Raw genomic sequence first — 126,323 nt, 5'->3', positions numbered from 1 at the left:
TCACTAAAATCCTCGGCGCCAAAAAGGCATTATTTACGGGGATACAAGCTCTTATAGAACAAATCCGTTCTGCTTTCACTGCTTCATGTGGCAGTATTCCGATCCTTAATGGTCCATACGAGACTTGTATACTGTTTGACCTGAGTTGTATTAATAACTCACTTTGAGACTACGATCAATTAGTGAGAATATACAATATGCTGGGTGCAAATATGATGGGGATGAAACTCCCGTTTGATCAAGTTAGATTGTGTAGAAGAGCGTCAAAGACATAACACTGCAGTGTTCACTTGGTGGACCCCTGCCATCTACCTTGTTCCTACCGATTGGGCTAAAAATGCGATCACACGATACCAACATTTTGGCAGAAAACGTTATCGGCTAGATTGGATGCCCCGGATGCGTATTGACAAATCTTATCCCGTAGGCGCACTGGCGCAGACGACGCTCTCAGCTAGTTAAACGGCGATTGTTGCTGAAAGGTCTCTCTGAACGCGACCTAAAGGTAACATACACTCACTATAGCCGGCGATTGTTGCTGAAAGATTTCTCTGAACGCAACCTCAAAGTAGCATACACTCACTGAAGACAGGAACTGATTGCGGGGAAAGTAATTGCATTGTGTAACCGTTGCTATGCCGATTGTTACTGAAAGGTGTCTGTGAACGCAACCTAAAGGTAACATACACTCACTGAAGGCAGGAAATTCAGAAAACAAATACAACACAGGAGTGGAACAGATGTTTCAGTGGCATAAGTGCAGAGATGGGTGGTGTTAATCCATTGCGCCACAAAACGACGGGAACAGGGACCTTTAAATGCGCTCTTATTTGTTTAAACAATATATCCACTATTTGTCGCCAGGTGACGCTGCTCAAAGGAATCATGCGCCAGAGCGTCGTTGTTCGAGTGCTCCTAAAGGATATGGTTTGCTAATACGCGTCCCGGACGAGGATTGAGTGTCTATGGGGGAAACTGTCTGACACATGGCGATCTTCCACCTCTGCGTTGATTTAGGTAACGGTATTTATATTTAAAACCACCAGCCTGAAATCTTATTTTTATCGCTGTATCGCGGCTTTATTTTAACCTATAAGAGGGGGAACGAATCTGTCAAGCCAAGGCGCAGTATTTGTGGCACGGGTATAGCAGGATATTACAAGCTATCACGTATCACTCTGAATGCATGTACATCAGCTTATTTTTTCTAAGGTGCGAGTGACTCAATAAGCAGTGTGTTATCAGGAAGGAAATATCCTCTCTTTCTTGGCCAGCTAGGGTCGTTCAAGTGTATCGCAGGAAAATGTATTTTGCGGGGCCCATGTGGGAAACCACTTGGGAAAACCTTTTACCAAGTTTTACAATTTGGTAAATATGCACAGATGTCTGTTTTCGCAAGGCCTCCTGTAGAACACTAAAACTTAGGCCTAAGTTAAAGAGCGTGACGAAATCATTTATGTCCGAGAGAGAGGGGGGATATACTTGATCGAAGGAAGGACGAAAGAACATCAGACAGCAAAAAAAAAAAAAACACATTTCAAGAAAGATTTTGTCTGACATTGAACCTCTCAACATGAAGTCCTTGTCCACACTGAAGTCATCGTCAAAAGTGTATTGTTTTTATACAGACTAGAAAATTCGCAGCGAGGAGCTCACGTATATCTGGTTAATATTTCCGTCGTTTCTCTTACACATGTGAATGAATAATGCTTACTGGTGTAGTCTTGATGCTGTCAATTTGTTGTGTTTAGAAAAAATTTTATTAGACAGGACATTCACATCAGCGGCGACAAATGACCAAAACAGGACTTGCACATGATTAACAACAAGGGAAAGCGTACATAAAATACCCGTGCTGGGCACTCATCACCCTGCAGCAAACGAAGAAGGTAGAGCCAGCAGTCGACAGCAGAGTGACAAAGAAGGGAAGGCAAACCCACCCTTCGAACGTGGCTGGCCGAGTGCCGCACGGCATACTACTTCCGTGCGACCTGCACAAAAAAAAAATGAACTTACAAGAGACTGCAGGGAGCGCAAAATTCTGAGAGGTGGCTGCGTTACATGTGTGAGGTACCATATTCGCCCGCAGAAAACAGTGTGGACAAGGTAGAGTTTCTCCAGCATGGGTAGTTAAAGCAACTGGCTGTAGTCACCTTGCTGTGCACCTCGTTTAAGACGAAAGTCCACGCCGAAGCTGCTATCCCAGGTGCCTCATAATCAATGCCAGGTATGCGGATGGTGTCGCTGTAAATAATTGGTAGGGCACCATTAAGGCGCGCTTCTGGCCTGCCAATTAATTTTTTTTTTCCAAATTGAGAGCCGCCCCAGACACCTTGCCGTATCTGTAAAAAGATGAAGGCAGCGCAGCAGGCTCGCTTCATCACGCAGATACAGCGTAATATCATCCGCGTAAGCAGTCGCACACAGCGTCTGGCATCCTGGGAGAGGGAGGCCACGGATACGTTGTTCTGTAATTATTGCCCTCAAATAACTGATTTATTGATTTATTTATAGGAAGGGAAAGGCGCGGTAACTGTCTCACTTGTTTTCTGTGGACACCGCAACCGCGCCGTAAGGGAAGGGAGGAAGGTGGGAGTGAAAGTGGAAAGAGAGAAAGAGGAGCCGTAGTGGAGGGCTACGGAGTAATTTCGACCACCTGGGGATCTTTAACGTGCGCTGACATCGCACAGCACACGGATGCCTCTTCGTTTCGCCTCCATCGAAACGCAGCCGCCGAGGTCGGGTTCGAACCCGGGTACTCCGGCACAGTAGTCGGGCGTCTTACCACTGCACCACCCCGGCTGGGCAACCCTCAAATAAGGCTCTATGCTGAGTGCAAACAAAAGAGGCGAGAGGGGGCCTAAGGCTCTATGCTGAGTGCAAACAAAAGAGGAGAGAGGGGACAATCTTGCCGGATACCTCGGGTCACAGGGAAAGGGGCACGTTCCCACCTATCCATCGCCAGTGTGCTTTGAATGCCGTCATAGATGCTCTTATTTAAACATATTAAATTTTTCGGAAACTGAACAGCATGCAAAACGCCGAATATGTAGCCATATTCTATCCGGTCAAAAGCTTTTTCTTGATCTAAACAAGGATGCCACTAGCTAAGCGTCTCTGTGTGTAATCAATAATGTCCCGAGTGGCATACGACAAACTATGTATTTCCCTGTCAGGAACAGAGCACACCTGAAGACAACCAATAAGGGAGGCCATCACACCCATCAAGCGTCGAACCACGATGGCTGCGAGCGCCTTGCAGTCTACGTTAAGAATGGTGATTGGCCTCCACAGTCCACTCCTCTGGTCGAGATGATCCAGGATCACGTTTTGGGATCAAAATTATTCGCCCTCTTCGAAAACTGGCCGGAAAATCTAAATGCTCAAAGCACTGTCGAAGGACATTGGTCAGTGCTGGACCGACAACGTCCCAGAAACCCAAATAAAATTCCACAGGGAGCTCATCAGGCCCAGGCACTGGCCCGCGTTCATTGGCTCTAAAGCTGTCTATACCTCTTTTAAAGAGGGAAGTGCACAAAGCACATCATGTATCTCAGGGCTGACCAGCGGCAACCCAGCTAACGTTGGATGCGTCTCTACGGCTCCTACATCAATCGTAGCATCTGAACATGCCATGCCTTTGAAGTGTGTCAAGAAACGCATACAATCCCTAGTTTGATGTATGGGGCGCAGAGTGGGGCGCTCCATTCAACATTGAGCTGTGGATATAAGTTCTCCGCGCAAATCGAAGCACCTTAGTATGTGCAGATGGACTACGTCTTCCACGCTCGGCCGCCGCCGAATGGGACGAGGCTCTAATAAGGCACTGATACCGGCTATGTAACTCGGAGCACCATGAGCGTATCAGAGGAGTATGAATGATAATAATAATTGGTACACAGGAAAGGAAAGGCGCAGTATCTGTCACACTTGCTCTGTGGACACCTGAACCGGGCCGCAAGGGAAGGGAGGAAGGTGGGACTAAAAGTGGAATGAGAGAAAGAGGAGCCGTAGTGGAGGGCTACGGAGTAATTTAGACCACCTGGGGATCTTTACCGTGCACTGACATCGCACAGCACACGGACGCCTCTTCGTTTCGCCTCCATCGAAACGCAGCCGCCGAGGTCGGGTTCGAACCCGGCTGCTCCGGCACAGTAGTCGGGCGTCTTACCACTGCACCACCCCGGCGGGGCATGAGAGGGGTATGCCAACCCGCTCTCTGTGCGATGCGGATCTTCGAAGCCGTGTCTACCAGCTCCTGAGACACGCGACAACGTAGTGCACGACCCTCTACCGAACTGTGCATGCGCCAAATTGATTTGAGCGTGTCCCATTCATTTTCTACACTGTCACAAAGCGAGACCCGTAAAGCTCGCGACCAACTCTCACGAGAAAGCGAATCATGTAGTACGCGCACATCAAAAAGCCACGGACGAAATGAGCCACCGCTAGGAAAGGAAAAGCTGAGCATGACTGCCCGGTGGTCAGAAAAATGAATGGGGGTCTGAGGCTAGGTCACAACATCCATTGCCGACACATACATTGAAAAGAGCTGTGGCACATATGCGCGATCTAGCCTGCTCGCAGATGAACCACGACCCCATGTCCAGCAGAAACGCGACCCATGCATGACTCCGTGGGCATCAACAAGCGCAAAATGGTTCCAGGCGTTGCATTTCACGTGCATTCCAAGTCGGTGCCCTTGACCAGGGCCTTGAAAATCTATGTATGAGTATACAACACAATTAAAATCGCCCACTGTTACATGGCGGCCGTCTAAAAAATAAACATCCAACCCTTTAAAGAAGTTATTACTAAGGCTGGAGTCCGCCGGAGCATAAATGCACAAGATGTGCAACCTCAAAGCCGCAAATAAGCAATCGAACGCTAGCACATGCCCAAACCCGTCATATGTGAAGTGATGATCGCGCAAAAACGATATGTTAAGCGCCACAATTCCTACGCCACTCGAGCGCGAAGTGGCGAACGAAAAGACGCCGCGAACTTTAGACGTGCACTGAGGTTCCGGTGACGATGTGGCAGGAGCTGCCTCGATAGCTGAAGGCTCACGCGATGATTCGGGGACCACCACGGTGTCAGCAGCGTTCGCGCAAGCAATCTCAGGCTGGTTTGGACCAGTTTTATGCTTGTCCAACGGCACGTCAACGCTGCTGGTCGTTCCTTCCGCCAGTGTACCAGCAGTCGAATTCGGCAACGTTTTTGATGTCATGCTCTCCAGAGAGTCTATTTGTACTTCCTCCTTGCTTTATCCGACTCAGCTGGCTTGGCAGATGGGGCCGGCACTGTAGGCTTCATGGGCGTAAACGGAGGAACCGCACTTGCCGCTGCGTCCGAGTAGGAGCGGCGCACCGGGCACGTCACCGTCTGGTGGACTTTGCCTTGGTGACCGTGGATACCACAGCGTACACAAAAAGGCGCTGAGCACTGCGCCCGAAAGTGTTCCGAGGAGCCACATCGCCGGAAAACACGCTACATACCTTTGTAGTCAAAGGTTATGCGATGCCCAGCGACGCGTAGGTAGTTGGGTACTGATGACGACGCAGACTCCATCGAACATACTGCGTCCCAGTAGGAGCACCCTTACGGTAGCCCATCTGACCCGCAGTGACGGACAGGACTTTTCCATGCTGACTCAGGACCTATATGAGCGTTTGGGTTGAGACTTAAGACGGTAGGAAACGGCAGGCCACGGTGGTAACTTGAGGCCCAACAGGGACGATTGGTATACGCTCGCTGCCGATGACGAGGCAGCCGGCGTCAACGATTAGAGACATGGATGCCATGCTCTTCATTGTAACTTGAAAAGACTGGGCGCCCATATGCTGGACGCAGTGAACTTCGGGTAGACCCACTATGGAGGCTGCCGCGTCGACGACGGTCTCGGGACTGGTCCCCGCAGGGACGACTATGTCGAGGACCTGAGTCTTCGAAGGGTACCAAGGCGTTGAGGGTGCCCTGCTGACAAAACCACGGGACGCCCTTAATGTGAAGCACGCAGGGACACCCGCCACTAATCGTCTCCACCACAGTCGTTGCCTAGCCACTATTGCCAACCCAACCAGTACAAGGATGTCAAAGGAAATGTCTAATTCGCCTAATGAGAAGCCAGTAATCATGTCTCCGCAACAGTCGTTGCCTAGCCACTATTGCTAAGCTAACCAGTACAAGATGTCAAATTCGCCTAATGAGAGGCCAAGGAACTGATATACCTCGAGAAATGTACACCTCAAGTATCCACATTGCCAATGTTGCAGCCATTGAGTACTGTGTGGTCTACTAAACCATTAATGCAAACACTTATTCTGTAACAAAGCATGGATGTTATATAAATAAATAACAGTAGTCAGGCGTCTTACCAACATGCATGTTGCTGCCATCGCTTTCTGTAGCTCTTTGCTATGCACAGAACTGAATAAACGACTTCGGGAATATTTTTTTGACAACTTAGACTTCATACTTAATAGGTGGTTACGTATTTTTTTGGAGGGAGGAGCGTGAGATCCGGTTAACACAATAAATAGTTGCCTGAAGAACATGCGTCGCAGAAGCTCGTCTATGACAAGAGAATGTATCTTGCAGCCTTCGACGTTATAGTCGTCGCTCCGTTGTGGAGCATATTTTGGCGCGAAAGTAATGGCTGCACAGAAATATTTAATTGGAGACATGATACTCTCAATATACCAAGAATTTTCTCCACTGAGTAATTCGATTACAACTCTAATTACTGGCCATGACAGATTTCCTTTGTACTTTAAAAATGTTCGTCTATCCTGCTTTTTACTTTATTCCTGTGGTAAGATGAGTCAAGACGTCCGTCACTACTGCCAAGACTGTTTGTTCCCTTACTGCTCCTTTTGTTTTCGCCTAAAGCTAATCAAATATTACATCTCATTACCCGACTCTTCTTAACAATCCTGGAGTTTATGCAGTTTTAATTCAAATGGTCAGATATATAAGGAGCATTATATCTGACTATTGTCGCTGACATTCCTCTCTGATTTGAACAATTTTCCCTTAATATTTCGCATTCTTTAAATTATATGTAGCCAGTTTTATTCCTCTACATACCTCATTTGTAAGGTTGTTGTTGTTGTTGTCCTAATAACTTATGGCACATACCCACAGAGGGGGATCGGCCAAGAATTGGATAGCACAGAAAATTTTTGAAGTATACTTGTATAAAAAAAATTGATTTGAGGGGTTCCTTATGTTGTTGAGTTCTTTCGTTTCTTTATTTCTGTCCTAATCTATTCTTTTTTCGGAATATGTGCTGTAATTATGTACGTAATTATTTACAGTTAATTTTCTTTTCTTTACTCTCTCATACTGTTCCGTGAGTCCATTCTATTTCTTTCTAGGTATCCTTCATTTCTTTTTTTTTTTTTGTTCTGGCTGCTTTATTACCTGGGCATTTCTGACCCATTTCCTGTTGTGGCGTGCACGCTGCTGCTTCCAACACTCCGTCATTGGATTTACAAGCACCAGCGGATGTCCTTTAGATCCTGTACTTGATCCTGACTGTGATGGGAATGCAGGACTTTTCGGGGCGTCCTGCACACCTTTTCCACGCTGTGTACAGAGGATGGATCATGCCCCTTATTTGAGCTTGTCTAATTTGGGAACGCCAACCTGCTCCATGGAGCCGCCTATGACTGTAGTGCGGAGGTCCCTCATGCCTACCGGATCGTGTTTCTACGTGTCCATTTTGATTCCGTCATGGCGTCCCCTTCGATGCCACTTACTCTTCATCTTCGTTTCTACAAGCACCAGCCAGCCTGTGCTTGAACATGAAGGTGGTGGGGTTGGGGGCGAGGATCTCGTCGGAGAGTCCTGAAGATCCCTTACCACACTCTGCGTAGGGGAGGGCTGGGGGCGAGGATCTCGTCGGAGGTCCTGAAGATCCCTTACCACACTCTGCGTAGGGGAGGGCTCCGAGCAGAGTGTTTTAAGCATGCCTCTCAGCTTGTCTGGAGGCGCCCGTGACTTCAATCTTGCCTACAGAGGCAGGTCCGCATGGGCACCATGCGTACTTTTATGAAATGTCTTTTTTTTGCTCCTCTGTGATATGACACCTTTTGCCTTTTCTGCTGCTGTCAGAGTTTCTTACCGCACCTAAAGGGAAAGCTGTGCTGCCGTCTATGGGAGTTTACATGGAGTTTCCAGACAGCCAGTTCAGCCACCATGGGCGCACAAAGCATCATGGGCCGGAGAGCTACCGAATGCAGAACTACAACTTTTGGCCAAAGCTAATGCAAAGATAAACATTGTTCTACAGTAAAAAATGTCCTAAGATTGAATATTGTGACTATAAATTGCAAAAAAGAGAGAGAAACAGCATGTCAGTGTGAGATTTATCCAATATAAGCGATGGCTCTTTCTCCTATTGGCTTAGTTTTGAGCAGCACAAATACCAATAATTCGCACTTAATAGGCAAAATGTGAAAGAGAAAAACGTTATAAAAATATTTATGGTTGTGCAATCACTGTGTACCTGGCCCTGACGGAGTAACGTCAAAAATGTTAAAAATCCTCTTTGAAGTGTCTCCAAATTCCTTGTTAGAATTGGTAAATTATTCAATTATTCATTCTTGGATACCTGGTGACTGGAAACTAGCCAAAGTGATTCCTTTACGGAAACACAATGGCGGTGGCTATACTTTGGAAAATATCAGACCAATATCTTTAACATCAAACTTGGTAAAATTAATTGAAAGGGTCGTACTCAAACGTGTTACCGAGTTTGTCGAACAAAAACATATTCTTAGTCCCTGTCAAATCGGATTTCGAGCAAAATTTTCAATATGGAATGCACATACCGACCTTGAGAGTCGAATTCTTCTTGCGCGGCGCAAAAAAATGCATGCTGCATTGGTGACTCTAGATATAGAGAAGGCTTATGATAGTGTAGAGCCCCGAATTTTATTGCACAGATTAGAATCGCTATGCTTTCCACAATACTTAATTGATTGGATATCTACATTCCTACAAAACAGACAATTTTACTGTTCATTGAATGGAGTTCATTCTAGCAAATATCAACAAACCAGAGGTGTCCCTCAAGGGGCAGTTCTCTCGCCCGTGCTCTTTAACATTTTAATGAGTTCAATTCCCACTCATCAGGAGATCCGCACGTATGTCTATGCGGATGACATCGCATTCTTTACGGCTGCACCTGACATTCAATCCCTCAACAGGCGCCTGCAATCGTACCTAAGCTTCCTTCAAAATTGGTTAGATGACTTAAAATTTAAATTAAATGTTAAAAAGTGCGCGTTCCTTGTTTTCCAAATTCAGGATCCGGTAACTCTTGCTCTAACATTTAAGCAGGAAATGATTCCTCAAGTTAAGTCTTTGAAATATCTAGGGGTGATTTACGATGACCATCTGGCATGGAGGGATCACATTGAACATGTTGCAGCGAAGGGGGCACGTGCTGTGGGTATGTTGCGCAGGTTAAGCAGTCCAAGGTCTGGGATGCGGCGAGACACACTATTAATGATTTATGTTATGTATGTCCGCCCAATTATAGAATTTGGATCTGTGTTATTTTCTGGTTCACCTGCTTACAAAATTCGTCCGCTTGTTCTTTTAGAGCGGGAAGCGCTTAGATTATGCCTTGGGCTCCCCAAATTCGTGGCTAATAATGTACTATACCTTGAAGCCCGAATACCACCGTTAATAACTAGATTACAATTCTTGACTGTCCAGACGTATCTGAAAATATATGAATCACAATTCCACCGCTCCATATCAATGTTTTGTTGCGAGCCAGACTCCTTTTTTGGAGTCGTATGGCCTCGGTTTCATACCCCGCAGGTAATTCTAGTGCAAAATCTGTTACAACCTTTGCACGTAGTCCTTTCTAACATCTTTCCAACAAAAGTAAGTGCATCGTCGGTTCAAATTATCTTTGATGACATTTTCCCAAATAATGCGAAACACTTAGCACCTCACATTTTAAATGGATTATTAGAAGATCATTTACAAAGTCTTCCAGTTAGCATAACAATAGCAACGGATGCTTCTCAATTTAATGAAAAAGCCGGCGTTGGAATATACTGTCCGCTTTTAGACTGGGCTTTTTCAGTCCGTCTTCCGGATTTTACTCCAATTTTCCAGGCGGAGTTGCTGGCGGTGGTGCTTGCTCTGCGCAAACTAGACACAACATACTCAACAGTGGCTGTAATTACAGACTCTTATTCTTTGTGCTTGTCGCTTTCTTCGAATATGGATTCGCAAATTTTAAACACCTTTCTTTCATTGCTCCCCTCACATTTGAGGCTCATACATATAGTGTGGGTACCAGGACACAGCAATGTGACAGCCAATGAGATTGCAGACAGACTAGCCAAAGATTCTCTGAACGGCCCTGTATTGCCCATCCTCCCGGCAACAGCGTACATAACAGCAGCAAGATTTCGGCGGCGTGCCTTATTAAGCACGCAGTCTGGATCTATTTTATCCTCGGATGACTACCTGCACCTCAAGTATTCGTGGAATAGGAAATCATGTCAATCAAGGCAGACTGAGGTCTCTCTAACAAGGCTACGCTGTCGTATTCCGCCCCTAAATTTCTATATGCACAGGTCTGGTTTGGCGCTTTCTCCTGTCTGCGCATTCTGCGGGGAACCGGAAACAATAGACCATTTCTTGATATTTTGCCGCCGTTTTACCATGATGAGAAAACGGTACTTAGAGAAGCCGTTACAACAGCTGGGTCTTAATTTGAGCAGCCAAATTTTATTATCGTTCGGTGCCACCATGCTTGGGTACAGCCACAGGTATGTTTTCAACGCCATTCAAAACTTCTTAATAGAAACAGAACGTCTACCTGACTAATATGCTTTGAAGTTTTATTCTGTACATATAAATCTTACTATTCTCTTACTGCGTGCGTTAGTATTTACTATTATATATTTTGGTTTATCATATCTACATTTCCTTTTCTATTCCCTAGCATTTATTATTATTTTTTTTTTCCGCTGTAGTTATACATCTCAAAATCTAATATCTCTGCACCCCAATTCTTGGCCGATCCCCCTATGTGGGTATGTGCCATCACATTAGAGGAGAACAACAACAACAACACTTAAGGAAGTTTTTAGTGGCATTTCAGAAAACAAAAACCATTTATTGGTGACGTCTGCTTCTGCGCCTTCGCTACTATAGCTTTCGCGGTCTATGTACGCACCTTCAGATGATGATGACGAAAAAGAAACGTCGCGGTAATGCCACTCCACGTACCCGAGAAAAACCGACTGTCCCGCAACAAGTAGCACACCGGCCCATGATTCTTAGCGCGCCCATGGTGGCTGCAGTGCAACGCCCTCAGCCTTCCCTCTAGTTAGTGTAAGGAACTCTATAACTGCTGTTGTCAAACCAGTCCTGTATAGTGGGGCAGTAGCTATATTTTACGTGTTTCCTTCCAGCGCTTCTATTCCTTTCCGGGTTAAATAACTTGGTTTAGTGATGGACGCCTTTTGCATCAAACTAGGTTCTCTAGTTGTTTTTCTTTCGTTTTGCCAAGACTTTACCTTTCTTCCTTTTCCTCTCTCTTGTGTTTGTTTTAACAGCACTTTCTCCAAATTTTTTTTTTCAGTCTTCCGCTCCTCATTTTAGCTTTTCTTTTCTCTCTTTCGCCCCGCCGTGGTGCTGCAGTGGTAACACGCCCGACTACTGTCCGGAGTTCCCGGGTTCGAACTCGACCACGGCGGCTGCGTTTCAATGGAGGCGAAACAAAGTGGCATCCGTGTTGTTGCTGTGGCTGCAGGAAGAAGGGAAAGAAAATGCACGGGCCTTCTACTGGCTCTGTAGCTGAGCCACCTCCGCTGCCTCGTGCAGACAGAAGAGAAAACAGAGAAGAAAGAAAAGGAAGAGGGAGAGAAAGATGCGTGCAGCAACCACAGCCGTCGTCTGCCACCGAAACGGTGGCGGGTGCAATGACGGCCTACAACAGATAAAAATTCTGGGGCAAGCAAGCCCCCGCCGCAAGTGGCGGTGACCCACCTGTCGCAGCCCCAGCAGGGGAGTGTCAAGGGCTTCGTCCGAGTGCTGTGCGATGTCAGCGCACGTTAAAGATCCCCAGGTGGTCGAATTACTCCGCAGCCGTCCACTACGGCACTACTTTCTCTCTTTCCACTTTCACTGCCACCTTCATTCCTTCCTTAACGGCGCGGTTCAGGTGTCCACAGAGCAAGCGTGACAGATACTGCGCCTTTCCCTTCCTGTGAACCAATTATTATTATTATTATTATTATTATTATTATTATTATTATTATTATTATTTCTCTCTTTGTGGATTTGTGGACCAATGATTACAATGCCGTAGGAGACTGGCAGTCTTTATTTTCCACCCGAATTGATTTCTATTTCATGTCTTTTTGTTGTGGACTGTCCTGCTTAATAGTTTATTGCAATCTCTGTTTTTTCTTATGTTTTGTGTTCTGCATGTTTGTTTCTCACCGTTCGTTGTCATTTCTGTATATCCGTTGTTATGCTGTCGTTATTTGCTTTTCCGGTTCTGTTTCCTGTTTTTGTTTTATTTGCATGTAGGATGCTACCTTCTGGAGGTTTCCTTATTCTTCTTCTTCCTCTTTAGGTCAGCGTGGCCATCTTGCGACTCGTACCTTGTTTTTTTTCCCTCTATTTTTTATTGTTGTTGTGATATTTTTTCGCGGTTTTAAAAAAGTTTTTTGTTTTTTAATCGAGGGCTTGCTCCTTTTTATTTATTTTTAATCGGCTTTAAACTCAGCAAAGCTATTGCTGGTCTGGGCTCCCTCTGCTTTTTATGTTTTTTTTTTTTTTAATTGTTCGAGACTACAAATAAAATGGTGAAATGGTAAATGGGCACACATCTTGTATCTTGTGCATGACCAATTCGCAGACTATGAATCTATGAGGTAAAAGTTTGTCATCCTAGAGGACAAAGGAGCATATTCTGTCAGTCAGGTCTATCGGTTAGAGTTGACAGTTGCCGCGAGGTTACCGCTTGGCTCTTCATGAGGAGTTTCTGGGCCGTGGGGTATTCATTCTAGATAGTGTTAAATATGTAGTGATTACATTGCATGAAGACATGGGATCCTTACAACAGAATGGAGCGTGTCTGACAGGAAAGGAATGATGGCTCTGTAAATCAAGGGCAGCTATTCGGCGCCCTCGGGCAGCGGCATGAACTCCATCTTTTCTGGTCAAGGAGATATGCGATGGAGCTAATGTAATTGCGACGACATAGTTTGGTAACGGATGCAATAACTGGTTGCAGAACAACTGGTTTAAGAACAAATGCGACGTTCTCAAAAATTATGTATAGCATGCTGGGGGTCGCTTAGGGTGTATTTGTTATCGCTCTGCATGGTATCCCCTTCATGGATCACTGACTTGTCGTGGCGGAGGGGCTTGCGAAACTCGATGAAGTCGTGAGCTCTGCTGTGTAGGGCCACCCAAGATAGACAGGTCACGGCAGAGAGTTCTGACAAAATGTGATTCACTGGAGAAGGTAATGGCAACCCACTCCAGTATTTCCTGCCAAGAAAACCCTATGGCCAGTCACAATACCATTAATGATATGGCGCCGGAAGATGAGCCCCCCAGGTTGGAAGGCGTCCCACATGTTACTGGGGATGAACAAAGGGCGATTCCTAGTAGCTCCAGGACGAATGAAGCAGCTGGGCTAAAGCCAAAAGGACGCTCAGTTGTGGATGTGTCGGGAAGCGACCGGAAAGTCCGATGTTGCAAGGAGATATATCACATAGCAACATGGAATGTAAGATCTATGACGCAAGGTAAACTGGATGTCGTCAAGCGAGAAATGAACAGATTGAACATTGATATCTTGGGTATCAGCGAGCTCAAGTGGACCGGAATGGGAGAATTTAACTCAGGCGACCATTATGTCTTTTATTGTGGGCACGAATCCAAGAGAAGGAGTGGGGTCGCTCTCATAGTAAACAGAAGAATGGGTAAAGCAGTGCTAGGGTACAACCCCAAAAACGACCGAATGATTTCACTTTGGATCCAAGGTCACCCTCTCAACATAACAGTTATCCAAGTCTATGCACCGACCACTACTGCTGAAGAAGCTGACGTTGAGAGATTTTATGCGGACCTACAATGCCTTTTAGACCGCACCCCATCATCAGACGTCGTTTTTCTCATAGGAGACTGGAATGCTAAGGTCGGGAGTGAAGAAATATCCGGAATTGTAGGCAAGTTCGGTCTTGGCGAGTCAAATGAAGCTGGACAGAGGCTAGTAGAGTTTTGTCAAGAAAACAACCTGACCATAGCGAATACTCATTTTCAACAGCACAAGAGGCGCCTGTACACATGGACTTCACCGGACGGTCTGTACAGGAATCAGATCGATTATATTCTTTCCCGGCAGAGATGAAGAAGCGCTATACAAGCAGTAAAAACAAGGCCTGGGGCCGATTGTGGCACCGATCATCAGCTTCTTGTTGCCAAAATTAAGCTTCGATTGAGGAAAACTCAGAAAACTAGAAGGCCTTTCAGGTATGATCTGGATCAAATTCCATTAGAATATGCTGTGGAAGTGAGCAATCGATTTCAAGAATTAGATCTAGAAGACAGAGAGCCCGAAGAGATGTGGACTGAAGTTCGTGATAAAATACAAGAAGTTGCTACTAAGGTAGTTCCAAAGCAAAAGAAATGCAAGAAAGCAAACTGGTTATCTGAAGAGGCTTTGCAAATAGCTGAGGAAAGGAGGATGGCAAAAGTTATGGGGGAAAGAGAAAGATACAAGGTTCTCAATGCGGATTTTCAGAAAATAGCAAGGAGAGATACGAATGCCTTCCTGAACATACAGTGCCAAGCAGTTGAGGACAACAGCCAATTAAGCAACACAAGAGCTCTGTATAAGACAATCAAAGATATCAAAGGAAGCTTCTGTGCTAAGCTGGGCTTGATAAAGGACAAACGAGGCAAGGACCTCACTGAAGCCTCAGAGATAAAGAAGAGGTGGCAGGAATACACAGAAGAACTGTACAAGAAGGACTCGAGTGTGCAAACCCAACATAAGACGGTTGTGATTACTGATCTCGAGCCGGGCATCCTGAAGAGTGAAGTTGAATGGGCCTTAGCCAGTCTTGCTAAGAAGAAAGCCAGCGGAAGTGATGGCATTCCAGCTGAGTTGCTTCTAAACCTCAACCATGACGCTGTTAGCATTCTGCATACATTATGTCAGAAGATTTGGACAACCCTGCAGTGGCCACAGGATTGGAGGAGGTCAGTTTACATCCCCATTCCAAAGAAAGGCAGTGCCAAAGATTGTTCCAACTACCGCACGATCGCACTTATTTCGCATGCTAGCAAGGTGATGTTGAAAATCCTCCAAGGTAGGCTGCAGCAGTATGTGGATCGGGAGCTTCCGGACGTGCAAGCTGGGTTTCGCAAGGGCAGAGGGACTGGAGACCAAATTGCCAACCTCCTCTGGATCATATAAGAAGCAAGAGAGTTCCAGAAACCCATCTACTTCTGCTTTATTGATTATGCGAAAGCGTTTGACTGCGTAGATCACAGCAGATTGTGGCAAGCTCTCCAAGAGATGGGAGTTCCAATTCACCTCATCTGTCTCCTCAGGAACCTGTATGAAGGACAAGAGGCCACAGTCAGAACTGGGCATGGTCTTACCGATTGGTTTCCGATTGAGAAAGGAGTGAGGCAAGGCTGCATACTGTCGCCCTGCCTATTTAACCTATATGCAGAGTGCATCATGAGGAAGGCCGGTCTGGACGAGTCTTCATATGGAGTGAAGATTGCTGGAAAACGTATCAACAACCTTAGATATGCGGATGATACCACTTTAATGGCAGAAAGTGAAGTGGAACTCAAGAGACTTTTGATGCGCGTACAAGAAGAGAGTGAGAAGTTTGGGCTTAAACTGAACATCAAAAAGACAAAGATCATGGCGTCTTGCCCTATCAAGTCCTGGAGCATCAATGGACAAGAAGTGGAAGCTGTGACAGATTTTCTCTTCTTGGGCTCCAAGATTACCTCGGAAGGAGACTGCAGCCATGAAATTAGGAGACGCCTGCTTCTGGGAAAGAGAGTAATGGTTAGCCTTGACCGCCTAGTAAAGAGCAGAGACATTAGTCTGCCAACCAAGATCCGTATAACTCGTGCTATGGTCTTTCCAGTTGTGATGTATGGATGCGAGAGTTGGACTGTGAAAAAGGCTGACCGCCGAAGAACTGACGTGTTTGAATTGTGGTGCTGGTGAAGACTCTTGAGAGTTCCTTGGACTGCCAGAAGATCAAATCAGTCGATATTGTCAACCATAAACCCTGACTGCTCATTGGAGGGTCAAATTCTAAAGTTAAAACTCAGCTACTTTGGTCATCTGATGAGAAGAGAGGAGTCGCTGGAGAAAGATTTGATGTTGGGAAAGGTTGACGGTCGCCGGAGAAGGGGTAGGCAGCGAACGCGATGGTTAGATGGCATCCTCGAGGCACTGCAGATGAAGTTATCTGATGTTAGGAAGATAGTGAGAGACCGGAAAGCGTGGCGTGAAATGGTCCGTAGGGTCACGAAGAGTCGGACACGACTGAACGACTGAACTGAACTGAACTGCATGGTATATGTTACCGACAGTGTAATAACTACGTTTCTTTCCGCTTCTTCAAATGGTGTATAAATAATTCAGTCTGTACGATGGCAAAGTGCTCAACTATCGTGTGGATAAAGGATGGTTGAGGCCGGCGCGAAAAGTTATTTCCCTCGCGTCAACGTACAGGGCGTTTCCATTTTTACGAAAAAGCCCATTAAGGACCTCCGGTAGCTCACTACGTCAAGCTTTGTGATAGAGCGGACAAAAGTTTGTTGTAAGTCATAACATTTTGGGAGTAGGTCCGTTAAAAGGACATTTTCGACTTAAAGCGACCTTAATATTGGACGCTGGCACGTGCTGGGATTTGTGGCAGGCGCGCAAACTCAGCCGTACGTGTATGGTCTATCGTTTGCTTTAGAAATAGTTACTAAACGTATTCTAAACGCAGCTTCCACATAAAATCCCGCCCCTCATCCTAGCCCACACATTTTCTATGCCACCCTACCTCATGTCAGGCATTTTTCAAGTCGACCAGGTAAATTATTCAATTTTAACAGCCATCAACGCATTGCCAAGTTTAAAAAGCCAGAATACAATAGAAGGGCCATGATTATCCTTAGTAGCAACACTACAAGTTCAAAGCATGGAGTTAAATTAAGTTAAGGTTTTAACTAAGAGCCTTTCATTGACATGCAACCCTACTACATTTCTTATTTTGATAAGCAGTATATCTCAAGTGGCCAACTAAATATAAATAGGAGCCTCGAAAAGTTAGCTCCAGTATTATAATGATTCACAGTTTGGCACATTGCGTGTTTTGATGCATTTATCATGGTTTTCATGCTCTTTCTTGCACTGAATACAATCAATACTCCGAGAGCAATGACTCTTCGTACCCCTTTTTGTATTTATAAAGCCAGGCTGGTTTGTTTCTACTATTTCGCAAATGTCATGTGTGCGGCGATATAAGAGATTAGCGTATGTTCTCTTCAGCGTACAACGCCTAAAAGTGTTCTTCGCTTCCTCGAAAAAGCAGAAGCCCCTCGTAATTAACGACATGGCATTGCTTACACGCACCGAAACTAGTTTGTAACGTTTTTAATCATATATCTAAAAATATGTCAACACATTTTATCAACCTCATGCAGCCTAACGCTAGCAAACAGAATGTATCCACCATGCGTAGCAACATAGTACAGCAATATATATCGAGGTGCGCAAAGGGGACGGTTGGTCTCCTTTCGTGTGCAGCACCAATAGCTAACGACACATCCAGTTTCCTCGAGGCCGCATCAAAATACTATTAGTGTTTATGTAGTACGTTGGTGATCGCAAGCTCTTGGTGGGTAGGATTCATAGCTTGTCGAAGCAATAAAACAAAGCATGCTTACATTTGGGAAGGGAGAGGGACCACTGCAGACGAATGTGGGGTGACTGCATGTGTGTACGCAAAATGTTAACAGAATTTGTCCGCAGTGGCTCTGTAGCGAGTGTTGAGTACAATAACCATAATTGTTACAAGGTATGATAATTGTGACCATAATTGCACCTTACAGAGTGTAGTTCTTAGGTAGATGTTCATTTATCACCGTTAATTAGTTTTTGTGAATAAACTGAACCTTAGCTACATAATTGTCATATATATTTAAATAGTTAATATCGAGTATAATTGCCCTAACAACAGTACGCCGTAATTATTGCCAGTGAGCTCATAGTGATTAAAATAAAACTTTAGGCTGCAGCATATCGTTGAAATGATTTCGAACTCTAGAAATAAAAATAAAACGCTAAAGTCCGTATACCTACACACACGATTGTCCAACTCGATTTAAAGAAACACACAACAGAAGGGAAACAGTAGCACTTGATGACTGCGTATTCCCAGACCGTTAAAATACTTTAGTGCTCCCGGTTCTTTATGGAAAGGAACAGCACGCTATGCATAGGAAAATTCGACGATACAAAGGGATCTGAAATTAACAAAGAAAATAGCTTACAACCGATGGTATCAGCATCACAGCGGTGGCAATAGAAAAAATTTGATTAACTACCTGTCATGTATATTGTAAGCGAAAGCCTCACTAGTGTCGTAGGCCCAATGTCACTGGCGCGCTAAATTTGAGCTTCAAGTGGAGGAGTAGAAGTGTGTACAGCCAAGTGACGTACCAAATGACTCGCGGCCGCTGTTGCTGCGCATGGAGCCGACGGTGCTCGCTCACCTCGCATCTAACTGGAGCAATACATCCTGCCGTACGCCGAAATAAAGGCGTGGGGCGTTTGATTGACTTTCGCAGACAGCAAGCTCTCAGCTGTCTATATGTGTCTAGCCAGGCTTAACAACAAAGCAAAACCAATCATACCAGCTTTTGCTTGCATAACCGTGCTTGGGTGAGCTAAGCCGCAGCCATTTTTATCTTCAGCTATTATTAACCTGGAACGACAAACCAGGAGCGGAAAAAATAAGGTAAGCTTAAAAATCAATATGCAGATGAGTAAGGCGATGTTAACAGCCTCGGAAAGGGACAGCAGTTTACAATAGGTTTCGAAGCACTTGAAATGGTCGGCGGATATGTCTTCTTAAGACAGGTGGTCATAAACGCTGCGGACCACAGATGGAAATACCTAGCAGAATAAGATTGGCTGGAAAGCATTTGGCGAGTACTCACGCATTATGACTAGCAGACTACCAATATCGCTCTAGAAGAAAGTGAATAGCCATTGCGTCTTACTGACACCTATGGAACTATACCTTGGAGGCTAAAATAAAATGAATTTACTTAGGTGGAAGACAATACAGACAGGTATGGAATAGAAAGTGGTAGCAGTAACCTTAACTGATTGGAAGAGTGCACAGTGAGTTATAGAAATAACATGATATAGTGAGAATACAGTGGGAATCAAGAAGAAATAGGCAGGGTCAGGACATGTAGTGCGAGGAGAGAATAATAAAGGGAGTCTAACGGTAACGAATTTTGTTCAAAGGAAAGTTAAGGTGGCAGAAAATAATGTGGGCGAATAAGATCAAGGAGTTTGTAGGTCTCAAGTGCATAAAGTTAGTTCAGGACCGGTTTGATTGGAGGCGTGTTGGAGAAGCGTTCGCCTTGCAGCGAGTGCAGGCGGTTGATGGGGATGACGATAATGACTGATCTCAATTGTGGATAAATCAATTTCGTGTTTTCTTTTAGTCACAGACTTTCACGCATAAATATTGCGGTCTTTTTCCCATAAACTTTCAGTTGTGAGGGGGCGTTTGAGTTGTACCGTCTTCTTTTATTGCGTCGTCTGTGGCAGTCATTAACTGCGACTCTGTACAAGATAGCTTGACTTGTGACGTTAGGTCAGGAAATCTGCGAAGCAGGCTATCTGGCTTGGGTGCCCAGTACCCTTTGCTGCCGCTGCCCGGTGTAACACAGCGCAAGAAACCCAATTTTGCCACGCTCTCGCCATTTTGGCTCGATCTCAGGCTATGGGTTTTTGAATCTTCTTATTTGAATGAATCTATAATACCTTTGGACTGCTCTTTCCCCTGTGTTGCTGTTCTTTGTACACCTTTGAATTTATTTAATTATTTAGTGGTTAGAACATCACTGAACCTGACGTACGTGTTTGAATATGGCTGTAACTGCCGGTAAACAAGGAGGCTCTGAAATAAGAACTAAAGTTGAAGCCAAAGCAGGCAGCTGAAGGGAAGGTTGAAGGTAAAACTTCGTAGAAAAAAGGAGGTGTTGTTTGGATTACCAAAGAACAAGAGTAGAATATATCCTGGCGTTATGGAAAAGACTACGACTAGAGGATCTGTTGCTATGCTCGATCTGTTGTTGGGCAAGATATCGATAAACTATATTCTCATGCATTAGGACACCAAAGTTAAAATGACCTACTAAGCCTTCGCCAGGAACTTTCATGGCGATGCCAAGACAGAGGCTGATGCGGGACAGAAGCCATTATTCTATATCGGTCGTGGACTGGCTGAGGTTGGTAATGAGAATATCTTGATTCTATCGGCCCTAGTCCTTGACAGAGACGACTTTCCTTCCTGAAGGACGGTGCACACACGAAGTAGCTCGTCAACCACTGTGGAGAGGAAGCAGCGACCACGATCCGTGAGTAGTTAACGAGGGGCACCGTGTTTTAGTACCACGTCGTGGAGGCGGAAATCAGCGACCTCTGTAGCGCAGCTAGTCGGGATCGCGCGGGTAATAGCGTAACGCGTAGCAATATCATTTTTGTTCATCCAGCATCACAGCGTGGGAGGCCACCGCTGTACTGCTCATCGTTACTACCACAACGTTGGAAATCGTTACCCTAAAATAGTTTTCTTCTTCTCTAGCGTTCCTCGGTTCCGAACAAAACGACCGTCGGCAAACGAGGCTGAATGACGCCACGTATGCACGCAACGAAGGCCTGTTCTCGAACTCGAATTTTCTTTGCTATGCTGGTCTGCCGCGATGCGCACCGAGGATGGCAACGAAGAATCAGCACTCTTCAGTGCCCAGCACTACCGTTCAAGGTAAAAAGAGGTTCCTCATTATAGATGCAGAACCATCTGCATGTCACGCTTCAGGAACAACTTTCCGAATCTCCAAACATCGTTTGGTTTGATCAGACACATTATAAAATTTTCACGCAATAGTATTAAGACTCTTTTCAAACTGTAAATTTATACATATCTAGCTATGGCCTTTACGCGGTACGTGTGGATGAAAATATATATTATAATATACGGGACCACGGCTGGATACGAAAGCCATTCTTCAATCTTGAAATAAATCTCCGTCTAGAGAGTCCATGAATAAGATACTAAAATACTACGAAGCAGCAATGCATCCTGTTGGCACCGAAGGCGTTCCTCGCTACAACAAAGAGAACGTGCAAAAAATCTAAACTCAGCTTTGCCGCCGTTATATAAGGCCGGGTACTGGAGGGCGTAGCAGTAGCCATTGTCTTCCGCCGAACCTTCGTAAGAAATGCGAGCTGGAACGGCTCTCCGTTTCGACATATCCGCCCTGAATATGCGCACGCCGGTCGCTTTGCTCTACCTGGAACACTCGCTCGTCGTGCGGCTGTTTCTGATATCAATGTCTCAAGGAAGTCCACTGGCGTCTGCGGCCAACCAATGCGAAAGAAGGGTGAGTGATTGATTATTTCACGCCGTTTAAAGCGTGAGCTACTATTCACACAGTACTAGAGAATATTTTTGATGTTGCTGTGTAGCACGAAATACGCATCCCCTCTGGCGACAGTACAAACCTACAGAATTAAGCGAATGCATATACTACATACTTCGCTGAAGTTTAGCACGGCAGCTACTCGAAGCCTCAAGAGGCAGCAAAAAACATTGGTAGTGTATTCAACTCTCTCAAAGAAACAACCTTACTGTGCTTAATCTGAATTATGAGCGCATTGCATGCATATATGCTTCTGTCTATGCCAAACGGTACGTATAGAAGCTTTTTCGAAGTGGTGCATAGAGTTGTATGCATAACGTCGCAGACCTCAATGCACTACTTTTGAGCACTGGCTGTTACGACGAAGGGTTTGTGTAGGCAGAGAGCGTACAGCGCTTTGGTTCACGCTCGAACGTTCGTAAATATTTTGTATTTCTAGATGTAATAAGGATTATAAATGTCTTTCATATTTAATTTCCACATATTTTACAAATTATTTCACACTTTTCTCCCTTTACTGTCGCCTAAATGCGGGGGATATGAAGTAGCGCCTCTTATGGCTTACGATTGTTGCTCTAAAGGAGCTATTGTTTTCAGGTTTTCTACAACCAATATTAATGCAATTTTAAAGATGAAGGCAAAAATATGGTGACAATAAAACTTCGTATTGAGAGTGGGTGTGAAAAAACTTTAACGCTTCCCTTAATAATTGGTTTACAAGAAATGAAACGCGTATTATCTCACAATCTTCCTCCGTTAACAACTGAACCCTGCCGTAAGAGAGGAAAGTGGGATTAGTCATGTAAAGCGAGAAAAAAAGGCCATAGTTGAGGCCTACGAAAAACTTTTTTTAGCACCTGGTGATCTTTAACTTTCACTGACGTCGCACAACATATGAGCGTCTTCCTGTCTAGTTAGGTTTATACGCGTAAAAATGCAATTCATGTTGGAATTAGTTTTGAGTCGCACAATCGGCCTTTTGGGGTCGCAATATTCAAAATTGGTAGGTTGAAGGGGGTGTGTATATGGCGAACCACTGGTCGTAGACGGATGCGATTGGTATCAAAGGATTTATGTCGGCAAGGTCTAAGCGAAATAAAATTGTGATAGATAACAGCTTACGCTGCCAGTAGAGAAGCGATGTCAATGAATATACTTTCGGCTAGTTTTTTTGCATATGTAAACATTATAGGAAGCGTCGCTTGATATGCTGCTAACTAGGCATATATTGCTGGTCAGGGATGTGTTTCATTCATGCTTTAGCATAATTTTGTCGTCACTAGCGAACCGATAATTTCCTCCTCACACTTTCGTGTTGAAGGCTCTTCAGTTGCATATGTGAAGGTCACTGCATGGTCGGATGAGTTGCAACGACAGCTGCAAACGCTAAAGCGAGGCGACCCGCATTTGGACTTGCTGACGCCCCCTTTGATGCCCTCATGTCTTGGAGGTATTTTAAAACAACGCGTTGCCCGCATAAACAGAAAAGATGAGACGTATATTGTGCATTGTTTCAGCTTAGCGCGCCAGCATGCTCCTGCATTGTCATTCTGGTCGAGCTCCACCGATCACTCCAGGTTGAATTAAGGAGCGGAAATACTCTATCCGGCATTGGTTCCGTAAATGATGGATTCATACGGTTTGAGTTAAACCGGACATGATCTCTCCGGCATATGGGCTCCATACCGGACTGGTCAGTTCGGTTTCCGATCTATCCCGGCCAGTATGTCCGCAATGAGATGCATACCGGAAATAGTCTGTACGACATTACCTCCATACCGGACCTGTACGAGTGGATTGAGATCCGTACCGGACATGATGTGACCAGTTGAGCCTGCATTCTGAACACGACGAGTCCGAAATAATCTCCTTATTGGGCTGGTCTCTCCGTTCGAGCGTTATATTGCTCTGATATAAACCTGCCTAAGCTTCATACAGGAGTGGTCACACCAGTAGGAGATTTGTACGGGGTGAAACGAGACCCTTAAAAACCAGTTTGGAGGATGCGGGATTTCTCGCTAGGACGATCATCAAATTTATATTATGTGCACCTACTGGCGTCGTGAGAAAGACAATTTTGCGGTTCCGTGTGCAGGGGTGCCCCACGACCATGCCAGGCTACATCAACGTGCACCTTCTGAGCCACAGCCATAATGATGCCGGATGGCATGAGCCCATCGATTCCCTCTACATCAACTGTAAGCTTATTTTTTATTCGTTGCATCAATTAGGAATTTACCTTTTGTTATATTTTAAGGTTTTCGGTGCTGGACAAGAAAAAACGTTCTACGCCATCAAATAAGCATGAGCACCAAAACTTCAGATCCGCTCGACAATACCGAACGTGAATATTGAGCGTATAGCCCATGAAACCGTACTGTTGAGGTCACACGCGGATGGTAGCATGCTTCATAAACTGATGCTATACACGTTTCAGAATGAAGATACGACGCGTTGCCAATATGTTTATGTAAGTGTTATTTATTTCTTAAAAATCGGTGAAGTGAGTATGAACGCCGCACCACAGAGCATATATAGATATAGACGTAGTACAGCACTCCCCTGATGGGGCTGGGACAGGTACATCACCACTGCTTGCGGCGGGGGCTAGCCTGCCACCGAAGTTTTATCTGTTGTAGGCCGTCATTGCACCCGCCACCGCTTCGGTGGTGGACAACGGCTGTTGTTGCGGCGCGCGTCTTTCTTTCCCTCTTCGTTTTCTCTCTTCTCTATTTTCTATCCTGTCTGCCCCGCCGGGGTGGTGCAGTGGTAAGACGCCCGACTATTGTGCCGGAGTACCCGGGTTCGAACCCGACCTCGGCGGCTGCGTTTCGATGGAGGCGAAACGAAGAGGCGTCGTGTGCTGTGCGATGTCAGCGCACGTTAAAGATCCCCAGGTGGTCGAAATTACTCCGTAGCCCTCCACTATGGTTCCTCTTTCTCTCTATCCACTTTCACTCCCATCTTCCTCCTTTCCCTTGCGGCGCGGTTGCGGTGTCCACAGAAATCAAGTGAGACAGTTACTGCGCCTTTCCCTTCCTATAAAAAAAATAAATAAATCTATCCTGTCTGCCCAAGGCAGCGGAGGCGAAACGAAGAGGCGTCGTGTGCTGTGCGATGTCAGCGCACGTTAAAGATCCCCAGGTGGTCGAAATTACTCCGTAGCCCTCCACTACGGCTCCTCTTTCTCTCTTTCCACTTTCACTCCCATCTTCCTCCCTTCCCTTACGGCGCGGTTGCGGTGTCCACAGAAAAACAAGTGAGACACTTACCGCGCCTTTCCCTTCCTATAAATAAATCAGTTAGGCAGCGGAGGTGGCTCAGCTACAGAGCCAGTAGCAGGCCCGCGCAATTTCTTTTCCTTCTTCCTACAGCCACAATAACAACATAACCGGCGTTTAAAATTGGTTGACAGCAAAGAAAATGCCCAGTATCTGTCACAGATCTAGTCAATCACGAATGGTCTCACAGTCAATGCCTAAGCAGCGCAGCGGAGAAGGCTTCCGCCTTAAAGCACTTTAGTGAGCCAAAGTGCTCCTGAATTTTTCTTTCCTCGAAGCGAGCGACAGAAATTAAAACAGCGAAGAAAACAAGACCAGACACAAAATTATGTGGGTACCGGGGCACATGGGGGTGGCAGGGAACCAATAGGCTGACAGGATAGCTCGAGCATACACTACTTTCCGAGCATCCGACGGGTCTGCGCAACTTTTGCCAGCACCCAAGGCATACTCGGTCATACTAGAAAACTATAGAGGAAAAAGAATACGATATCCCCCACCGCACAGTTCTCTCACCAGAGAGGAAGCTGTCATATGGAGACAATTACAGACGGGTTCATACCCAAACCAACACATACTAAACAAAATACACCCTGCCATATATGCTGACAGATGTCCGCGGTGCGATGAAAAACCAACAGTATATCACATCACATGGGCCTGTCAAAACATAGATGTGGTCCCCAAAATTCGAAACCCGAGTGCGGAGCAATGGGAGACTCTGCTGTCGAGCGACCGCTGCGAAGACCAGCAAGGTCTGGTACAGCGAGCCCAACGGGCGGCAGTAGCCAGCGGAGCCCTGGACTGAGGGCAACAGACCATTGTGCAAAAGTGGACGAGGTCGACGGAGAAGACTTTTGCGGATTCAACAAACAGACATCTCTGAAGACGTCGAAAAACCGCCAAGTAATATAGGGCTAGATAAAGTTTTTCCTCCTCCTTTCCACCTGAAATGGGCGACCTCTTCACGGGAAGTCGTGCACCCGCGGATTAGAAGCTAGTTGCGGCGGCAACAAGCCCTTGGCTTGTTGAGGCTTCTTTCGCCAGATGGACGGTGCGTAGCTGGATCGCAGGGTCCACGCTTCGCAACAGGGTATCAAAGGCTTCTCTACTTGCATGAATTGTCTGGGGACGTCATGACCCGTTGCGACACATCGCGCGTCCTTTGTCGGACCATTTCATTGAACGCATAAAAAAAAATTAACCGGCTTTCTATAATTTGTTTACAAAACAGTAAAGGCGCAGTATGTGTCACTCGCGGATTCCCGTTATCGTCCTTACGGTAGACAAGGAGAATTATAAAGAGCGTTTCACTAGCATGGGCGTGGCGCAGTTCGTAAAGGGCGGGGCTGGGGATCCAAGGGATGGAGGTTCAATTTCCAGTGGAGTAAAGGTTTATTCATTTTCTTTAACTCTCGCTCTGGAAAGTGGGTTGTTCTTGTAAAAGGTGGGTCTGGTGTGGCCACCTGCATGCGATGCGGACTGAGGCTACGAAGACTGGTCCGAGTATAGTGCATAAGGGTAAAAAAGGGGTGAGTTGCCCGCCCAAGGTCGAATAAGGATGAAGCAAGGGGTGTGGGGAAGTAAATATGGACATCCCGCCTGCCAAGGCAGCTGCGGCGTGTGTCGCCGCATTGCCCCCTGATTCGTCCGAGTGACCTGGGGTCCAGTGAATAGTGACAGTTCTGGCCGCGAGTTGGTGGCGTTTAAGGAGGCGCTGTATGGCCGTAGCTGTTGAATCTTGTGAACCCGGAGTAGCGATTTCCTGGTAAGCTTCCAAGGAATCAGTAAGAATACGTATTGACCCAGTTCCGGTGCAAGGCACTCCTGACAAGGGTCCCCAAATCGCGAGGAGTCCAGCATGAAGAGGGGTACCTTGAGGTATAGGTGGCAGGCATAAGCGCCTGAAAGGGAAGGGTTGTCATCGCATACCCAGGCCATAGATGCAAATTCGCTTGTAATCGATGCGTCGGTGTATATGTCAGTTGTATCAGGGATTCGCTTTTGTCGGTGATGGGCAGCGAGGAGCTCCCGGGGAATGACAAAACCGCGGTTTATAAGGTCGGCGATGGAGGCGTGTGACTACTGGCATCTATCTACCAAGGGGGAAGAGATGCATATAGGGCTGGTGTTTTGTCGTTACGCTGTTCATCCCAGGCCAGCAGGCGACGCCCCTGGACATTCTCTAGTCGTATTCGATGACGCGTCTGTGACTCGGTAAGGATGGTAGTGAGTGGTGGAAGAGCGGCCAAACGCTCAAGTTCGGCTATAGGAGTGGGCTTAGGTAGACCGTTAATAGGGCGTAGTATTGCGCGATGAAGGCGTTCGACCTTAGCGAAGTCAGTCTTCGACAGTTAGAGGACGGGTGTGCCATAGAGGATTTTTCCGACCGCCGCTGCTCGGGTCATCGCACGGCAGGTATGCTGCCGCGCACCACCGTGCCGGTTGGACAGGCGACGAATAGTGTGTAACAGTGGTGGCCAAAGGCGTTGTAGCTGATGAACCCATTTCTGGGGACTGTTTCAGCTGCGAATTTGCCCATTTGAGGAGGTGATGGTGTTGCCTCCGATGTGAAGATGGATCTGCAAAAAAAAAACGCACCTCACCCGAAGTCAAGAAGTCTTTTTGAATAAGCTCATCGCCCATGCGGCTTACACGCCACGTATTATGGCCCGCTGGCGTCAGTATACAGAGAAAATGATTACGTGACCCCACTGTACGACTCTAACTCGCGGCGGCTTATCTCATTTACTCTGGGATTGCCCTACGCTTTCTACTGGACGCTCCGAGATCAAACCCTACCGCCTGAAATACCCTTATAGAAACTGATGCTAACACACAGATGATATTTGCCAAGTATGGCTCGCTTAGTGGCCTGGTTAGAGCAATGTGATTCGAGTGACGACCTAAACAATGAAGATTCTGTCTACTGCCCTTTATCCCCATCCATGGCCATGAGCCTTCCCATTCAATAAAGGACATCCATTCAATCAATCTCTCTGGAAAATGTGACACCGCTACTGACAACCTTTTGTCTATAACGATCAGGCTTTAAAGTACGTTATTGGAGCTTTAGATATAGGCCCAGAGGCGATGTGGAAGGGTCGCCTGCGTAGGCGCCCGAATTACCGCTCCTAATGTCTTCAGTGGCGAGACGCACAGCTTCCGATAGTATGGCCAAGAACGTTGAATGCTCTCTTGCTTTTAACCATGAAATAAAAACGCCGACAACTCCGAGTACATAACTAAGTGACAAATGGTTGTATTAGCCACTATACACACCTTAATGTGCCACTTAAAAACCAACGTGAGCGCGCAGACTACGTTGAAAATCTTTGTAGCTAGCATTACAAAATTTTCGGTCGGTAGTAATGCATTTGGCCTATTTTAATTTTTTTGTCAGATCACAAAAGACTGTTATCTTTATTGACGCTAAAATGGAAGTCCAGCAATAGTTTGGATGAATGTTTGCAAAGCAAAAGGACTAAAAAACGAGGGACATAAGCGACTGACGTAGTGAAAGGCGAAAGCCTGTATGCCCTTTATTTCCGCCGCCCCAGTTCAGGTGCTTCAGATATCAGATAACAGATACCGGGGCTGGCAAACATCTTTTCGCTTCATTTGTATATAAATAAAATAACCACTACCACCACCACCGCATTCTGGTACGCAACTGGCAGAATCAGTAATAAATAATTTGTTAGTCAATAAGTAGCTAATTATGTAAATAATTATTCGTTATTTAGGCAATCATTGAATATTATAATTCACCTTTATTAAATACACAATTGAAGAATTAGTATTTGAATATTGATTCCCCTATGGCCTTATAAGGCACGCATTCGTGCATACTGTGGTGGTGCTCTGTGATTGGTCGAGACCTCTATGACGTCATCCCGCCTCGGCTAATCAGAGCCGCCGCAAAACCGAAACACATTTTGCCCAGACAGCATGAGCCGTTAAAGGCATTCGCCTTAATACGTTTCGGTAGCTTTTGACTACTTCATTTCAAGGGCAACTGCAATAAAGGTTTACCACGACAGCATGAAGAGCCGCGTGTCGCAGGAAAGCCGGTGTCTGTGTTGTTCTCCATTGTATACCACGACCTAGACATGAACAACGACAAAATTATCCAGTCCTTAAAATTTACATATTTTCCAACCACACCAAAAACACCCTTACCGCAGTACCTAAGAGCCCAAGATCCTTAACTAGACGAAGACATCACAAAGTGTGAAGTCAGAGCAGCCATGCTCCAACTCCGCACTACGTCCGCTCCAGGAGCCGATCAGATCACGGACAAAACACTCAGAAAATTCCATCCAAGCAATGAAAGAACTATTCAACAAACACTGGCAAAAGGGAACGCTTCCTCTATAGTGGACTCACGCTCAGGTTACCTTTATTCCTAAACCCGGCAAACCGCTTACTCTATCGAACCTTAGACCCATCTCGCTAACTTCATGTCTTGGGAAATTTTTTGAGCACGTTGTGGATATTTCTCTCCTCCCGATAAGGCGTGCGAACGTACCTCGCATGGGATCCGTATTCTTCAGTGCGTGGATTTCATATTTCGCCTCGGATACTCACCCATTTTTGTGAGCGAGCCCGTGAAGGTGTAAGGATTCACCTGACACCTTATTTGCCCTCATCCGACCGACCGCCGGTTGACTAGGACCTCATCTTTGACCCGCCACGAAGCAGCCGAGCTAAGCCTAACGCTCGGCGTGGCACCGCTTTGTCCGCAGCGCAGAGCTGCGTCTCACGCCATCCCTGCGGCCGCTGAGCCATCGCCGCAGCTGCTGTAGCCTCAAAGACGTCGACATGGAGAACCAAGTCGACGGTACGCCCATCACTCCAGAAGAATTTGACGACGACCCCCGCTGGACCCGAATTGTTAAGGCCCAGCGTTCGGCCTACCCTAGAGGAGACGCTACTCCTCAAAGCGACCCCCTCAAGTCCGCAATAGCGTCCCCGCCATCACTGAAGACTCCCAGATTACGTCACCATGTCCCTCTACCTCGACTTCCACAAGAAGACTACAAGATCGTGTTCCGCCCCGGCGGTGGCCTCGACCTCCGCACCACTACCAATGGGGCCCTCCTGACCTCACTTTGTGCCATCGCCAAAGTTGACTATGCCACCGCCCGTGCCAAGGATCGCGTACGTATCAACCCATACAACAACTCATTCACTGTTAGTTCACCCTCAGACCAACGCACCCGGTTATATGTCCAAACCTCTGAGCTGCGTCTCGCAACCAATTCGTACCCCCTGCGCGCTTATGTTGCCGCTCCTGACAACGCTCTCCGCGGTGTAATCTACAACGCCGTGGACCAACAAAGCCAAGAGGAGATCATAGCAGACCTTCAAGCTATGAACCCCAGCAATACCTACGCCATTGCCGATGCAAGACAGATGGGGCGTACGCGGTCCATCCTGATCACCTTCGTCGGCACAAAAGAACTACCCCGCACCGTGATATTCAACTGCGGCCTTTTTATCTGCCACCCTTTCCGCCGCAAGGCCGAAGCCTGCACCAATTGTTGGAGCTACGGCCATCGCTCCGACGTATGCACCCAGCCCAGATCCGGACGCTGCACTCGCTGCGGAGCCGTGCACGAGATTCGGGAGCCCCCCGACTGCACACCTAAATGCATCTTGTGCCAAGGCACACATGTCACGGGATCCCGCCCGTGTGGACTTCGCTACGCGCGGACCGGTCCCTCTCCAACCAACTCCAGCCTTAAGTCAACGTTATCCACCCCACCGCCATCAAAACCGTCCACCGAAGACTCCCGCCCATCTAGACCCAGCCAGCGGTCCAACTCCGGGACCCGCCAAGGACGCAGCCCCCGCCGCCGCTCCGTCTCTTTTCCGCCACTGCCGAGTCAAGACACCTCATCGACTTCTTCCCAGGTGAGCCGGCCTTTGCAGCCTCCCACCCCCGACCCCGAAAAAGAAGAGCTCAAAGCTCAAGTCGCTGCCCAAAACAGGGAGATTACCCTGCTAAAACAACAGCTGCAGGCGTTGTTGGGGCACCTCCAACTCCCCAGCCCTTCTTCACAATGCCCCCCACCACCTGTCACTCAAAAGCCCCAGCCGCCCCTACCCGCCCCCATGTCCATCTCCTCCAATGCTTCCTCCCGCGCCACCTCCCCTTCCCGCACCCCTCCACAAAAGAGGCGATCCACCAACCAGCCCACATCCATCCCGGAGGTGGAGGCCGTCATCCACCACACAGCCTCGTTTCTTGAAGCCCATGAGCAACGCCTCATGGCCGCAATTTCTACGCTGCGTACCGACACGCAGAAATGGATGGAACAAATTAACGAACGCGTAGCCAGAATTGAGGCCCGCCAGAGTGCCCACGAAGCCGAACTTGCCCAGACGACCCTAATGGTGTCATCCCTCCTCCCCTCCTCCTCATCTCCCAATCCCCCTGCACCAGCAGGGGCACCCAGGCCTCGTGATGGCCAGACACCCCTCACGCCTTAATTTCTGGCAGTGGAACTGCCGTGGTTTCCGCGGAAAGCGGAACGCGCTGCAGCTCCACCTCCAGAACATCCCTCCCTCCGAGCTCCCCGCTTTAATCGCTCTCCAAGAAACTTTCTCCCCAGTTAAGCTGCGCGACTTCACTGCTTTCCATCCTTCTTCCTCATCCCCCCCGAACATTGCCACTCTGGTTCACCGCAACTACACGGCGATAGAGCATCCTCTCGACGTTCCAGAGTGCACGCACCTTTTCCTAGAACTCCTCCCCCGGCGGCGACAGGATGCCAGTCTCTTTGTTCTTAATGTCTACAGCCCTCCTCGCACACCTTCAGCTCCTCTCCTCCTCCTTCTACGCAAAGCCCTTTCTCGCGCACATCGCAACGCGCTCCTCATTCTTGGGGATTTCAATGCACATCACGTCAGCTGGGGTTATCCCGGGAACAGTAGGAAAGGTCTCGCGCTGTGGACATTCATCCAGAACGAACAGTTATCCGTCCTTAATGATTTTTCTGACCCAACCCGCATCGGCTCCAGCGTCCAACGCAACACTAATCCGGACCTTTCCATCTGCAAAAACGTCGTGGATGCAGCGTGGACGAACACCTGGGTCTTTCTCGGCAGCGACCACTATATCCTGTCCATCTCTTTCTCTCTTCCTAGCCTATCCTCCCGCCAGCGTCTGAGCCAGGTAGTCGATTGGGATCGGTTCCGCCACTCACGGCAACATGCCCCCACCTCCATCTCAGACCTTTCTCAATGGACTGCCACCTTGCTCAAAGATGTTTCATCCGCCACCTCTACCGTCCCTACCCCTCCTCACTCCTCCACGGCTGACAGCCGCCTCCTTCACCTATGGGAGGCGCATCATTCCCTGCACCGCCGCTGGCTTTCACAAAAACACAATCGCTCACTACGCCTCCGCCTTGCCCGCCTGGGTATGGAAATTGAGGAGCACTGCTCATACCTCACCAGGCAGCAGTGGGGCCAGACATGCGACCGCATGGCCGGTAATCTCGGGCTGAGGGATACGTGGGCGCTCCTACGTGCCCTCCTTGACCCGTCGCATGTCAAGGCCACGCAACGCAGGGATGTGACGCGCCTCCTGCAATCCTCACCGCTATCCGATTCCGATTTCCTTCTTGCACTCCGAGATCGCTATCTTTGCACTTCCCCTCCGTCCCCCCTCCCTTCTTACTTCGGCACCATTAATTCTGCGCTTGACGCAGATATCACTTTGGGGGAGGTTTGTGCGGCGCTACATAAGCTCCGCACCACTTCCGCACCAGGAGCAGACCAAATTTCTAATAAGGCCCTCCGTAACCTGGACACATCATCCCTAGAGGCCATTACGGACCTCTTTAACAAACATTGGCACGAAGGCACCCTGCCTTCTGAGTGGACCCACGCTAAGGTGACCTTCATCCCCAAGCCCGGCAAACCCATAGACATTCAAAATCTCCGTCCTATTTCCCTCACCTCTTGTCTCGGTAAGCTCTTTGAGCACGTCGTTCTAGACCGCTTACAGAGCTTCCTCGAGGACAACCATCTCTTCCCCGATTCGATGTTCGGCTTTCGCCCATCCCTCTCTACACAGGATGTCATGCTCCAGCTCTCCGAAGAGGTCCTTCACCCTCTTCACGCCAAGCGCACTCGCGCGATCATGGCACTGGACTTGACAAAAGCATTTGATAATGTCTTCCATACTGCCATCCTAGACGCCCTTTCTACCCTTAACGTGGGCTCCCGAATCCATAGTTACATCAAGGCTTTTCTTGCCCATCGCACGGCTGAGATCTCATTCGGCGCCCTCTCCTCTCCTACTTTCCCTCTTGGAAATCGAGGTACCCCCCAGGGTTCTGTTCTCTCTCCCCTTCTCTTCAACATCACCCTTTTTCCGATGGCACGTGCTCTAGCTAGCATTCCTAACCTCTCCCATGCTTTCTACGCTGATGATATCACCCTCTGGGTGACTACCGGCAATCTTGGTGAGATGGAAGCCGCTCTCCAGGCAGGCGCTAAAACGGTCGCCGATTATGCTCGCACGGTCGGGCTAGCTTGTTCCCCGTCCAAGTCGGAGCTCCTGCTCCTCCTGGCTCGAGGCATAGCTCCAACCTCATCTCCTAACCTTAACGTCACTATCGACGGACATCCCATCCCTTCTGTCTCTTGCATCCGTATTCTCGGTCTCTTTCTGCAATCCAATGGCAAACACACTACTGTCCTTTCCCGCCTTACTACCACCGTCCAGCAGACGGTACGGCTGATCCGACGGGTTGCTAACCGACACTACGGCATGCGCGAGCACGACCTCCGTCGTCTTGTTCAGGCCTTTGTGCTAAGCCGCCTCGTCTACTCCCTCCCCTACCTCTTTCTGTCTCGTACCGAGGAAGACAAGGTCAACTGTCTCATCCGCCAAACTTATAAGTCGGCTCTCGGGCTTCCCACTTCCACCCCCACTTCTCGTCTACTGGCGATGGGCGTCCACAATACTCTTTCAGAACTTGTGGATGCCCATCGCGTGGCACAACTCGATCGTTTATCTCGCACCACCCCTGGTAGAGCCCTTCTTACTTCCCTTCGCTTGACCCCTGTCTCCCCTATCTCTGTCACCCATCCCTTGCCCAGCTCCCTCTTCTCCATGCTCACTGTCAAGCCCCTTCCCAAGAACATGCACCCTGAGCATCATGCCGCTCGCCGATCTGCCCGCGCCTCCACCCTCTGGTGCCAGTACGGTACACGGTCTGACGCCGTGTATGTTGATGCGGCACCCTACCTCTCGCATCCCGCCTATGCCCTGGCCACTGTCTCTAATACACGAGCCCCCCTCTCCGTCGCCACTATCCATGCTCTCACTTCCACTGCCGCAGAGGAAGCAGCCATCGCCCTCGCCATTGCCAGCACACCAGCCATTTTCATATTTAGCGACTCTAAGACCGCAGTCCGCAACTTTGCAAAGGGTAGAATCTCTTCCTCTGCGCTCAATATCCTTAAGCACTCCTCCCCCCCTTCCCGATCTATCCAACTATTTTGGGTTCCGGCTCACGCGGGGCACCCTGGAAATGAGGCGGCAAATTCTATCGCTTGCGAAATGACCGACCGAGCTGGCCCCCTCCACCCCGGGATGGACACGCGTGACTCCCTCCTCACCTTCCATGACATCACCCTCCACTACCGCAACTCCCGATTATCCCTCCCTCCCCCTCACAAGTCCCTATCTAAAATCGAACAGAATACGTGGCGCCATTTACAGGCCCACACTTTCCTCTCCCCTGCACGCCTTGCCCTTATTCACCCTGGTGCCTTCTCGCCCCAATGCACGCTTTGCAGCTCTCCCCGAGCAGACTATGCTCATATTCTTTACTCTTGTCCGGCGCACTTTCCCCCCGTCTCCTGGCAAATAAACAGCCCGCAGCTGTGGGAGGCTGCTTTGGCCAGCTCGGAGCCGCATATTCAACAGCGGCTTACGACCTGGGCAGCGGAAGTCGCCGCCAGGCGTGACCTGGAGGCCACGACCAGCAGCCGGAAGGCCACCCACGGAACGGCGGCAACATAATTTTATTTTTTTTTAATTTTTTGGCCTTCAATGAATAAAGTTTGTACCACCACCACCTGAGCACGTTGTCTTGAATCGGCTACATGCACACATGCAAACCCGCCGCCTTTTTTTCTCACACAATGCTAGGTTTATGCAGCCACCTAAGCACCCAAGATGCCATGCTACAGATAACCGAAGACATCCTCCACCCCCGACACTGCAAACGCACAAGAGCATTGCTGGCTCTAGACTTGCAAAAGGGATTTGATAAGGTCTATCACACCGCTACATTGGATGCATTATCCAATCTGATTCTGGGAAACCGAACACACGTAAACGTTTCAAAATGCATTTCTCCGGGATCGCACAGCAGAAATTCGGTTCGGTCCCTAAAAATCCCCACATTTACACTTCGTATTAGCAGCAGCCTGCAGGGATCAGTCCTTTCCCCCTTTTTTATTTAGCATCACACTCATCCCATTGGCTCAAAAACTGTGGCAGTTCCCAAACCTTTCCCATTTTTTATATGCAGAGGATATCATCTTGTGGACTACCACTGGGAATATCGGTAGCATGAAAGAATCTCTTCAGGAGGGGGCGAGATGCGCAGCCTAAATAGGCTTTGTATGTTCCTCCACTTAATCCAAGCTCTCGATACTCCACCTAAGTCCGCGGAGGCACCACCACCATCATATGCTCATCATCATAGATAGTCAGCCAAACACAGGTTCACAAACTTCGAATACTAGGTTTGTTTATGCAAGACAATAGCCTCAACACGGATACACTATCCAGACGCGTTATCGCAACACATCAGATCGCCCGCCTTATCAAACGTATAGCTAACAAGCACCGTGGAATGCGCGAGCATGGCCTAAGACGTCTACTACAGGCATTCATCATAAGCCGCATTCTCTACTCGCTGTCGTACTTATATATCTAACAAAAATGGAGACAGACAGGCTGGATGCTCTCATCAGACAGGCGTATTAGGCAGCCCTCGGCTTACCGAAATGTACTCCAACCTCTTGATGCTTAAGCATGGGTGTTCACAGCACCCTGAGCGAACTGATGGAAGCCAACCGCATCACCCAACTAGGACGGCTCTCAACTACCCCAACTGGTCGGCACATTCTTCTCTCCAACTTAGGCCGTTAGGTGCCCCTCCAGTAGAAACGTATGCTCTTCCAAGGACAGTCCGCGATCAACTCACTATTCACCCACTTCCTAAAAACATGCACCCCCTTCATAACCAGGCCAGACGGGAAGCGAGAGCACGTGCCCTACATAGAGCACTTGCCAAAGAATCCGACATGGTTTACGTGGACGCCGCAGAATATCCACACCGCTCAGCTTATGCGATATGCGCGTTATCCAGCCACTTCGAACACATCAAATGTCTCTATCATTGGCCGAAAATCTGTAGCGGAAGAATTCGCTTAGCCATCGCGATAATATCTTCCATTTCCAACCTTATCCTCAGTGATTCTAAACCAGTCATACAAATTTCGCCCGAGGCCAGATACATACTGCCTCTCACAAAATCCTAACTGCCAACTTTCAACCAACCCGACCTATAGAATTTGTCTGGGTACCAGCCCATTCGGGCAACACCGGTAACGAAGCGGCCCATTCTGTTGCTCGAACATACGTCGACACAGCAACAGATACCGAGGACCTAGGCAGCGCCAGAGATCGGCGGATCGCGTACACCGACATTACACTACACTACCGCTCTAAAAGATTTCATTACCCTCCACCCCCACCCTCCCTAACTGAACCTCAACAAATACGGTGGGAGCACCTTCAAGCCCGCACTTTCCCTCTCCAGCACTGCTGGCACTCTTCTCTCCATCTAGTTATCAATCCCAATGTTCCCCTTGCGGGCCCCGAGAGCTACATTCGAACATATGTTCATATGACCAGATTTTCATCCACCGGCCAAATGGGGTCCTTCGGAAAAATATGGTTGGGAGATCGCGGTCTCCAGCTCAGAGCCAGCCTCAGAATGGAAGCTGGTCGACTGGGCTGAAGCGGTCGCCGTCAAGCATGGCCTGCCGGTGACCACTCCTGATCAGGAGCCGGGACTGCCGTTGTAATATTTCATGGTTCCACCAAATAGTTTTTCACCACCACTACCATTGCAACCCGAGAGTCTGCGAAGAAGCAGGGAAATAAACTATTGTGAACATACGGCAAATGGAACTCCGGCCCTCCATGTCTGAAACTAGCACATAATATACAGATCAGAACGTTTTTCCCATCTTCGCGTAGCAAGTTTGCTTCATTCGAGTGAAGATACGTCTCCTGAATTCTTCGTCATATGACAGTATGCTAATCAACAGCTGTGTTATTAACAATCAGGTATTATTGAAGCAATAATTAGGTGAACAACAAAGCATAATTCGCTACTTTTGTGCTTTACTTGCAAGCAATTTAGGCGCCAGCATGCGGTGCCAATAATAAACCCGCTATCGTACTGCCCGTGGTCCGGAAAGGGTGGCAGTTCCTGGCCCTGATGGGGCTGGCACAGGTAGGTCACCGCCGCTTCCGGTTGGGGCTTGCCTACCACCGAATTATTCTCTCTTGTAGGCCGCCATTGCACCCGCCACCGCTTCGGTGGTGGACGACGGCTGATGCGGCGCGCGTCTTTCTCTCCCTCTTCTTTTTCTTCTTCTCTACTTTCTTCTGTACAAACGAGGCAGCGGAGGTGGGCCCCGCCGGGATGGTGTAGTGGTAAGACGCCCGACTACTGTGCCGGAGTACCCGGGTTCGAACCCGACCACGGCGGCTACGTTTCGATGGAGGCGAAACGAAGAGGCATCCGTGTGGTGTGCGATGTCAGCGCACGTTAAAGATCCCCAGGTGGTCCACCCTGGTCATTTCCGACCCTCGACTGTATGATCACGATTCCCCATTCAAAATTACTCCGTAGCCCTCCAATACGGCTCCTCCTTTTCTCTTTCCACTTTCACTCCCATCTTCCTGTCTTTCCTTAAGGCGCGGTTGAGGTGTCCACAGAAAACAAGTGAGACAGTTACCACGCCTTTCCTATAAATCAATCAAAGAGCGGAGGTGGTTCAGCTACAGAAACAATAGAAGGCCCGTGTATTTTAAGGCGAACTCTAATGGCTCATGCTGTCGTAGACAAAGTGTGTTCCACTTTTGCGGCGTTCCGATTGGCCGAGGCGGGATGCGTCCCTGCCATCTGCAATGCCACACTTGACGCGCGCCAAAGAACGCCACGCGATAGGAGCCATGGTATACAGTCCAAATCCACGCCGGAGAAAAAGAGATACTGCGCCTTTCCTTTCCTGCAAACTAATTATAATTGTATGTAGCACTGCAACGAACGCCGATAAAAAAAAGTCACATTTTGTCTAGCGTTCCTGGCATTTGCAATCCCACACTTGAACGGGCGCCATGGAAAGCCACGCGACAGGAGCAATGGTGTACCATCTAACCCGCACTTACCTTAAGGTGTGATAGATACAGCACCTTTCCTTTCCTGTAAACCAATTATAATTATATGTAGCACTGCAACAAATGCCGACAGGTGGCTGAGCCAGTAGCAGGCCTGGGCATATTGTTTTCCTTCTTCCTACAGCCACAACAACAACAAACAACAACAAGAGGCTAACGATGACTACTGTCCGGAGTTCCCGGGTTCGAACCCGACCTCGGCGGCTGCGTTTCGATGGAGGCGAAACGAAGAGGCGTCCGTGTTCTGTGCGATGTCAGCGCACGCTAAAGATCCCCAGGTGGTCGAAATTACTCCGTAGCCCTCCACTATGGCTCCTCTTTCACTCTTTCCACTTTCACTCCTACCTTTCTCCCTTCCCTACGGCGCGGTTCAAATGACCACAGAGTAAGGGTGACAGATACTGCGCCTTTTCCTTCCTGTGAACCAATTATAATAAAGAGGCTAACGATGGGAGGTAAATTATAGAATAGGAAGGGTAGGCTTTCGCCATTCTCCTCTCAAGAGACGTATAAGAGACCCTCTAATTTTTCTTTTCCTTTTTGCTACAACCACAACAACAATTGCGGCGGCGGCTAGCCTGCCCCCGGATTTGTATCTGTTGTAGGCCATCATTGCACTCGCCATCACGTTGGTGCTTTACGATGGCTGTTGCGGCGCGCGTCATTTTCTCCCTCTTTCTTTATCTTCTCAATATTCCTTTCTGTCCGCACGAGGCAGCGGATGTGGCTCAGCTTCTGCTCTGTCTTGTCCACATCACGCCATGCTGTAGGCGCCATCACAGTCTTATTAGTTCGAAGCCTTCTATTGCGAAATCTTTCTGTCTTAGTTCAATTCGTGCTTCATCCCTTTCCTGATCGGACCGATCCGGTGTTAACTGAGAGTTGCATGTTCAGCATCGGTCATCTGTTCCAAGCTGTTCTCAATTTCTTTTCGAAGTGATGTTTTTGGAGTTCATTAAAACAACACGACGTCGGCGCCATGTTTCAGATGTCCATGACATCTACAACACCACGCTGGAAGCCCTCCTTCAGGATCCCAGGCGTCGTTTTGTGTCGGCAGAGAGCCTTTTCTTATCCTGTTGGTGGAACATGCAACCAGCTACCACTAGGGAGAACGTGAAAAGACTTGTAGAAGCAGGTAAGCCGCTTTGCTTGCGCAGTCGTGATAAACTAGAAAAAATCATAACGGTTCTACCCTGCTTACGCGCAAGATCAAGGAATAAGTGTACAATAATTATCACCGCCTTGTGCACCTCAAACCTTTAGTTTTAGGGCAGTTTTAAGGGATAGAATTTGCGCAGTTCATAGCAATGTGTAAATGCTATCTAACGATGTCTGACTTGTTGCTGCAGCACAAGGTTCAAATTTTTCTTCACAAATAAAATTGTTAATGACAATTAAAAACTGAACTGTGTTGAGCGCAATTATGCTCGCTATAACCTATTAAATTACTATTTCTGCAGCATATTATTCTGCTTTTGTGTAAGATTTATTATTTATTGATAATGAAGAGCTACAATTTGTCTAGTGTGACTACACTAGATTCAAGCTATCCAACAATACGGGGCGAGATAAACTCAATATTGAATCGCATATAAGAAATTATTAATTTTATATTGCGAATAATGAGTAAAGTAGTCAATTGGTCATGTGGGTATTAACCATTCATTTATATGACACTAGATTGAGTTGGGCTTTTCGCTACTCAGGCAAGCCCCAGTGCAAATTTGGTTAAGCTGCATGGTGAGGTTGACAGAAAAAGGCGCCTTCTGGGTTTTCTGAGTTCTGCGCAAACTTATACCTTGCTCTAAAATGTCGCAGTGCTAAATATTAACACCGCAATTAGAGTCATTCAAAAAAAAGTATTCTCACTTACACGTACAACTCTGAACGAAATGGGAGAATAAATTGTAATGGAGCTGTTGCTTTCCGCGATGCGATGGAGGCTATAAATGTCATACCGTCTATTATCGGAGCTCATATTTACACCGGCTCTCTAACTACTATTAAACAGCTCAAATGAGTTACAAAAACACCAAGCGTTACCCAGGAGATACATGCTTCAAATAAGAAAACAAAAAAAAAAAGCGTTCAGGTACGTTGTATACAAGAAGACAGGAATCACAATAAAAAAAAACGATACGCCTACACACCAAGCCCCTAACACGAGTGCCTCACCCACAAGCCTCCCATTTGATCTTCGTTCCGCTTTCCCAATCTTGGTATCTGTTGTAAGGAACGTGCACGTGCCCTTATTCCCCTGTTCACTTACCCCCTCCCTGCCTCACAACCTAACGACAATGGATGAGGTATCCCTTACAAGGCAACCAGTCGTCGACGCCTTCCTAGGTGTCCCCGTGATTGAGACGCGGGGGTTCTGAAACGTCACGTATGAAGGGGTCGCGCCAAGCATTGCGACCATTTCGTGTCTGCCGGTAGTCATGCTCGGTGGGAAAACTAAAATGCTACGGCCACGCTGCCTGCGGCTGGTGCGGTGAACAGGGGTTTCCTCGAATATAGGACTAGCACTGCTGCCTAGAGAAGGGTTACGTGACATTGTCCCGCACCTCCACCACATTTGTCACGGCGTTGGTGACTGGGCTAGATTAAGAGAGTCGGCACACGTGAAAGTCCACGGTCACCGTTTTAGATAGGTCCTGCGAAGCCGGAGCCGACTCAATACCTTTTGCTCCAAGCGTCACTTCAATGTCTTTCGCCCCTAGCGCCCCCTGGCAATATATTTGTTTAATGTTTCTTCTTCTTTTTCTTACTTGAAGAAGCTGTAACTTTAACTTCCTTTTCATTACTATTTGGTGGTCAATGGGTTTAAGATTCTTTCAATTTTCTCTGGTGTGTTGGATCTTGGAGGGGCACTAATGGGGTCTGGTGGGAACTACAATATTAGCGTTGTGAAGCGAGAAAAACCGCTAAGCCATTATTTTTTCTCCAAAGCAACCGGAACACCACAGCTCCTATCCCCGCTGCTTTCATTCGAGACGTCAGTGGGAAGAAAATTTTATTGTACCCATTTTTGGATCCCTAAGCATGCAATGGTTGAGGCAAGTTCTTCCTGAGCATTGCCCAGTGATTAGACAGACAGACAGTCGGACGGACGGACACAGACAGACAGACAGACAGACAGACAGACAGACAGACAGACAGACAGACAGACAGACAGACAGACAGACAGACAGACAGACAGACAGACAGACAGTCGGACGGACGGAGGACAGACAGACAGACAGACAGACCGAGACGGAGGACAGACAGACAGACAGACAGACCGAGACGGAGGACAGACAGACAGACAGACAGACTGAGACGGAGGACAGACAGACAGACAGACAGACCGAGACAGACAGAGAGACCGAGACAGACAGACAGAGAGACCGAGACAGACAGACAGAGAGACCGAGACAGACAGACAGAGAGACCGAGACAGACAGACAGAGAGACCGAGACAGACAGACAGAGACGGAGGACAGACAGACAGACAGACAGACCGAGACGGAGGACAGACAGACAGACAGACAGACCGAGACGGAGGACAGACAGACAGACAGACAGACCGAGACAGACAGACAGAGAGACCGAGACAGACAGACAGAGAGACCGAGACAGACAGACAGAGAGACCGAGACAGACAGACAGAGAGACCGAGACAGACAGACAGACAGACAGACAGACAGACAGACAGACAGACAGGCAGACAGGCAGACAGGCAGACAGGCAGACAGGCAGACAGGCAGACAGGCAGATAGATAGATAGATAGATAGATAGATAGATAGATAGATAGATAGATAGATAGATAGATAGATAGATAGATAGATAGATAGATAGATAGATAGATAGATAGATAGATAGATAGATAGATAGATAGATAGATAGATAGATAGATAGATAGATAGATAGATAGATAGATAGATAGATAGATAGATAGATAGATAGATAGATAGATAGATAGATAGATAGATAGATAGATAGATAGATAGATAGATAGATAGATAGATAGATAGATAGATAGATAGATAGATAGATAGATAGATAGATAGATAGATAGATAGATAGATAGATAGATAGATAGATAGATAGATAGATAGATAGATAGATAGATAGATAGATAGATAGATAGATAGATAGATAGATAGATAGATAGATAGATAGATAGATAGATAGATAGATAGATAGATAGATAGATAGATAGATAGATAGATAGATAGATAGATAGATAGATAGATAGATAGATAGATAGATAGATAGATAGATAGATAGATAGATAGATAGATAGATAGATAGATAGATAGATAGATAGATAGATAGATAGATAGATAGATAGATAGATAGATAGATAGATAGATAGATAGATAGATAGATAGATAGATAGATAGATAGATAGATAGATAGATAGATAGATAGATAGATAGATAGATAGATAGATAGATAGATAGATAGATAGATAGATAGATAGATAGATAGATAGATAGATAGATAGATAGATAGATAGATAGATAGATAGATAGATAGATAGATAGATAGATAGATAGATAGATAGATAGATAGATAGATAGATAGATAGATAGATAGATAGATAGATAGATAGATAGATAGATAGATAGATAGATAGATAGATAGATAGATAGATAGATAGATAGATAGATAGATAGATAGATAGATAGATAGATAGATAGATAGATAGATAGATAGATAGATAGATAGATAGATAGATAGATAGATAGATAGATAGATAGATAGATAGATAGATAGATAGATAGATAGATAGATAGATAGATAGATAGATAATTTGAGTGCACCTGAACAGCCAAGTGGCCTAATGGAGCATACACTAGGACATCAGAATGACCATTTAAAGACATATAAAACCAGGCATGAAAACAGTAATTAGGCAAGTATGTCCGTGTCAATAAACGTTTTGTTATACAGGATTTGTAAACGAGTTACTGGACAGTTGGCGTGCACATCGGGATAAAATGTGTCAAAACGTTTTCCGGCTTGAGGTCTGACAAGAGAGAATCGTACTCGTTGAAACGACGGCGTACAATTTTTCTATCATAAAAGATGCGTATGAACGTACGCTGGTCATTTTCAATTTTCGTGCAATAGGTGGCAGATACGTTATTCCAGGCTACTGACGCCAACTCAAGACGCGGTCTCACAAGGGCCCTGTAGTCTAGGGATAAGACCAATATGTTTGAATGCGCGCAACACAATTGAATATACATGCAATCTAAAATCAAGCATCGAATCAACAACAACACCAAGGTCTCGTACATGGCCACAAAAGATACCTGACCCACCAAATTTGTATAATCAAACAGAACTGTGTCGCGTTTCCTAGTTACAGACAGGGTAGAAGTCCTCTTAATATTCAACTTTAAGCGTTTCATCAAATACCATTTCTCGACGTTGTTAATGTCAGCTATTAGTGGAAATTCTCAATATCTCCAATATTACAGAATAATTTGAAATCATCTGCGAAGAGCAAAATTCTAGTGTTCTTTACATGTTACGGCAAATCATTACCAAACACTAAAAACAACAGCGGTCCTAAGTTGGAGCCTTGAGGCACTCCCGAAGATGATAGAAATTCGTTGGACAGAGAGCCGAAAAATCGGACTATGTTGCGGCGGCTGCCAAGGTAGCTTTTCAGCCACCTACAGTACATGGGCCAAAGTCCGTACTTTTCCATCTTCATCAGAAGTACCTCAAAGGAAACCATATCGAGAGCTTTCATCATGTCAAAGTAGACTGCATCTACCTGACCACGATTAAATGCACTTGGGCAAGTATAATCAAGAAAGCCGCATAAATCTGTTTCCACAGATCGACCTTTTAAAAACCGTGCCGCAGAATTAAGATCTTCTGTTTGAAGTATGAGCCCATGCGTTCGTACATACCCATTTCAAGAACTTCCCCAAAAGAACAAATAAGTGACACAGGTCGAAAGTTGTTCAAATCACAAGCATCGCCAGACTTGAATACAGAAACGCCTACTGGCAATTTCCAATGACCAGGAAAAACACCAGTTTGATTCCTTTATGTAAATTTCTCATATAAATGAAGTCAGAACACTGAGCAATAATTTTATGTTTAGGTAGATTAGAGCCCAGGCTTAAATGAATGAGAACTCGCCGGTTGTGCTTTTGTAAATACATATTTTAAAATGTAAGATTTTTCTTTTAGATCCTTCCAGGTCTTTCCAGGTCATTTCAAAAACTGGAACTTTGAAACTCTGTGGGCTTCTCTACGGGGCTGCGGCTCCGCTCTCAGAGCCAAACGCCACTCGGCTAGCTCAGATCACACTGGTTCTGCCAACGAAGATCGGGGACCAAATAGTATAACTGTTTATTGGAGGGGTTATCCGTCGGTTTTTCTCGGCTGCGCGCAATCATGCAACACGCAGAGTTTAAAGGGAAGGGGGGGGACTCCTCACTTCATAGAGCCGTGGACGCGTCCGCTCGCTACGCCCGCTTTACTCGTCTGGTACGCACTCTCTCACTTACTCTGGTCTTCTCCGCGTGCCGGCGCCAGAGTAAACCAGAGAGGGGGCAAGTAACTGCCACATGATTCTGCGCAACAGGCGCTTCCCTGCCGCCGCTGCGGCATAGCCAGGAGGTGAAGGGCCCTGGCTGCTTGCTGGAGAGGGCCGGTACAGTATCTTCCCACAATCCGCCTTTTGCGCGAGGATGTGCGGGAGTGGGCCGGAAACACATTGGACGGCAGTGTAGCAGACGACGCGAAAGCGCACCATACGAAATGACCACGCCAACGCTTGTAGAAAGCGAAAGCTTCTCCCCTTTTTTGGCCTCGGAGCGGAAAGTAGTGACAGTTATTGCAGCATATCATGTTCACGCAGTATGGGGGAAGGTAGAGCATTTTCACAATCCACTCATAACGCACGTACGCATATACTATCTTCGTATTGTAAGAGCGTGTAGCGGGGGCCGTGTTCGACGTGACAGAATGAGATGCTCTCAGCGTGCAGGTTTTCGGCAGACAGGAGAGCGCGGGGGCAGAGAGAGAGAGAGGGGGGGATCTCAAAGGGCAAAGCAGCCAGGGGTTTATTGATGCTGCAGAGCTAGGTGGAATCGTCTCCTGGGGCTTCGAGCGGTGCATATGCGCGGGGTGTCTTGAGTTACCGAGCACAATGCGGTCACCGCGGCGCCGGCATGGTGCAATGGGCGTCGCTTCCTCCTCGCGTCATCTACAACCGTGCAGCTATAGGATTTCATCTTCGAAGATCTGCAGAGAGGCACATATACACACCCCGTGAAAAGGGCGTTGTCCCGGCCGGAATGCACACCTGCAGGAAACGCGCTGCATTTTTCTGGCAACGGATGATTCAGCGCTGTAGCCGGTTTCTGCCCTCAGGAATCAGAACGGATGTGGTCGCAGTGGTGAAAAGGTTCTCGGTGCGCAGAGAATGGTCATTCTGTTGTGAAAGGATCCCGAACGTTCCTTTCTGCTTCCGCCGCGATTTCTGCGGAATCAACAACTTGGTGACACATGTGAATCTCCTACATATCGGATGCGCATCTCGGTCAGGAACCAACCCTGTTCTACGTCCAGAGCGATCCACTCTGCAAGTGAACGAGCATGAACCCTCCAGGAGACTCATTTATTGTGCCGGGCGGTTTCCTTGCCGTTGCAAACGGTTGGACGAAGACGACGATTATCAAGCTCCCTAACGAAGTGCATCTGATTGCGTACACTAAAGGAACAAAATCCGGATGCTTTGGCGTGCACGAAGGCGAGCCTTTAATTAAAAAAAAATACTGTGCGTTGTGAAAGTGTGTCATGCGTCATATGCTCCGAGCGGCAAAAACACAGATACTACAGGTATGTATGCATCTAAACGAAATATACATGATGAAAAGTACCTACTGCAGTTTTCACCCAGGCTGTAGCGCACCAGTGATAGCTGCAATGAGGATTTTTTCGGCGCGTGATTGCTTTAGCTGCGCCGGGGCCTGAAGGCGATGTATTTTGTCCTTTCTTTTCTTTATATGTGCGAAAGGGCTAGGTAGCTTAGATATCACAGGCGGCTGTGTGCGCTAGGCCGTAATATTTAGCATGCGTACAAGCGTCCCCCGGCCTGGCGCTCGGCTTTTCTAGGGGTGTGCGTTTGGGAGAAGCTCTGTAAACCCCGCTGCCCACCCCTCCTCCTCAGTGGGCCCAAACCCAGTTTCGAACCTCGCAGCCTGCAAAGATGGTTCTGTTTGTCTTGCAAAGGTACTTCCTTTACCCTCACCTGAAGTGCTCCCTTAGAGCCTCAGCTGCAGCACTCCGGGTAGCGCAGATATCACAGGTGGCTGTGTGCGCTAGACCGTCATATTTAGCATGTCTTATCGTGACTGCCGCCTGACTAAAAAACAAAACTTGGGCGTTTGTTGTAATGCACCACCGTTCGCGAGCCGAGTGGTTGAGCTGGTGACTGCTGCATCTGAGGCTCTAAAGGAGCACTTCAAGTAAAGGTGAAAGGAAGTACCTTTGCAAGACAAACAGAACCACCTTTGCAGGCTGCGAGGTTCGAAACTGGGTTTGGGCCCACTGCGGAGGAGGGGCGCGCAGCGGGGTTTACGGAGCTTCTCCCAAACGCACACCCCTGGAAAAGCCGAGCGCCAGGCCGGGGGACGCTTGTACCCATTTTTACCGGTGGGTGTCAGGCGGGGGGTTTCGAACTAACCACCTCCCGCAGCCGCCACCTCACTAACAAGAAAAAAAATACGGCGTTTTAATGCACTGCCGTTCGCAAGCCTCATGACCAGCTCAACCGCTCGGCTCGCGAACGGCGGTGCATCACAACAAATGCCCAATTATTTCTTCTTTTTCGTCAGGCGGCAGTCGCGATAAAACATGCTAAATATTACGGTCTAGCGCACACAGCCACCTGTGATATCTGCGCTACCCGGCCCCTTCGCACATAAAGAAAACAAACGACAAAATACATCGCCATCAGACGCGCTCATTGCGGCTATCACTGGTGGGTTACAGGCTTGGTGCAAACTCCGGTAGATACTTTTCATTGTGCACATTTCCTTTAGATGCATACATACCTGTAACGAAGTGTTTTTCGCACAGTCGAGAGTACGCAGTAGGTAGCTAAGGTCGGCCATTCACATCTTGACGCTTGGTGGCCCTAATTATAGCTTCACGTCGTTGTTGACCGCGGCTCGGCGAAGGAAACCTGAAAAACCGCGTCTTGCATCTTGACACGCTTAAAGAGTGGCAACCGTACGCGGCAGATGTGGTTGGCATCGCTTTGCCAAGCCTGTGACGGCCCCCCTGCACTGGCGGCGCCGAGAAACGCCGTCGACGCCGTCCAATGTGTTTCCATCGGTCGCCGCTACGACTTCGCGCATGCGCAGAAAACTCGCGCAAAAGGCGGACTGCTGGCCTGATTTGGTCATTATTTGTGCCTATAAGGAATATTATGTGGGGTACAAAGCACTTATACCAGACTGGTTTTGGATAAATACAACCCAGCTATATATGTTTATATCCATGTTAAGATATCTGTCAACTGCTTTTAGTAAATGATCAAGAGTCAGGAAATTTTTCTTGAATTTACCACTCTTGAAAATGTTAGTGCTGCATTAGATTTCATCACAGAAATGCAGCAATGTGCATCATGCTTCATTTGAGTAATATTTTATCCCAAACCACTCAAGCGCTGCCGCATCGCAAAAAATAATTTAAAAGCATCACCATAAAATAAGAAGTTATGTTCTCTCTGGTGCAGTGTTTCAAACTAGAGACGAAAGTCTTGTGCGCTGTGTTCCTGCTACCTAAGCTTACTCAAATGGTGAGGAGACAGAAGCAGAAAGCAGAATTTATTCATACGCTGGCGGCCGCGACGCGCTCTCGCAGGACAGCTCCAGTTCGTGGGTGGCGGTTGGGTGCAGAACGATGAGGCCGTCACTCACTACACGGCAAGCATCGACCAGATGACACTGGGGCTTAGGTTCCTGAATGACACATTCGGACCTGAGTGTGGGGTGCCTAGCGTTGCATGGCAGGCGGACCCTTTCGGACATTCGAAGACTCAAGCGGCGCTTTTCGCCAGGGTTGGTGCGTTTGACTAGTTTTCAATGGAATGCAATTTTTGGCCACCTGTGCATATTTCTTGTTCTTCATACAACCTGGTTAAGTTTTTTAAGTGCCCATAAGGAATGCATGCACAAAAAGCACGCACACAAAGCGGACACTACTATATTCTTCATTTTATTTGGCTTGACAGGTTAACACAGAACTATCACTTAGCCAATCGCAGAATGAGCATGTTGTCTTGTTCGCACGGTGAAGGTGTCTATCGCAATTCATCCCGAGTATCTTCGCACTGTTGGACACAGTATTATATTCATGGTAACGATGTTCTCTAATTGTTTAAAGCAGCGGCAACCTTTCTAAACAGCAGTTTCGAAATGTAGCAGCCCAAATGAATCGGAAATGAATAAGATGGAAAAACTTTATTAAGTACTACCACGGATGCCCGTATCTATCCTATGGACTTGGTAGGGAGCTCAATAGCGATATGGACTAAAGATTTACAGCTTTACTAAAATTAAAACAAATAAAAGTTTTTGCTACTTTGAAGTTAATTCTTCTTCCGCTCTTATTAGTTGCCTATTATCAGCAGACTAACCTCAGGTTAAGTTTCGATGTTTATTTCACAAACGTTGTAAGTAACTTAGGCTAGCCTAACGGTACAATACTGCCAGCTCTCATTGATCCCTGCACGTCTAGTTCTAACACTAGATAAAATTGTTTGCTCATAAAAGAAAATGTTTAACGGTTAATAGACCTGATTCATGAACGCAATAATTAAAATTGAGTTCTGTGTTCATTTTTCCAGCACTATCATTGACCGGCAGGATTAAGAACAAAAAGACAAAGCTCCCTTCAACAGTTGAGTACGACAAAGGAAGCAACAATCCAATTTTTCAACTTCAGATCAGAATAGAAAACTTTTCGCTGACCCCTGCAACGTCTACCTTAATTCGAAGCAACCAAGCAGGGTTGGTTAGCGCGATAACTACGAAGAGCCCTTCGTATAATTTTCTCATACGTTATGGACCCAGCGGAGTCCTTGCACGCATCGTGCGAAAACACGTCTTCGTGGCTCACAAACCCGTCTCAACGATTGCCCTATTTCTACAACTACTGAAAAGCCAGATGCCCAGCGAAAAAACAATCCGGCTTCGTTTACAGGCTCCCATGCTTTGAGTGCCCAGCCTCGTATACTATATGCGAAACAAAGAACCTCGATCAACGAACCAGGCAACAACAAAAAAATGACGTAATTGTTAATGAACTCAGAAAGCAACCCTCTCGCCGAGCACTGCAAGCGCACCGACCACAAAATCGACTTTGTCGAGATAAGTTTCCTGGTCATGTAAATCAATCCTTTAAAACGGCAACACGTCGAGTCATGGTTCATCCAGCTCACAACGACAACCGCACATTGGCAACCGGGAACGCTACCCTCCGTGTACGTAAATGTACTCCGCCATTTTTTGGAAAATGGGAAGCGAAGGCCCCTGCCTGTTACTGCGGGCTCACATTTTAGTTGCCCTCGATGGAGGTATTATCATGTTGTTGAAATATTGGGTTAAATTTATTATTGTTGTTGGTATTTGTGTTTTCGTAATCGTTTGTTTCAAGAACGCAGCCAGGCGAGTTTGGTTGGTTGGTTGGTTGGTTGGTTGGTTCACAGGAAGGGAAAGGCGCAGTATTTGTCACACTTGCTATGTGGACACCTGAACCACGCCGTAAGGTTAGGGAGGAAGGTGGGTGTGAAGGTGGAAAGAGAGAAAGAGGAGCCGTAGTGGAGGGCTACGGAGTAATTTCGACCACCTGGGGATCTTCAACGTGCGCTGACATCGCACAACACATGGACGCCACTTCGTTTCGCCTCCATCGAAACGCAGCCGCCGGGGTCGGGTTCGAACCCGGGCACTCCGGACAGTAGTCGGGCGTCTTACCACTGCACCACCCCGCCAAACATGTTTTCGTTCAATGTTTATTTGCATTTACACATGAACACGTCTAACGCAACATCCCCTATGGTACTGGTAAAATAATATATATACTTCAACATTTTGCTGTAGGAGGAAAGTTTTCTCTGATGTTAGGACTAGATGTGATCAATGAGAGATAGCAGTGTTTCACCTAAAGGCTAGCTTACAAAATGCGGATATGCTGTGGATTGAATATGTGAGACGGACGGAAAGAAGAAAACAATAAGGCTAGAGTTCAAAATTATTACCAAAACATGTAAAAAGAATCATGGCGCGGCGCGTTGCGATATACTTGTGCGAACAGGATACGGTATACGGCAAGGCTCTAGGTTATTCGTACCTCTCGTTGCTCCGGTGGCTAGGAAAAGTCCTACTTCAATATAGTTAATGAAACCTCAGAGGCACAAGGAAGATGTTTGCACGACTCTGATAGTTAATAAACCTCATATAGTTAATAATTAATGAAACCCATAGTTAATGAAACCTCATAGGCAAGAGTGCTTTCACACTAGCTTGAAAGATGTCACATGCTGGTTATGACGCTTGGGACTTAGGTGGGCGGCAGTGACGCCCAAACAGATGTTTAATGGAGAATATAAGTTTGAATTTACATTTATTGATATCTTTGTCTCAATTTTTAAAGCCACTGCGCCGTTCGCATACCATTGGAACCCTGCCGGCAGTAATGCACTGTTGTGTTTTTCAGATGGCTTTCAGCAGCGTGATGCTTGGTCGGATCTCATGGGACACAAAGGAAGAGTGGGAGAAAACACGCACCATGGAATTTGTCTGGGAGGCCGACAGCCCTGAACAAGGGAAGTATATCCGCTGTATACCACGCAAGCGGTATCCAGTCGCTTGATCTTCTCTCAGGCCTAGCATTCTTCTTTTAGCATTCGCAAGACACACAGTCCTCTCTCTCTCTCTCTCTCTCTCTCTCTCTCTCTCTCTCTCTCTCTCTCTCTCTCTCTCTCTCTCTCTCTCTCTCTCTCTGCTTCGTAGTCCAGTTACGGCGTCGTAAATTTCTTATTTATAGCGACACAATTAGTGGATCCGCCTCTCTTCTCGACATTCGAAAAACACAAGTTTTACGAATATGGGTCACGGTAGTTTGCGCAAGGATTATGCTTCTTAATATTATTAGCTGCTTTCAGTCTCGCACAATGTGTCACTTTTAAAGCATATTCACTTGAGCACCACAGTGGAGTGAACTGCGCATATATAGTAGCCTGAAGAGTACCAAGCCGCGCTACATTTCTAAGCAAACAGAATATATGGAACGCCGCTGTGACATGGGAAGGAACATAGATAAAACTACTAGACACCCTCAGCAACAGTTTAATTGCATGCCATGTACTACCAAAATAAAATGGAGCACGGGCCTAGAGAAAAAGTTCTCGCCTTCACCAGGGCTGCTCATGAGGCGGGCATCACGAACGTTAATCTGGAAATCCGGGTGTCCCACCCCCGCCAAAGCTATATACATGCCTGTCCGCTTGCAGGGCGAGCCGCGAAATGATCTTTTGCGCATTTGTGTGCTCCATTTTATTTTGGGGTCACTGGTACAACATTATTTAGGGCTCTAGATGAGCGGTTAAGATAACTCAGAAAAAGGTTTCTATTCAGTACTGCTGCATTCTACTGTTCCCTTATTTTTTATCTTTTGAAAGTTTGATTCCAAAATTCTGATTTTTCCCCGTGTGGTTTGAACCCATGACGTCTACGGCTACAGTGAGCCCTAGAATACCAAACGAAATGAATGTTTTTGTAGCTCCCATATCGCGTTTCCAAGCTGCCAAGCGTCCGTTCTGACGTTACCTCCCCTATATTGAGGAAGGCTACAGGTGGGGGTAGTTTTTGTTTATATTCAAGCTGCTTTTAGATTACATCAGTTGCGTTTTTAGCTAAAGTATAAGTAAACAAAAGTGCTGAAAACTAGTGGTTCGTCATGAATACATTAAAGTGGAAGAACAGCTCTGACACCATGAAATCATAAGAGAATTTTTTTTTAAATCCATGTGACGCAATAGCATAACCTTACAGATAGTTCATTAGATAGTAAAGAAAAAACCACCACATATCGGCGATTGAAAACGAACACATGACTTGTCCATATTACTTTCTTACTTTTTCATGGAACTACGGAGAGAGCTGTTCAATCTTACTATTCACCAGCACTACCCTCGGTAATAGCGGTGGACGTGGAATGTCCAATTCTACAGCGAATGGCCTGTGGAGCTTGATTTGCGGGGAAGGTGAAACTGTGCGACGACTCTCCGGAGTAGCTCAAAGCCTACCAGTTCAAAAGTATCTCCCAGTACAGCTACCAGCTCCTAGTTTCGGTGCTATAGCAATGATATTTGATGCACTTACTCTGGCCCTGCTTGCAGGTGGCAATGGTGATCATATTTTTGCCTGGGTTCCTGAAAATCGTTACGAGACTCCTGAACATCTGTGCTTCGATACGACGTGCGATACTAACGTAAGCGAAGTGAACCCTGACCGTACTCTGACATTATTTTTGTTTTCATAACAACATTTTGTGCTAAGAAAAAAACGGCCTTACTCCCTCTATTTAAAGGAGGTATCCCGAAGTGGGCCTTTGACGCAGCGTATATACGCTCTGACATATCTACACTCTCTTGGGAGCCTGTAGATAGCACGGGCTGGGTAGCAAATATGTTGCATTGAACCCTGACCGTACTCTAACATTATTTTTGTTTTCGTAACAACATTTTGTGCTAAGAAAAAAACGGCCTTACTCCCTCTATTTAAAGGAGGTATCCCGAAGTGGGCCTTTGACGCAGCGTATATACGCTCTGACATATCTACACTCTCTTGGGAGCCTGTAGATAGCACGGGCTGGGTAGCAAATATGTTGCATTGAACCCTGACCGTACTCTAACATTATTTTTGTTTTCGTAACAACATTTTGTGCTAAGAAAAAAACGGCCTTACTCCCTCTATTTAGAGGAGGTATCCCGAAGTGGGCCTTTGACGCAGCGTATATACGCTCTGACATATCTACACTCTCTTGGGAGCCTGTAGATAGCACGGGCTGGGTAGCAAATATGTTGCATTGAACCCTGACCGTACTCTAACATTATTTTTGTTTTCGTAACAACATTTTGTGCTAAGAAAAAAACGGCCTTACTCCCTCTATTTAAAGGAGGTATCCCGAAGTGGGCCTTTGACGCAGCGTATATACGCTCTGACATATCTACACTCTCTTGGGAGCCTATAGATAGCACGGGCTGGGTAACAAATATGTTGCATTCTTGCCGCCCCGGCCACCCGAGAAAAATGTTAAGGTTCCGGATTAAGTGCCGCGGGACCCGGAGGGCGACGGTCACCGCTGCCGTGCTTTTTCGGGGAGAAACGCAAATCACTCGGGTATTTTCCGAAATCGGTTCACGGTAAGGAACTGAGTTACTTCCTTTTTTATCAGAAACCGCCTACTGCAACGTCCTCCAGAGGCTGAGTCACTTTGAAACGCTCAAGCCAACCCAATCTCTGCATTTATTTCTTGTGGCATATCCCCTGGTATAGATTCAACAGCTTTTTATTCCTTCCTTACTTACTGCTGTCTTGCAAAACGCTCCTGTACAAGACCTTCGTGCATCACTGACCCACAAAAAGTATTAGTGCATTTGAATCAGGCAGTGTAGAAAACGATTTAAATATATCATGGCAGTGGAATTGTCAGTGAAATATATTCTTCTTCAATCTTCTGCCTGTCAAGTGTGAAAGATGGAATTTAGAAAGCCGTCGTGGCCAATGGGTTGGGTGACCGTCTCCTAATCAGATTGGTCTGTGTTTGTTTCCCACCTGTAACTAAATTTAAACAGTTTTCGCTTCAGCTCACTATCTTTCCCTGAAGTATAGAAGTTCCGTGAAAAATTAGGTTCTCGTAACAATTTTACCTGTCGATGAACTCTACATGAGTATAGCGGAAATTCTGTAAACATATGCAGTTTGTCAAAAAGAAAATTACTACAGCATCAAAAAATCTAGCGTTTCAGATATTCCAGCGTGGCCGTCCTCGGGAACGTTGTTACCGTCAGTTAAAAATGTTAATTAATGATAAAGTTCATTCATTTCAATCCCAGCGAACCAAGACAGGACTAAAGACGAAGAGTGTAACACACACAAGCGCACTATCAACCGATGTTTATTGAAGACCAAAACACATGAATACTCCTCGAAACAACTTGTCACGAGAAGAAAGCTATCTAAACGGTCTGTGGGCACAAAAATGTGCCTTTTCCTTTTCTGATAGTGCAACGGAAGACCTGCTAATTGATATTGTGCCATAGTTATGAATGTGGAAGGCCTTCATTGTCTCGCTTGCCGCCTTATCACTGTGGCGAAACAAAATGCGCGTGTTTTTTTTAGTCTCGGGTACATTTGCCCTTTTTGCACATAAAGGTAGACTGGACCAAAGGATCGCCTTTTGGTTTCCTTCCTTCAAATTTTTCTCGTATTTCCATTTGCAACTTCTCCAGTGAACGGTTGTATGTGACAGGATATCCCCGTTTGTGTTTCAAACTTCATCTTTATTCCTGGCTTGGCGAGCTGTGAGTGAAATGAATGAACTTTACCATTCGTTCGTATTTTTAACTGATGGTAATAACGTCCACGAGAACGGCCAAGCCAGAATATTTGCGATACTAGTTTCTTGACGCTGTAGATACTTTTCCGTTTGATAAAATACATATGTATTCCGAAAGTTTTCGGCAGGTACATATTTAGTTTAGTAACTGAAATGCCCCCCCCCCCCCCCCTCTCCGTTCAGCGACGCCTAAATATTTCAAAATTAGGGCCTACTGGGTCCGAATTTGAATCGAATGGCCTCCGTGGATTCTGTGACGACCCATGCTATAAGAGGCGAGCACAGGCTACAGGTGTCCACACGATTCTAAAATGGAAATGAGCTCTTTATATATATGGCCACGTGGTTAGAAAATTTGTTCTTAGACTGTTCATCATCAATCAGTATGTTCAGCATCTGTTCAGCAACAAGCAGTATAACTATCTGGTGATATTTTTTGTGTAATTTTTTTGCGTTTCATCATCCCTCCCATGCAGCCAGAAGCCGCCCCAAGCTTCCTTGTAGACTATGCACGAAAACAGGTGAGCGAAATTTGTTTCTCAGAAGGAGATTCGGTGACTGTGGGACAGCTCATGAACCCCGCTGGTTCGCGAGGTGACACTTTTGTGTCTCTGACCTGAACGCTGCGTGAAGATTAGCATCACGTGCTCAAAACAAAAGCTACAAATGAGACAATAAAGGCAGGAAACGAAAGTGCAAAGTGAAAACGTTTGTGGATAGCCCACCAAAGATTCAATGAAACCCAATGTCCAGTGAGGTATTGGGAATATGAGGGTAGCAAGAGCATAGAAGCATAGCACGGAAAATAAGTGAAAGCTAGCAGATAACACTTCAAAAAAAAAAAAAAGCTAAAAGTGTTATATTGACGTAAGTGCACCGGATAAATAACAATGAAAGAAATTCCTTTGTGCGCCGCTATATGAAGGTAGAGAAATAAAGAAGTAAATAGCTTTATAACGTTTCAGGAGGCTAGCAAAAAGCCATCGCAGGCTTTTTGCTAGCACCCTGCAGCATCACGAGTACTGTATAATCAGTGTTGATGCTAAATAAAATTATTTGTATTTGTATTTGTATTTGTAAGTTCTGTGCTAGAGTACGGTACATTATGGCCGGCATGCACTCATTTTCTTCATATTTTTGACGTTTCCTCGCGGCAATAGGCAAAAGGCAGGTTTCAAAGATGCAGGGAGGGGTCCTGTCTTGTTTTATCATCTGGCGCATCAGCAGCTAAGGCTGTTCTGCGTATAGAGCAAGGTTGAAATGGGTACATGTTGTAATAGCGACAATCGCTTTGCAAAATTTAACAGCTTGTTCAAGAATTGTAGTTCTTTCAGGAAACTATACACGTATTATAACTTAGCAATTATAAGCGTAACCAAAGTTGGAATGCAACAGTTTGTTATTAATATAAACAGCGCGAACACGAAGACAAGGGACAAGAAACAAGAAAGCCACAGTACATGCGCTGACTCACAACTAAGCCTAAGCCGTTTACTCCAAGGCCCAAACAAACATGAAGAAAACGAAACAGTCACGTGAAACAACCCCTGGGTTCACCTGCTGCATAAAAAAATTACTTTAAAAGATCACTTAAAAAAGACACCTCTTTGCTTGAAAGAGAAAGAGACGTCTTGCTGACACACTTATTGTCCGTTGAAATAAAATACGATTCCACTATCTCTCTCGTTATCTTCTCTTTGTGGCGATATAAAATCTTAACACTGTCAAACTTAGGAGTGCACTTCTTCTTCTCCTTCTTCATTATTTCACATGACTGGCAATGGGATACCAGAAACGTTTTGTCCTTTCCAATTTCCAAGTTGTTACAGTGTTCCGTAATGTCGATGTTAATAACCCACACTCTATGACTTATGAATCAAAACAGGGATGCTAATGCATACGCACTAGAAATCAGGAAAAAAAATAATCGAGGGATCGTTAACGGAAAAGTATGTTTGAAAGACACCTTACATTACAAATTTCCATTACATGTATTCATAGCATTTAAAAATGTTATTCTAATTTCAAACGTCTTACAAAGACTAACTTTGGAACTAGCATAGCTTAAGGTAAAAGGAAATTACATGGAAAATTAGAGCCAGTAGAAAGCAAATCTGTACGGGCCACAGACGCATTTGAAAGGAGAGAAGTTATAAAATCACCGGATGCCATGAGACGTCAAAGCAATTTGAGAGGTTTTTTTTTTTTTTTTTTTTTTTTTTTTCAGAAGTGATTATTGCAGCGCTGAATAGGGGAAGAAAAAATACGTCCGCCGTACTACTAAACCAACATATATGTGTAGCTGATGGAACAACTTGTTTAGTCATGATGACGACTTTAGCGTTAGAAAACACGGAACCTGGTATTTCCTTCTTGTCATCCGGGCTTAATGTGGCCAGTCTATTCGTTCCCTGCCGGGATAGCAGGAAACAGGAAAAATTTTCTCTCCTTGTCATGCCGATTGCTGATAATAGGTAGTATTTGCGAACGCGTACAATACTTTTTAGCCGAGTAGATAAAACGGCAACTCGGCTGCGCTAATAATCCACTAACCTACTGTATATAGGAAACCATATCATTACTACCACAGCTTTTCGCTACATTCCTAGAAACGTTTTTTTCTCGATTCAAGCAAATGCTATTACGGAGGTCACTGGACGTGTAAGCTGCCTCAGCACCACAATAAACACTATTAGGGAAACTGATCTCCTAATGTTGTCTCAAACTACGCAAGGACAGCTGTGTAGAACTTCGACGAATGTTGTGGGCACATATGCAGTTTTAACACGCCACGCGATATTTGGCGGCATACTGCGTCCTTGGCTATTCTACATTTCAAAATGTGCAAGAAGCGAGTTCCATATATTTACAATGCAAACGATACATCGCTGAAATTAGGCATCAGGCTACGCAAGCATGTAACGCCTGATTTTTCTTTATTCTCTTTTCTAATGATCCATGGGAGCAGGCCCTTGTCTACACAAACAACACAGTGGCAGTGATGGCTGGAGGGGACAACGTTTTCACCACTGGCAAGAAGCGCTTCGAACGGCAGGAGAATGTGACGGAGGCGGCGAATCTTATTGGCTCTTCCAACGGCAGCCAGCCACGTGTGCACGTGGTTCACTCTACTCCAGCGTGCTACATACAGGTAGATGCATTATTGCCGGATCTAATGTTTAGTCAATAGACATGATTTCTATAGACGGACACCGATCTATGACGTAAGCAAGATGCGACGGCGTTAGGGATGTATAATGTCTTGACAATATGAGGGCTGAAAAAACAAGGAAACGTTTTTGGGGGAGAGGGAGAAATATAGGAAGTTGAAGAATAGCAAGTAGCTGCAAAGAAGCAGCAATTTGTCTTTTTTTTTTCCAGCTTCTTGCTGCTCCTGCATTTGATGAGCTACATATACCTGGTTATAAAAAGACATAAGCGAGATCATTCATGGTTTCTAAGTTAACTTTTGCTGGTCTGTCAGCCGTGTTTTCAGATAGTGGCATTGTGATCACAGTTATTATATATTACGAGCTGCGAAACTCCACTTAGAAAACCAGCTAGCCCCACTGTCAACGGGAAGTCAGCAAAATAAAAAAATGTTAACCATTTACAGCGGTCAAAATAGTTTTCTTGTTTCGTTTTTCTTTCTTCGGTTAACTCTTGCGCGGTTGTACCACATAATCTCTGTCGTAAAATGTCCTTTTTGCGAGTTGGTTGGCAGGCGGGTAACTTTTTTTACGTCTTTACGCTTGTCACTTGAGCAGAGTTTAGGCTAGCGCCGATGGGTCTCACCGCGCGCGACGTATCTGCTTCTGAATTTTTGATAAATCATACCAGCAGTTTAAGATACATCTGCCCTGTGGGAAGTTAAGCAACTTTAAGGTTAGAGCGCTAAAACGTTCAGCCTGCGCTAGTCTGCATTTTATGAGGGACTGCTGGCACGTGCCTTCGGCCGTATTGGATCCAACTCGTCTAAATGATAAGACGTCGTTAGACATTAGGGCAATACGTTACACGTTAAAAAGCAGCAAGGAACCGACGATCAGCAAGCTCTGGTGCATCAAAGATGAGTGCCTGAACGCCGCGGGCATAAGATGCCACATTGTGAATTGTAAGAAATATGTCTCAGATATCAGATACTCTTCATAATCGACACACGATGACAACTATAGAGCCGCTTCTGAGCGCAGCAGCTTCACAAGCCCATCCAAATAAGTTCTGTCGGCTTCAGAAAATGACCGAAAGGCTGACAAAGTGGAAGCTGAAAAACAACTCATTCAGCATATGTCTATAGCAAAATTGCTTGACCAAACAGCACCAGACCTATAGAGCACGCTGTATCAGCTAGATCCTGGCACTAGCGACATGATACGCTTTTGGAGGCTGAATATTTTCGTTTAGTGACACAAGTGGCAGAAAAATTAGCAGCGCGGAAAGCGTTTCGTTGTTTAACGACAGCTAGGCAAATGTACGTGGAGAGAGCGTGATGAAGACTTGTAATACCAGACCGAACGGTTTAGTGCCATCTAAACGGAGGGCCACAGCCGTGCTAGAGCGTGTAGAGCAAGATAAATTCCCAAGGTAATAAAAAAAAAGTGGCAGAGCCAAAACTTTTCGCCTTGGTTGGAGACATGCTAGCATAATTTCGTTTCCTTTGTTTATCTCATAGAGGCCCGTAGGCATTACAAAAGGGGGGGGGGGGGGGGGGATGCTACTTATATGGTAGGCGTGGTCCCGGAACACAAAGAAAATAAATTGGGTCCCAAAAGAACAAACGACTTTGGAAATTAACATGAATACATATGAGCAAAACACAAAAGAGGAAAAACTACGCGAAAGTTGGCGCTTTATCATAGCATGTGTTTAAGAGGTCTAACGTATGTTCCGCGCTCGATGACAAAGGTTGCTAATGTTGGGAAAATTGACTCTCCAGTTTTCAACGGAGCAGACCGCAGTGGGGAGCATGTGATGATGTTATCGGAAGGCTGTTGCACAACACTACGGCATCAGAATAAATGAATTTCTCATAGCGGAGCTGCGGGCAATGGGGTTACTGCGGCTTCAGTGCGATGATATTCCTGTTGTGGGCAGCTTAATTAAAGATCTGTTGGAGAACGATAAAAGAATGAGTGAAGATGCTAAATTGCGTGGCGGGTTGCGAGTGCTGCAAGACCGAGTGATTGTTTTTGTAAAGTAACGCGGGTAGTCCTTGAGTACTCTGATGTGATGGAACGGGTAATGCGGCTTTCGATAGCTTCAAGTTGTGAGGTGAGGTAGGCGTATGAAGGATACCAGAGAGATTAAGCGTATTCTGATTTCGCTTGTACGAATGCTGTGTGTGCTAATAATTTTACTTCAGGTGATGCAGATTTCAAATTGCGCAGGACAAATACAAGTGTGCACCATGCTTTGAAACAGATTACGTTATTGTGTGTTACCGATGATAGTGATCACCTAATGTGCACTCCTAGGTATTTATATGATGACGTTTTATTTATTTATTATTGCAAGCATTGCCAAAGCTGATGTGGATTGACATTGTTTAGATTGAGAGGCATGTGTCATTTATCGCACCTTGTTACGATAAATGTTAGGTCTTGTTGGATAGAGGCGAAATCAATAGGACTGGAATAGCTAAGACTGGTAATGACGCAGTCATATGAAAATAAATACGGAGTCGAAGGCAGCTACGCCCTACTATCCATTTGATTGCATGCTCTGCCCAAGCATTTCCTTTTGCGTGACATAATGAAGTTTACGACTATTCAAGAAGTTAAAAATTCAAAGTGTGTTGTCAAATACGTAATGAATTCTGACGTGGTATGTGCTCAAATTGCAAAGAAGCAGCGATAGCATTACGAAAGAAATCCAACATTAAACCGCTTCTGGAACAATCTGAGCCGGCAAATTTATTTTTTGAAAGCATTCTAATGAAGACAGCCGTACAAAAAGCGTGATTACCACAGAAGCGCGATTCATGTAGGAAATTCAAATAACTGTTTAGATGAAAAACACTTCTAGAAATATTTGCCAAAAAGTTTCAACATGCTGAGTCCGATTTTACCTATACAATTTCTGATCCCGAATATGACGTAATCTCATTTAAATGAAGTTCACGAGTTGTTGATCAAAGTATGTATGCAAGTCGATATTGATTTACCTAACTTGTAACTGAGAGCGAGCGAGAAAGAAATCGCGAAGAAAATATTGAGCAACAGAAACCAATTCATCCTCCCTGGCGCAGAAATTACTTAATCCGAGGTACGGATGATACTCAAAATGATGTGCGGCAAGCCATTGGTTATACAGTGAAAGGAGCAGAAATTCTCCATTTCAACGTGGGAGAAGTGCGCTCCAGTCTTGTAGAGTACAAGGCCCTTTTACGAATACTCGACATGGTGGCGTATATATCTGCGCTGATGACCCCCTGAATACCGTAGCATATTGTTACCTGGAAACGCGGGACCAAAGTGATGTGCTCACTGACGAAGACGTTGACCGAGGAACACGGGCACGACAAAGCGTTGAGAAAGAGGACGACGCTGACAGAGTGGACACTGCACGGCTACTGAAGTCTCAGCGTCGAATTCAGCCCATCGCAGTGCTGTTACATTAAGTACATCCCCGTAACATCTTGGTGGAGGTCGCGGGTTCGACACAATCTGACGCTGTTCTTCGGACTATGTTCTTCGGACATTCCACCAACCACTCTAATGAGAAAAAGACGGGTCAAAGTTTGGCAGTGTTTACAAAAAGAGCTGGAATAGGCTCAATTTAATAGAATACAGAAGCTCGGAACCATTTGTTTTAAGTGTGAGATTAAAGACTCCAGCTTATTGACTGTTAAGTAAACGGCGAACAACATAGAGCTCAGGCCTCTTGACACCTCGCGCGTTGCCCGGAACATATTGCAAAGCTGAAAAAAAGAAACAGCAACCACTGCAGAAATTGCATTGCGAGAATGCAAAGAAATAAAAAACATTGGCGTTGGCGCGACGCTGGTGGCTCCCAGCTGACGCGTTTCTACATTTACATGCCCGCTCGGTTAAGATCCGACCACCACACCTCGACCTTCGATGCTACCACCCGGCATAACTTGACAGTTTCTTGTCTCATAAACCAGGACTCACATGATTCATGCACTGCGTGACTGAGCACTTTCGTGTCACGTGACTCATGTCTCATTGATGCAGCACTTCTTTATAATATATGACTTACAAACCTCATCAGGTCACTGGCTGATGACATCACTTGTAGTCATGAGACCGACTTCCGGCGACACAATTTGGGGCACCTTCGGCGCATATAAAGCCTAGCCTGATGCTAATAAAGCCAATTAAGCCGCCGCAGCAGCCGCACTGACTGCGGCCGCTTCTATACTGAATCGCTTCCGCTCTTGGTAAGCTTCTCGGCAGCGGACTAGTCTGGCTTCCCATTGTTCGATGGTCTCGAAAGCCTGTCTGGAACTGCTGTTTCTCTGTCTTTAGCGAGATGGCGCATGTTTATTGCATATTTCACTAAGGTAAATGAAAACGTAACGCAGATGGAACCTACTGAAGACGACGATATTTAATGCGCAGCGCGAAAGTGTTTTGCGGTTGGAACTTTGTGAAGACGCGAATAGTTACTGCACAACTTGAGGGTCTGTAGCAGTTTATAACAGGCTTTATCGGCTGCGGCGATAACATAATGCTCTCGTATGTGGGAAAGAATATGTAGACTACGATGCTTGCTGAGTGGCGCAACATCAAACAAGAAGTGGATCTCGAGTGCATGGGGCCGTCTGTGGAAGTCATGAGGTACAAGATCTGGGAAGAACGAGAAATAACGCGAAAGTCGCTTGTCAACGTACCAGATCTAGCTCTGAAGTTCAGCATTTCATCCTACTGAAGTTATTAAGCATTCATACGAAATTTCACAAATAAAACTAGTTTGTTCAACCAAAAACAAATAATAGGAAACACAAACATATACTATGCTGTTGTGCAAGGTTCTCAGTGTTCTTTTTTATTTAGAAGTAGCCATATCTATCAATTTATCAACGTAAATGTTCAAGCTCGTCTAAGCCACCATACCGTATAAATGTTTTTCTGTCCTCCATGCCTCGGGAAAACATAAACGAAAAACAGCTTTTTTTATATTCCTGCCATTTTCGGAGCCCTCCAACCTCAAGGTGATGTTGCCGCCGCAAGGCTGGGTAAGGTGGAGGGGAAAGGTAGGAGCGCCCATAGAAATACATGGGAACAAATTTTGTGAAGAAAGCTTTCTGATTCTCGGAGGGAGAATGCCTTGTGCCGATGATGCGGAGAAAACATAAGCATGTTGTAAATTAATTAAGAAGCAATTATTTAGTGAAAGACTGCAGCGGTGGTGCAGTGGTTACAGCGTTCGATTGCTGTTGGTTGGTTGGTTGGTTCATAGGAAGGGAAAGGCGCAGTATCTGTCACACTTGCTCTGTGGACACCTGAACCGCGCCGTAAGGGGAGGGATGAAGGTGGGAGTGAAAGTGGATAGAGAGAAAGGGGGCCGTAGTGGAGGGCTACGGAGTAATTTCGACCACCTGGGGATCTTTAACGTGCGCTGACATCGCACAGCACACGGACGCCACTTCGTTTCGCCTCCATCGAAACGCAGCCGCCGAGATGCGGAATCGAATACGAGCCGCGGTGGCCGATTTCCGATTCAGGCGAAAAGCAGGCCGTCCATGTGCTGTGCAATGTCGTGCACGTAAAGAACTCCAAGTTGTAAAATTTTCCGGAACCCTCCACTACGGCGTTTCTTTTACCTTGAGTCGGTTTGGGACGTTAAACACCAAAAACCAAACAACACAAATCAAAGTGTAACACGTTGTTTGGAAGGCGTTGTTTGGTTATACTGCGGGAAGAAATCTCGGCTGCGGGTTGGAAGGGCGACCCTTACAAACGGATAAAAAATGCTACGACTTAGGTCAGCTAAGCCCAGTTTTAAAAGCGAAGGCTCTGTTTTGGGTGGCCACGCTGTATTGCTAAGCTAGGTTAGATATATATAGTTCGATTAAGCATCGTTGGACCCGTCTTTTGGACAACAACTCTAAAACGGGAAACATTACATTGATTTCGCGTTGCTTTTTTTTTTTCAATTTTACAATCAGGCGCTGCATGCGGCGCGTGGAAGCTGGCCCCGCTATAAGCAGGACCTATTGCCGTACTCGGATGTGCCAGGCCGTACCTGGACCGGATTCTACACGACGAGGCCGAACCTTAAGATGATGGGGCGATACGCAAATGGCTTCCTTCAGGTAAATAACAAGAATGAATGCCTTGATGCCTGTTTATTTACTCACTTTTAGGTTTAAAAAAGTGGAGAAACAGGTCCTAAATAGGAAGCTCACGTGACGCAACCTGGCGATGCAGGCAAACAAAAAGCATCAGCACTTTGTAGGAAAACTATCTCGCATTACTATCTCCCGGCAAGGGGGCTCTTTAGTGTCCTCTTGTGTGACAGAGCTCCTCGATTCTCCCATTTCTTTTCTTCACTAGAATTTCCGTTCTTCACTAGAATCGCCTTTCTTTGTAGATTTAGCAGTGCTACCTATCCTCTGCATCACAAATGACTGCTTCTCAAGACAGCCGACAACAGCGCAGCATCTCCACTGCGGAGGTGCATCGTCGCGCGTGCGCCCTTCATCCCTTCAAATGCTTTTCTCTTCGCAGCTTTCTTTTGCGAGCTCTTTACTGTTCTAAAACTAGGGCACATGCGTCAGTCTATTAGTGATTGAGCACGACCACTGAAGTCGTGCTTAAATGTTAACATCGGAGCAGCCTTGATGCTAATTTTCAGGTCTCATTTTTGTAGGTGTATTAAAGCCATAAACTCTATGTTATAGCCTAATATTCGTCATACTTCTCCATCCTACTATTGATGGACAGGCATGCAAGCAGCTTTCAACTCTTGGGCATAAGGACACCACCTACAAAGTGAGAAAGCTCGGTAAGTTTGCAAATCTTTTCGGGACAAATCGGAAGTTGTCAGCTTCTGGTTTAGCGCGACATATTGTTGCCTTCAGCTCTTACTGCCTCTTGTCTTGCATGCGAAAGTGACAGTGCAAATTGATGTGTTTCAACATGGTGCCACAAATGAAATTAATAAAACTGTGCTAAATCTTGTGTACCGGCTTTGCCGCGATTTGATTATGTCCCAGCCATATCTCTGGACCCTCAGAGATGCACCAAACTGCTTTTGGAACTGCCTCTATACAATATTATTGGTACTTAAGAGAACGTCTTGCTGGTCTCGTCGGTAGCTTATCATGGCAAACTAAGGCGCGGAAAACCACACCCACACACACCCACACCCACACTTCCACCCCCCACCCCCCCACACACACACACACACATACGCATACATCGTAAGAAAACGGGAGGCGCTCTGTCCCGATTTCTTTGTGTGCGTGTGCGTGCGTGCGTGCGTGCGTGCGTGTGTTTTCAGGGGCGCCCAGTTGATTTTGTAACTGCTGCTCTGCATAATCGCCCTCATACAGTTGGAATCCCTGAGAAAGCGTTCACTGTCTTCAGAAGGTTCTCCTGACGGGCGGTCGCAAGCATTCCTGCAACGTTGCTAATCGGACAACCTTCTGCGGCGCATGTCTTTGCCAAATGTTCTCAATCTGGCGCCGCGATTTACGAAAGCTGATTGTCCTACATGCTTCTTAATATGTGCATGAATGCCACGTTTTATCCAAGCCACAAACTAAGTCGTTATGTGCATTGCTGTCTTCAGTATTGAGACGCTTATAACATCAAAAAGGACAATGAAGTATCAAATTTCGCCGCTTCAACACAGGAAAAAAACGGCAAACGTTCAAAATGGCGAAGCGCTGGGGTCGGAAGAATATAGAACACCTTAGATAAGTGAATCAAATATTCTGCCTTTAAATTCGTTGATCAGCTTAAGTTGTGAAGCTTGCATGTTATGTATAATGATTGAAATCTGTTCTCAAATATTCAAATACGTGTGATGCCAATTAAGCAAAAAAATTATCAAGAACGACAACTTCTGTTCCTCTTGCAATTTCTACGGCCAGTTAACGTCCCACCGGGCAATGATATTTGTTCCTTTCATTTGCAGCCGAAGCAGTCGCCGCTTTTCAGCATCACGATGGCATCACGTGAGTGCGTCTAGCGCAAATCAGCGTGGATTTTGATGCACGTTCGGTTTTTAAAATATGGCTCTGTACACATCGTGCACCTTCCTTTCTGTCCAGAGGCACGTGCAGTCACGTTACTGCACAGGACTACGCAAACAGGCTCTACAAGGGCATTCAGGAATGCGAGGCAAGCGCCATGTTATTTGTTTTATTAGGTGTAAACTTGGCTCTGCGACTAGCAATTCTACACAAGTTGCAATACTTGTAACTTTGAAAATCGCCTACCATTGCGCCTTAGAAAAGGTAGCCTCAACATTCGGATTTCTAAAACTTTCTGTGTGTAGCTATCCGCCACCGGCTGCGGTCAGGTGGCGTGCATGCTTGAACGCCTTCCACACTAATAAGATAATGACAGTATTGCTATTTCTAAATGTTGTACTGTTATTTCTAATAATTCGTCTTTCTACGCTTTCTCTTTCTCGATTAGAATTCCAGGTTATATTTAACTGAAACATTAAGCAAAAAATCATCTTTAAGAACATCTTGTCCCTCACTGCAGAGAGAACGAGTTCCGAACGCTCGTGCTGTTCTGGTGATGGTCGCTTAATCATCTTTTTTATATATAAACAGAACGACAGAAGTGAACTGAAATAAAGAGTTGTATTGTGAAATAACGAAAGGAGTGTTTTGAGCTCCGCAGGTGTTGCGCGGGAAATAATGCGTACGTTTTCTGGCAGCAGTGTGCCTAAATATCTACCAGATGTTAAAAAAAACCTCGCTAGAAAGCCCGTACACCTTTTATTGCAAATAAGCACTCCATGACATCAATAATCCATTGTCATCTGATCTAACATTCCTTACAAGAACTCTGCAACTGAGCCTGAGTGCATTTTGAGAAAGAACTTTAAATAATAACTAAATTCAGTTCAGTCGTTCAGTCGTGTCCGACTCTTCGTGACCCTATGGACCATGTCACACCACGCTTTCCGGTCTCTCACTATCTTCCTAACATCACATAACTTCATCTGCAGTGCCTCAAGGATGCCATCTAACCATCGCATTCGCTGCCTACCCCTTCTCCGGCCACCCTCAACCTTTCCCAACTAAATTACTTTAAAGAAAATGAAAGATGCAGTATATGTAACACTTCTCTTAGGACACCTGCCTGCGCTCTAAGGGAAGAGAGCAATGAGGGAATATTAAAGTGCGCTTCTGTCAGTGTTGGCTCAACAAAATACTTTTCTCGACGCCCTGTTTTCCGCACTCCAGGGTTACAAGAGGCACAATGTCAAAATGGCAACCAAGCGTGGCCGTCACATAGCAACATCCTTTACTTACCACGCTACCACACTGGCACCATACCATGCACCAAAGTGGCACCATGCCATGTGACCAAGGTGGTGCCCCACCTGGTGACTACACAGCTGTTGCAAGCAACAGACGCGGGCCGAAGATTAGCAGCTGTGTTGGAGCGCGAGAGTTTTGTATACTTTTGTTTGGTTGTATGTAGCCGTCTGACAGAAATCGATGTTGGATAACTTAGTGCCTTCATTTCTAGACAATTTGTGGGTGCCTTAAGTGCGCATAGGGTTCGGGAGTATATGCCACGATGTTACGGCGCACAAAACAGCTAATTGAGTCGAAGCCTAGCTTACGGGAGGAATTCGCATCGGCGACTTGTGCTGTCCCAAACCATCCCTTACGGAAATGCCATATCTGGACTTATAAAAAAAATCCAGATCAGGTATATCAGGAATTGGGCAGATATGGTATATTAGGACAGATCTAGGCCAGATAAGGCATATCTGCCCAATTCCCGATTTCGAGTACCAGATAAGGCATATCTGGTCGTATATGCCTGATCTGCCCAATTCCTGATTTCGAGTACCAGATAAGGCATATCTGGTTGTATATGCCTTATCTACCCAATTTCTGATTTAAAGATCTAGCCCGCATGGCAGGTAGGTTTCGAACTATAGATCTATATATCTGCATATCAACATAACACTTTATTACAACACACACAAAACAATTGCAGTACATTTCAGTATTCCAGCTAAACTCGCGCTCAATCAAGTTTGCCAAGGGAAACCTGAATTTCCCTTTTATTTCAAACCTTACAGGAAAATAGCTTTGAATTACCACAGGTTTTCTTTTTTCCCTGCCTATGGAATCACTCAGAGACGGTCCTGAATTACGTGTGTATACCGAGGGTCAAAGACATGCTCATCCGTTAGTAAATATTGAGTTCTACTCATTTACGCGCGATACTATAACAAACTAATGAGATATCTGAACAGAATAATGTCTACACGAGAAGCTAAAGTGAAATACATTAGCCTATTAAATTAGATATTACATTTTTATTCTACTCTTTTACACACGGAGCTTTAACCAGTAAATGCTTTTAGTTTGAGCTGGTTTACTTGCGAAGCTAAATAAATAAACGGCTATTAATCGAACTAGACTATTAAAATGGAATTTAAAGGTTTGTCGACACCCGTAAAAGGTACCGCTGAACTGTAGGGCGATAAAACACACACTGCTGGGACTGCTGATAATACCTAAACCTTAGCAAAGTACATATAGGCTGTCAGGAAGTACTGATGTTACCTTGAGCAGAGACTGCAGTGCAGAATGAGCGAACGCGCCTAACTCGCGGTTGCTTTTCAAATTAGGAGAGAAAAAAAAAGCATGTCCGATGGCATTTGTCATGACAGCGACAGCTCTGCCCCTAAACCAAATCAAGCATGAAGCTACTTAGGTAGTGCAAACAGTAATAACAATAAACCACGAAGGACCCTATCCACACACTGAAATTTGTCAAAATTGCTGGAACGAAAGACAAATTAGCAACGAAATGTACGGAAAAATAGCACATACTGGCAGTTACCATCCAATTTACTGATTGGAAAATTAATTTTCCATCAAAATAATAAAGTGAACAATATCTCGAGGCTGGCAAGTGCTAGTTCCCGACAAGAAGTCTCACGCTCACGGTTTTGGTGATCGGGCGTGAAGATGAGGCGGCACGATGAGGGTGCGATCCGACGCAATAATGAAGATTTGGCAGGGCCACCCAGGGCAGAATCCCCGAAAAGCTCAATCGACCATGAGGTTCGCTGCCAAGGCTGGGGAGGCCGTTTCCACCCGCAGTGGGACACAGTAATTTCCTCTGTGCCGACAGTAAGACTGAAGCTCTTGTAGATTTGCTGTCGCATTTTTGTTACATGCACACAGCTAATAGTGAACGGGCGCTGGCACACACACAACACACCAGCATACACAACATGCAGCACGCCCGCCAGCCGCACCGAACTCCGATGTCTGCCACCGAAAAGGAACGATATACCAAGTGCTTAGCGCAAGGAGTTGAAAGGGGGAGAGGAAAGAAGCACACACAAAACGGAGAGCTCGCGGCCTACGCGGCATAGAGCGTGGCAGCGAGGAGGAGAGATGAAATGCGAGCCAGTGACGCAGGGGCCGCCGCTGTCTGAGAGGGAAGAGGGGAACGCGGGAGAGGAGGAGTCACTGTCTAGCCACTGCGGCCCTCGACGAAGCAACCGCCAGCTGTCTCTGAGTGTGAGTCACCGTCTGACAGCGCGGAGGGGGCCGTATACTGAACTGCCATCATTTTCTTGATATTTTGAATCGCTCAACTTAACCGACCATGCTTTTGTGCACCGGACTGCGGCCGCATTTTAAATGAAAATGCGAGTTAGTAGGCGGACAGAGGAGCATGTAGCTATAACCCAGCGCCCTCCTGGATTAAGGAACACATGGTGTAATAATTATAGTGCAGCGAAATGTGCAGAATATTTGAAATATTAGGAGTCGTACCTATTTTCTAAATTGGATACAATTAACACTAAGCATGCAGGCCATGCTGAGTGTAGAAAAATTGAAGCTCGACCACATGATGCCAATATTGGATATTTGCAGAAGGTAGACGAAGGCCATATATTGCTAATATACAATAACTATGGCGCCTACATAATTAAGGCTCCGATGAGGTTATATAAAGTCCTGTTGATGCCAGGCATAAATGGCCCTGGTCTGTCTATACAAGGTCATGACGATGCCATATATGCCCTTTATCAGGCCACATAAGGTTGCGAGGATACCATATATGCCCCTGATCAAGCCATATAAGGTCCCGTTACCCGTCCAGATATGGATTATATGTTGCATGATATGGCCAAATCTGAGCCATATAAGGGCAACATTTTGCACATATATGAACTTATCTGGCCCACATAAGGTCTTATTTGCTGTCTTATATAATTGTCTGGCAGCATATGTTCCATATCTGGAGCAGATATGGGATTTCCATAAGGGATGTCACCCAGGAGTCTTCAACCGGCTATTGCGGCTAAACCATTTGTCGCAGGACGTTCCGAGTGGCGTCAAAGTATTCGTCATTTTCCGCTGTACACACTCGCCTAAATTTGGCTCGCGGCATCTATTTCGTATATAACATCTACACCATGCGATCCGGATATAAACAAACTTTGTAAGTAGATTAGAGCGGAATATATTCTCTAGATGGCGCTACATGTTTCCTGAAAAAGACATTTCGCTTAATCTGCCTCTGCCGGATGTATATAAATGACAGCACTACTCGCTTTGCTGCCACGCGATGATGGAAGGGTATGGAGGGACCAGGCCAGGGTGAGCCAAATGTATATCACCGCCGACAGGCCACTTCCGATTATTTAGACCGACGAGGAGATTAGCTCGATAATCAATCGTTTTCTCAGTGCCGGTTCATTTCTTTATGCCCACTCTTAGCCATCCCTCTTATTCCCTGGCTCGCCTGAACCTATTCTGGGTAGAGGAGTCATCTATCGTGTCGCAAACGTTAAAGGAACTGAAAGCGACACTCGAGTTCAGCTTCGAAAACCATCAGTTGCCCCCATTACGCTATGGCACGCAGGTTACTATAATGTTTTGCTAATAAATAGCATGAATAGGCTAATATACTTTGTAAACTTTGGTGCCATAAATAGATACTTGGTATCTTGACACGTATCGCGCCTGTGATATGCCTGGCATCATGTTTCATTTTGTTAACTTCAAGAGGTCTAAGACACGGTCAAAGTATTATTGCACACAACTAGAGCATGATATTTTTTTTCACGGGTGTAAAGCCGAGAGATATCATCCAAAATGAATAATGCAACTGACCTCTTTTCTCGCCGCAGGGAGTTATCAGTGTTGGCATCCTCGCTCTGATGGATTCAGTCGACGCTCAGTCCGACGTATACTCCGATGTCTTCCGCTTCTGCCACCTACTCAATCAAAGTGACTGCTTGCACTCTGAAATTGAAAAGGAGGTGACACGCTTTTTTTTTTAATTCGCAAAAGACACGGTGGGGTTTTTACTAAAGAGTTGAATAAGCCGTTCCCGCATGAACTTGCAGAAAACTTCTGCGTTTCCTAATTGACCATTTCGAATAAAGCCCACGAGCAGCAAATGCGTCTTTTTATGGAACAGCCGTTGAGACCCAAGCAGGCGTTGTACGAAGAAGGCCACATCTCGCACCATAAGGTGGAACCTCAACATGATAGTCAACGGGCAATGTAGGCCAAAGAGTGAGCGGGGTCTATGTTATACCGTTCGAACTCAAGAGCAAACTATGGGGCCGTCTAGGCGTCTACTCTGAAGGTAAAGTTAACAATGGTTGATAAAGGTAACAAAGTTGAGTCGATGGAAAAGCAAACATAGCAGAGGGTGAAAGGTAGTTGGGTGTCCAGATGAAACTAGGAAGGTTTCGGCGATTACAGGACCCCAGCTAGAACAAGGCAAGTTTACATGAAGGGAAGAAAGGTCTGCTTGAAGGGGGTACAATCATGCTTGTGATGAGGATCACGAGAGGTGAGCGCGTCAGCCTCGTGTGTGGGTGGTGTCAGGCACGATCCTTAAAATTCAAAACTGCGCGCATAAGATAGGACAACAGATACACAAATACACAGCTCAGTTTTCTGTTGTACTGTCTTATTCACGCAGTTTTGAAGATGAGCGAATTTCAGCAACAAGCCTGCCAGCTTGTAAATGATCCTTAACGCTGTCAGGTACCCACCAGATTTCAAATGGGTATACGACTCTTCCTCGACTACTAGTCAGCTTATGGTTGGTTGGTTTGTGGAGTTTAACGTCCTGAAGCGACTCAGGCTACGAGAGACGCCGTAGTGGAGGGCTCAGGAAATTTCTACCACCTGCTGTTCTTTAACGTGCGCTGACATTGTACAGCACATGGGCGCCTTGCTTTTCGTCTCCATTGAAAAGCGGCTGCCGAGACCGGGATTCGATCCCGCATACTTGGGAACAGTAGTCGAGCGCTGTATCCACTAGGCCACCCCGGCGGAGTTCCTACTACTCAGCTTATCTGGCTTGTAGAAACGGTCATTGACCAACCCGGGATCTAACATTTAATCCCTTATTAAATGAATCTAGGAAAGAGAACAACAAGCGGGTCTTGAAACGTGTACGCTACTTCCTCTCTTTATGGATGTTTCTTGTCGCAGCAATAAAAACGGTAGTAGGTAGAGATTAACCACTGAGTAAAGTGTTTCCTTTTGCTTCGCAGTTCGGAGTAATCGTGTACAACCCCGCCAGCGTGACAGTCTCACATTACGTTCGGCTGCCGCTTTGGGTGACCGAAGAGTCCATGATCACCGTGATGGGACCCGGAGACGTCAAGATCGACTCCCAAGTAAGGGTTCTAATCTCCGCAGCAAAACAAACCAAAGCTTCTATGCATAGCAGGATGATGCGAACGATAACGCTAGCAGGGCCCGCCCCATCCGTCACGCCGAAACATCATCGCGCCGCTGTAATCGTTCATTGGGAGGAATAGGTTAATTTTGATATTGTTACGGGCAGGCCAGCCGATCGACACAGGAGAACAGAGAGAAGACGGCCAATTACTGCGAGATGATTTAATGAATCGTGGGGGGCCTAGGCAAACGTTTCTTCTTCTTCTGCATCTTCTACCTTGATAAATGGCACATGCCCACGAAGGGGATTGGCCAAGCTTCAGTTTAGATGGCCAAATATACTTCAGACACTGAATTAGTCTGATAAATCAATTATTATTATTTATTTATACTGTAAGCCTTTTCAGTAGCGTGGTTTTTTGGGCTTGTTGGTACATGATTCCAATACACTATAGCGCAGCAAAAGACGAGGACACAAGAGCGAGAGACGAACACAACGTTCGTCTCTCGCTCTTGTGTCCTCGTCTTTTGCTGCGCTATAGTGTATTGGTATTGTAAGCCTTTTGACAGGCTCATACAGGAGTGGGTAAAAAAGTCACAATTTCACAGACAGTTTACAATATATCCTAGAAGACAAAAAAAAACAACAACAACAAAGGAATAACAAGGAACATTTTCGTACCGACAATGTATGCGCATGAAATACACTTAAAGCACTCCGTGATTTGCTAGGGCAATCCGCATAAATGCCTCTGCTCACATTGTTGCAGTTTGCTGGGCGAAAAATATTTCCACCTTGGTGATGAATTCATCTGCAGATGTGGAGGAGACAATGTCGAGTGGCAGATTATTCCAGACTTCTATCATGGACGGAAAGAAGGAATGTTTAATCGTGTTACAGCAGGTGATAAATGGCCTGATCGTCCTGTCATGGTTTGTTCTGGCTGAATGTTTGTATGGTGGTTTTAAGTATTCTTGTTTGTTGATATTAATACAGTCATGATAGAGAAGTTAAAAAAAGTTTAAAGAAGCAATGCGTCGCCGGCTGTTCAAAGTTTGGACGTCTGCTCTGTTGCGCAGCGCGGTTGCCAAGACATGCCGCGAGACATGCCGGTTGCCAAGGTATCATCAACTACATTATTAACTACATTATCAACATTATCAAGTAAACAAAAAATATAAGATTTAAGATCACAGAACTAAATGCAAGAAAAAAATACGGAGCAAAAATATGGAAGCTTGTAAACTTGGAATACAATTAGTAAGGGAATCTCTCCTTAGCTATGATGTATTTATGTAAATAAGGACAAATTTGAGGCAACGCAAATCCTCTCTCCCTCGTAGCTAAAGAAAGAAGAAGCGAGACCGACAAAGTAAATCCCAGTTGGGGTATTGGAATTTCTAAATGTATCCTTCTTTGCTTTGAAAACCTTCGGCAATCGAAAAGGAAATGATCAATAATTTCAATCTCACCACAAGCCTCACAAACGTTTTGGGGGCTTAACCTGCATCTACATAAGCAAAGATATAGGCGAGGGATCCCGCATTGCATAAGATTCAACATTATCTCACATTGCCATGATTGACATGAACGAACATTCCATGGGTACATGAGATGTTTGTATTCTACTGTGAATAGCAAGGCTGCATTGCATGAGGCGGCTATGCTATGTGTTGATAGACATTACAAAATTATGATGTTAGGAACGGTACGTAGAACGCGTGCATCAAGAGCTGATTTAGCCAAGAAGTCTGGATATTACCATTCAGATACTGTAGAAATTCATTCTGGAAAATACTGCGATGATCTAACACCCAGATGAAGCGTATTTCTTTCACCCATTCTGGAATGAAATACTCTAGTCAGCGGCTCAAAAACGCATCCCGTGCTGACTCCAGTGGCAACAAAACGGGACGACTGTTTGATAAAAAAAATTACGTTTGACATATTGTAGGGAACATTTGAATGTGCAATCCCAATTGTGATGAACTCTGCTAAAATAATAGGTGTATAATCCGGGACGCGCACTGAAAAACTCTAGGGAGGAGACTGAAAATCTTACAATCGCTGCCATCTGTAAGTTCACAGACGCTTCTGTGGCGATTACAGTGTGATCAAGGAACAATTCAAGGTAATCAGATGGGACACTGGATGTTAGACTTTAAGGTAACTGCTTAACTTTAGATCGAAATATAGATTCAGAATTGATATTCATAATGAACATTGTGTAACCAACAATACCTATAGAACAAAGGTCTACACCGATGCTTGCTAAATTGCTCTGCGTGAAAACGACCTGGGGCATGTAGAACCATGGCCACTAGTTAGTCAAAAATAGGGGCGGGTTGGACACAAAAATATGTATAGCCATCACGGGACTAGACTCGAATTACCTCAAGAATTATCTGACAGTTACAAGGCGGAAATGGAAGCTAAGCTCCGGAATACGAGCCTCCAATTAGAGAACTGCGATGGAGACTGGCTGAGAGATCTAGGGAGAGGCGCAGAGCACGTCGCTCTAACAGCAGCAAAGGATGCAGCCTACATTTTGGAGAACCAGAAAAACGAATGAAGCAAAAATCCAGAATCGGTCTCACGTAGGCTTTGTACAGAAGTAGTGGAGTATCACGACGCATTCCAAATTTCCTGTCCGTTACTCATGCGTAGGAGCCTACTAGGTGCACGCTCACCTTTCTAAACATTATACTTCATGAGAGACCTCCACTCCATGCTGGCATCATACCTAACGCCTAAATACTGCACATATTCTACTTGAGATATGACGTCTCAGCTGTAGTTGAACGAAATATAAGGAGGTTTGGTTTTAAAAACTACGAATATTGCACACGTTTAAAACCAACTTAATTTTTGTCCAACAAGAATGCTATGTCATCTGCATACACATGTACAGTGACATCAAGATGAACCGGAATATCACGCATCAACATGTTAAAAAGGAATGACCTGACCACAGAATCCTTGGGCTCCCCTCTTGTCTGTGCCTACGTACCTGAGGTAAATAAATCATCAGTGCAAAAACGTTTTGTCCTTTCAAAAATTCACCGCACCATGCATAAATGTAGAACGATGGACGCAATAATGATAACTTGTTGAGCAGACTGGAGTGCTCAGTGCTGTCGATGGCCTTGGCAAGGCCGAGCGGCACTAACTTAGCTGATACCTCATTGTTGCACATAGTGAAGCGAATTCTGCGTTTAAATCTATATCATTCGATGATATTGAGCATCCATGGCGGCCGCCAATCAGGGCAGAATTCAAAGCATTGACTTCTGAAACATCCTTTGAGAGGCAGCCACGCACAATTGTTTCTATGATTTTTACCAGGTTTAAAGAGGGTAGGAAATGGCTAGAAAGATTACTGATAAACGTTTTTAATGTGTAGAACGAATGTTTCCGAGCGTTCCCCCAAAGTAAAACTTCTTGGAACAAAGGCAGTGATTTATCAATAATTTTAAAAACTACGTTTTTTGAAATTCGCGGACTACTCAGTTCTCGCGTGGCTGTGAGATTTGGAACCATTCAGCCGTGCGTTCTTACGTGACGAGTACCGAGAGTGACAGGTAAGACAGGCTGCCATTGGCTGCAGCCGCGACGGCCACTACGTCACGGACACACTTCCGCTAGCTGCGAAAGTCTGTTCGAGTGCTGCGTGCAGTGCATGCGTGAACCCGAGCTTGCCGCTCCGGTTCGCGATGTTAACCGATAAGGTGGTGGCATCGGACTGAAAGTGTGCGTCGCTGCAGGAGTGCGAAAAGAGCACGGGCTGGTCCGATTCAGCACCGTACCGATTAAAAAGGCAGCATCAACCTTCGTGTACCGGCCGATGGCGCAGCAGCGTACTGCAGTACCGTCTTGTCTTTTTAGCATCGACCATTTGTGCTGCGTGTTGATAATTATATAGAACGTGCATCAAAAATGGTCTTCCCTCAGCTTCATCGCGAAAGTACACAGATTCGCACCGCTTCGACTACTGTTCCCAAGGACGCGAGATCGAATCCCGGCCTCGGCGGCAGCTTTTCGATGGAGGCGAAAAGCAAGGCGCCCGTGTGCTGTGCAATGTCAGTGCACGTTAAAGAACCCCAGGTGGTCGAAATTTCCGGAGTCCTCCACTACGGCGTCTCTCATAGCCTGAGTTGCTTTGGGACGTTAAACCCCATAAACCAACCAACCAAATTCGCACCGCTTAAGTGCAGCACCGGATGCCGCTAGGTTACGGCAGAGATGCCGTCCCCGGGCGCTGCGGCCAACGGCACTCCGGTCGTGCGCTGCTCCCTGGTCATTACTAGGCCTTGTTTCTTTTGCATGGAAGCCACGGCGGAGGGCGTTTTGGAATCGCCTGTTTCGCTGCGTTTCTAGCGTAGCCGCTCGCATGCTCCTGTGTGCGATTCTTGCGTGTAGCTGCGGAAGTTGGTGACAACCTGCGCTGCCGAACTGCATGTACTGAGCTGCTTTGCCGATGCTTTGCGCTGTCAATCCTGGCTCGAACGATGCGTACATATGAGATAAAACACGCGTGCACGTTACGCATTGGCACTTCCTAAACGATGTGCGAAAGGACTTAAAAAAACACTACACTGCCCTTTTTGATAATCTCAATTCTTAAGATTCGCGGACAAATAATTCGTGCTCACATGTAATTCGATATCCAAACTATGTAGGGATCATCAGTCCGTGCTCTTGTCTGTGATACGTGTATGCATTCCATTCGTTATGCACCGCAACAGATGCTTCTCGCCGACCATAATGAAAGCGCTCCTGGCTAAAAATGACGACACAATGTTTACACGCGGGCAACTCGCACGCTCGATCGTCTGCCAGCATCAATGCAGAGTCGATGCTATCGCGTCAACTCCGCTAGGGGTCACCGGCCGCCGTTGGTCAAACCGCAGAAGACGGTACCAAAGGTATTGACACAGGAGACTCACCCCGGCAGTGTGAGAGAAGAAAAGGGTTTTGTAGAAAGCCGTGCTCGGTAGGAGTGAACACTAATTTGCGCTGAATGAGACAGGGATATAAAGGAAAGTACTCCACCGCGGCGGCCACCGGTGTGTGTTGACAGCGGCTTGCACACCTGCAGGTATGCGCTCGCGAACGACCCGAGTCGTTCACGCTGCTGTCGCACACAATTCCGAGAGGTCAAGAAACTGACTGAAGCGGCGGTCCAGGAAGACACCAAACAAGATTGAAACCTATGCATACTCGGACGGGACGGCAAATGCGTGGGCGACGCTCGGGAAAACAGGCGCGGCAACCGGAAGTCTGAGAATTGAGCATCACCCGATGACGCTTCGGGGGCGGGCGGAGTTCCCGAGCTGTCGTCTTCGTTTTTTTTTTTTCTGGTATCTCCGAGTATTACGTTGAGGGGGAGATGAGGAGCGCCATTTTTAATCGCCTACATCTCCGGCGTTTGAAGGGGTTATCGAAGCCAGCTGAAAAATAATTGCGGTGAATTGACTTTTGAGGGAGTACCTATCTCTCAAACAATTTATTTCCCCTTATTTTAGGCATTTCATATCCCCTTTAGGTCGAGCTTTCGCCGAATGTTTTCAACATGAAATCCTTTCCCACGGTCTTTCAACAGTAATACAATTTGGTTTTGGGTGGTTTTGGTCTGGGGAACGGATGACTTAGAGGGTGAGGTAGAAGCACGACGCTTCTGCGTAGGGCATGTGATTTCAACACCATTAGATTGTTTTGCAATTTAAATATTAGATTTCAGCGCTTCAAAGAGCTAGAATGTGGCTAGTTCCAGCCCTTCTACGTTTTCAGCCTGTGTTATTTCTTGTCCCATTTTATCTTGCAGGTGGTGCCGCTAGCACCACACCCTCACCACATACCTGAAAGCGATGGTGTCGCTAGGTCTTCGATGGTATTTCGCGCAGATGTGCAACCCATGGGCGCCAGTTTGTACAGCGTACAAAGGGAACACCTGACACTTGACCAGCCTGAAAAAGCCTCCGAAAATAGCGAGGAGGATAATTTTATCGAAAACCAGGTACGTAATACTACATACCCTGTAGATTACATCTAATGAAAGCAAAAGTTAAGCTGGCGTCTCTCTTATTTAGGATTAAAGTAAGCGCGCATGATTTTGTCCCTGTAAAGCAGTCATGAGCAGAACATATTGATACAAACAATAGTCGACGACTAAGCGGAGACAGTCAGTGGTCAGTTGGCGCAAACGACAAAGTGGTTGCTAGTTAGCGAAGACGACGAAGTTGGTTGCCTGAAATCGCGCTCGGACCGCTTTCGGACTTCAGCAGTCTTCTAGGCCAAGTGCGTTTCCTGGACTTTTAGCGCAATACCTGTTGCAGTCGGGTGGAGGTGCTGAGTACGCTTTCCAACGTTTACATGCTTCACGAGGAATCTGACTCTGGTCCACCAGCGACTCAGTCACCGACTCCGCGGACAGTCGCCTGGGTTTGGGCCCCTATCCGCCCCCACAAGGATGACGCAGCCGCAACTCTCGCGCCACCTTGACATGGCCACTGATCCAAGCCTCTCGGCGCGGATCCCCTGCCACCCGCCGCGAAGACCACCATCTTTTCACATCGACATCTTCGAAGACGTTGGAGATTGGCTCGCGACCTTCCAGCGAGTAACACGGTACAACGGCTGAAGTGACAAGCACAAGCTCCATAATGTTTACTTTGCCCTTGAAGAGACTGCCCGTACGTGGTTCAAAAACCACGAAGGCGCCCTTACCCCCTAGCAAGCGTTTTGCCGTGAACTTCTCACCACCTTCCCCTACACCGACCTCCGCGAGAAAGATGAAGCTGCACTTAAGTCGAGATACCAGCGGCAAAATGAAAGTGTGCGGATATACTGCGAAGACATGACTTGTCTCTTCCAGCGCGCAGACCTCAATATGGCAGAGGAGAAGAACCTTCGCCACCTCGTGCGTGCAGTTAAGCAGGAGCTGTTTGCTGGCCCCATTCGCAGCCCACCACGTACCATTGCTGAATTCCTCGCGGAGGCAACGACCATGGAAACGACGCTCCAAGAACGTGCCCGGCAGCACAACCGAGATGTCGGCAGCCTGGCCCCAGATGCTTTTTCGTCGTGCCATGGAGGCTTCCGAACGCCTTACGTGACCTCATTCGGTCGGTTGTTCGGGAAGAAATCTAACGTCTACGTCTGCCTCAGATTTCTCCCGTGAAATCACTGACCGAAGAAGTCAGAGATGATGTAACGCCAGGCTGAGCATGAATTCCTGGTCACCAACGTACTGCAGCGCTTCGATGAGATGCCCACGCATACATCCGTTGTTTCTCAGGCAGCTGCCTACGATCCTGTCGCTACCACGCCTCCACGGGTCGATGACAAACGAACGTACGCATCCGTTGCACGTCAAGCAGCTGCCAGTGGTCCTATTGGCCCGACACCTGTGGTTAGCCACGTCAGTCCGTATGACGCATCGGCTCAAGCTGTGGCGCCTGTTTCACGCCTTCGCAAGACGGAAGTCTGGCGTACGCGGGACCACAGGCCAATCTGCTTCTACTGCGGGGAGGTCGGTCACCTTTACCGTGCATGCCCATATCGCCGAGTGGGATTTCGCGGCTTCGGACCTGATGCGCTCTGTCCACGAAATGGCGAACGGTCACTTGAAATTGAAGCTCGTCTGTCGGCCCGTCAGAGACCTGGTGATACAGTTGCTATGACTCTAAATCGTCATCTCCGTTGCGGTACCTTTCCCTAAGCTTTCCCCCAGTCCACCCGGGGAAAGCTAATTCCAGCGATCTCCGGGGCAAGGCCGCTGCTGTCAGAAAAAGTGAAGATCCTCCGCCGCTGACACACCGATACGTTTATTTCTCCCAGGGGCAGGGTAGCGACAGCATCCGACGCGCTACTTCTGATTTGTGTGTGACAATTGACGGAACTGACACGATCGCTTTACTTGATACCGGTGCAGACTATTCAGTGATGAGCCACTGCCTCGCCCAGGAAATGAGCAAAGTTTTGACGCCATGGTTGGGCCTTAGCACTAACACGGCTGGAGGTCTACTCGTTAGCCCGGCTGGAAGGTGCACAGTCCGAATCGACATCCGTGGCTTCATCTACGCCAACAAGCAACCACTTCGTCGTCTCCGCCGACTAGTCACCGACTGTCTCCGCTTCGTCGTCAACTATAGTTTGTATCAATATTCTAACTTTGCTCGGCGCTTTATGGTTTTGTTTTGTATGGTCGGCAGCTCATCTTCTACCACATTTTGTGAAGACAAAGGTCAACTGAAAACTAGTATTTATTTTTTTCCTCGCTTATTTTAAACCTCCGACGCCACGACCGGATAATGGTCTCTTATCACTACATAAGTGAATGGCAGTGCGTCCGGAGCTCAAATATTCCCACCTGAAAAAATATATCTTGGAGAAACTATACAAACGCTAAGACCATGACTAAACAGCGTTCACTAGCTCCTGTTCGCAGGTTCCTCTCAAGGATAATATTTCGTAACCATTGTCTTCACTCTTCACTTAATCAGTCGTCTTTTGCCTGCCTCTAATATCCTACAGGTACTCAGTAGGATACTAATTTGACGCATCCAATCATGTGAAATCCCTCCCAACAAGCATATAAATCGCCGCTTACTTAAGCCGCACCAACGTTTCTGCTTGGTTTAGGGGCAGCCTCGGCATGTCTAATTCGGCATTGAAGATTCCGGAAAGCCGGGATTCACTATATATAAACCCATCATAAAGACGAAGACTGGGTTGGCAGCGCCTGCTAATTCGGAATCATCATATTATCCCCTGACGTGGCAGAACCATGCGATTCCTCAGTGCAAGGACGTGTCACCGGTCTACTAATAACTGGCTGGGCCATGTGCGTGGTTTTTCGCTTTTTCGCTTATGATGCCGGCAATGATAAGGCCGGGTTTTCTGTAAAAGGCACCTTTAAATATTATATCGCGTTTCGTTCTGTTTGTCATTTTGAGTTCAAATAATGCTTGTTTAAGATTACCACGTCTCATTAAGACGTGGTAATCTCTGAATTACAATGATCTCCAAACGTTCTTCTTGTTCCTCTGTGTCCCATAGGTATCAGCCCGGTTAAACATGTGTAATATGTCATTACGATGCATCCGCCTGTCTGTGTCGGCTGCAAAACAAAAACCGCCTATTCGGAGCCCTCTAATTAAACTAATCTGCTAATTAATAGTGTAAATGCGATCTATCGTTGCTAGTGTAGCCTCATGAAAAGCGGGATACATAATGCAGAATTCAGTTGAATTTTAGTTCTAGTTTGGTGCAAATGAGTTAACATTTCCTTCATCGTGTACGAAATACATAATAATTTATGTTTATTCACATTTTACATGTTTATTTCAGTTGTTAAAAAGAATTAAACCTTTTCGGTTTCGCAGACGATCTATACAAAAGACGCCTCACTGTACGCAATCTCCTCAGTCGCAGATGCTCAAACTAAGAAGTTCCATGCGTTGCAGGAAACATCAATAGAATGCCGATCCGTCCTCCCTTGTCGATTGCAAAATATGCCCTACTGCCTCTGAAGAAAGCGCGCCTATTTCTGGCCAGCGCTCAGATAAGAAATTGTTGGCTCTTAACCATTATTTCACCCATTATCGAGCGATAGAGGTATTATATATATTTTACAATAATGTCTATCGAAACCTTTGGAACGATATGCGACATGAGGTTGTCGTGTTAGGTTATATTTTATACAAAATATACTAATTATCCCTAAATATTAATACGTGCAAATAGTGTATTGGGTGCTAGAGCCACCACTGGAGCGAACGGCGCTAATGTCGACCATGGGGAGTAAGTGGGATCATGTGACCCCTCTTAGGGCTGCTGAAGCAGACGCTTGATTGAATTTGTGCGTTTTAAAAGCTAATAGTGACATTTATTTATGTATTTTTGGTTGATAAAGAGTGCCAGCCTTACACTTTTGACCTTGCATCGTTACTGAGGCTGCTGACGTTTATTCAGGCTGTTGCTACGGTCCGTTACGGCTTTGCACCCGGAGGTAAGCGACGCGACCCGAAGCGAGCTCCGTTTGCTACCCGAAACATAAGCTCACACAATCTTCCTTAATCAAAACTTTATTGGGCAAAGAAGCAAGTGACCATTCTCATGATGTGCGCAGCGGACATTTCTGCGAGCAAGATCTCGTCCATGGAGTTGGCACTTTAAGTTCGGTGGGCGGCAGAAGGAGCGGCGCGCACGGTTTTAACTGGCGCTTGTCACTTGCGACGCTAGCGATACTATTGCTGGAATGAATGGAAAGATGATGGCTTCTACATGGAGCAGTATGCTCGCAAAGAAAGGAAGAATCATGCGAAAGCCTGAAGGTCTTAAATTATTTTAAATGAACGCGTTGACACGGAAATTTAACTGAAGTGAACTAGAAGATTCTGCCGCCTCGGGTAGCGGTATGATTGGTGAGTTGTCTCAGGCAGAGTCTCCGGTGCTGATGTAGTTTCAAATGGCAGAGTCCGTGAACAAACGAAAGATAGAGAATTGCATGCATGTTGTGATGTGCTAATCGATTCGAGGTATGCGTAACAGAAAAAGCTACTCTGCGCCGGAAAAACAAATCTCCGCTCAAACCAAGAGTCCCAATGACGGCATACTCACTGGGCGAGAACTCTCTGCGTGGAATGCACTTCTTCACACTTGTAAAACCTTATTTAAAAGCATCACCACAGTTAAATTTGTCTGGTTAAAAGCAGCAGGCGAACGGTGCTCTTCCGCCGGCCCTATGCGAAGGCGTTTAGCCTCTGTCAGGCTCCTGACAGTCCTCTGCTTTTGCAGAGGAATCCTATTACCTGTTCAGTGACCGTTTTAATGTGACTGGCTGTGCAACAGCTTCAGTTTTTGTTCTTTCATAACAAAGTCAATGCTGCAGCCGGCGCACGTTGTCGTACGTAAAGCTCGCCAACTTCGATAACTCTGATTCGGTGAAGTGCTTTCTTGCCTAATGAGTGGGTCTAATACCACACATTAAAGGGACACTAAAGAGAAACATTAAGTGGGATTGCATCGATAGAATGCCAGTTCCTGGTTACAGAAATGCCACTCTTACTGAAAAGAAAGCTGTTGTAAGATAGTAAAGAGGAAGAACAGGAAAGCAGGTATTGCCGCCACAGCCGAAACGGCCGACACTCGCAACTACAAATCACGTGACGTACAAGGGATTCCGGAGGCTGACAAACGCTAATACCGATGCCCGTTAGAATGCGGTAGTAGGTTTTGTCTCGAATATCATAACATGCTTTTAGCACGCGTAAAAGACGGCGAAAAGACAACGTAAATGTTGCAAGGCAAGTATAAAAATATACTTCATGGCGCCACAGGCGTCCACTTCAGTTTCGGTTATTTTCCGGCTCAGGCCCTTTTGGACCTGCGGCGCCAGAAAAATGAGCTCGGAGCTACCCTGAGTGCGTATCGAATGAAGATCACGACTCGGCACTCACCTGTAAAGTATTCTCCGCTCCCCGCGCGCCAGCAATCACGGAGTCTCCTCTTGCGTCATAGTGTGCGTTATCCTACCCTACTACGTAGTAGGAGAAAACAGTTTGAATTCGACCGGCGGGAAGAAAAAAAAACCTCAATTTCCTTTCACAATATCTCAGCAATAATACGATTTTTTGCTGCCGGAAATGCGGCGACAGTGTCACCAAATGCCATTTATTAGATTTTGATAGCATATTTGGGTGTCTTTAGTCTCCTTTAAGCTTATACAGGCCTAGATGGAGGTGTATAATAAATAAAGAAATAAACGTAATACAAACGCGCAGCTAAACTGCCTAGGAAAGCATCCTACAGCAGCCGTTTAACGCGAATTACCCCACTTAGTTCGTCCCGCGGGCGCTTCCGAAAGGTGGCACCATGGTATGTCCTCGCGCTCAATAATGCGACAGTACTTTATACGCCTATCAAAAAATTTTAAATGCAATCTGTAATTTAAAGCTCAGTTTTGATCACAATTACCTAATTACCGCTAATTAATTACGACATGTTATTTTGTTGAGTCCTCAGCTACTCATGTATAGTATCAATTGGTCAGGAAGTATTGTGATCATTTATGTGTTCCCCACAGCACAATGTGCACAGAAATGTCTCCCCTAGCTATGAAGACTTTCCCAGTATGACCATGCCTGAGCCTGACGCTCCATCGGGAGATACCGAAATAGTCTACCTGTTTCTACTAGAGTTACGTAGTTTATATAATGGTCTTCGAAATCAGAAGACTGATTTTTGTATACTTTTATACCGCTTAAGCTGTACTTTCCTAAAGTGATTATATTACCACGCATGTCCTGCGGTGGTCCTGTATTGGAGGAAGATGAGGTGTTGCACGAGAAGCTGAAGAAGAAGAGGAAGCTGGTTTCGCTCGATCTGGGTGTGCTAACGACCAGCGCATCTAATGAAGGTATGAAAGAGCACTGAGCAATGGTAGCAGGGGTGAGCTTCAGTTCGCAAGTAGACAAGTGTACTTGCCAAACGTTGGCCCAACTTCCGAACTGAGGCTGCCCCCTTCATCTTTGATCAGTGATCTTTCATACCACGTACCAATCTTTTTTTTCTCATTCTACCCTATATGATGAAGAATTACCTAAGAATACGGGAAAGTAAATGCTACAGTTTTATTGCTCGTGTGTCATGAATCAGTCACAAATTTCCGAAAATAATTTTTCCATTGCATCTTAAATTCCGAAGGTTGTAGTTAAAAACATGCAACTTCCTGAATCAAGTTTTTGAAAATAAATTCAAAGCGTTTTCGTACTTATACTTCGACTATATCATTTTTGTGCCCTTGTACACTAGTTCCAAATAATACCGTCTACAATTATATCGCTCATGTCGTTTGTTTGTTTATAATGCTTTCTTTGTTTTGTTCAACAGCTATACCGCGTAGAGTTGGACCCAGACACAGGCCTCATATCGGCAGTCATTCTACGTGACCTGAAGTGGACCGTGCCACTTCGGCAGACATTCGGTAGCTACCTTTACGAAGAGAACAATCGATACACAAGTAAACATCCTGGCCACTACGTGTTCAGCGCTTACAGCGAGGCTGAGGAGTTGAGCCGCGTTTCCCAATATCGTATAGTTAAGGTAGGTGTTGTGAATGATAAGTGCTCTCGTTGCTAACATTGCATGTGTGAGATTTACTCCTCCAATAGGCACTGATTACGCGTTTTTTTTTTTTTTGGGGGGGGGGGGGGGGACACAAGCATGGCACCTATAGGACGCTAATTCATATCGTACAGTACTGTATGCAGTGTGTCTAAGGAATTCTAAAAGAGTCTGGTGAAAAATGAAAGTGGAACAGTGAACAATATTCACTTAAAGTGTATAATCAAGCAGTCGTATAGCAGCCCTACGAGCGTCCTCTCTGATAGCGGGACGCAGCTGAGTACACCAAAAATGAACCCGAACCATTTGCGCCCCTCGACTGTTGAGCAGAAAAGAGTCCTTCGTTTTTCTTTTTGCAAAAAGAGGTCATCTGTGCCGGAAAGCCTCTTGTTCAATACAGTAGACTTCGACACCCAAGGAGTGCCAAAAGGCGTACTTAAAGCAAGTCAGATGCTTGAGGAATGAAACCGGTCACTTTGGTATCTCTATGATTGCAACTGCGTTTAGTTCCAAGTCACCCAAACCATTTCAGAGGCTTTGCATGTGCACGACTTTTGATTGGCCCACCACACTGTGACGTCGTATTCTACATTACCTAGCGGGGGTAATTCAACCAGCCATTTCACTTATATCATCGGTCAAACCGGGTTAAACTCCTAAGAAGTTTAGTGTGTAGCACTACTTCACTCGCTTCAAGCTAACCTAGAATGTTCTTGCTTAGACATACTGAGGTCTGACGAGAAATTGATACCATTGGAGCGGACCTAATTCCAACACCAAAGAATTACTCGGGGAAAAGCGAGCAGGGAACGTCACAGCTGTCGCCGTAGCCTATCTCCATGCGTGCAGTCTGCAACACACTCTAGCGCTTACGATCCACGTCGTCTCTATCATTTCCATCTGTGCGGAAAAGCTTTCGAACAGGCTACATGATTTAAGGACGTAAAAACGCTACCATCTCTTATAACGGCATTGAAAACATGTGCTTTATAACGGGTTTATTTGAAGCGGGTTGTAGTGTTTGAAGAAAAACTTGTATCAGTATGCTAGGAAATTTACTGGTTCGTTGATTTATAAAGTTGGCATTAAGCTCTTTGGCGCCCATTCCTGGGTTTCGCGTCGTCGTTGCCGTTGTCCCTCAGATCCGGCTCCCCAGCTTAAGCAGCGCGCGCTCCTGTCCCCCCCCCCCCCCCCTCTTTTTCCGTGGACGCGACCGCGTGTGTTCTCCGATTGCTGCGCTATACGGCACACCTCTCGCCACGCGTGAACGCCCTCTTCCTGCGTGGCAGCGACGGTATTCGGTTTCGGAAGCGCCGGCTCGCTATCAGTGGATCGCGGTGCGTGCATCCCAAGCTGAAACGCAGAGCCACGTTTTCTTGACTCGCTAATGGCGTCAGCGGCATCAGTCAGTCACTGCTATCTCTCCTGGTCACACCATACTAATTCCGAACACCACAGACGCATGCCGGTTGAAAACTGTTGTAGGGTACTGTCCGATATCTTTATGCAACATGGATTATAAGATATTTGCGAAGTTTCTGTCTTGTCGTCAGCAGCTTGCGGCATTAGTCTCTTCGCCGCCCAACATTCTTATGGGCCCACTCGCTCCTTCTCACAAACTCCCGATACCTTAATTGCTCTCCTCACTTCTCCGGCCACAAAACGTCTTTTATGACAGTCAAAAACTGTTACTGGAGTGTTTATTAAAGAAATATTTGTGAAAAATAAAACTGCTGTCTGTAATTGTACATACATGTCGTGCTCGATATTTTTACCTCAATCTATCGAAAAAGTTGAAACAGCTGATGAGCTGCGCTCAAATTTCTCATTAGGAAGTAAGGTAATCGTCGGCTATTTTTTATTTATTGTCATTCATCATCCCGTTTTCTAATTATATAACCTGCAAAGTGAGTAGTGTACATTGCCGCGCTTTTCGTTAGACCATTTTCAATCTTCTGATGGCCGGCCACCTCCTCAGCGCCATAAGAAAACAGGAAAACATTTTGTTACCTCTGTTTATATCTCGTTACTTCTGTTTATAGATTTAACCAAATGCGTTTTACAGTTTCATAATAGTGCTCCTTTCTATAAGTGACCATTCATATTTTCATAATCTTATTTATTGATATTTTCATATTCTTATTTAGAATGTCTATGGTTTCTCTGCACCAAAAACCGACTTCATAACAGCACTGGGAAATGAAACTGCCTACAAAGATTTCTTCCCATGCATTTTGTGGACGCTATGCACGAACTACATCAAAGTGCTAGCTGAAGCTGTAAAACGAGAAATGAGCGAGGACAAGAACACAGATCTTGTCTATGAAAGCCTGTCTTTTCGCTCATCCAAAGATTAACCACCCGCAATGTGACGCTTACACCACATGACCGTTTCTGTCCAGCGATTTGCTTTCACTATTTGAAAGCTCCGTGTGGTTCTGCAGCATGTGCTCTCACTATATTCAAGTTGCATGCGGCAAACTTTCTTCTCCTTTTCTCTTGCTCCCAAAGGGCCCTGTTGTGGAAGAGATCCATCAAGTGTTCAACGAATACATATCGCAGGCGATAACCTTACATCGAGACAGTCCGTTCATCGAATTCACCTGGACGGTTGGACCACTTATGGAGCTGTAAGAACGACCATGCTGCCTCGCTTACGATCGTACCTTTACTCGGGGAGTATATGTTTAACAAGACTCGCACGCACCTTCTACTCTCTTTATCTTGTAGCATATACTCAAATTATGGTAGCGGTGGTATATTGGTGACCTGCTGAACGCGTAACAATAAAACTCATTATAGTTCAATTTGCCCTACCCACAGGATAGGAACTACGATATGCTACTGTTTATCAATTGTGCAAAGACTGGTATTTGTATCTGCATCTTATTTCCATCTCACTAGGATCACATGAGAACAGGTACATTACCAGCGTGCCTCAATTAACCTACTAGATGTCTTTATGAGTTGACGTTGTGTCTTCTCGCTTTATATTGCTTGCAACGAAGAGAACAAGCCGAAAACCTAATTGAAGCTTGATGCGACAGAGAATACGTCTTCTCAAAGCCAGGATAATTTCGCTCACAAAACTTTGCTCGTACCTGTAACTGCTGTTGGGGGTCACATTACAGGCGATGATTATGAAAGCTATGAGCCATAGAAAAAGTACACACGGAGAGAAAATATTGGAGGCACAGCTGAAATTGGCAGAGGGTGCCCATGGTATGAACATTATTTTGGCAGAGTGCTTCAGCTTCGCTGGTACTCTCAAGGAATTTAGGTCCCCTTTTTTGAACGACTTCTGAGCATTATATCCTGGAACCTATGCTAGGGCTCCTCAACTCTTTAGTGTTCCCGCTGAAGATAGTGAATTTCGCTCTTGTTGTTGTCTTCATAAAGTTGTCTGGTGGTTTAGCTCTGATTAACTCTGGTTAAATTACAAGAGTAACGGCTGCATGGCTACGCTTGTGGCCAAATAAAGAGCAGGATGCATAAGTTCACTAACCAGTGGTAGATAATTTTAATGCCACAGCCGGCCGCATAAAGAACACACACTTCAAAAGGGGTTGCTTGTGACGCGGCAGTAAAACTCCCGCGTGGCCGACTCGTGCTCCCCACTCTTTGTGCAAAGTGTGCGCGCCGACCACCTTCGACGTCTTCAGACTCGAAGATTAAACCGACCAAAGCCATCTTTCTTTTTTTTCTCGAGACGCGCAGCGTGCTTCATCCGTTTCTTCAGGACGCCATCTCCTGAGGGTTTTGTAGCGCCTGCAATTCGTGGCTGCGGCATACGAGTGTGGAGCGAAAACTTTGGTTGCAGGCGACCGAGCGTTGAATCGAACACAGCCAGCGTTCCGATGAATGCATCACATTTCACCGGCATTGTAGGTGGTAGAGGTAATGGCGTTTATTGCATGTAAATATTGGGGCACTTAAGCTCCGCCGTTAATGGTATGACGCGATAACGTAGGCTACCAGCCCACAATAAAGTCCCGCTTTAGCCAAGCGCTGCGTGAATACCAGTCCGATGTGAAATGAGAGACCTAAGTTGGCAGCTATGCCATTGCTAGCTGGCGTAGTGTTGGCAACAAAACAAAATCAATACTGGAGCTCAGAAGAAAAGTATCTGTGGAATTGTTTGCCAGAGTTTTCAACGCACATTCGACGAGGAGAGCACTCGCATATTCAATCTTGAGTCAATGAGATCATAGTTTGATTTCGCTGGAAAGTGGTAGCTGCCTGTTATTAAAACCTATTTAGCCGTATGATGCTTGTCACCAGATAACCGACAAATATATTAGTATACTAGTATACTGTATGGTTACACAGATTTAATTTTGCATAACTGTGGAACAATCGGCCGAACTTGCGAGCCCATCAATAAAAACCTAATACCTACTTCAAGGCATAAAATATAGATAATATAAATAACTGAAGAGTGGTCATATATCAGAGAATAAAGGAGAACTGTTGGTAGCCATGCCAAAGGAAAGGAAAATATTGTTCGATGAGTTCGCTTTTAACGAAATATTTGATATTGCTATGGTCGCTAGTGATTGAACAGATCGATAATCGGTGTGACATGAGCATTGCGTAGGGTAAAATCTTATAAAAGCAAGGTTTGGCTGTCCTCATTGAAACAGAGTAGGAGTCACTAAAGAGATGAGACAATTCGCTGAGAAACCAGCCATGTCTAGTGCGATGGTGTCTTAAATGAGGTGTCGGATGAATAATTCTAGCGTCGCAAAGCATTGTTGTTCGCTTCTAGAAAATGTCTTAATGAATTTATACTTATTTATATAAAGTATTACGGCGTAGGGCTTCCTTGCGGCCTTGATTTCATTTCACTCGTTTTCGTGGAAGCACCTAAGGTAAAACGTGGTAGACTCAGTGGTTGTATAAGACCGTTCTGCCGATGTGTCTTCTTGCTGGATGGACGCTCATTTCCTTAATGACGCAAATCCACTATTGGAATCGGCCAGTTGAGTTATGCATGAATGGAATAGGCAGGGTTATTAACTAGTCACTTTCTGTTACTTTTTCTCTATAGTACAGGCAACCACACCAGCAACGATATCTCAGGATGTGACGTAATCAGCATATTTGAGAGTAACCTAAGGAACGACGGATTTTACACAGACAGCAACGGCTGGAGAAACGTGCACCGAAGGTAAGCCCATTGGACGCACTGTAGCACGAGAACCTTGCACATTCTCGACCAGTATAACGGAGATGTCACACTGTGCGCATGTGGAGACAATGACCTCAAGTAAAAGAATCACCAACTCTGTTTCAAGAGCTACCCACTCGGCTGCATATGTGCGAGACTAACGCCATAAACTGGAGGCGCAATCTAAATTTCGTGATGTCTTACTAAATTTCTCCGCGGAGGATAAATTACGGTCAAAATTTCGAGTTTAGCGGGGCTGGTAAAATGAAAGGCTAAAAGCCCTGATTTGGCTAAAATACAAAAGTATTGATTTTTCCATTGATGTCTCGTTTTACGAAACACCGGGGAGATGTTCCTGAGAGGATCGCTTGCGAATCCATGTCGTTAACTCAATTCTGCACCTTCTAATGGCTAGAACATGGTATGCGTCGCAAAAGCGCACGACAGAAATTTCCCGAAGACGTCAAGCTAGCAGAAGCAGTTTCAGCAAGTAATTATCGGGGTAAATGTCTGCGGGGAGGACATTTTAAGTTTCGCTTGTTTTCAGCCTGGGAAGTGAAAATGTAAGCGCTGGGGTGAAGAAAAATTTATTTTCGTAATTATATTGGAACAGTAGCTTGCTAACGCCATTAGGCAATTTATCTTCACTCCATGATTATTCCAATTTGCTCATTAGTCTCAGCATAACTAAAGGTGACAATACAAGATTTTTTTAAGCGAAATTGTTAGTGATGCGTGCTGCTTGCTTACCAACTGGTTATAAATAATTAACAGATGACCATGCCGAATCAGTTATAAGCCATTTCAGAATAGATCTTACATGCACCTAGCTATTTTTAAGCTATGACCGTAGAATCTTGACATTTCAGTCACTATAATATGTGCACTGTTTGTATCTAGTGTCTAGTACTTTTTATTCGCTGTTTCTTTTTTTGCGCATTTCGTATTTACGGTTTAAGGCCTTTGGACCTCGAAACCTTGCTAAAAAAGCTTACTTTTGGATATATGCGATAAGCGCTATAATAGGCTGCGAAAAATTAAACCTTGTGCCTATAAGCATTTTGGCATTTCTGTGCATGTGATTCTGCAGAGTCAGTATCAAGGACGGGAACTTTGCGACGCCTTCAAACTACTATCCAGTTGTGTCTTGGATCTACATTGAGGTCAGTTACTGCGCGTTGCTCACATCTAACATCTGTACCAGAATGTATGACGAACTAACGAACATTGGAGTAAATGCGGATATTGAAAAGCAACGCAAATCATTATATCCAATGCAGTAAAAGGGAATACAAGCCCGAAAGTGACAGATGCTATCCGTAACCACTAAGGTCTAGACAGCAGCCACAAGCTGTAGAATGAAAACAACCGTCACATGCATGGAGTAATAGTTATTATCGCTTTGACTTTTCGCACCCGAAATAAATGAGACTGATTAAAACACCTATTTAAAAACTAAATAAGTAGTTCTTTCGCTTCATCCGTTCTCGCTTACCAGAACGCACAACGAAGATATATTACGCATGTGAAACCTTATGTACAAAACGTTTCGCATGAGTTGGTTAGATTTATCTTCATAGCAAACAAGAGAACGTGATTGTATTTCGAGTTTATTCAGCACAATATATTAATGTACCGTGCGAAAACATTTAACGTGTGAGCTGCAAAGTTGCCTTGCAAAAAGGACCAGTGGTCGTAGCATCTTATTTCTTTACATTTTAGCACTTCATGTTTCCGTTCTATGCTGAAGCAGCGGAAAGGAAACACTCCGTACAGAACCAGTACTGAAGAGACATGGTTTATTTGCGGCATCCATCTATGTTCCAAACGCATTTTTTCTCATACCATTGCTCTTTCAACGATAGCAGTAATCAATATTATCATGCGTAAATTGTTCTCCGTTTTACAGCAGAAATTGTAGCTATATTCGTATTCACTACACGCTGAATGCTAGTTAGACTCCTATGATGCCAGTCCGAAAGCACTATAGTAGAAAAAAACGAATTGCCAAAGCTAAACCTGTAAACGGGCTCACGAACCACTGATGTAGCTGCTGTGCAATCTGTAGCTGCTGTGCAATGTCGCTGGAGATTAGAGATGAATTTTGTACTGGTCGTTTAATCCTGTTGGGAAACATTCGACAAAAGACGTATGTCTTTTTGTTTAAATATGCCTACAATACACCCAAAAAAACTACATGAATGCCCTATATGCTACTGTCTGCGTGCCAGTGGACGCAGAGCATGTAGCCGCGTATGTGATATTGACACAGTGCAGTCTTAACGGCCTGGTCTAAATTTGTGCTCTGGCCAAGGGTAGCTTCGAATGGAATATTTTGTCACGATGAAGCTAATGTTTTTGCATTTGAAAACCTCAGCAATTGTTAGCAGTCTCAGTTGTACGGCGCGCGTATTTTCGCCAAAAAGGACCGTGCATGGCGGAGGTTGCATTTAGTTCAATAAAGACTAGGCTGTAGAATTACATAAAAAAAGTATTTAGGAGACATTAATTATTTATATTTATTGAATTTATAGATCCGAAACTGCGTTCAAGGCTTAGACTGATAGGAGGAGGTATCAGAAAATTAGCTTATGCTTTAAAGTCTGTCCACAGTTATTCTCCATGTTCGTATTATCCTTCTAGGCTGACTAGAGTAAAATTGCCCTCTACCGACGATACATCGGATTATAGCAAAGCATATAGGGATGCGCCGTATAAGCGCTAAGTGTGTCAGAGGAATGGAGCAATGAACCTCTGAAGACAGCAATGAAGAGTGACGGCCACATATAAGTTGTTACTGTTCCCTCCAAGCACCTGCAGACGCAGTGTGCATAAGCTCGCATAAAGCAGGAAATACAGAGGAGTCAACTTTCGCAGGATCAAACCAGGCCCCTGCAGATGCTAATTTACCCGGACCGTCCACAAGGTGGCTCCAGTTTAAAAGAAGGCCGCCTGGAACTAATGGTAAGAGTGCGATTGCTGCAGCCTTAACTGATCGCTCATACACTGTCATTGTGAAATGAACGCCTCAGTACACTTCCTTATCTGCTGCGCAGTATTGAGGACTTAGCTCCGGTGCCTGCGTATAGAACGACATTAAATGGCTTGCTCTGATCATCATTGCGCCACCTCCTCTATACGCCTGTCCCACTGACAGCCCAGGCCGCATTGTCGTCTAGTGGGAATCTGGGCTGATTAGCAAGGGCTGATTAGCTTGTCTTGTCGTCTCTTCTTGTTCCTCGTCCCCTGTCGAAGCGCCGGTAAAATATCGAAAAATATTGAAAATATCGGAGACACGAGTGTCGCAGGTTAGCCACGCACATTAGATTTCACATCGTCCAGTCTGCTGCCACCTCTAGGGGTTATGTGTCCGGTCTTCATGTTCCAGGACTGATCGGTCACTGTGCTATGTGACGTTATGACACCACGCGACATGGCCGAGTTTGAAGTTGTTGTCAGGTGTTCTGGTGCCGTTGGCAAGGAAAGCACGCTGGTGTGCTCGGCTGCCGTGCTGCTTGCAGCTGCACTTGTTTTTGTAAAGTCGCGCCTATATGCCCACCAGATTCGAAAGAAGGCTGAATCAAGTTTGCGTGCGCTTTCCTCTTGTGTAACGGGCGTACGCCAGGGCAGAATTGAACATCTGTTTGTCGATACATTGCCCTTTTTAAGGGTGATGCCGACTGCAGCTAGATTGGCTGATAAGCGATGGTGATGCAAATGTCGTGTCTGTAAAAACATCTGATATCGGTACAAAACAGTCCTTCCACCTAAGATTTGTTACACAATCCAAAACGTTTGGCTAATCATCTATACCATAACGTACAACAGGTCGTCGCACGCGTGTTTATCTTCGCGCCACAATCGGGTTTTTAATGCTTAGGCGCCGACTTGCCTCTGGGGGTGCGTCTGTGCCAGCAGGCAGCTACTGTGCCCTTCTGGCTGTGGAACCAAACTAGATGTTGTAGTTCACATTTGTGAATGGATCGGCTTCGAGCCTCGTCCAGGCACTCCTCAATTGGTTCCGGTGCCTGTGGTGGCGCTTGCCGTTCTCCAGCTGAACCATGTACATCGAGCCTCTGACTGCTACAGTCCTCGCCGCCTTCCACTTGGGACCTGAACAAAAGCTCGTAAGGCGCATACTTGCTGTCCAGTTTCATTGACGGCCAGCCACTGAGAAGCCATTCCTTAACCATGAATAAGGCGCTGCCTTTGTTGATCAGCGCAGCGTTATCTGCCGCATGCAGTGACGTGCACTCAACCGCTTCTAACAAGAGCACGTCCACAAGCGGCTGTGACTCGTGTTCATTACCCGGAGCTGGCCGAAAATGAGTACATCGGCGTTGGAGCTGTCTTGGACTCGTCTGTATCCAAAGCGGTAGTTATAAGCAAACAATAACAGAATCCAATAAAGCATTCTAGGTGACAGCACTTTAGGCACTCGCTTGTCCGTGTTAAATAAGCCCAGTGACGGCTTGTAGGCTCTTATCATCGTGTATTCTCGGCCAGAAAGGTACTCGCGGAACCGTTGTACTCCGTATACCGCAGCGAAACCTTCTTTATAAGTTTGAACATAGTTACGTTCACTGGCACCAAGCGTCCCGGAAGCATAAGCTATGGGCTGCTCTTTTTCGTCAACTCTACGACGAGCTAGCACTGCTCCACCTCCACCGAAGAAGCCTCGCAGCACAAATTTAAGTGTCGCTTGTTGTCATAGAGAACAAGTACACAGTCAGAATTCAGCTATTTTCCAGTTTGTCAAACGCACGTTGGTGTTCTCCTGTCCACTTCCACTCGTGGTCGTGGTCAAGCCGATTGAGTGGCTCTGCTGTTTCTGTTTTGCCCTTGAGGAAACTGCTGTAAAAATTTAATAAACACAAGATTACTTGCAGCTCTTCTTACTTGTTGGCACAGGCGTTTCGTGGATGGCCGCCGTATTTCTTCGGCTTAAATGTATTTCCTTTTCATCAATCATGTGACCCAAGAATTCAACGCTCGTCCGAATAAATTCGCCCTTGCCCTTATTTACACTAAACTGTGCCCGCTGCAAATGTGGTAGCATGTTCTCTAATCTTTCGACGTGCTGTTCTACTTGATTTCCAGTTATCACGATATCATCCAGATAGGACGCCTGAATGCTTTCACTGTACTGTTATACCTCATTGATTAGCTTTTTTAAGTTTTTGTCAGGTGCACTTCCCTGTTCGATTGCCTCAACTTTTTGGTTTTCTGTCAAACAGCAACGTCGGATGCTTACTGGTACAGCTTAGGATAGTATCATACTTGTCGGACATCATTTGTATTGATGACTCAATGCCGTTGACTTTATAAACCAGCTGGGCAACGGCGCCGACCTTAGCCACAAGGGGAAGCAACAGAGCAAACTTTTCATTTAACTCATTAGCTCAATAAGTCTGCGTTCAGCGTTAGGTCCTTATTTTTGTTCAGACACGCTACGTTGCCGCTTTCGAGCCATCTCAAAAGTCGGGCAATTCCAGTTAGACCTAAATGCTTCTCCCCTGCCACGAAAGCTAGACGCCATTACATCAAGAACAGTTGCCGAGGTGGTACGCGTAGTCGCAAGAAACGGAAGTTAAAAAGGCACTGTCATCAGGTATCGCGTCGTGACATGCCATGGAATCAATAACAGAGCAAAATTGGGCACCGCAACAGCAATGGACATAGAAACGTTGCAAGCTATAGAAAGGAAATACCAACCTGCGAAGGGGATAGTAAGCACAGTTGAAGCGTACTGTTTAGTGTCATGAATCGCTGCTCCATGCGAGTACCAGCCGATCGCCGATGTGGTTTTTTTGTGCGTTGCGTTTGGTTCCTTGGCTTGCGCAGACCACTCGATGCGCAGAATCCCCGAGAGGTGGACAGGCCGGCGCACTTGGTCAATTGGCTGCCAAATACTGACGGGCTTCACAATAGAGCCTGCCAAGGTTAGTAGGCGCAGACAACGTCTGCTGTTCAGAGTTGCCCACCACTGCTGCGTGCGACTCAGCCTTGTTTTTGGAGGCCACATACGAAACGGTCCCGCATCATAACGTCCAACGGATGCCGCTCGTTGTCAAAACTAGTCTTCGTCTGGCCTCCGCAGAGCCGTGACTTAATCCACAACCGATTCCTCGGCAGCCTGGTTTCTTCTGCAGAACAAAACTTTTACATGAAGCTCTGAAGGCCTTGGATGCAGGTGCTTGCAAACCGCCGTCTTAACTTCTTCACAAATTGCTGTTCTCAGGTTTTCTTGCTTTACCAAAGGTTAAGGCGATCCCGCACGCTTCTTGGCCGGCTCTTTATGATCTTCTTTCGTTATCCGCTGGTTCGCTTCGCAGAACATTTCCTGTCGCTCGACGCATTCGTTGCTGGATGCGTTCGTGCCGAGTCGATACTCACCGATCCTGCCGATGCTCATTACCGTCTCTGCATCGTCGCCAGCTGTTGTGTATCAGCAAGACGCCAGGGAGGAACTGAACATCTGTGTATTGATAGTGTCCCTTTTACAAGGCGATGAACATGGGATCCGCCGACTACAGCTTGCGTTGCTGATAAGCGATGCTGATAGAAATGCCATGTCTGTAATAACGTCTGAAATCGGTACATAACATCTCTTTAGAGGGAAATTTAGAGAAGGAGAGATGGCCGGGGTGGTGCATTGGTAAGACGCCCGACTACTGTCCGGACTTCCCGGGTTCGAATCCGACCACGGCGGCTGCGTTTCGATGGAGGCGAAACGAAGTGGCGTCCGTGTGCTGTGCGATGTCAGTGCACGTTAAAGATCCCCAGGTGGTCGAAATTACTCCGCAGATCTCCGCTATGGCTCCCCTTTCTCTCTTTCCACCTTCACTCCCACCTTCATCCCTTCCCTTACGGCACGTTTCAGGTGTCTACATAGCAAGTGTGACAGATACTGCGCCTTTCGCTTCCTGTGAATCAATTAATAATAATAATAATAATAATAATAATAATAATAATAATAATATTAATATCATCATCATCATCATCATTATTAGAGCTGGCGAAGAAGCAAGTATATAACCCTGAAGAAGAAACAAAACCGCGTGCACACCTCAGCGCAAGAGGCTACCAGCGATGACAGATGAAAGCAGGCTAAGTAGAGTAAAAATTTTATATCTAGCTTTAAGCTGGTACTGTGATTAGTTGTACCATGAGTTTTAAAATAGGAATTGATTTGTTGATTACACTGGTGAGTTACACAAAATCGTGATTTGTGTTAGCTCCTTATCAAGGAATAATTTTAGCCTGTGGATAAACGCAGTGCAAAATGCAGCATCGGGGTGTTCTGCAGGTCCAAGTAAAAATATTGGAAGTTTTCAACGTTGCTGAAACGAACGTTGCATAGACCACAACCAGGGATCAGTTGCACGCATCACAGTTCACTAACGTTCTAACCAGAATCAATTTTCATGCGCGGTGCGCGCGATAAAAGCAGGTGTTTTCATGCTCCACTCGGTCAGCTCTCCGAGGCGGCGCGCGCGCATGCACAGTGAGGAACCCTTCAGCTATCCGCTCACGCGCGCTCATCTACTAAGATGCCTTCATAGCCATTAAACACGTGAAGTAGTGAAGCGCCTCTCTGGTATTGATGCTATATCTGACTCGTGTACTCACATTTCGGTGGCGACCCGCTTTCAATGTCGTTCAGCGGCTTGGCGACATCTATTAGCGAGACGTTCTTCTCGTTCTTCGGGTGCCTCGGCCACCGCTTAGCCTTTCTTCCTCATTTGCACGCTCTGGGCCGGCATTTGACTATGCGACGACATTTGTATCGGAACGTTCAATTTTCCCCCGCCTGTGCTACTATCGTGACGAGCACGGCCACTCTCCTTTTTTCATGGCGCGCACTTAAGAAGCGAACGCACCGCCCCGGCTAATACCCCAGCTTCGAGGCATGACTCGGCGCTTGCAGATCGAGTGAGCTGCATATCTCGAATTGACAGCGTCACGGGCTACGAACTCGGCGCAATGGCTGCGGCGCATACCTGTGGCTCACGCGCAACTACATGCCATGGTGACGACCCATGCACAGCAGTGGCCTGTGCCCGGCTCCACGAAATGCTCTTCTACTCTCCTAGCGTAGCTTTCGCCAGAAAACAATAGTTTTATATATGTCGTAGTACTGTGGAATGATATACGAACGATTATTCCCCCTGAGAACTAATTTGTACAACAGAAGAAGTAGAAATGGGCACTAAGAGTTAGCATTTCTTAAATACGTCATCCGGAGAAATTTAAGTATGACGAGGAATTGGTCGCGCTCCAAGTACACCGTTTGTTTTTAGCTTTAGCCGTGCATTTCAGAACACGTGCTAAGGCTCTCCCTTGTGAAAACGTTCAAACGACTGGAGGAGGTTGTAAGCGTCTTGACCGGTAATCATATCTAGCACAGTGTGGATGGATGCAAATTATATACGAATTCACAAACATAAAATTGAAAAATAAGGCTAGTCAGAGACAATTACAAAATATTCTTGTCATAGCAGGCAGTTTTAAAGGCATTCTGCCATCTCCATCCTGCCTAGTCATCATATCACAGCCACACACCACAATTGAACCAACAGTGGTCTAATGTTAGGAAACAGTGGCATGAATATCGGGCCCACATTGGCTCAAGGGGTTTAAATACATTGTCCATTGGTGGGCCATTGTTCATGCCAGTATTGGTTCATCACACACCCAGTTAGGCACAGCTGAAATGAGTTTTTCGTGGGCCTTTCCATCCACACTCATGTTGTACAACTTGCCTGATCCAATGGCATTTCCAAGGTTGAAAAACCAGTGTCATTCTCTATATAGGCCTATCACAGGCTTTTCCATTCATGACCCATTTTAAACCTGCACATTCGATAGCCAGTGTTGGGCATTGCAGTAGCTTATCCTGCATGCTCATATGACGATGTTTGTGTGTTACTCTATAAGAGGCGATGCACAAATAAATGTATGTGTCAAAATGATTCAATTAACCTTTTTACTTGCAACTAGAACGTATTCCAATGAGACAGCAAAAGGATTCAGTGAAAAATATTTATATGACAGATAGATGCTTTCAGTGCCTGCTGGCGGAATGCCCAGGGGGATGTAGTGTTCAACTACCGGCTATTCCGTCGAAAGGAAACATCGTTGCTATATTCAATGTACATTAATGCAACAATTACGCCCATCTTGTCGCTCTTATTGACATGCCTGCGTTTTAAAGTAGCCTAACATTGGTAATTGACCCTTGGATATCTATGAAATGAACAGAGCGACAGTTCTTAGGAGGTGGCCTAGGTTGCCCAGGTAGTTGGGTCTACATTGCTAGGAGTCATCCAGTCGTTCAGAGGTTGCGCTGGGATGGATGGGAATAGTGCTTTGCTGGAGAGGTTGGACTGGCTCAGCGTTCTGCTTTCTCGATTTAGCGAGGCCGGCAACCATTTGCGCATGAGGCTCTGGGAATCAACAACTGCCATTCCTGTTTCCACGCGTGGCAGTTGTAAAAACAAAAAACGAAAACACAGGCCTTAGTGCACCAAGTAGCAATGAGCTTGACCGCTCAAACAGGCGAGCATAGTTCATTATTCAGACATAAATTCAAAAGGAGAAAAAGATCACCTTATGAAAGGTGGCTTTGGGTTATTACAATGGCTTCGCGGTGACTATGAATAATGTAGATTGTTGCGCTTGTTCCGTATGCTGTATTTAATGACGTCAAAGGGACATTTTAGGCGGCGGGAAGGTGCAAGGCAATCGGCTACAGCGCCTTCAAAGCAGATTTACTGGAATGAATTGAAGACCTTTGCTCCGCTTGAACAGTATCTGCTCTTTCATGGTTAAGTTGCATTCAACCGTAAAATCTCAGATAACCAACTGCGTATTTAGTTACACCACATTTATCAATCATGCCACATTGAGCAAAAGAAAGACTGTTGCGACAGCTGAAAGTACAGAAAAATATATTACAGCAAAACATGACAAATGCTCCAAAGTGATTATTTCATACAATTCTCTCTTTTTTTGTTAGAAAAGTGATCATTTTATAGTTTTTTTCTTTTTGACCCGCCGCGGTGGTGCAGTGGTAAGACGCCCAACTATTGTGCCGCAATTTCCGGGGTCGATCTCGACCGCTGGCAGCTGCGTTTCGATGGAGGCGAAACAAAGTGGTGTCCGTGTTTTGTGTTTTGTGCGATGTCAGTGCACGTTAAAGATCCCCAGGTGCTCGAAATTACTCCGGAGCCCTCCACAATGGCACCCCTTCCTCTCTTTCTTCTCTCATTCCCAACTTTCTCCCTTCTCTGCCCCGCCGTGGTGGTGCAGTGGTGAGACGCCCGACTACTGTGCCGGAGTACCCGGGTTCGAACCCGACCTCGGCGGCTGCGTTTCGATGGGGGCGAAACGAAGAGGCGTTTGTGTGCTGTGCGATGTCAGCGCCCGTTAAAGGTCCCCAGGTGGTCGAAACTGCTCCGTAGCCCTCCACTACGGCTCCTCTTTCTCTCTTTCCACTTTCACCCCCCACCTTCCTCCCTTCCCTTACAGCGCGATTGCGGTGTCCACGAAAACAAGTGAGACAGTTACCGCGCCTTTCCCTTCCTATAAATAAATCAGTTTTTTTTTCTCCCTTCTCTAAAAGCGCTGTTCGGGTGGCTACAGAAGCAGTGTGAGATACGGTGCTTTTCCCTTCCTGTGAACCAATTATAATTATTCCTAGACACTTTGGCGTCCACACTTAAAGGGCCACTGTCCAGGGAAGGCCCTTTTAAGCAAAGGAGCCCAGTGTTTCGATCAGGTACCGGAGGTAGTCTGTGCAAAATGCTGCAGTGACACGCGCGCCGCAAAGCATCGAAAATACAATTCAAAGCTCTCTCATGCTCTCCTTTGGGAAGCCAGCTTCCCCGTTTCCTGCGCTGGCCCGACGGGCCGCAATAATGACGTACGTACCGCGAACGATGTCCATTGGTCCGTCTCGCTGACTGACGGCGCGCTCCCTCAACCGTTTTTTTTTTTCGCGCTCGCGCAGAGCCACGCCCCACCTCCCGCCAAACGCGGAGGAGGAAGGGGAATTTGTATTGCGGAGGCTAGACGACCTTTGGCAGGAGAGTGAAAAACCTTTGCGAGGGAACGGTAGGAGAGAGGCATGACACAATCGGGTGATTGCGGTGGCTGTAACTGCGGTATTAGCCACTCTTTTCAAAAACATTTTGCGGCCTTGCGTTCTAGGGGCGAAGTCTCACAGTCACCGGGGAAGAAAATATTTTAAACCGGAGGGTTGACAGTGGGCCTTTAAGGAAAACAAAAGTAAAGTATGTTTCCGTTGTACCTACTCATTCTGGTTTTAAATCTCAAAGCGCAGCGTTACACGCCTAAATAAACTTATTAAACCTCAATATCATAACTACATGTCTCTAGAGACCTTATGACACTTTTGTACGGCACACAGATGTGGCATTTTTCGTGGTATTGAACAATTTATTTTATAATCCCATGAACATACGACAGCACGTACAAAAGAGTTGCTCAATACCGCCAAAAATTCCATTACTTTGCATAAAAATACGTCCGCACGAAGGAGATTGTAGGCCGTCATTGCAACCGCTACCGTTTCGGTGGTGGACGACGGCTGTTGCCGCCGCGTGTTTCTCCCCCTTTTCTTTTTCGTTGTTCTCTGTTTTCTCTTCTGTCCGCACAAGGCAGCGGAGGTGGCTCAGCTACAGAGCCAGTAGCAGGCCTGTGCATTTTCTCTTCCTTAAGTCGCAACAACAACGTCCGCACTGATTTCTACGCATGCTGAATGCATTACTTTTAGAGCGCCTTGCTTTTTGAAGCATAAATGAACTTGGAGCCACAAGGAAGGGCGACGCAATTTACGAGGCCAAGTAAGCAGTATACCTTCGTCCCTGCGCTTGATCTACCATGGAAGATGACATTAAGAAAACATAGGCAGAATTACCTGAACCTAGAAATTGCGCACCTGAAGAAATTGGTGTGCGCCAAAATGTTTGTCGTGAACGAACTGTAGAAGACCAATGTGTTTTTAACCTTGCAGATGGCACACGACATGAAAAAAGTGGTCGAATTATGGAAAATTATTACGAATTTACAACAGATGAAATTCTTACCATTCGGCCAGTGCTGCATTGCTCGTGACGGAAAACTAGGCAATTTTCGAAGAGCCGTTATTAAAAAGACCTCTCAGCTTTTTCTCATTATCTCTTCCTACCGGAAAAAAACTAAATAACTTATAAACTACGCCAATCATTTACGAAGGTTTGACAACATAACAGGAGCAATGGAAAGTGTTGCAAGTAGAGTCTTGCAGGCAGCATTTCTGTAGCTAGATTGCGCTGTCACGTTTTTGTTTTTTGCAGGGTACGCTTATATGCTGAATGCGACCATGATCTACTAGAAGATGCACAGACGACACGGACATTCCTGAAACTTTTGAATTGCAAAAGGGGCTGTGCCGGAGACACGACACACGCGACTTCTTCACTTCCTCAAACACAAAACTTCGAGGAGCCAGGAGGGCCTCAGCGTTTCTGCATGCAATAACAATTGGTTCACAGGAAAGGAAAGGCGCATTATCTGTTACGCTTGTTGCTGTGGATTGCTTTATAGGAAGGGAAAGGCGCGGTAACTGTCTCACTTGTTTTCTGTGAACGCCTTAACTGCGCCGTAAGGGAAGGGAGGAAGGTGGGGTGAAAGTTAAAAGAGAGAAAGAGGAGCCGTAGTGGAGGGCTACGGAGTAATTTCGACCACCTGGGGATCACCTGGACTGCACTTTAGTAAAGAGAGGAAGGAATGGATGAAAGTAAAAAGAGAGAAAGAGGAGTCATAGTGGAGGACTACGGTGTAATTTTGACCACCTGGGGATCTTTAAAGCGCGCTGACACCCGTTACAAAGGGACTAGCTAACACTATCACATCGCACAGCGCACGGACGGCCTCTTCGTTTTGTCTCCATCGAAACGCAGCCGCCGGCCGAGCATTTGAATGCAGACGGGCAAGTTCATTTGGCTTTCTCACCAGCCTCACCGGCGGCGACTAACAGACCCAATCTTTGGTCAGCAGCAAGAGCAGAGACATGGGTCCTTACGGTTAAAATTGATTCAATTTTCAACGGCTCCTCAAGCCACGCACGTATGCGGAGAGAGAGAATAGGCCGAGGGGGATAAAGCGGCAACGAAGGAACAGCCCACAGGAAGAGCCAGCCTGACCCAGAAGTCACAAAACCGTACTCTAGAACATCATCAAGGCCTCCGGGGTACTTTATACGGGGTGCAGAAGAATACGTCCTCAGGTCAGCTTCCAGTGGTGGTGGTAAAAATATTTATGTGAACATGTTTAGGAGACTGTAGCGGCGATTGGAGTCATCAGTCCGGAACCCCATTGGGGTACGCTGCTGTCCGTGCTCTTTCGACGAGTTCTTCTGGACCCCTTGCGTCCGAGCTGGTCAGAGTTGGTTCCCACCCCTTATGCGTTGGCTGGATATTAAAGAGCCACTGTCCAGGTTATGACGTTTTAAGCAAAGGAGCTCAAGGCTTCTATCGTGTACCGGATATAGTCTGTGCATAATGCTACAGTGAGATGTGCGCCTCAAAGCAACGAAAATACAAATAAAAGCTCTCTCATGCTTTCCTTCGGGAAGCCAGCTTTCCCGTTCCTTGCGCTGGCCCGTTGAACCGCAGCTATTGACGTATTTGCCGAAAACTACGTCCATTGGTCCGCCTCTCGGACTGACGGGAGAAGATTGGGCGTACACCAATAATTGTGTCCACCGTTCGCTGCTGCACGCTATTCCTTCGCCCGTTTCGTTTTCGTGCACGCGGAGAGTACCACCATTACCAACCCCCTGGTCCGAGTCCGTTCTACGAGCTGCGCAGATTCTACAGACTTCCCTTCTTTCCCGCAACCTACCGCAAACGCACTGCTTCCCGCTCGTGTGCAGTTCACGTTCATGACGTACGCGAGTGACGTTCTCCGCAAGACGCCCCCCTCCCGCAAAACGAGGAGGAGGAAGGGGAATTTGGCTTACGGAGGCTAGACGACCGAGCAGGAGAGTGAAAAACCTCTGAGAGGGAACGGAAGGAGAGGGAAGCGCAAAATCGGTTGATTGCGGTGGCTGTAACTCTATTATTAATTACTCTTTGAAGACGTTTTTGGTTGGTTGGTTGGTTCATAGGAAGGGAAAGGCGCAGTATCTGTCACACTTGCTCTGTGGACACCTGAACCGCGCCGTAAGGGAAGGGATGAAGGTGGGAGTGAAAGTGGATAGAGAAAAAGGGGGCCGTAGTGGAGGGCTACGGAGTAATTTCGACCACCTGGGGATCTTTAACGTGCGCTGACATCGCACAGCACACGGACGCACTTCGTTTCGCCTCCATCGAAGCGCAGCCGCCGAGGCCGGGATTCGATCCCGGGAACTCCGGCACAGTAGTCGGGCGTCTTACCACTGCACCACCGTTTTTGCGGCCTTGCGTTGTGGGGACGAAGCCTCACAGCTACCGCGGAAAAGAAATTTCGACCGGAGGGTGGACAGTGGGGCTTCAATAGCGATAGTCTGATTTCGCTGGCAGGCCCACACCACATGGTACAGATCCGCCTTCTCCCCACAGAATTTGCATTGTGGGGAGAAGGATGACTCAGGATCTATTACGTGTAGTCTTCGTGGGTTGCTAAAAGTGTTGGTCTGTAGCTTGCGGAGGTGTACCTCCTCCCCTTTGTCTAGTGCCTTTGCCGCTGGAGGTCCGGAACGCCAATGGGGTTCCGGACTGAGGGCTGCAACCGCTGATACAACCTCCTAAACATTTTCATTATAATATTTTTACCACCACCCCAACCGTGTTTCTCGTTTCGTTTCTCTCTTGGTCTGTGTTGATGTTTCACTGTTAAACAACCATTATGGATAGATGAAATAAGGAAGATGTAGGAGATAAAACGAAAGCAGCTCGCACAGGCCTAGATTAATTGAAGGGATATGAGAGAGGCTTCTGCCGTACAATGAAAAGAGTCCGACTAATGACGACGATGATATTGAAAGATATGCAAGAATGGATTACTTAGGAATGAGAGTGTGCTATAAATGAACCCAAATCTAGCTATGTGCTTTTACTAAATTTACCAAAGTGTTATCAGCGAGGATGCAAAAAAGTCGAGACATACACTCTGTAATAAAATCATCGCAGGTACATCGGCGCCATTCCACAATTGACGAACTGGGATTGCCTGAAGCACTTGAGGAAGACGGCTGCGATGGTAAAGGGCTGGTGGCGAGAGGAACACAACGGCTTTTCTTGGGATCCGGTTCGGCTTCCGAAACCTTCTTGAGGCCGCAGGCGCTACAGCTGGTCTACAGGCCGGTGTTACTCTTCGCCCCAGCACAATGGAAACCCAAGCTGGAAACGGTGAGAGTCGACGCAATACAGTCGGTGTTCTGTGTGTATCTGGAGATGAAGAAACTAAGAGACTCTTTATATATATATATATATATATATATATTGATAGGAACTATAGTCGACGACCCCGCCGGGGTGGCGCAGTGGTTACGGCGCTCGACTACTGTTGCCAAGGACGCGGGATCGAATCCCGGCCTCGGCGGCAGCTTTTCGATGGAGGCGAAAAGCAAGGCGCCCGTGTGCTGTGCGATGTCAGTGCACGTTAAAGAACCCCAGGTGGTCGAAATTTCCGGAGTCCTCCACTACGGCGTCTTTCATAGCCTGAGTTGCTTTGGGACGTTAAACCCTACAAACCAACCAACCATAGTCGACGAGGAAGCGCAGACAATTAGTGGCTAGCTGGCGTAGACGATGAAGTGGTTGCTGATTGGCGTAGACGACGAAGTTGGTTGCCTGGAACCGCGCTCACACCGCTCTCGGACTTCGGCAGTCCTCTAGGCTCAGGGCGTTGCCTGGACATTTGGCGCAATAACCGTTACAGTCTGGTGGAGTGCGCTTCACGACGAATCTGACTCCGGTCCAACAGCGACTCAGTCGCCCCCTCCGCGGGCAGTCGCTGAGTTTGTGCCCCTTCCCACCCCCACGAGGATCACGCAGCCGCAACTCTCTAGCCACTTCGAAATGGCCACTGATCCCAGGCTCTCAGCTTCGATCCTCTGCCACCACCCGCGAACACCACCATCTTTTCACGGCGACGTCTTCGAAGACGCTGAGGATTGGCTGGCGACCTTCGAGCGACTGGCTCGGTACAACGGCTGGAGTGACGAGCGTAAGCTCAATAATGTTTACTTTGCCCTAGAAGGGTCTGCGCGTACGTGGTTCGAAAACTATGAAGGCGGCCTTACCACCTGGCAAGCGTTTTGCCGTAAACTTCTGACCACCTTCCCCAACGCCGACCGCCGCGAGAAAGCTGAAGCTGCACTTCAGTCCAGAGACCAGCGGCCCAATGAAAGTGTGCGCATGTACTGTGAAGACATGACCCATTTTTTTCAACGCGCAGACCACAATATGACAGAGGAGAAGAAGCTTCGCCACCTCATGCGTGGAGTTAAGCAGGAGCCGTTTGCGGGCCTCGTTCGCAGTCCACCGCGTACCGTTGCTGAATTCCTCGCGGAGGCAACGACCATGGAAACGACGCTCCAACAACGGACCCGGCAGTACAACCGAGATGTCAACAGCCTAGCCCCTGATGTCTTTTTGTCGTGCCATGGAGGCGGTGCGGACGCCTTACGTGACCTCATTCGGTCGGTTGTTCGGGAGGAACTCCAACGTTTCCGTTTGCCTCAGATTGCGCCGTGACATCACTGACCGAAGTCGTTAGAGATGAAGTACGCCAGGTTGCGCATGAATTCCCGGTCACCAACGTACGGCAGCGTATCGATGAAATGCCCACGCACACATCCGTTGTTCGCCAGGCAGCTGCCTACGATCCTGTGGCTACCATGCCTCCACGGGTCGACGACAAACGAACGTACGCGTCCGTTGCACGTCAAGAAGCTGCCTGTGGTAGTATTGACCTGACACAGGTGGGCAGCCACATCAGTCCGCATGACGCATCGGCACAAGTTGTGGTGCCTGTTCCACGCCCTCGCAAGTCGGGCGTGTGGCGTGCGTGGAACCGCAGGCCAATCTGCTACAACTGCGGTGAGGCCGGTCACCTTTACCGTGCATGCCCGTATCGCCGAGTGGGACTTCGCGGCTTCGAACCCGATGCGCCCTGTCCACGGAACGGTGAACAGCCGCTCGAGATTGAAGCTTATCCGTCGGCCCGTCAGACGCCTGGGTGATGTAGGCGCTATGACTCAGGATCGTGATCTCCGTTGCGGTACCGTTCCCCAAGCCCTCGCAGAGACGCCAGCTATACTGAGCGGCGTTCGCCCAGTCCACGCCGGGAAAACTAATTCCAGCGGTCTCTGGAGGCAAGGCCGCTGCTGTCGGAAAAACTGAAGGTCCTCCGCCGCCGATACACCGATACGCTGATTTCTCACAGGGGCAGGGTAGCGACAGCATCCCACGCGCTACTTCTGATTTGTGGGTGACACTTGACGGAACTGACGCGATCGCTTTGCTCGATACTGGTGCAAACTATTCAGTGATAAGTCACGCCCTCGCCCAGGAATTGAGCAAAGCTGTGACACCATGGTTGAGCCCTAGCATTCGCACGGCTGAAGGTCACCTCATCATCCCGGCCGCAAGGTGCACAGCCTGAATTGGCATCCACGGTTTCATCTACGTCGGGGAATTCGTCGTCTTGCGCGACTGTTCGAGAGATCTGAACCTGGAGCTCGACTTTCTGCAGGCAAACGGTGCTGTGATCGACCTCTAAGGAAACGAGTCATATTCTCGACTAAACGCGCAATAGCACTCTTCGACACCCGCGATCCCTGTAGCCATGCTCTGCGTATTGTGGAGTATGATGTCACGGTGCCACAACAGTGCAGTGACCTAATTCGCATGCAGAATGACCTATTTCATGATTTTGAGGGCATGGCGGAGGGTCATATCCCACTGCTGCTTAAGAGGGGTCTCATTGTTGCCCGAGGTCTCGTCCACCTACGGGATGGCTGCACTACCGTTCTGGTAACCAACTTTTCGAACGAATTTCAACATTTCGTCAAAGGCACGGTGATCTCCTTCTTCCAAGACGTCGCGGAGTGTCCACATTTGTGCTCCGTGTAAGAAGCCCTTCAAGACGATACTGGACCTCGTCACTTTCTGCCACGTGTCGAAATGAACACCGAGTTATAGCCGGCTCAGAACGATCTGCTTTCGGCTGTCTTGGCAGATTTTGCAGACTGCTTCACCACGTCTTCCAAAGTGGGCTGAACTCCGGTCGCCAAGCCCCGTATGACAGACGAGACCACGAGCCCCGTATGCCAACGCCCATACCGTGTTTCTCCAATGGAACGAGCAGCAATTCAGAGACAGGTCACTGAAATGCTTGCCGACGATGTCATTCAGCCGTCTACAAGCCCGTTTTGCTTCGCCGGTTCTCGTCAGAAAGAAGGACAACACTCTGCGGTTCTGTGTCGATTACAGAAAACTTAATCTCGTCACTAAAAGGGACGTTCACACACTTCCCCGCATAGACGACGTTCTCGATCGACTGCGAGATGCGTGATACTTCTCGTCGCTAGATCTAAAAAGTGGGTACTGGCAAATAGAGGCGGATGAGAGAGACCGGGAGAATACGGCTTCTGTAACACCCGATGGCTTGTATGCGTTTAAGGTGCTACCATTCGGCCTATGCTCGGCACCGGCCACTTTCCAACGCATGATGGATATCGTTCTGTCCGGTTTGAAATGGCAGTGGTGTTTGGTTTACCTGGACGATGTCGTCATATTTTCGACCACCTTCGACCAACGCCTAGAACGGTTACGCCTTGTGTTAAAAGCTCTCCGAGACGCCAACCTGACAATGAAACCGGAGCAATGTCACTTCGGCTTTGAGGAACTTCTTTGGTCACGTGGTCAGCGCAAAAGGTGTTCGCCCGGACCCTGAAAAGACAGCTGCCGTGTCTGATTTTCAGCGCCCGACTGGCAAGAAAGCTGTTCGACGGTTCCTAGGGTTGTGTTCCTATTACAGACGCTTTGTACGAGACTTTTCGCACATCGCGGAGCCGTTAACCACACTGACTCGAGATGACACGCCGTTCCTGTGGGGAAGTGAATAAGAGGCCGCTTTCCTTGAGCTTCGCAGCCGCCTACAGAATCCCCCGATACTAGGCCATTTTCATGAAAACGCCGCAACTGACGTCCACACTGATGCCAGCAACGTTGGGGTTGGTGCAGTACTAATTCAGTGGCAAGATGGTGCAGAACGGGAGATCGCGTACGCGAGCCAGACACTTACCCGCTCCAAAACCAACTATTTACTGAGAAAGAATGTCTGTCGGTAATATGGGCCCTCACCAAGTTCCGACCATACCTCTACGGCCGACCTTTACGCGTCATAAACGACCACCATTCATTATGCTGGCTCGCGAGCCTCAGAAACCCCTCAGGACGATTGGCTAGGTGGAGCCTTAGATTACAAGAGTATGACGTAAGTCGTATACAAGTCAGGACGGAAGCATCAGGATACTGACTGTCTGTCGCGCTCGCCCATCGCCATATGTCCAGAAGAAACGGCCGATGATTTTCCCTTTCTGAGAGCTATGAGTACAACCCAAATAGCGCAGCTGCAGAGAATGGACCCAGAGTTAGCGCCACTCATCGACTACCTCCAGGGCGTCGACGCCCATATACCCTGCATTTTTCATCGTGGGCTTCAAACGTTCACTCTGCTTGGTAACGGGCTCTAAAATCGAAATTTTGCTAACAATGAAGAGACGTTTCTCCTTGTTCTGCCCTCCGAGTTGTGCCCAGATATATTAAGTGCCTGTCATAATGATCCCACCGCCGGCCACCCGGGGGTCAGCCGTACACTTGCACGAATTCGTTGAAAGTATAATTGGCCCAAGTTACTCCCATCGTTGTGGGCCTATGTACGTTCATGTCGTGACTGCCAATGTCTGAAGTTTCCGCCATTTAAACCCGCTGGATGTCTTTAGCCTATTGCTCCTCCGAAGACCCCTTTCCATCAAGTGGGCATGGATCTTCTCGGTCCTTTTCCGAAGTCCTCGTCTCACAACCGTTGGGTAGTCGTCACGACAGATTACCTAACACGGTACACAGAGACCGCGTCTCTTGTTAAAGGTACTGCAGCCGAAGTTGCGCAGTATTTCGTTCATAACATCGTCCTACGTCATGGCGCCCCCGCCATGGTAATCACTGACCTTGGAAGAGCTTTTACGGCTCGCCTAATCCGGTTGGTCATGACTGACTCTCACTAGTCATCGACGTGCGCCGGCGTATCACCCTCAGATCAACGGGCTGGTGGAGCGTCTCAATCGCACCCTCATCGACATGATTTCTATGTATGTGGATGCAGAACATCGCACCTGGGATGGGATTTCGCCCTATGCAACTTTCGCGTACAATACCGCCACTCAAGAGACGGCGAGACTGACCCCGTTCCAGCTTGTCTTCGGTCGCCAAGTGAGCACGCCGTTGGATGCCATGATGCCAGTTGGTCCTTCTTGCGACTCTGACACCGAACTTGACGCCGACATCTTTGTTCAGCGTGCTGAGGAAGCGCGGCAACTAGCACGCCTAAGAATCCACCGACAACAGGCGAATGATGCTGCTCGTTATTACCTCGACCGAAGAATCGTCACTTACGAGCCAGGCGAGTTCGTGTGGGTATCAACACCTGTTCGTCATCGCGGCCTATCTGAAAAGTTACTACGCCGATACTTCGGCCCTTACGAGATTGTTCACCGTATCAGTGACATCACCTACGCCGTTGTTCACATAGCCCCAGCTCCATCCCGAAGACCACAGCGTCCTGAAGTCGTGCACATGGTTCGGCTGAAACCCTATGATGATCGCGCATGACTGAATTTTTCGTCAACGCCGCTGGGTCTTTGTGACACTTTTGTGTACCCTTTCGCTAACTTCTTCCTAGTAGCACCGCGTCACATCGAGTCGATGCTACAGAGGAGGGGGGCAGTGATACAAACTATAGTCGACGACGAAGCGCAGACAATTAGTGACTAGCTGGAGTAGACGAAGTGGTTGCTGGTTGACGTAGACGACGAAGCTGGTTGCCTGGAACCGCGCTCAGACCGCTCCTCGGGCCGCTCTCCGACTTCGGCAGTCCTCTAGGCTCAGGGCGTTGCCTGGACGTTTTGCGCAATACCCGTATTGCGCAAAACGCGATAATATATATTTATATATATATATATATATATATATATATATATATATATATATATATATCATCTTTTTACATCGATTATTTTGTACAGTGTGTTGGTAAGTAAATAGAACGTGCGTCAAAAAAGGTCTACCTTCAGCTGCATCGCGAAATTACACAGATTCGCATCGGTTAAGTGCAGCACCGGATGCCGCCAGGTTACCGCAGAGATGCCATCCGCGAGCACTGCGGCCCCGATGGCTCTTCGGCCGTGCGATGCTCCTTATTCATCGTAACGCCGCGTTTGTTTGGCATCGAAGCCAGGGCGGAACGCGTTTTCAAATAGGCCGCTTCGCTGCCCCTCTGTGCGATTATTGCGTGTAGCCGCGGAAATCGGTGACAACCTGCGCAGCTCAACAGCATGTGCCGAGCAGCTTTGCTGATGTTTCGCGCCGTCTATTCTGGCTCGGACAATGCATGCACATGAGGTACAATACGCGTGCACGTTAAGTATCGCCACTTTCTAAACTATTTGCGAAAGTATTACAAAAAAACACTACAAGATCCTTTTGTTAATCTGAATTTCTAATCCGATAATCTGATATTCAAAATTTGTAGCAATATCTTGGAATGATCACTCCGCGATCACGACGATGTTACACACATTCCATTCGTTATGCATTAATTTGTTATATTGGTAAAAGGAACAGTAAAACCAATGATGGTCATGAAGCGAGAGAAACGAAACGTTTATTAATTCAAGAGATGTCGCTTTTCTTTCTTAAGCCTTGTCCCACATTCGCAGTGCTCATGGCCGAGGAAAACAGTACCGGGAACGGCGTTATTCCAGCCCTTTTCGTGAACTGAACTCTTGACAATGAAAAACCACGAGGCGATGCTAAATAATAAAATGTTAAGCTTCGCCAAACACGCCCTCGATCACTGAAGAGAATTAGTAAGCACTAAAATTATTCAGATAATTATAGCAACGTAAACCCTTAACGATCTCGAGAAACCGAGACACTTCCTCTACCTACTTCTGCTTAAATGGTGCTCTTAAGCATAACGATCATGGGACAGCAAGAAAAACTGCAAAGATGACAGGCTCTCAAACTGGACTTTTCGCAACAATATTGGCATTTCAACTGGCGACATTAAGGCTGCGGCGCTGAAAGCACTTGAAAGGCTGCCTCCGAAAAGCACTTCTCTAAGTGACAGGGTTGGCTCACATTCGCCCCTACTCAATCACAAATGGCAGCCATATGAAGGTGGTGGAAAGTTTTTGTCGAGGCGCAACAATTCTAGTAAAAATGGAGCCCGTCAAAGTGTTTGAAGTGTTCAGAACCATCAGCAAAAGGTTGACGACAGGCCCGACTTCAGATATCAAGACTGTGCAGGCAGTAAACTAAGCCACAGCAATGATAGACAGAGTTAGCTATCCTGCAAGGAATAAAGAAAACCAACACAATCAAACTCATACGAGCGTCCGTAATCACCCCAATAATGCATACAGTGCCATAAAGGGAACTCAAGAAGACGGACAAAGAGAAGCTTGATACATTAGAAACAACTACGGAAAAGCCAGCCGGATCCCGCTATGCATATCAATATAGCTCTCTCACGGGTGGATCAACTAAACTGACAAGATGCAAAAGACAAAACAAATAGTAAGACTATTGAAGAGCAGGACGAGAAGCAACGTTTTTTAGCGATTGGCTCAACCCGTTCCAGACTATGACAGAAGTTTACACAATAGAAGTTTTAGATAAAAGGAAATCCTAGTGCTAGAAGGAAAAAAGAATAGCTGCGGTTTAGCTTTAGTTAAACCCGGTAGGTTGCGTAAGCAAAGCCGACGTAGCTTCTCTTTCTGTTCTTTCTTCTTTTTCTTTCTCTATTGCTTTCTCTTCTTTTTCTTTTTTTTCCTTCTTTTTCACTTCTTCTTCTGCGGCGCACCGTGGCTACCGGCCGCGGCCACGCGACGACTTGAGCTGGTAGTCCAGCGGAAGCTGCCAATGGCGACGGCTGCACCCCCAATCGGCCGCGGCGGCGTAGCTACCGGCCGCGGAGCCCAGCGGTAGCCGCTCCTGTTGCCATGGCGACGCGGAGGTGTCGCTCCATCTAAGGCGCACCGTGGCTACCGGCCGCGGCCCACTGACGGCTTGAGCTGGGAGACCATCTGCAGCTGCTCTAAAGGTCACCGTGGCTACCGGCCGCGGCTACATGAAGGGGCTGAGAACTAGACTAGTATTGCTTACGCCATAAATTGCTAGTGGCAGCCAGGGCCATAAGGAATGCGAGAAAATGTTACTGGATGCTCTGGAGTCATGGAGAGAATAGTAACCACCATGCTCCAGGAGAAATGTAGTCTATAGCGCCTACATCAGCCGAGATACCACTATTAGTGCGGTTACAGAAATGACCCTTGCTATGTGGGGAGGGGGGTATACCTATACGATAGTAATATCGGATGCCCTCTTCACGAATATCGGAGTATAAGGTGAGCGATCAGAAGATAGGTTTACCGGCACCAAAAAAGCAGCATACTGTCCTACTCATATTAGTTAGGCCAGAAATGCACCAAGGCAACCCAGAGAAGAATTATATGAATGCCGAAACCTGGATAAATAGGTTTCAAGCGCTTGGTACATTGTATTTGTATCAATATCCCCATAATCATCACTCTGTATGTTAGAAGAGACCCGGAGAAGCCGCAATAAACACTGAGTCGCAAAACGAAACACATATGGCGCAATTTTGTTTTTCAACGAATAAAAGTCGCATTTCCTTTTACCAGTTCACCGCATTAAAGTCACCACTTCCAAGTACTGTTCACGTGCTGACGCTGGAACAGCTGTCCTCAAGCCAGGTACTGCTTCGTCTCGAGCACTTGGGTCTTCAGGAAGAAAGCGTGGCGGTCAACGTGACTGTGAGTGAAGTTCGATTATTATCATTGTTTTGTTCCTTGACCACACAGGATTAGGATTGCATTTTCTAGCGAAGATACATTCTACACAAGCAAACCGATTGGGTAGAGCTCCCTACTGCCATATACATTTTTCTTCAGGGCTTCCATACACAATATGAATGAACGTTTAGGTGATGATTTCCCACAAACATTCATTTCTGAAACCTCACCATTCAAGAGGAGGCGGCAAACTGTTGTGACGAATACGGCTCATATCCCATAAGGATAACGTTTTTCACCCTGTAAATGTGATATTCGCGACCACTACAATAAACTCGAGAAATATTCTCGCTCAGATATTTTGTGTAGCAGAGCTTCTTTCATTGCTACAGGGCTCAACACTCCGTTTTGCTATCGAGTTCATATCAAAACTTTTGCAGAACCATGTATCTCCTGAGTAGTAGATAATGCAAGCTAAATGCAAGATAAAGCCCGAGAATTGGCGAATGGATTCCGTAATGCTCGTTTGAATTATAAAAAGACCCAGGACGTTTTTTCTTCAGTCCAATAAATTTTAACACCTTTCTCAAACATCCAGATGCCCGGCGTGTATCTGTTATAGCAGAGAATTACTTACACTGAGTTATTATTTCTATTCTTATTCACTGTGTCAAAATATGTTATTTTTTCTTGCTAGATGTCACCCAACTCACCTTACTTTACTGTTGAGAGAGCGAAATCATACCATTTACAAACATAAGAGCCACAAGATGTCTTATAAGATCAGATTAACATTTGTTGCTTCACAGTTGAACTATATCATTTAAGGTATATAGCCAAAAGATATTTTCTAGCTCTAGTAAAATAGGGTAGAACACCTGTTTAATAACCTTTACTAGCCATACAAAACTACGTAGAGTTAATCAGGAAACACCAATTGCTTCATGCCCCTCACTAATAATGGGTTTTCTAACTACGTCTTAACTACAAGAAATCATACTTTAGGGACAAATTGAAATCACTGAGAGCTTCAAGCTAACACTATGGAATGGAGGTAAAAGAACTCGAAGCAAGATTTAGTTCGATAGCTAAAGTGGATAAAATAGCGCCCACTGTGCGATGTACATCGTCGAAAAAGGCCAGCCAGTGTCCGATATTTATTCCAAGCTGCTCAGCTATGACGACCCGAATCAAGGGCACAAGTGTGATGCAGACATTGTAATGTAATCAAATAATGGCATTCCCAAATAAATTGCCGTCGCAGCCTCGGAGCCACTCTTAAATACTGCAGGCAATCGGCATTACAAATGAATTCAGAATTTGTATCAATACAACTTTTATCATTCATTTTACCAGTAGTAATTTGGTCCACAAATTCTAGCTAATGAAAAAAAACGCAAGGTAGACTATTCAGGTTTCCAGTTCAATTAGCGTGCTGTACGCATGCATTATGCTTAAGCACAATGCGCTTGGTGCCTACTGTTTTCTAGCTCATTTCCCATCTCAGCATGGAACAATTCTAGGACAGACAGACATTTGCTTACAGGTATTTCGCTTTACTGTTAGGTAAGTGGGACTGATGCGGCTGCACGTTCTCAACTACTCGTTTACGTGACGGTAATCCATTAGACATACAGCCGCATGCCTAATGGTAAGCACGTATTTTATGGCAGTGGGCCAAGGTAAACAAGCACATGTAAGAGCCGATGCAATGCAGGACATGACCATGAGCGAGACAAGATGTTAACAAGAAGGGATCGATGTTACCGCTCCTTCTAAAGAAAACAGTGAACGAAGCTTGCCTCGTGAAAGGTGCAGGATAACAGGTCGCCAAAAGCAAACGGTCGAAGTCCATCGGCGCACCAGGCGCCAATGATGAGGTTACTGTGGTCCAACTTTAAGGGGTTACAGCGGAGCACCAGAAGTAAGTATGCAATGTATCAGGCTTCTACCAGCGGCGCTCGAATTAGTGTTTCCACACTCCGCCGCGTGGGAGTTAAAGGGCCCCGAGCTCAGACTGAACGTCGAAATGGACGCGCCTGTGAGAACAAGATTAGACTATTTGGGCGGCAGGGAGAACAACCAGGTCAGAAGGGAAGTTCAAGGGGAGACTTCTCGAAATCGGCTGGCTTAAGACAGTCCAGCGATGCCACTTCTTCGCGACCATTCATCAAGATGGTCATAATCTAGGGCCTCATGAAAAAGATTAGGTTCGACTCGTCGTAGAGGGTTGTAAGACGCACCTTTACAGCCTCTCGCTGCCGAAACACGTGGATAGAAGACCATAACTAAGGATGCTCGAAGATGTGTCGGTGAGAAGGTCGAAGTGAGCATCGACGCAGCTGATGAATTCAGTGTTGAAGTAGTTGGAGGTACTGTAGAGACTGTAATAAGGGAGCTAAAGGAAGGAACTAGTCTACGAGAACTGCAAGGCACTGAAGACGAGTTCGGCCCCTGTGAAGCCTAGTTCACGACGAAGGTGGGCGCGTAGGCCTATAAATGCGAAAAGAAGATGGTCGACCTTGTGCTCCCGGTTCAGGCACGTAGTAAGAGTAGCCTTGAGCTAACGATGAAACCGCTTGTCCATGCCTTGGCCAAAATGTGGTAAACTTTCGTCCGGCAGTGCTTAGAGATAAGCAAATTGGTGAGGGAAGTGGAGAAAGTGCAATGAAATTCCCGGCCACCATAACTTGTAACAATGGTGATGCAGCCAAAACGGGAAAACCCACGTTGACACAAAGGATTTGGAAACCGCTTCCGCAGCGATGTCCGGAATGGTCACGGATTGAGGCCAATGGGTGAAGCGATCATTGTGAGATTGTACCGGCACTCGTGAGAGATAGGTATCGGTCCAACCAAGTCGAGGTGTGCGTAGTTGAAGCGACAGCCAGGTGACACGAAAGACTGGTTGAGAGTCTTGTTGTGCCGGATCAGTTTATCAGTCTGGCAGGCAATGCACGAGCAGGTCCACTTGCTAACATCGGTATTATTGCTAGGTCTGACATACCACTGCGCTAAGAGGCATTTCGTGGTTCGGATGCTGGAGATGTCGTGAAGATAGCGAAAAACCGCTCCACGAAATGCAGGTGCATTGAAGGGGCGAGGCAAAGGCGCTAACAAATATACAGCTGCTGCCTTGGATATAAAATGGTTCAGGGTATCCTTGGCTCACTTTGAGGCAAGAAATCTGCAATCATGTGTGCTGTTTCGAGAAGTTATCGCAATAAAACCACAGCATAGAGGAAATGTAACTGCGTGCGAAATCGCTTCTTTTAATTTCAACATAAAACAGATTTTCCTTCCTACTAGTGATAGGGCCCTTAATTGGACGAAAACCACGCCGTTCAGGACCCCGCTGCATTATACGCGGGCAGCAACAAACTGGTGATTACAACACTCGAGGACATTGTATACCTCCCAAGTATCTTATGTTGAATTCCAATGGCAGATCCGAATCAAATTTTTCTGTTCCGTTTGGGGCAGTCGTATTCCAATCGCAGAATGAGAGCGAGAGCTGTCTTTTACAATGACAGGTTGTACCAGGTGTGGATCCCTGGTCGCTCCGTCGAGGGGCGATTTTTGCTCCACCTAAATTGAAGGATTAGGAGGAAGCCCGTATGACGCGTCTCTTGTTTCCGCTTCTGCTCCCTGACACTACCGCCCCATCCAGGCTTCCTCGCCGCTGCACCATGTTCCCTGCTGCTTTGGATGGCATAAAAGCTGCACCTGCTTGCCGCTCTCCAAGGAGTCAACTTTCACTGCGAAAACCTTGCGGCGAAAAACCTCGCGCGGCGGGCTGCATCGAACTGGAGCATGGAGCAGACCCCGCCGGCAAGCACCGACACCAGGACTATTAGAGTGGGGCATCCCTCTTAGTGACGCTGTATAGACGAGCAGTGATGGCCGGTCGCCAAAGAAGCTAGGGAATAGCTTGTCTGTCGTAAGCTTCTCCTTTATGTTTACCTTACAAAGCCCGTCACATGAGCTGCAATCCTGATTTTCAACGTCGTTCCTGTAAACTGCGACGGCAACAAAAGAACAAAACTCCGCAGTCAACCATGACAAAGTAGACAATCAAAGTATCATTTTCTCCCATTCGGGTCTCGTAAATGGCTCTGCATCACAACCCGCGTAGGAACAGTGTTCCTAAGCATTATTTACAGTATTTGTATAATAGTGAGCGAGCGCCTGACCTACTGTAGGTAGGACAAACTTGTGTTCTCTTCACTTCAGATGCCATCGCGCTGCGATCGGCGTCAGCACCTTTCTCAAACGACACCTCTGCCGCTTCAAAGACATGCGTTAGCTTCAATCCAAAATATGATTATGTTTTATCAGAATCTAAGATTCATATCATTAGATATACTTGTTCTGACAACAGCAGAATAGATATGATTCGAAATGGAGGGAAGGCGACCGAAGTAGACGGCGGCCATTCCAGAAGGCGGAGCCACGAGAACCAATTCTGCGCGCTGATTGGCTTACGTCCGCCAGGGAGCATACTCCTGCTGGAGGAACTCATCCCAGTTGCAAATATGGAGGAAGATGATCCACGCCGGGGCGATGCGCTTTGCTTGTGATCCAAGCAAGCGCTCGCGATCTGCCACTGGAATTCAACATTAAAATTAACAAAGAGAACGATGAAGTATTACAATAAAGAGATCATACATTACGCACATCTCGCATCTCATTTCTTGCGCTTACCTGTTTTCTGGCGCGCTTACAATTCACGAACTACTAATGTTTGGGCTATTTCTACTGGCATCCGCATCATCAGATTAAACATACCTGTTCCCGTCAAAGGAAGAGTTTCGTTTATACTGACGATGTTGTTAAATTACTCTCATCCTATCATTAGGGTTTAACCGCTCACAAAACATAGGCTTCGCATACAGCTGTAGAGAAACAGCTTAAAGCCAGCGCTGCTATTTACGATCATCGCTTATGTCTGCTCTGTTTTTTCTTCTCTGAGCCGCATCAGTGCAAACATGCTATTACCGACCATCTATACAACAAGCTGGGTGTGTAAAGATTGGGGACAGATCTGTGCGCTAGGAGAACGAATATTCGCTGACCGCATCATACCACTGAATCAGATTTCAGGTTAACATCGTCACTATAGATGTCCCAGCATTACTACGCTCTTTGAGAGCACAGGACATATAACTGTGATCAGAAGAGAACCCATATGACCATGACATCTATTTGATTTATTTAAATGCTTTACACAATCGTCAGTCACTCCCAGCAACATTTTCCTTCGCAGGCTTCTCAAGTGAGACGTCAATTAATTTTGCTGAAAGGCTTAGCTAAATTTGTTTCTCCGCTGCCTCCCATTTTTTCTGTAGTCTCAATTGAACAGCTTCCCAACAGCTTTACCCCTTGCCTAATATTTAATTTAGTTTAATTCTTAGAATTAAATGCCAGGTATAGAAGGAATCAAAAACTTCCACAATGTGTGTAAATTCACATACATATGCTTATTTAAAACACTGACCTAGTAATTGTATGAACGGCCATTACATTCACTCTGTCATTCTTATTACAAGTAATGTATAATTGATTCCTTCAATATTATCTTTATTGATTTATTTCTCTCATCTATCAATTCATGAAACATTAATTTCTTCCATCTGCTCAATAATAATTTCATTGGTCAATGAATGGCCACTCGTCGACTCAAAAAACTGCTTATTGGGTGTATGCAGCAACTCCTCGCAGGCTACCGGCTCGCTGACGTACGGCCGGTAACATTGGCTGCGAACCAGTACCTGCCTGTTACAACTCGCCAGCCCTTGCGCACGTCGAAGGCCAGCAGTGCTGCGCGTCTTGTTGATCACCGGAGCATGGCCGCACCCTACATGAGCTCTGCGCGTAACAGTGGAGATACCATAGTAAGACTCGACCAAGGGCAGATCGCCACCTTCTTGGCGCGCCTGGACACCGCCTAACCATCGTCCTGATAAGGATGCCCACTGATGAACTCTCTTCGACACGCGAACAAGCTGTCATCAACTCATCCTATTTCCGGATATTGTCAATGTTCTGTAAACTGCAACTTAAAATGGGAGTCGCTAGTCAAACGCGATTTCATGTTGCCTATTGTACGCGTGCAGCGCCTTCGGTGAATAATAAATAACAAATAATTAAAATGTATGGTACCAGGGTCCGTTTTCTACAAGATTTTTCTTGAACACTAATTTTTTTTATGTTTATGAATACAATGTTTGAGCGGAATATGTCTTTTATATATTGCAAAGGGTAGATGACGAAATTGAGGGATAGACCGAACCGAAAACGGACGTAGACGACGCTAAAGATCGGTTTTCGCGGAGCGACTCGCAGCTTATGTGATTCTGTCTTGGCAAAATATGTTGAGTAATTCTATTATTTTCCGCAACAATATATTCCAGTAAACAAAATTTGGTCGTTTTATGTTTTGCCAGCCTGGCAATATGCCAGGGAGGATCACATAATTCTGAAGAAAATCAGTAATACTCCAGGATCTGCTGCGGCAACGCGGTCTTAAAGACGAATATCGCTATTTGGAGAAACGCCTCTCTTATCACCCTGCGATGTCAGTAGAATGGCTCAATCCAGCTAGATACAGCAGAGGGGGTGGAGTGCGAGGCCCCTAACTAAAAAGCCACACACTCCTGACAACCCCAAACACTTCGCCATGAATATGGCCAATTAATCCTTGGTGACTGCTTGCTCATCTTCTCCACACTCAACGCCGGAACCGAATCACAAAAATTCGCTTCAGGCCGTTTCTCGACCTGAGCTTTTTATAGGCATTTATTATGTTTGTAGGGGCGCGTAATGTTTTATGCTATACCATATATGGCGAACAACCTACAGATGGATTCGGCCCAAATTAAACTGATATCTACTGTAGAAGTGACGAGATTGTTTGGAATATAAGAGCTATTGCACGTCACGCGCAAAGAACAGCCGATCGGTTATTATGTCACATAACCATGATTCCTCTCAGCTATGTAACAAGAACAGCCCTTCTCAAACATGTAGAGCGCAAGGGGTCTGCTTCTGAGCCATGTAATTGCGCTGGTTTAACATTAGTAGAGGTCCTTCCCACTGGAGAGGGCTGGACAAAACATCTTACCATCAAGAGATTCGGAACACTTGAAATGCATTACAAGCCACATGAAGTGGCCCACTCTACACTTTTTATAAAAATGTACGTTGTATTATGGGCTACATCAGGAGGGCGTTTCAATTTATCCAATGCAAATTTCTCTTTCAAGCCTAATTAAAGATGCGTTAGTGCGGTCTTATAATTTGTATTGTACGGTCACGCGGGCACTATGTGCATCATATAGCTCAATATTTGGACGATTAATCAACTACAATTACCTCATCAACTTCTTTTGATTTTAAGGAAACTATTATTGCGAAATTGTAAGCGGCCATTTTTAAAGGTGAGTCCATCTTTATATTTTCTGATTACCCAGTGTTGCTTCGAATAACAGAAATGAAAAATGCGCATCTGAAAGACTCTTGAGCTGCATTGCGCACACTTACCGTGCCATTTTCTGTACGCGGTATTACCTCTAAAATAATCATAACTTTTTCTATATCGTCAAATACATAGATTATATCTGAGTTTGTTGCGTAAAAATGTAAAGACCCCATTTTATAAACGCGCAACCTGTCAAAGACAACTCGGCAAGCTTGCAACTGTGCATTTTTTACTCGCATTTTCAATCAATCAATCAATCAATCAAATTTTTGTTTTCACCGAAACAAAAAATACATGGCGAAATTAGAGGTAATGGCGAGAAGTAATTACAAAAATTCTAATCTGGGACACACCGTTATTGCTGACGCTTTCATTTCCGCGATATAATATTACCTCTTAAAATCAAATGTAACCGAGTTAATTTTACATTTTTATATAAAAGTCATGTAATGATTACGTTCTATCATCTCTCTAACTTGTACTCTGCTATACTCTACCTAAAGAGACAACAATGACATATCTTTAATTGGTATTCAAGGAAACATTTACATTAAAGATGAATAAATTGAAAAGAGCTGTAAAACATTGGGCTTTTCGAAAATCACGTGAGGAACCAGATGAGCACAAAGGGAATTTTAACGAAGGGACCATCATCATCATCATCATCATCATCATGATGGTCCCTTCGACGAAGGGACCACATGGCTGCAATTTATTTCGCCGAGCCTCTTTTACTATATCAACAATGACGATATAAAAAATCTTAAACTTTTTTCTCGCTCCCGCCTACCGAGGCTTGACTTGGGCAGCTAAGAACTGAATTCTCCGGGGAGATTTTTTTTTTTTTCAGAAGAAATCATATGTCCTGGAGAGATGTTCAAGGGGTAAATGCTCCTACATACAGCTTGAAAGACCTTTGAATCTTGCATTCCGCGATAGAAAGCATGTGAACTGGTTTGAACGAAAAGTAAAAACAAAATTCAGCGTAATAAAATTATCAACACATGCAAAGATTACATTTTACAAATCAAAAGCAAGTTTTCTTCGATTCGAGGAACAGCAACCAGAACGTGGATGGATGGATGGATTCTGAACAGCAACGTTCAGAATCCATAAGGGACTAAATAATTTTGCACAGGTACACACGAGCTAGCTAGTTACCAAAATACGTATTGAGGTCATTAGGACTCGTATAAGCTAGAAATTTGTGTTTATTGAAGGCTCATGGCAAGTTATGTTCAAGTCTATAGTCTTTAATCTATTGATTATAGATTGATTATAGGCTTGAAGTCTATAATTATTTCGAAAATATGGAGTAAACCAGAGATCAGTATTGCGGGTGCAGATTAAAATTTGACGTGTTTTCTGCTGCTCTTTCTTCTGCATTTGATTGTGTTGGGTTATCAGCTACCGCGCATAGCTCGAACACAGTTCCTGGCTTCTTCATATCCAGATATTTGGTGTCCTCGCTCACTACAGCGTTAAGAATACGAATTCTTTCTAGCTAGCCCAGTTTCCAAACACGTATATATATTCTTCAAGTCCTTCGTGATTTCACAATCTGTTAATTTTCTTTGCCTTTCTACTAACCAATCCAGACCTACAATTTCTCTTCCTTCGCTATTTGTGAATTGTGCCTAATTTCCAAACATGTACTCTGAAATATCTCACAGTATATTTGGTAGCATGCATAAGTGCTTTTGAAGAATTCTAACGTTGAAAAGCTACCAATGGCCACATAATTCCATAGCCCGAGGTGCCATTTTCAACCCAATAGGGACATTAAGTCTCGGGGTTTTAAAACATTTACCCTAATACGCTCACGACCAGGTAAGGATTCGCCCATTGAATGTCGCGGAATTATGGCGTTACTACAGTTCCAACACCGGACGTTCCAGCTCAGCCGGTTACGCCCTGTCTGAGCTTGTTAATGAGATGGAAAAGAGGTGTTGTTAGTATACTTTTCTGAGTTCTTATCTTCTATTCAGAGGCCTGGGCAGGAGTGAGTAGCTGCATTAAACAAAAAGTTGATTGTCATGCCAAACTTACGAAAGCGAAGTATGTTTACAAAAGAACTGTAAAAGAAAGAACCAGGCTGGGTCTATGTGCAAGCAGTATTCGCTGACTGTGGTTACAAGAGGGAGGGATGGGTTTGAAGAATATAATGTTTACTGGTGGGTTTTCGTGAGGGAGAAGGGTTTGGTAATCCCTGTTGTACAACCTTCGAGAAAAAACGCTGATGAAAGAGCAAATCCGCTGACTATCCTGTAAGCTAACAACAATCATGCAGTGCTTGGTGGCATCAACTAGTTTGCTATTTATTCCTGAGATCACGTAATTCAGAATAGCCTGCTGTTAATATGCAAAAACGATGACAGTGCTTACGTGGATGCTGTGCTAAATTGCAGATTGGTGTTTCTTTACGACAACTTAGGTGCTTCTAATAAAACCAAAATAACGAAGTTGTCCCTCCAAGAGCCGATCAAGCCCTACTGCATGGAAATAGCTTTGAAGCCATCATAACATATCCCTACACCAAATATCTATTCCTTCCCTCCTAGTATCCTATCAGCTGCCGGTTATGCGATAGCTCTGAGCTCCCCATTTTCATTTTCTATGGGCAGGCCGGAAATCATAAAACTGTTTAACTGTTCCTGCACCCCAGAAAGGCATTTTCTACAGTTGAATTTTGCTCCGTCCAGTTCTGTCTAAAGGAGGCGTAAAGGCTCATTAGGCTGTTCAGTCGCAATTTCATGTGTTGCAGGTACCCACGCAAATTGTACTATGCCTACTGAAAAAATTTCTTTTTGATGTTATTAGTAACCACGCCTAATATAAAACAAATGTATGTCATATCTACATACCAGTTTCTGTTCAACAAAAATTCCTAAGTGTAATTTTATTTTTTATTCCATTTTTTTTTTATGCTGGATGAAGTTTTCCTTATTGTATAAGCAATGTTTTCTAAAAAACCATAAAAAAATGCTTTTAATGAAAGAGTTTGCTTGGAACCTTGATGCCATGCAAGTGTGTTCAATATTTTTGCGGTATATGAACTGCTGCCTTGTACGGACGTTAGAAGCTCTCAATATACAAATGGCAGCTTTTTCGCCTGACCACCCCAAGGAAATCATTGGAACTAAAGTACTAAAATGAACTGAAAGGTAAGCTTGGTATTGTATCACAACGGCAGCCCCCTCTTTCATTGAAATATTGGTCGGAAAGAGATTCGGCCATCTCCTCACAAACCACCATATATGAACATTGCATAAATGTGTTTGACGATCACGCACGTCATCATGCCATAAGGATATCTTAGAGTCCTATAAAGCAGTTATGTCGAACTGGAGCTGGTGGAGCTTTCAACCCCCTACCAAGCTTCCTCCGACGGAGCAGATGAATAACCT

The 126,323-nt window shown here is 46.2% G+C and overlaps 3 protein-coding genes across 3 annotated transcripts; all 3 read left to right on the top strand.

The window, feature by feature from the left end:
* Window positions 1–21,594: 21,594 nt before the first annotated feature.
* LOC146178774 (lysosomal alpha-mannosidase-like) lies at window positions 21,595–48,355 on the top strand. The gene is made up of 5 exons (XM_084580026.1): window positions 21,595–21,711; window positions 23,846–23,948; window positions 39,533–39,682; window positions 45,144–45,212; window positions 48,306–48,355. Exons 1-5 carry the CDS (start codon window positions 21,595–21,597, stop codon window positions 48,353–48,355), a joined length of 489 nt encoding a protein of 162 aa, XP_084436152.1.
* Window positions 48,356–55,677: 7,322 nt separating this feature from the next.
* LOC146178773 (lysosomal alpha-mannosidase-like) lies at window positions 55,678–67,715 on the top strand. The gene is made up of 7 exons (XM_084580025.1): window positions 55,678–55,716; window positions 58,164–58,346; window positions 64,329–64,475; window positions 65,107–65,167; window positions 66,305–66,344; window positions 66,441–66,510; window positions 67,593–67,715. Exons 2-7 carry the CDS (start codon window positions 58,197–58,199, stop codon window positions 67,713–67,715), a joined length of 591 nt encoding a protein of 196 aa, XP_084436151.1. The 5' UTR covers window positions 55,678–55,716; window positions 58,164–58,196.
* A 3,818-nt stretch (window positions 67,716–71,533) lies between these two features.
* On the top strand, window positions 71,534–121,413 carry LOC146178772 (lysosomal alpha-mannosidase-like). The gene is made up of 11 exons (XM_084580024.1): window positions 71,534–71,659; window positions 72,914–73,039; window positions 78,869–79,060; window positions 85,939–86,151; window positions 88,684–88,802; window positions 91,223–91,342; window positions 92,433–92,505; window positions 94,220–94,306; window positions 106,522–106,740; window positions 115,326–115,457; window positions 121,145–121,413. The coding sequence occupies exons 1-11, from the start codon at window positions 71,558–71,560 to the stop codon at window positions 121,385–121,387; spliced, it is 1,626 nt and encodes a 541-aa protein (XP_084436150.1). The 5' UTR covers window positions 71,534–71,557; the 3' UTR covers window positions 121,388–121,413.
* Window positions 121,414–126,323: the final 4,910 nt, after the last annotated feature.

This window comes from Amblyomma maculatum, chromosome 9 (assembly GCF_055883805.1).
Source record: "Amblyomma maculatum isolate TAMU_Amacu chromosome 9, ASM5588380v1, whole genome shotgun sequence".
Classification (NCBI taxonomy): Eukaryota; Metazoa; Arthropoda; class Arachnida; order Ixodida; family Ixodidae; genus Amblyomma; species Amblyomma maculatum.
This window is presented reverse-complemented; position numbering and strand designations above follow the sequence as displayed.

Bases quoted from the DNA above. Each gene is read 5' to 3' on its own strand.
- LOC146178774 (XM_084580026.1), top strand. From the start codon at position 21,595: ATGCGCACGCCGGTCGCTTTGCTCTACCTGGAACACTCGCTCGTCGTG. The intron at 21,712-23,845 runs GTGAGTGATTGA...TTCCGTGTGCAG, and splicing joins CCAACCAATGCGAAAGAAGG to GGGTGCCCCACGACCATGCC. The intron at 23,949-39,532 runs GTAAGCTTATTT...GCCATGTTTCAG, and splicing joins CGATTCCCTCTACATCAACT to ATGTCCATGACATCTACAAC.
- LOC146178773 (XM_084580025.1), top strand. From the start codon at position 58,197: ATGGCTGGAGGGGACAACGTTTTCACCACTGGCAAGAAGCGCTTCGAA. The intron at 65,168-66,304 runs GTAAGTTTGCAA...TTTCATTTGCAG, and splicing joins CTACAAAGTGAGAAAGCTCG to CCGAAGCAGTCGCCGCTTTT. The intron at 66,345-66,440 runs GTGAGTGCGTCT...CTTTCTGTCCAG, and splicing joins CAGCATCACGATGGCATCAC to AGGCACGTGCAGTCACGTTA.
- LOC146178772 (XM_084580024.1), top strand. From the start codon at position 71,558: ATGGATTCAGTCGACGCTCAGTCCGACGTATACTCCGATGTCTTCCGC. The intron at 73,040-78,868 runs GTAAGGGTTCTA...TTTATCTTGCAG, and splicing joins ACGTCAAGATCGACTCCCAA to GTGGTGCCGCTAGCACCACA. The intron at 79,061-85,938 runs GTACGTAATACT...TTTGTTCAACAG, and splicing joins ATAATTTTATCGAAAACCAG to CTATACCGCGTAGAGTTGGA.